Source organism: Haliotis rubra, unplaced genomic scaffold (genome assembly GCF_003918875.1).
Source record: "Haliotis rubra isolate DU_JTF1 unplaced genomic scaffold, ASM391887v1 Scf23, whole genome shotgun sequence".
Classification (NCBI taxonomy): Eukaryota; Metazoa; Mollusca; class Gastropoda; order Lepetellida; family Haliotidae; genus Haliotis; species Haliotis rubra.
The window spans coordinates 486405-630583 of NW_025766336.1; the positions used below are offsets into that span (position 1 = coordinate 486405).

At 40.4% G+C, this 144179-nt stretch overlaps 2 protein-coding genes across 2 annotated transcripts; both read left to right on the plus strand.

The window, feature by feature from the left end:
• The first annotated feature begins 23320 nt into the window (after window positions 1–23320).
• On the plus strand, window positions 23321–42173 carry LOC124277899 (glutamate receptor U1-like). Its single transcript, XM_046713625.1, has 12 exons — window positions 23321–23366; window positions 24879–25075; window positions 27476–27555; window positions 29706–29823; window positions 35483–35623; window positions 37104–37265; window positions 38600–38700; window positions 38924–39014; window positions 39311–39629; window positions 40543–40760; window positions 41326–41591; window positions 41930–42173. Exons 1-12 carry the CDS (start codon window positions 23321–23323, stop codon window positions 42171–42173), a joined length of 1983 nt encoding a protein of 660 aa, XP_046569581.1.
• Window positions 42174–47103: 4930 nt separating this feature from the next.
• Window positions 47104–90724, plus strand: LOC124277900 (monocarboxylate transporter 13-like). Its single transcript, XM_046713626.1, has 7 exons — window positions 47104–47162; window positions 49545–49595; window positions 50287–50430; window positions 81174–81320; window positions 83721–84178; window positions 84359–84884; window positions 90510–90724. Exons 2-7 carry the CDS (start codon window positions 49547–49549, stop codon window positions 90656–90658), a joined length of 1473 nt encoding a protein of 490 aa, XP_046569582.1. The 5' UTR covers window positions 47104–47162; window positions 49545–49546; the 3' UTR covers window positions 90659–90724.
• Window positions 90725–144179: the final 53455 nt, after the last annotated feature.

The window sequence follows — 144179 nt, forward strand, 5'->3', positions numbered from 1 at the left end:
GATTATATCTGTAGGCACTGGCGACCCAAGGCATAATACTCTGTACACTGTATAGGTTCGAACGACAATGACTCCTGTAATGGTCATAGACCCTACATGAAAGCACACTACCGAGTTTAGTTCATATTGATTGAACACTTAATGCATTTTCCATTGATTTCGCTCTGCTCTGTACACAAGCAGGTTTCATTAAAACTGACCAATGATGATAAATCTTCTCTTTAATCGGAACCAACCAATCTACTTATCTCAATAAAAGCTTATAATGCTAACATGTTTACATCACATGTAAAGCATTCTACATACATGTCAATAATTGAGCAGGAGAAATATGTTATGGAGTTATGTCCAAATAAATCATATGTATCTGCATATCATGTAAATTCGGATATCTGAGAAGTCAAATTCCGCTAAAATGACAAGGAGAAGTTTGCTTTACTTGAATGGAATTATACAGCTGAATACGAGTACCAGTTCCTCTCGGTTTATCAAACAGAAAAATGCACACGAAAAACATTGGTAAAGAGTATACAAGACATTGCTTAATATATTTGAAACGAATGTATCATTTACTACTGAGATGGCTCAACATTTGTCCCACTAGTCCTTGTGTGTCTTTAGTATTGTACTCTTGGCTACTGAAACCGAACAGACATCTTCTTCGTCTGCTTGTTTGTTTGGCATTCAGGTTTGATATACTTCATATTCTTATTCTTCATATTCACATCGAATAAAATACATTAATGGCTATTGCATTTAGGCTCAGTGGACATCCCTGTGTTTGACTCCGGACGGATTCTGTTCAGCTGTTGGTGCGTGTTCTGCCTCATTATGGTGGCTGTCTACAGAGGTAACCTGATGGCCTTCCTCGCAGTCAGTAGAACAGTCGTCCCATTCTGCACCCTGGAGGAGCTGGCAAACCAGGATGTCTATGACGTCGGGGCACCTGTTGGGAGCTATATTAGTTTAGTCATAGAGGTAACTCTGAGACCTGATAACAAATTTCTTTATAGAGTCCGTACCCTACCCAATACGTTGTGTCATGCAATGTAATGAACAATGAAAACAAATATTCATTTCGTTTGTTCGTGTTATGTTGCGTTTAACATTCCGAACGTAACTATTCTCACGGAAACGAATAAGGGAAAACATGAAAGTGTTCCTTTATTTATTTCCAGATTTTCACCCACAGTGCAATATAAAGCATGACCAGAAACCCGGAAAAGAGTATAGGAACACTTACACTTTCGTGTGTTCCTATATTCGTTTCCTGGAGTATAGTAAATATTCCCTGTTTGAAAATATAATTTGTAAACCACAGATATACTAGTTCAAGTAAAACGTGTGTATGGCGAATAAATGTAAATGCAAATGTGCTTTAAAGGCTTTTAATGTAATATATACGTGTAACGGATTATGCATCAGTTGGTCTTAAAATATGAAAAATGACATTACATGTTCTTGCAGTATGTGTAGGTATCAATTCAAAGCATAATCAAAAATTTCACTTTGATTGTGTCAATTAATTCTCCTCTGGAAACCTAAATGTGTCCTTTGCCTGATTATTTGTATATTGATGTAATATCATCCATTTTTCATTATAGTTTAACAGAAACTCATTTGATACACTTAATTTTAGTCATCTAAACAAGTCGCACTGAAAAAAACTATGGGAGAAAATACAAAAAACACAAGCTGCTAGCCCCAAGTCTGGGCCCGAGGATGATCTGTACCAGCTGCAGCGGCTGCACGAGGGAAACTTTGCATACATCCAGTCAAATACTGCTGCTGCTGTTATTATGAATGGCACCTGTAATCTCGGTAAGATGAAAGAAGGCTTCCTCCCATCCTTATCCAGCATGACTTTTCCGTTGCATTCTCCTCTAGCGGGACTCTTCTACCCAGAGTAAGTATATTCTCTCTGGGTATACCTTGGGGGGCACCAGGACCAGGTGCCCCCCAAGGGCTCAATTTTAAAAATTGAGCCCTTGAGGAGTCCCTAATCCCGTAGCCCCATTGTGTTTTCTACTACTGAAGTGCATGCACAATTTGATGAAAATCGGTAGAATAGTTTCTGAAATATTGACTTTTAAGTGAGCATGGGAACGGTCGGGAAAAGGCAAAATGTCAAACGTTTTATCGTAATTAAGTCTTAATTAATCTAATGAAGTCATCGAGAGTGTTCCCAATGCTGTGTTGCTATAGCGTAAACATCTGATGCATGCAAATTTTCACGAAAATCGGTCAAATAGTTCAGGAAATAATCACTTTTTAGTGAGCATAGGGTCGGTCTGGCGAAAGGCTAACAATCCAACGTATTGTTGTCGTACTTCTTATATATTATCGAGGCGAGAGGTGTTTTTATCTGAATGAAACGCAGGTCTCGGAAGTCATCGCCTCGCTACCGTCTCGAGCGCCATGGAGCGCGAGCGCGAGCGCCATGGACGAGTATAAGTGCACGGCCGGCTGACTAGCGAGGCTACAGATGTCTGAAAGTGAATGAACCGCATCTCTCGGCAGTTTCCTCCCCGGGTCGTCGTCTCGGTATCACTGAGCAAGCGCTGTGGGCGAGTCGCAGTGTATGTGTCTCGCCTCGGCTTGTACAGCTGACTGGTCGCATCTCTCGGCAGTTCTCCCGGGTCGACTCGCTGCCGTCTCGGCTCGGCTATTTACCTACAACTCGCTGAGATGGCTGGCTACTTTATGTTGATGTCCGTGAAACATTTCATTGTGAATCTCCTTCTATGATTTGTTTGGTTGTCGTAATGAAGGCTTGTCGGGCCTCTTGCTTCCCTTGTTCTATGATTTTTTTTTCTCGTCTTCGCAAATGACGGCGTTTTTACGAGACTTGGTCCGAATCTCTTGTTTCATTCTGTGATATTTTGCGATTTCTGATAGCACCAAACGAAACTCTTCTTCGGAGATTTTAGAGTCGGTGAGTGCGGTGAAATATGATCGTCTATCATGTTTAACTTCGCTTCGGCTAGAATTCTAATTTCGTCGTGTTTCAATGCTTTACGTTGCAGTCTGCGAGACACGTACTTAAGGGTCAATCCCATCAACCCTACCACTCCGGCTGTTATTTCGATGCCTAGCACCACGGGTGCGACCACGATGGTGGATAATAACCCGATACCTGCTACGCCTAATCCCATGCTGACTGAAACCAAAGCGCTGTCAACACCGTCCACGAATTGACGGCACTGTGATATTTTTTCTGTAATGCCGACCGCGTATCGCGTTCACGTTCTAGTTGTTGTTTGATCTCGCATATCTGTCGCAAACAGAAACCCGTCTACGGTTTCCAGTGTTTTTGCTACTTCATCCAGGACCGGGTACAGTCCCATTCTGTATATATATACTCTTTTTATAAAATAGTATTTAATTGGTCCTCAGTCAATGTTTGATGAATATACTTTAAGCTGATGAGGTACAAGTTTTCGTATATATAAATGGTCTCAAGTCCAATAAAATCCTTTTGAAATATCATAATATCTAGGTTTGCGGTGGGGTTTTTCCTGGTTGTATACAAATACGACAACGTTTTGTTGATGGCGATCATGCCAGCGTATTTCTAACCCATGCAGAAGGATTATACCTACTGCGGGGGCATCTCCAAGAAATACTTCGATAATAAGAGTAGAACCTTGTATCACACTGATCCAAGAGTCTGGCACATGAGTATATTTTAGTATAAATAAAATTCTCATTGTGGACTAACATGTTAGACGTTTGATCTGGTAATTGCTTTACGGTCGTCCACGTTCTTCTTCCAGGATTAAACCTCCCAAGCAGTATCCCGTTATTTTTTAGCGAGACGCCATCATCATTATTAACCATGATAAAATTGGGGTAGGTCAGGACCAGGTTAATAATCCAGTTTAACTGAGATTCGATGATGACTTCTCGTCGTTTGTACACGTTGTCTTGTAAGCGCATGGCGTACAAGGTGTTTTCCTCGCAGGGCAGATCGAATTCCCTCGTGTCTCTGAGATCGGCTAGCGTTACGTTGGGATGATGATGGTTCATCTCGTTTATATATAATATATTACAAAATGGTTTTCAATTGGTTATCGGATAATTCCTCGGACGTGCACTTCAAACCCATCAGATGTATGCTGTTGAGTAGGAAAATTTCGGTGAGCGATATCGTGTCTTCCACGGTCACAGTGACTCCCTGCAGACTGGTGTAGGCATTAACATTCACCCGCACGTAAACGGAGCAAACTTGGTATTGTTATTATTTGGCCCAGCAGAGTTTGATCCCTTTAACGATTTCGATGACGTTACACGCCGACGGCTGTTCGCCGAGGTAGACTTGGATGTACAGCGTGGATTGCGCCGGCAGATTTTCCAGGACGTTTACCACGCTGTCGAATTCCGACACGATCTGCAAACCCACGTTTTGCGTCCCGGGTTTGCTCGACAGCATGTGGGCTACTCTTTGCCTCAACGTGCTGACGATCCTTGTCGCTGTGGATCAGGTCGTATCGCGTGTTGTTGACCTCTCCCTCGGTATTGACAAAATCGCCTAGGTCGTTGCCACCACCAGTGGCAGTAGAGGGCAGCAGTTCGACGAGTTTGTAAATGCTGTTTTGCAGTTGCAAGGCGTACAGTTTGCTGTCAACTCCGGGTTAGTCGAATCCGCGCGTGTCCCCGAGGTCGGAGATCGCTATGTTGGCGCATTTTCTAACGCGTGTTCCTGGACCATGAGACTCCGTCGTTGCCGTATGTGCAGCGTTGCTCTGAGATATCCTATACTTACGGGATCATCTAAAACTGATATTTTCAATTCCGTGATGTTGCCGCGGATTAATTTCTTGTACTGCTGCGACGAAAACGATTCGGTTCTGCCATCGTTGTACTTTTCCGTTTTCACCGGCACGGCTCTCAGCAGTGTGGAAGGTCATTCGCCTTGAAGGTTGTCGGTCGTGCTCAGCTGATCAAGATGAATGCACAGTTCGCGATACGGAATGAGATCGGGTATTTTCGTGCCGGTCACGGTGGTTTCCGGTGGTATGTCGTTTGACATAAACCAGAGCGTTTTAGCCAACAGCCGACTGAGTCTCAAGTCGTTTTTTTCCGTTGTTGACTAACATGACCGTGCCATTTGAGTCGTTCATTTTGAGTTCGGCTCCCACGTCTTTGAAGATTTCTTTGTTGAGCGAGCGCACTCTGTAGTAGCCGTCCATTATTTGGTTGCAGTGTTATTGACGAACAGCCTGTTGTTTTTTGCCGTTGATGTTGGTCCATCGCGGGTAGTAGGTGATATCACAGAGAGCGACTTCGAGATGACCCGACGTGTTATCGATCGAGTGCAGCAGTTAAACGGACTCGCCGCTCGTTATTCCGGAAGCGTCACGTACATATTGAAAAAGTAGACATGTATACTAAAATATAGTATGACTAGAAATTATTGAGAATTTTAGGAATATGTTTAATTGGATTTCTAGTATAAAGAACCTTGACCAGCTATCAAGTGCTTGGTTTCATTCAAGAGAGACAACTCCGTTAATCCTTTGTCATTAGTTCGTGAAGAGTTATCCCCCCTTTGTTTACTTGCTAGCAGACGACATTTTCAGTGATCCTCAGTATGGATGATTTAGAGAAAAGGAAGTTGATTTTAGAGTATTATAACAAGGACATAAGATCAGCTAAAGTGATTTCAAGTAGAACAGGCATCCCTTTGTCCACTGTTTATCGTGTTTGGAAAGATATTGCAAATGGATATGGCATTGAGCACCAGGGAGGCGCAGGAAGGCCCAGAAAATTAACTGTCGGTGACAGGAGGCGGCTTGGTATTCTTGTTTCTAAAAACAAACGAAGGAGTTTAGAAACCTTAAGGCTGGATATGGTTGATAGAGGAACCGTGGCTGTCTGTAAGGAGACAATTAGAACTGAGCTGCATGCAATGGGTTGGCAGAAAAGTCGAGGAATTCCATCACCGATCATGAAACCTGAACAAAGGTTGAACTGCTGCTTACAGCATAGAAATTTTAACTGGGACAATGTGATTTTCTCAGATGAAAGTTCTGTGTGGCTGTTTCCTAATACACTAAAATTCTGGACCAAACAAACTGAAAAACCTTTGTATCAGCACACAAAGTACAGTCCGAAATTTAACGTGTGGGGTGGCATATCTGTGTTAGGGGCAACGCCTCTCTGTGTATTTGAAGGGAATATGAACAGTGAGCGGTACACAGATATTCTCGAGGGACATTTACTTCCATCTGCTCATGTGTTCTATGAATTTTTTTTGATTTTCCAGCAGGACAACGACCCAGAACATCGTTCAAAGCATTCACAGGCCTGGTTTCGGACCCAAAATATGGCCTTATTAGATTGGCCAAGCTATAGCCCTGACCTAAATCCAATAGAAAATGTTTAGGGACTTATGAAGGAAAGTGTCAATAAGAAAAATCTGACAAATATTGCTGAAATGAAAGAAGATGTTGTCCGATATTGAGACAGCATGGACCACGACTTTCTAACTTCTTTGATCAGTAGTATGCCCCGCCGCATTGAAGCCTGCATTGCAGCCGATGGTGACTTGACAAAATACTAACTGTTCACCTGTCTTTGAATCTGGAGTTATGTTCTGCTAATATTCACATTTAATACGTGCCATCGAACGCTATCTAAACGCGCTAGAATACGCCCGGTCAAAAGTCGACTACGTGTTCAGCGCGAGACTGTACATGGCTCCGAGCGACATGCGACTGAGGGTGAACAGAGTGGTGGGCTACAACAATGAAATCGTCATCACTGATCAAAAGTTGGGTTTAAATCGAGTCGAGTCATGTCGCAGTACGAAACAGGCATCGTGGCACCGACACTGAAACAGAAGTAGCACCACCACGCCAACAACAGCAGCAGCAGCCGGCCCCGCACGTGCAGGCAAACAATAAGCGGCACGTCGATCGCAAAATGGCGCTGGTGGTCGGCAGGATCGCGGCTGGACTGTGCCTTATTTGGTTAAAAATTCCTTAGCTGCGACGTACACCAGACCCACCATGGCAACGATGAAAGCCCACAGGTTTTGACCGAGCAAAGTGACCGTTTTCGACAAAAAGGCTTAAAATCAGCAAACGATGCTGCCCAAGATGCCAGGCAGTGCTTCAGCGGCTTTGCTGGCCAGTTTAGCCAGGGCTTCGCCGAGAGATTTCAAATGTTTTTTTGATCCAGTCACTGATGATGTCACCTGATGATGATGGCCTTGTTGGTGTTGGGCTTGGTGTGCCACCACTGCCTGCCAGCGATACGACCAGGGTCGATATGATGAAGCCCAAAGTTGTGAGAACGCTGGTGATAGTTATTACTTGTTCCCGGAACAGAATTCGGATCCTGTCGGTCAACGTGGTGTCCTCTTTCAAGACTCTGTCGATGGCTTCACACATGCGGCTGATTTGTGATCGCAATACGGACGAAAGCTAGATCCTTTCCGAAGATCGAGAGAGCCCCTGGGTGTCAAAGCCGTGCGTCAGTCAGTGATTATCACCAATAATCCAAGCACGATCGATCAACACCAAACGCTGCTGGTTCTATTCCCCAACCTGGGTGGAACGACGTCATCGTACCCCGCACGGCTCGACTGGCTTTTCACATCATGTTCGAGTCCACGGCCGACAAATGAACGATCGTGAACAACCTGGGTCGTGCCATCGTCAAGAAAACCACCATCAAAATCAGTGGGAACGAGGTGCTGAGCATCGGGAACGAGGTGCTGAGCATCGACGACAGTGACGTGTTTTACTGTTACGCAGACCTCTGGAGAACCTTAAACGAACGCGATGACATGGCGTATCAAGGACTTTGTTATCGAACGAAATCCGTGTGGGGTCTCGTTTCACGCAAGACCACCTCGGCAATATAACGGCAGGAGGAAAAGCTGTCGCAGAGGCGTACGGAAATCGGTTTCACGTGTTTGCAAAACGAAGAGAAAATCATCAGGAAACAGTTGTACACCATCGTCCCCATGCGTATGACTGAAGACGACTGGCGAACTCGTAAGAAAGCTAAGAATTGCCACGTGTGCGACGAAGCCCTGAACTGGGATGTCATGACAGATTACTGCCACGTCACCAGCAAGTACAGAGGTGCCGCTCACAACACGTGCAACTTGAAGCTCAAAATCAATCCCAAGACCATCTAAATCCATGTCGTGTTTCACAATCTTCGCGGGTACGATTCTCACCTGATCATGCAGGCCATTGCGAAGGTCGACGGCAACATAATGTGCATGCCCAACAACATGGAAAAAAAATACATCTCGTTCTCGTTACACGGTCTGAGATTTATCGATAGCGTTCAGTTCCTGCTGTCGTCTCTAGACAGACTGGTGAATGCCAACAACCCGGGTGACTTCGACATCACCAATCGATACACCGACGCCGAGACTCGACCCCTGCTGCTGAGGAAAGGCGTCTACCCCTACGAGTACATGAATGATTGGTCTAAGTTCGATGAGACGTGATTACCTCCCATCGAACAATTTTACAGCAACTTGACCGATTCCAATATCTCTCAGGACGATTACGCGCACGCGATTAAGGTGTGGGGCAAACTGGGCTGCAAGAATTTGGCCGATTACAATGACCTGTACTTGAAAACGGACGTGCTGCTGCTGGCCAACGTGTTCGAGATATTCAGAAAAACGTGCTCGAAACAGTACGGCCTGCACCCCAGGTGGTATTTCTCATCCCCCGGTCTCTCTTGGGACGCCTTGTTGAAAAAGACCGGCGTGGAGCTGAAACTACTGACAGATTACAACATGCACCTGTTCGTGGAAATAGGCTTGCAAGGTGGGATTTCCATGGCCTCCAAACAATACACAAAAGCCAACAACCAGTACATTCCTGGTCACGACCCCGGCAAAGTGACAAAACACATACTCTTTCTCGACGCCAACAACCTGTACTGCTGGGCCATGAGTCAGTATCTCCCCACCGGGGGATTCGAATGACGTGATTGACGTGAATAGCACGGCGGCGGGTTCGAACTAAGGTTACATGCTCGAAGTGGACTTGGACTATCCCGCAGAACTACACGAATCCCACAACAGCTATCCTCTAGCTCCCGAATGATTGACGGTGAACCCGGACTGGATGTCCGAATATCGCTCCAGTTCGATCAAAGTCCATGGATGGTTGAACACGAATCTGCGAAAACAAGCCACGAGCGACTTTGAAAAAACTTGTACAAGCTCATGAACAACTCAGTGCTTGGCAAGATCATGGAGAATTTGAGAAAACGCGTTAATGTGAAATTAGTCAGATCCAGCGAGGAAGAAAAACTCAGCCGTTCAACCGAAGCAAGATATTCGATGACGACTTTGCAGTGCTGCATATGAAGAAAAGCCACATCTGATTCAACAGGATGAGCATCCTCGACTTATCCAAACACTTGATGTACGATTTCTACTACAACGAGCTGAAAAAGCAGTACGGCGACACACCGAGGACGTGTACGAGAACATGAAGAAACACATGCACCTGTACAACACCAGCGACTACCTTAAAGATCACCCTATGCACCCAAGTCAACAAAAAAGTGCTCGGCAAGATGAAGGATGAAAGGCAAAAGGCGTGGTGAAAAAACACATCAAGCACGCCAGATTCAAGGAAGCCCTGTTCAAGAATAAAACGTTCAAACACCAAATGAACATGCTGAGAAGCGACAGACACAGGATATATGGACTGAGAATCAACAAGCCATCTGGCAAGTCTACCTGCCGGCGCCTCGATACATCCCGAGAAGAAAATTCGACATTTCAACGCCGAATCATGTCCACCAAGCCCACCTCCTGTTTCTCCCTCACGACAGGGTGAGGCGCAAAACCTACAAGTATGCCCTGACCATCGTCGACGTCGCCAGTCGCTACAAGGAAGCCGAACCGTGGACAACGAAAGATTCGAATGAAGTCACCAGAGCCTTTGAACGCATTTACAAACGCAGTCGCTTGACATGGCCTACCGTATTGCAAGTCGATCCCGGACGCGAGTTCATGGGGGCCATGTCACAGCTGCTGGCCAAGCACAAAGTCCAAGTGAGACGAGGTATACCGGGAGCTCACCGTAGCCAAGCCATCGCTGAGAGATTCAATCGCACCCTAGCCGAACGCCTGTTCTCGCACCAATACTCGCAGGATTTAATGGATCCCGGAAACAGAACGGGGAATGGGTCGTACGCTTACCGGTAGTGGTGGATGTCATCAACAACAAAGTCACCAGACTCGTGGGCAAGAGACCCGTCGAAGCCATCAAAATGAATCTGTCGAATCGTCGTCGGCAGCAGCACGTTGTGATAAAACAGAGAAAACATTACTGGACCGGGTCAGCGTTAGGTACTTGTACCAGCCGGGAGAATACGAGGGAGACAGCAGAAAACGCGCCACCGATCCGATATGGTCCATGAAAACGTACATCGTAGACCTTGTCGATGTCAAAGATGGCGAACCGAACTTGTACTACTTGAAAGACGGACCCCGGAGAGCATTCGTCAGAGAGGAGTTGATGATCGTACCTCACGACACAGTCCCTTACACATCACCCACCGTGTAATGATAGTTTCTCGTCATGATTTTGCCTATGTCTTGCATGCCTATTTTTCTGCTTAATGTAGCCAGCCAGCCACCCGTACACCAAGCCGAGAGAGACACACGCACGCGCACTGGTAGTCGTCCGCCCACAGCGCTCGGAGAAGCAACCAACCCCGAGGCGACCCAACCCTTTTTCCCGACCGACCCCATGCTCACTTAAAAGTTCAATATTTCAGGAACTATTCGACCGATTTTCATCAAATTTTGCATGCACCTCAGTAGTATTATATACAATGGGGTTACGGGATTAGGGACTCCTCATGGACTAATTTTTAAATTGAGGCCTTTGGGGGCGGGGGGGGGGGACCTGGTCCCGTAGCCCCATTGTGTATACTACTGTTGGCATTTATATTTTTCCCGGTTTCCATGGATACGATTCGGACTTAGTCCCAAAAGGGAGGGGTGGGCTTCATTTCCGGAGCACAAATTGAAAAAAAGTTCAGTATCTTTCAACAGAACTTGGCAGATATATTAGGCAAATTTTGAAATGGTGCCTTTTTCTATTTACAGATTTTTGGCATTTATATTACTCATGATTTCCATGGAAACGTTTTGGACAAAAATCAAAATGGACTTTAAGTAACTGTCAGATGATTTGTTTTTTCAATATGTAGGGGCCGGGGGGATATGTCATCTTCTGATGACTCTTGTTCTATAAATATACGGCATTATGCCATTCAGAAATATTCATTACTGGAGTTAAATTCAGTGACCATGCAACATTAATAAATACAACAACGTCTCAGTGAGACATTTCCCCTTGGCGTCGGTGCACCATCATGACGACCAAAAAGTCTACAACTGTCCAGGTAATTTTTCATTTAGACAGTTAAGCCTGAATACGTCTTTTGCGAGCGTGAAGTTGTGTAAATTAAAATAAAAGTGTAAACTAATACCGGTAATTATATGAACGCCATACGCTTTGTTCACAAAACAGGGTTCGCATATTGCAAAAAGTTGACCGGTGCTCTGACATAATCACTGTTACGAAGATTACTATAATTCTTTCATATGAACAAGGAAGAACTCTCCACATAATCGCAGAAAATATTTTAGACGACAGAAGAAACCCCTCATGTTTAGATTTATTCAGAATGGAGAAAATGTTATCCGCTGGACACTCTCTAGCAGGTATTTTCCCTTTAACTGAGACCAACAGCTCAACCCTTTGGTGTCCATCCTTAATGGTTCCATAATGGTTATGTTTGGCTATAATTGTAATAAAAGTCATGAGGACTGTGAGTGAGTGAGTGAGTGAGTTAAGATCTAAAGTCACATCGGCAATATTTCAGCCATATCGTGACGAAAACAATTTATACAATAAAAAGTGAAATGAGAACATTTGACATTGAAATGGAATATATGTACGTTATAAATACCTGTTGACGAAGGACAGTAAAACATCTAGAATATCACAATTACAACTAAAACTAGTGTGGAGAGTTAAAACTGATAGCACTTTTTGGACAATACAATATAAAAACAGGCTATAGATCACCAACACCAGATGTAGATCACCATTCCAGGGACCATGGGGACTTACAGTACCTTTGCTATCTGCATGGACCCTAGTTGGATTTACACCATCCCTTCAGCTGCTGGCGATTGTAAGAAATGTTAGCCAAAATTAAAATGACAAGAATGCTACGTTTAAAAATCCTGGCAAGTTTAAACTGACTTTGAAAATTTTGGGACTTACGTACCCTCTCAGGAGGGCAATAATTTTGCAATACTTCAACCCCCCTTGAGGATACAGACACTAACAATCTAAGGTATTAATTCAAACTTCCAATCATAAAATATTTATCTATTTACAAATCAGTTAACAAATCTAATTCGTTTAAAAATGCAATAATTAAATGAGAACTGACATTAGTAAAAAGATCCTTCATAGTTCGTGCTTTGAAATAGTTATCCCTTGTGATGGAATATTGAGGACTGTGAGTAGGTATAGGGGTGTGTGAGGTACTCTGATATTCACCGTGACAATGCTCGTCATCACCATGTCACTGGGTTAAATGCATTTCATCAGTTGTATGGCTGGATGAAGTGATCAGTTGGCCTGGATTTTGTTATGAATATTCTTCAGGAGCATTTAACTTTTTGTGTATAATCACGAGAATACTCTTTTACTTTCAGGATTATATCTGCAATGGACAGGGGACTGGGTCCTAAATGGTATGGGACATGGCTTCCAAACCATGAGTCCTGTTCCGACCAATCTGTTGATGTTGGGGTGTCTGCCCTACCTATACAGGATTACTTTGGAGCCATTGCAGCCAGTGCCGTCGGCATAGGTCTTGCTGTCCTTGTATTGCTGGGAGAGAATCTTGTTTCACATAGTCGGATAAATGTTAGAAAACGTAGTTCAAATTATGCATAGTATACGGAAAGCGGGGATGATCTGTTCCTGAGCTATTCCCCACTGCGAAAATACCCTGCAGGTTGTCGCTCTAATGAGCAGCGATACATCCCATGTTGAAGGGATACAGTTTCGTCTTGACACCTGGAACAACTCTGAGAACTCGGACTACTTCTTCAAGAGTATTAGTGGCCTCATAACATCAACCAGCTTGACAGGAAGGGACAGCCTAAACATTTCCGAATTGGTGCAGCCTTTCCACAGACGGCGGTTGAACACAGAAGTCAGTTTGTCTACCTGAGACTGAACAACCATCCTTTATGCAACACAAAAGTTACCACACAATCGACGACCGACGACCTCATGAACCTCCATTTGCCTGACATAGACTACACCGAGGGTATGTTTGATCTATAAACCCACTGAACAATGATTTGAATCTGTAAGTGTTTAGTGATATATGACCTTCCTCAACGTGTGTACATAACTGATGTACTTTGTGCCCTCAAGACTACTGCAAATGACATTGATGACCATGTCCCGTTCGTTCTCGGTTCACGATACCTTGAAAATTACATCCCGAGTCAGTGAAATGAATTCCTGCACATACTGGTGCAGGGAGTTCCAACATTAGTTGTCCTCTTAAAAAGCTTATGCGTCTCTCCTGGGCCGTGCACCATTATATTATTGTGCCCTGTGAGAAATCTGTGTAAAAGCTTTTACTACAAATTATGGTACCGCAGCGTCATGAATGTTTGATGTTGTTCCTTCTGAACTTCTCTGTGTTCACGGCGACCTGTGTGTTCTGAACATACAGCTTTTACACACTGGCGCACCGTTCATGCTGAAGTAATAAGGTACCAAACCCACAAAGGACATATCTTCGTACTTATCGGGGCGAATCAAGAAGGATTGGAACTATGAATTACGACCCCTTAAAAAGAATGTGCCACGTGTGCCCCTGATGTAAGGAGAATGGGGAAACATAATGCATTACTACGCTGTCCCACAACGTCGTAATAATATATTGCCACGAAACAAATGGCTGCTTTAACTCAGGTGGCCAATAAACGATCGTCGTTTACAGTAGTGATGAGCTTAAAATGAATATGACTAATCAATATGAGAACATTTATTTGGACGCGAAATTGGTGGTGGTAACCATCATGAGTTACTCGCCCCTGAGGAGGCTAATACAACATGACTGATGGTGAGAAAAAGACACATTACAATTTCACCTTATGTTCTGCTCTCTGTCCCGTGGGCAACCTTACAGATCAATGTAAATACTAAACGGAAAATCTATTTGAAATCTAGCGAAAACGTATTTACATGTAATTTTATCGCAGTAAATCAACCACATTTAAGTGTGATGGTGTGTGATGAATACTTTCAATGAGAACAATATGCTTATGTCATTATTAACAGAATGGCTTGTGTGTTCCATAACCACGGGTACTGGGAGATCGAATTTCTCTCACAATCAAGGTAAATCGTGAATAGCATGACATGGGTGCATGATGACTGACAAGGCTTTAAACAACAGAATAACACAGTTAGGGGCTGCCTGCTGCAGCCGTTATCATGCTTAAATGCACATAGTTACCTGCCAGAGCTACGAAACAAATATCCAGCAGACATTATCATACTGTTGATTGGAATATAAATTCTTTGCAAAATGCATTGTGTATCTTCGGTATGTTCCAGCGAGGTACACGAAAATAATGTCGGCGCGTATTAAAACAAAATAAAACTGAGACTGATAGTTTGCTAAACCACCTGCTTCACATTAACGATTGATGTGCATCTTCTTGAAAGTCCTGATTTCATTCACTGAATAATTAATATGCTTGATGCCATTAGACTACAGCCACCTAAGAAAATATCTGTGGGTTATTTATATTTGTAAGCTATGAGCTTCTGATAAATGTAATGCGTCAATTACACTGCAAAGAAGAATTTGAGATGAGATGCTTAACTACTTAGGTGAATAACTTTCTGACAGAATCTCGTCTGTAACATTAAATAATGATTTCGACCATTGGTTTTATAATTTCTTCTAGCAATAATTTCACAATGACGTTTTCTGTTGCCCATATCACGCAGACCGGAAGTCAAAATGAGACGCACATGAGGTTGGTGTGATTCTAGGGATCAATATCATATGGCATATTGTTATTATCACTAGCCTTTAAGAACAGGTATGTTACAATACGAAGACGTCACGCGTCTTACGAATAACAATACTGGTCCTTTTTCAAGTTCCTCCATAGAACTCTCCTCGTTGTTCATTTCTTGCCTCCTCGAATGACTGAATCTATCAATCACATATGTTGATTAAGTACATGAAGATGAATACTGCTAACGCAGGGTAGGATGACATACGGTTAGTATACAAAGATAACAAGATAGCAGGGAATCAACCAATAAAACAAAGGGAAAGTCAGAGAAAGATTGAAACGGATAAAGTTTGGTGTAAATCAGGTTAACGTTACAGTGTAACCATTCGACAGCAGTGATCTCTGAGCGTGGGGAAATAGAGACTGTCCACGTCACTGTTCCGTTTACACTGGGTAGATGGGGTCTCCTCATAGTACAGGCACCCTTTGTTCATAATTACTGAAGCAATCAGGCATGTCAAGCAAAGGGATTACTCGAGGGCCGTATCAGTATAAACCTGTGACACAAAATTAAAACTTTCATTTTTCAATAGTACTTATACAAAATATACAATTTATATTAACTATATATACACACACACTCATAATAAATATCAAAACTTTAGAAGAAATAATAAGCATTGGACTTCATAGCACTGCATGAACTACATTTTATGTTAGCACTGAAAAACAGTCTCTCTCTTACAAGTAAAGTCCAACTAAATGTGACACAGAATCAGCAAATTACATCGAAATTGTCACACCGTTTGCAAGTAGAGTCTTCAGACACAGGATTTCATCATCGATGTGTCGATACTTAAATTGCAGTTGACAATACACTGACAACTGGAGGCCAGCCCTGATAAGTTGTTCATTGTTACATATGCATACATATACATGCATACGGTTGTCATTTTGCAGGTTTTTATAAGTTTGGATAAGTAAAATACGTGATAAGTAAACAATTTTGGCGTCCCTTGAATTTTACTTATCAGGTTTCCACTGTATATATATTGGGATGGTTCTGGCCAAGCCTTACATGCCAGCCTTCGACATGATTTGTGGTCCTGGCTCCCGGTTGATGGTTGCAAGACAGCCTGCCTTGCAACTCCAATGTACACTGGTGCTGCGTCTCTTCTGAACTTATAACCTTGATAGACAAGATTACGACCACCATGCGTATTAGGACATTAATTGAACATGGATAATTGGTCAGTTGATACCAGTCTGACAATCTATCAGTTTGGAATTTCTCCTAGGCCATGAGTTTAGTTCATGAGACGATCCCTTTTCTTATAACAACATAACTAATCCTAATTCTCTACAGGCTGCCTGCACAGTGAGGATAAACCGGGTAGATATACACTGACAGCATCTCAGATGCCTGTATTCACGAGGACGGGGTCTGAGATGGTTGACGGGTCAGGTTCGGACTTGAGATTTGAAAGTTTGTTGGCTGTTGCTATCTTATTGTATTCTTAACCAGGTTTTTGGATTACCAATTAAGGGTAATGATGGTGTTTGAAGAAGGAGTCTAATCAATCAGCGGCCACACGTAATACAATTTGCCATTTCAATACGTGAAATGTCAGGGGCACGTTATGCATTTCATCTTCCACATAGCAATGCAGGCCAAAAACCTGTATGTAAAAAGCTTCACATATTTCTACAAATACGACATTATTATCTGCATTAACAAAAATCCACTTTGTGTAAACATCAATTTTCACGTTAATGTCTGCGTTAATTACACATCCGCGTAGTCTGACACCTGTTGTATTGTGAAGGAATTGTGCTACAAAACCATCATGAGATGACTCGACTAAATGTACTAATAGATGATGTTAGTATAAAATATTAAACATGACTTTTCCTTCGGTATTACACTTATTGAAATGAAGTCATAGCCAAATACGATATACCGGATAAATGTGTTGCTGAAATCGACAAAAGCACATTAAAATCTTGTGTTAGAGTGTTGGTAAACATCAAGAAAGGCAGTCTCTTGACGGTTCTCTGTAACAAAAACTTAGGCGTCGACATTAAATGGTATGTTCATGCAATATATCGGTATGTACAGCGTATTTATACAACAAAAAGGATATACATGCATATTGTTTGCCGAGTGCTTGGTGCATAGTCAAATAGACTTTTTACAAGCTTCCAAGTCACTGTACATGTTTTCCCACGTTGCCTCCTGATCACTGTACATGTTTTGATGTCCGTCTTCTTATCACTGCGTTCATAAGTGGCTTCTAATCAATGCTTATCCAATCAATGTATATCCTTTTTGTTGTATAAACACGTTGTACATACCAAACCATTGAATAAACACACCACTAAATCTCTTTGAACTCTGTACATCTCAATCAAAACATATCACTTAATCTCCTTGATCACTGTACATCTCAATGTTTAGTTCCATCCCGATGGCCTCCGTTACGCACTTTATATTTTGCTTGTAAATATCATTCACCTGATGAAGGGGCAAGAAGTAGCCCAGAAATGTCGAATGTAAATAATACAGAAGTTGTAAATCCATACAATACGTTGTTATGTTAAGTTTTCATTCAATCTGAGAGGAATATTCAAAACCGTGAATACCAAGAATGCCAGAAAGTATGGCCACCACGACAACCGATCTGGTTGTAAGGCAATTCTCAAATAATGATTGTTGTCATTATATGAACCACCAGCAGTGCCCATACTGGCATTCGAGTGTCGAATTCTCACCATCGGAATAGTCCGTCATTCCTTATGGATTCTTGCAGATGTTAAACAGGAGGATCTCTAACTTCACATCCAAGATAGCCTTACAGTTGTTCGATATGGTTCATAGCAGGGCTCCTTGCCGGTCACGGTAATGTTCCGATGGCGTTATTCTGCAAATGGATGATGACGGCTCGAGAACGATCAGGTCCAGCGTTGTCATCCATGAATATCGGACGACTGGGAAGGGAATAGTTATCAAATTGTTGCACGACGGAACTATCCAATACTTCCTGTTGATAACGTTGATTATTGAAAGTCCCAGCTGCAGATACTGTAATGAAATTCATCTTGCAATAATACGAAACGCAATCCCACACCATGGCTTAAACATATTTTTATTTCCAAAGAAATCTGGATTGGTAAAAAAGCAAAACTTGCTTATGTAAATACCTCTCCAGATAATAAGTTCACACAGCTGGTAATACGTTTTACAAGATAGTGCTAAACATAATATACAGTTGCACAAACGGAATATATAAGGTAAGTATCTTGGAGTCGGTGGTGTCTGTGGAAAAGTACGATAATGCAGTTATCTCACACCATCACTGAGCCAACATCAAACGGTTCAGCTGTATATAGGTCTTCTCCTGGTGACGTGCATCGTTACGACGTGTCCATACGCGACAACAGTTGTCGGTAACGTGCACAAGATAGCGACTTTGACCAATGAACCCAATGCAATGTCCTCAACTTGAAATGAAAAGCGTCAGGTTGTCTGGCTGTTTGAAGTGAACCCTTCTGGCCATTCTTCGCGAAAAATACCATTTTTCTTGCAAATAGCGTGCAGTTCAAGCAGCTGCATGGTCCACCATTCTAACCCACACTTTCTCTCCTTCATTGATTCACAAGATTATCAATGAAAATGTCCATGTCACAATAACTATTAATATTGCCTCTGAGTATTTAGCATCACTGGAATTCAGCGCACCTACACAATCGGACACTGAAGGTGTAAATGATACTTGGTGTGACATGCTAAAGTGAGAAATATCAGATAGACTGTCCGAGGTGAACAATCCGGGGTGCACTATGACAGAAAGAGGCAATGCTACTGCAAAGAACTGGTTAAAAGTGGTGTTAATATGAAAGTTTTCCAATCTATTTAGGTAACAAAGCGTAAGCATTTCGAAAACGGCAACGAAAGGTGTTGCTGAGGTAGCTAATAAAGATCATCATCAATTGCATGTGGGGTGGGGTAGCCAAGTGGTAAAACCGTTTTCTCGTCACGCCGAAGACCAAGGTATGTGAAGGCCATGTCTGGTGTCACCCGTCATGATAGTGCTGGTATATTGCTAAAATCGTCGTAAAACCATACTCACTCAGTCACTTGCATGTACACGACAGAGATAGCAAGTAATTAAACAAACGCGCAATAGAACCTCCACTTCTAGTACATGTCAGAGGATGAAATAACAAGTGATGAATTGCTTTTTGCAATGTCAATTTGAAAAAGGAAAGTCACGGGGTCCGATGATATTGTTTTAATTTGTTTCTTGTAAAATTCGTTAATATAATTATGTTAAAGTACAGGGTAGCTCCCAGACATATGGTCTCAGGGCATTATAAAAGTTATTCGGAAATGTAACACAACGTAATCTAGAGATCTACTCTCACGTATTGGGATTAGTTTAGTTTCGGTGGTGTACTAATTTGCTTAAATGTCCAAAATAGTAGATTAACATCGCAATCTCGTAAGAACAATATGGATTTACAAAGGAGAGGAGCGCAATGTTACACGTACCGTGGTATATCAATCGTAGAAACTAGCTTACAGCCTTTATCTATATTTTTCTAAAAGAGTACGATTAAGTGGATATACGTATAGTATGGCAAAGCCTAAGTAAAATGGGATTAGAGGGGGAATGTGGAACGCGCGACATCCTACGACAGTGTTTCAAACTGTGTGTAATTTAACGGTTTTACGACCGACAGGGACCACAAGGGTGGTGTAAAATAAGGACGCCTTCTGCCTTGGCAATATTTCAACCATATCGTGACTAAATCAAGTTATACATTAATATAGATTATCACAGTTAGAAATTTAAAACCATACTAGGGACCATGGGGACTTACAGTACATTTGCTTCCTGCATGGACCCTAGCTGGATTTACATCATCCCTTCAGCTGTTAGCAATTTACACACATCTAGCCATACATTAAAAATACACATATTCTACGATTAAAAAAATGGACAGTTTAAATTTACTTTGAATGTTTTGGGACTTACGTACCCTCTCAGGAGGACAATCATTTTACAGTACTTTAACCGCCCCTGAGGATACAGCCACTAACAATCTGTGTTATTAATTCAAACTTCCAATCATAAAATATTTATCTATTTACAAATCAGTTAACAAATCTAATTCCTTTAAAAATGCAATAATTAAATGAGAACTTATATTGTTAAAAAGATCCTTAATAGTTCGTGCTTTGAAATAGTTATCCCTTGTGATGGAGTATTCAACACAGTCAAGCAAGACATGCTTGACCGTGATTCGTTCATCACAAGGGATACAAAACGGAGGATCCTCACCTTTCAATAGGTATTCATGAGTATATTCTGTGTGGCCAATACGACATCGTCGCATTCCTCTATATGTACGAACCATTGATATTGGAGAAAAGTGCACACATACATTTTAATATACCCTGATGATGTCGTTCCGTGGGCGGAATCGGAGTCGGATCTCCAAATCTTATCTGTCTGCCTTAGTAGCTGGTCTGTTAATATCAATATGCAAGATAATGAGGATAAATCTAAGGTAATGTACTTTCGTATGTAGTCTATACCCGGACCATGCCCAATAATAACTTGTGCCAATGCTATAATCCGCAAAGAGTTGGATGACTCGTTTTCTCGACAGGAAAATATCCATGTTACCATGTTCCATGAGAACAACCTTACTACTCTTCAGCCATTCACAGAGGAAGAGGTGATGTCACTCATGAGAAAGGGAATAGCCAACATCAATCGCAGTGGACCCAATCTCAAAAAGGCTGTCTATGAAAATCTTGACATTCTTCTCCCAGCATTTACCAGACTTGTAAACAGCAGTCTGACATCAGGTGTAATGCCATTTAACCAAAAAAGAGCAATTGTCAAGCCACTTCTGAAGAAACCTTGATTGGACAAAGAAGCCTAAAAGAACTACCGGCCTGTGTGCAATCTGCCATCTCAGTAAGCTTGTCACCGTCTCTCTTCACTACTGGAACTCCACAAACTGCAAGAACGCTTCCAGTCGGCGTACAGACCCAAGCACAGCACGGAGACCGCCCTTGCCAGGATGCTAGACGATATCAGAAGAGCGGTAGACGACGGAAACGCAGTCCTTTTAGTAACCCTGGACTTAAATGCTGCATTTGATACAGCACAAGATAACCCTCTCCCAGTCTTCACTCGGACGTAGGTATTGCGGACACAGTCTTAAAATGGTTTAAATCTAACCTCTTTGACAGACACCTGAGTGTAGGTTTGTGACGTTAACTAACATAAGTTGCATAAGAGTCACTATTATCAAATACATCGAGAACAACTCTCTTCACATTGTGTGAGGGTGTATCTGTTTCAAGTATGAGAGTGTAAGAAAGGCAGAACATTGAGACTATTTCCCAAGCTATGCTGAGTGATCATGCCCCGACATACTAACCGAACTTCTGTCCCCTTGTTTTCAGACTTATCCCCTCTAAACATTAAACCCAACAGGACAGGTCCCATAATCACTAGCAGTATCTATAAATGCCAGTTATCACATCCTCACGTCGCTGGAACTCATGTATGGATATGGATAAATGACCGGCACCTTATGGCTTAATTACTCCACCAACAAGACCTCACTGACATGATCAATCAGGGAAACCTGATCAGATAATCGACAAAACCAGACGCATTGTACAGCTAGTCTGGTAGTTGGCCGAAGTCTCGCAAACGACTACGTCAACATTGAACCATCGACGTTCGACTTCCTGCATGCCTGTATGGTGACAGAACTGGTCAATATATCGGCCACACGATGTGTCCTGTCATGTGATTACTTAAGGCTATCAGTTCAACATTACTGATATAATGACTTATATCTTCTATTATGTGTGGCCATTGTCAAATTTCAGTTCCCTCAATGGTAACAATATCTCAAGCGACTCACCTTTCGAAATCATGCATTTGCAAGTGTTTGTGAATTACATTACATAAGAAACATATATCAGAAACATTTTTCAAATCATACAAATGACAAGTGTTGGTGAATTGTGTATGAATAAGCAGACTTCTTTACTGTGTTCAAGTGTCGGCCACAGTTTGTCGCTCTTCATATTATTGCTAAATCTTTCTCATTTGGCAGGCGCACCAATTACCCAGTTCTACTCAGCTAATGACCTTACAGACCACCTGGTTAGCGGAAAAGACAAATAAGTATCCTGCAATAAGCTACCATTAGCTCTTTGGTTGCAAAAGAATATATGAAGGTAAATACGATTCTCATTAAACCTGGCCATCATCAAGAACACACATGTGATATGTACGTTTGTGTTCCAAGTGTGTCCTATTGATTAATATGCACTATATAAACAGTCTGACAAGAAGGTATTTAGTATTCGCGTCTGCTTGTTCCAGAGATGCTATTTCCATTGCTTCTTGGTATCCTGGTCCATTGTGTGACAACGGCAAGAGTTGTGACACAGACACGCTGGAAGTCAGGTAGGTTAGATTATATACATTGCTTAGATGACTTTACTTTGGTAGTGTTTATATCATTTCATAAAACTACAACCTGCATGTATATAACGACGTTAGCCACTACATATGTACAACGCATGAATTCTTTCAGTTATCCTTAAATTCAAACCAAATCCATAAAAATTATGGGGCAACTAGCCTTAATAATGGAAAACTTGCTTTATTCTGTGGTCAGAAGAGACATACCTTCTACCGTTTCTACATAACTTCATCTTGAGAAACAAATGTCATCATGATATGCACTCAGACACTTTTGCCACAGTTACAATAAAAAGACCCCCTTCTGTTTTACTGAATTACCGTTTAAAGTGGCTTAAAGAAACTCACTCGCTCACTTTATATTTGATTTTGTGTTCATTGGTATTGACCCTTTCTGTTTTAGTTTCTTGTAGTAGTTGTTGTTTGTGGTTCTCAGACCAGCAACTGTTGAAGTCATCAGAACATAATACACAAACTATAAACTATTAATAATGTCCTACCTGTATTGTTCCCTCGGTTGATGATAACAGAACAACGGCAAGGATAATCAATCTCTCAATATAAAATAAAACCAGGCAAATATTGACAAGAAAGGGACAGATCGAAGTACAGGCAAAGAATGCCATGCGCTGTCATAATTCTAAGGTTTGTTTTGTCAGACATAAATCTACCAGACGCTGACTGCCACATAATGACAACCATTTCAAACATAATCTTAATGGAAGAGATGGAGACTGTCTACATTATGTATGATGGCGAACAAGGTAAGAGGATTCACATATTACATCAGATTAAAGTTCGATGTGTTTTCCCAAATTAAGATGACATCATACATAAATGAAACATCTGTCGTAGTTTTGTCATGGGGTGATCATATTTTATGTTTCCGAATTACGAAGATGATAAACTAATAGAACAATGGCATGACACCACAATACAGCAATACACTAAACACGTGCTTGTGCAAAGTACCTGTAAGGCTGTTTTGATTTTAACATTTTTCGTTGCTCATCCCATGATTTGTTAATAGAAACAGGTAGATATACTGGAATAAAAAAAGAAGATTGAATATGTAAAATGTGTGATTTGAATCTAATGAAGATGAATATCATTATCTTTGTGTCTGTCCAGCCTATCACACTTTGAGAAATAAGTATATAAAGAAATGTTACTTTGTACATCATAATAATCATATATTTTTATCTCTATTAACCTATTCTAGCAAGGAACATCTAGAAAAATTGTCAATGTTTCTGTATCAAGCCTTTCTTCATAGAAGAAATGTACTCTCTACTGCCTAATAATAATATTGTCTGTATACCTGTACTATAGGCCTGTGGCCTCTTAAGTGCAAATAAAGATTGATTGAAATTTTCAAATAGAAATACCTTAATTATTGATACATCATATACAGACAACATACTGACCAGGATTCCTAGACAGCAAATCATGAATACTTTTACACGGTGATAATTTGTATTGCAAATTGATTGATTTCCTACCCATTTTACTTTGAACCAATGTATTTTACACTTTCGATACATAATCAAATTAAATAAAAATACATTTTTACGATTGCGAAAATGACGAAGGCGGTATATATTTTTTTGCTGCTCGGTTGATTTCCATACAGTTTTGTAAAATAACAACGTTTCGCACATTTCAATACAATCGGAAATATACAACAAAGGTATTTCACCGCGTGGGCATGTGATATCGTCAAATGTCATTGCGTGCAAATAAGACAATCAGAGTTTAAATCATCCAGGAACGACATCATTTGTTCAGAAGAAAAAGAAGTAATTGATTATATTTTTATTTTATTTTAGATTAAACGTGCATGCGATATTAATATATTAGTATATATTCTAAACACTTCCCATTTGTAAATTATTTCATATGGCGCATGTATAGAGTCGATAAACATCAATTCGTTAAATATATGTCAATTATATGATTATATTGACGGAATGTCCGTCACATATGGAAATCAAATACAAATAAAAACAAATGCAAACGCTTTTGAATGAGAACGCGAATTGATAATATCAGTATGCATTATATTGAAACTGTATACTGTTCAATGTCCTGACGTATAATGTGATAAATATGCATAATTAAAAATATTTTGTTAATTGCCCATGAATAAAAACATAAGTCTAGCCTTTCAAATATTGCAGTAGTCGTAATAAAACAATGTTTTACATTATATAACCTTCATATATAGATTGCTTTATTATTAATGTGACCATTACATTTGAACCTGCACACTTCAGATTCCTGTCTATACAAACTCATTGGTAACTTGACGCATAGTACGAAAGTTCAGTTTATGGGAGAAGATGCATTTCTGGATGACATGACATCAGTTATTGACAGCCTGGTCCAGCAGGAGAATATTGATATGATGCGGAGAACGCTCAACTTTGTCCTGTTCTGCTCGGCCAGATGTATTCAACAAGCTCTTGCCACGGTAAGAATATACGAGTAAGTACATGCATTCCAGATAAATATAACGAGTATTTGCCACGATAAGTTTTAACATATGTATCACAGTCACGCGTCAAGTGTCACGATCGGAATATACAGGACCTTGTCACAGCAGTATAACGTGTTGATTCCCAAGTTATTTATATGGAAATCAGTCCGTGATAGAACTCGATGCGAAACTAACAAACAACACAGAAATGTGACATAATTATCACTTGTATTCTAAATTCAGTATGTTTATATCTCCCTAAAAAAGGAATTACATTACAAAAGTGACAGTACAAATTCAAAGCTACGCTGTACAATATAAAGACAGTGATTATAGCAGGTTCCAAATATCCAAAGCAAAAGGTGATCTTCACACAACTGCTGGTCTTCTTGTAACGTGAGATATTATGTGAGATGAGTGCGTGAGTTAAAATATAACGTCACCTCGGCAATTTTTCAGCCATATAGTGACGAGAAATGTTGGACATACACAATAAATACAAGTAGGTAAACAACCAGTCATCGACGGACTGTAAAATAACTAGACTATCACAGATGTGTATATAAAACTAGCCTGGAAAACTAAAACATTTTAATTAAAGCAGACAATACAATATAAAACACGGGCTATAGATCGCCAACAAATGAAGGTAAATCACCATACTAGGAACCATGGGGACTTACATTACTTTTGCTACCTGCATGGACCCTAGTTGGATTTACATCATCCCTGCAGCCGCAGGCGATGATAGGAAGATTTAGCTGAAATTTAAGATAAGAAAAATACTAAGATTAAAAAGTATGGTTGAGCGAAATTGACTTGGAAAGTGTTTGGGACTTACGTATCCTCTCAGGAGGACTTATGTGAGATGACCGAGACAAGAGCACGTCCCTTTTATATGTGGACAAAACAACACTGGAATAATCCACACCTGTCTTGAATCCCAGTCGAAACATAATACACCATAAAACACACCATTACCCTTTACTGAATCTATTCAGAAACAATATAATACAAATGAAGCAAGGTTCAACAATGTCTATAAACACTGCCACATAGTAGCAACAATTATACAAGCTCTTGTCAAGGAAGGACAATAGACGTTCATGCCATGGTAGGACTATACAACAAGCTCTTCCTATGGTAAGACCACAAACGTTATTGCCATGGTAGAGCTATACAATGGCAATAATGTTTGTGGTCTCACCATAGGAAGAGCTTGTTGTACAGCCCTACCTTGGCAATAATGTTTGTGATCTTCATAGGAAGAGTTTGTTGTATAGCCCTACTATGGCAATAATGTTTGTGGTCTTACCATAGGAAGAGCTTGTTGTATAGACCTACCATGCCATGAACGTTTATGGTCTTACCTATGGTAAGACCACAAACGTTATTGCCATGGTAGAGCTATACAACAAGCTCTTCCTTGGTAAGACCATAAACGTTCATGGCATGGTAGGTCTATACAACAAGCTCTTCCTATGGTTAGACAACAAACATTATTGCCAAGGTAGGGCTGTACAACAAGCTCTTCCTATGGTGAGACCACAAACATTATTGCCATGGTAGGGCTGTACAACAAGCTCTTCCTATGGTAAGACCACAAACATTATTGCCATGGTAGGGCTGTACAACAAGCTCTTCCTATGGTGAGACCACAAACATTATTGCCATGGTAGGGCTGTACAACAAACTCTTCCTATAGTGAGACAACAAACATTATTGCCATGGTAGGGCTGTACAACAAGCTCTTCCTATAGTGAGACCACAAACATTATTGCCATGGTAGGGCTGTACAACAAGCTCTTCCTATGGTTAGACAACAAACATTATTGCCAAGGTAGGGCTGTACAACAAGCTCTTCCTATGGTGAGACCACAAACATTATTGCCATGGTAGGGCTGTACAACAAGCTCTTCCTATGGTGAGACCACAAACATTATTGCCATGGTAGGGCTGTACAACAAGCTCTTCCTATGGTGAGACCACAAACATTATTGCCATGGTAGGGCTGTACAACAAGCTCTTCCTATGGTGAGACCACAAACATTATTGCCATGGTAGGTCTATACAACAAGCTCTTCCTATGGTTAGACAACAAACATTATTGCCAAGGTAGGGCTGTACAACAAGCTCTTCCTATGGTGAGACCACAAACATTATTGCCATGGAAGGGCTGTACAACAAGCTCTTCCTATGGTAAGATCACAAACATTATTGCCAAGATGGGGCTATACAACAAGCTCTTCCTACGGTGAGACCACAAACATTATTGCCATGGTAGGGCTGTACAACAAGCTCTTCCTATGGTAAGATCACAAACATTATTGCCAAGATGGGGCTATACAACAAGCTCTTCCTATGGTGAGACCACAAACATTATTGCCATGGTAGGGCTGTACAACAAGCTCTTCCTATGGTGAGACCACAAACATTATTGCCATGGCAGGGCTGTACAACAAGCTCTTCCTAAGGTAAGATCACAAACATTATTGCCAAGATGGGGCTATACAACAAGCTCTTCCTATGGTGAGACCACAAACATTATTGCCATGGTAGGGCTGTACAACAAGCTCTTCCTATGGTGAGACCACAAACATTATTGCCATGGTAGGGCTGTACAACAAGCTCTTCCTATGGTAAGATCACAAACATTATTGCCAAGGTAGGGCTGTACAACAAGCTCTTCCTATGGTGAGACCACAAACATTATTGCCATGGTAGGGCTGTACAACAAGCTCTTCCTATGGTGAGACCACAAACATTATTGCCAAGGTAGGGCTGTACAACAAGCTCTTCCTATGGTAAGATCACAAACATTATTGCCAAGATGGGGCTATACAACAAGCTCTTCCTATGGTGAGACGACAAACATTATTGCCAAGGTAGGGCTGTACAACAAGCTCTTCCTATGGTGAGACCACAAACATTATTGCCATGGTAGGGCTGTACAACAAGCTCTTCCTATGGTAAGATCACAAACATTATTGCCAAGGTAGGGCTATACAACAAGCTCTTCCTATGGTAAGATCACAAACATTATTGCCAAGGTAGGGCTATACAAAATGCTCTTCCTATGGTAAGACCACAAACATTATTTCCATGGTAGGACGGTACAACATGCTCTTCATATTGTAAGACCATAAACGTTATTGCCATGGCAGGACTATTTAACTAGCTCTTCCTATGGTAAGACCACAAACGCTATTGCCATGGCAGGACTATACACCAAGCTCTTGCCACGGTAGGACCATATGCTTTTTTTCCATGATAGGGCTATACAACAAGCTCTTGCCATGGAAGGACAATAAATGTGTAACAGATGCTTTCAATGATATCGTGCCACTACAGGAATGTATATGTATGTAAAATATGTATTGAACAAACTATAGTCATGGATAGGTGAGGTGAGGTGAAATTGGGTTTAACGTCGTGCTTGAGAATATTTCGCTCATATGACGACGTGCATGCGTGTGTATGTGCAGCTGCTTGTACTAGCCCAGACTTAAGCTGGTTTTATAGTGCTAGCCCACTGAGATACCATGCCGCAGTGAAGCATGAATACCCCACTCAGACACATTATACTGACTCCGGGCCGACCAGTCCTTGTTGTACCCATTAATGCCGAGCGCCAGGCATGGACCAACCAGTACCATATTTTAAGGGGATCGAACCCGCGACCTTCCGCTCTCCGGGCGGATGCTCTAACCACCTCACCACGGAGGCGGTCTAGTCATGGATAAAATATATGTGCATGTACCACATGCATTCAAAAGTCCTCTTCACGGTAGGAATATACAGTCTTCCCAGAAATTATTGAGAAAACCTTTGTTTCCTGATACTGATAATTGAATTTTAAAATAGGTGCTACATTATGCAGTAATGTACTCAATATGGGAGTCAACTCTTGTAGGCTTAAGAATGAACCTTACTACATCAAGAGTTACCTCCCCTGGTGTAGTAGACGGCTTCCTTTGTTGACATGGCAGATTTGACCGCAGAGGAAAGCTGGTTCTAGATTATTTTGAAAGTGGTGTGACAAATGCAAAATAGTTAGCTGGTATACGTAGACATGACATTCCTCTGTCTACAGTATACAGTACTAAGAATATTCAGTCAGGAGTTGGGATGGAGCACAAGACAGGGGCAGGGAGGCCAAGGAAGTTCAGTACTACGGATCGGCGGCGACTTGGTCAGATTGAGAGTCGGAGAAAATTGAAAATCGTTGAGAATAGCAGAAATGAGATGATTAATAGAGGATGTCCTCAGGTATGTAATGAAACCCTCAGACAAGAATTACAAAAACTAAACTGGGTGAAAAAGCGCGGAATTCCCTCACCATTGATGAAAGATGCACAAACAGAAAGACGTTTAAGCTGGTGTAGGGCTCATGAAAATCTAGATTGATATAATGTTTACTTTTCTGATGAAAGTTCTGTCTGTTTTTTTCCGAACTGTGTAAAAATGTGGACAAAAGATACCGTGAAACCTGTCGACCAACGCTCAAACCAGCCCGGAATTTCCGGGATATCATCACGTGGAGTGATGACGTTGTGTATTTTCACTGGAAATTTGACGAAGGAACGATATGTTGACATATTAAATGATCACCTCCTTCCAACAGCCCGAGCACGATAACGCTAAAGCACACCGCGAGCTACACAGAACAGTGGTTGTCGGACGAAAATGTTGGCAACAGCCCAGATCTCAACCCTCTTGAGAATGTGTGGGGACTAATGAAGGTCAGAACAAATGAAAAGGGACTCAGAAATATTGAGGATATGAAGAAAGAAGTGGTGGAATATTTGTCACACGATTTCCTACAAACTTTGATCGGAAGTGTACCTATGCTCTTTCAGTGCGCACGCCTGCACACACCCCACACCCCTGGATCCGCCTATGTTATTCATGTTGCTATTCATCCGGTGCTATGTGACACTGTCCTTGTTGACATTCCGTCGGAAGCAGAGGTGCCGAATCCTTTCATTCCATCATGGGGGTGTCCCCCGCCGTGATATTGCTGGAATATTGCTAAAAGCGGCGTAAAACCATACTCAGTCAGTCCATCATGGATCTAGAACTACCTGGTTCGAATCGTAATGAAAAGAATAGACGAATAGATGATACTGATCAGTCTACCAGTCATCTATCTCCTAATGTTGCTTCATGGGCTCGATTCCTTGTAATCGAGGGAAAAGATAAACTTCCGTTAAAATTAAATCCATTCGCTATTTCTAAAGCAATTTCTGGAAATTGTGGGGAAGTGACGAATGTCATCCGTCTGCCCTGTGGCTCGCTTCTGTTCGAGTGTGCACGGAGGAAGCAATCTCTGAATCTTTTGTCAATCAAAACGTTTGCAAATATCGAAGTTGCTGTGTCTGTGCACAGACCTTTAATTCCTGTCGCGCCATCGTTCGTGACAAAGCTCGATGTCTTGCTGACATGATCGAAGAGGACATTGTTACAGAGCTAAAAGAACAAGCAGTTGCGGCTGTGAAACGTTTTACCGTCAAGAAAGAGTGTGTTATCGTTAACGCCAATTCCTATGTCTTGACGTTTGCTCGTACTCCACTTAAAGTACTTAAAGCAGGATATTTCAACATCGGAGCGGAGGTGTATATCCCCCAATCGACTCCGGTGTTTTACATGTCAGACGTTCGGCCACGGACAGTCTTGTCGTAGCTCTGTGGTGTGTCACCGTTGTGCAGAACACCATGAGGGTACAGATTGTCAGAAAGATCAGAAATGCGCGAACTATGATGGCCAGCATCCTCCTTCATCCAGGTCATGCCCCTTGTGGCAAAAACAGCCCAAAAAGTGTGAAAAAAGTATTTCATACTTTCAGGCAAAAAAGCTGTTCTCAAAAACAGACATCAACTCCGTCGAATATCACTTATTCTGCTGTAGTTACACGGTCTGTAGCAACATCCTCTATTGCATGTCAGAGAAACCTGCAGTGTTAGCCACTCTACCCACAGCCGCAGCTGTCACTCAGTCTCCTCCGCCTGCGGTCACTAAATCTACATGTAATCTCGATGACAAACCGAGAGTCTGTCTGGCAATTCATTTGAAACGTCTTCTTCTCAACCTTCAAATGACAATGCAAACAAAGAAAAAGGAACAAAGAAATTAAACAGGAAAACGCCTACCATCCTTTCAACTTCAGAGGTTCCTCTAGGTAATTCTCAAGAAAATTCACAAGACAGGCGGAAGAATAGTTCCTCCTCACATTCACGTGAACGATCGACAGTCGGATCTTCAAAATCTATATGATCAGCGTCCAAAGCCATTTATCATCATGGGTGACCTCAACGGTCCGCTTTGGTTAAGTGCCCACACTAATACTAAAGGTAAAACTCCCTGAGGAATTCATTTCCGATAATAACTTATGTATAGTGGCCACATAAAGAAACTGTGCACACAGAAAATATAAAGAAAGACAGACAGTATCTTTATACATAAATAAAGGTGTGAACATGGCAGGTATTGCAGACAATCAAACGCTCATACAGGTGCCAGGCGACGCGACGTCATTGATGGTGGCCTATGGACTTGCAATGTGTTACTGCACGTGCAGCCTGTGCAGCTGCACACAACTTGTGAAACTCAGAAATTGCTGTCACTGTCGAAAGCTTGATCTTTGCTCATTCAAACGTTCACAAATTCACATGGGAATTCACATGCACATCATGCCAAAATTAACATCTGCTCAACGTCACGAAACCATTGGAATGGTTCGAGCAGGCATGAGCCAACAACAGGTGGCAGCACATTTCCAATGCCATCGTAACACGATATCTGCATTGGTCAGTTGTTATGGAAACAGTAATGACGTCGCCGACCACACACGTGTTGGGCGTCCCCGAGTAACGACGCCAAGACAGGACAGACAGATTCGGGTGAATAATCTCAGACACAGGTTCCAGACGGCAGTGACCACGTCCCAAACCATACCATAGGCCTTCAATGCTCTTTTGGTAGCCTATATTCGTCGTCGATGCACTGCTGTGCTTCATACGCATGATGGTAATACCCGTTATTGACTTTGTGACTTCTACCGTTCACCATTTGAAGGACGTCATAATGTATTTACTGACAAAGCTGACATGGCCAACAAACTTGCTGACACTCACCAAGCATTCGTCTTCATCCAGTTATGTCCCTGAGTTTCAGAAACAACAGGAGAAGAAAAGATTTAATTGTTTTAGCTCAGACAATGGTGATAATTATAATGAACTATTTTCACTACATGAGCTACATACCGCCACTGAGCAAGCTCATGACACAGCAACAGGGGCTGATAATATAAACTATCAGCTTTTGAAGCATTTTGGAAACACTTCTAAATATTTTGGATATAATTTGGACTTCAGGGAATTTCCCAAATTTTTGGTACGATTAGAATCCCTTGTGAAAAATGCTATTTTCTAGTAAATAAACAAAATGCTGTATCAATTTTCTTTGATCTTGAGAAAGCTTATGATACGACCTGGAAGCATCGCATTTTGAAGGATTTACATGATTTTGGTTTGAGAAGCCGTTTGCCTATTTTATATCACAGTTTTTTAAAAGACAGGCAATTTCAAGTCCGAGTGGGTTCAACCCTGTCTGATCATTACAATCAGGATCAGGGTGTCCCTCAAGGCAGTATTTTGTCTGTCACTTTATTTAGTATCAAGATCAACAGTTTATCCAAAGTTTTAAACGATTCAATCGATGGATCACTTTTTGTGGATGATTTTAATATTTCTTGTAGTGGTAAAAATATATACTATTGAACGGCAATTACAGTTGTGTTTAAATAAAATAGATAAATGGTGTCTTGAAAACGGCTTTAAATTTTCCAAGTCCAAAACTTATTGTCCACACTTTTGTAGAACATATAAGCCGCATAAAGACCCAGAACTATCTTTTACAGTATATAACAAAAACTCTATTCTAACGAGTCTAATCCTGCATTTAAGTGTGTTTTCAATCCTCTTTATGAAGATTTATACAACAAAAGTCTTCTCTTGTTCCGCCTCTTGGGATAAGAATTAAACCATTCATTTCTGCTGCCGGCATTGAGCATGAAAATATATCTCCTTCCCGTCTTTTTCCTTCTCCTCCTTGGCAGCTGTTGAGGCCTGAAGTTGACCTAACTCTGACAAAGTAAAGAAATCTGAAACTAATGAATTACAATATAAACAAGAATATAATAAATTAAAAAATAAATATAATACATACAAATCCGTATTTACAGATGGGTCCAAGGATGATGGCATGTGCCACTGTCATTAGATCACGAACAATATCTTCTCGACTACCAAATAACAGCTGAGGTGTGTGTGTGTGTGTGTGTGTGTGTGTGTGTGTGTGTGTGTGTGTGTGTGTGTGTGTGTGTGTGTGTGTGTGTGTGTGTGTGTGTGTGTTAATCCAGCTAGGGTCCATGCAGGAAGCAAATGTACCGTAAGTCCCTATGGTCCCTAGTATGGTGATTTACCTTCAGTCGTTGGCAGTCTTTAGCCTGTTTTTATATTGTATTGTCATTTATAGTTCAAATATTTTAGATTTAATTGCCAGTTTTAAATGGATATCTGTGATACACTAGTATTTTTACTGTTCTTCGTCAACAGGTTTTTTAATGTCCAGCTTTATTGATCTTTAATGTAGTTATAAACTGTTCCCATCACGATATGGCTGAAATATTGCCGATGTGACGATAAATATTAACTCACTCACTCACTCACAGTCCACCACCAAGGTCTAAGACTTTGTCTTGGTCTTTTAGAACTTCTCCTGTTGACAGGAATGAATCAATGAATCACACAAGTATATTCAAACAATTCTAACCCTGCATTTAACTGTGTTTTTAATCCCCTCTATGAGGATCTGTACACACAGAAGTCTTCTCTTGTTCCGCCTCTAGGAATAAGAGTAAAACCTTTCCTTTCTGCTGCCGGTATTGAGCTGCCTTCTGTCTTCTCCTCCTTGGCAACTTGGTAACAAGTGAGGCCACAAGTCGCGGGATCGACCAAACACTGACAACGTTTAAAAAATCAGAAACTAACGAATAATATAATATAAACAAGACTTTAATCAATTAAAAAGTAAATATAATACATACAAATTCCTATTTACACATGGATCCAAGGATGCTTCCGCCACTTCCATTGGATCCAGAACAATAACTTCTGGATTACCAGATGACAGCTCAATTTTCACAGCCGAAGCAAACGCCATATTAGCAGATTTAAAATACAAACACCCCCTAGTATAATATAAACAATATATAACCTTTTCTGACTCTCCTTCGTGCCTTCAGGCTATTAAAAAAGTATCTGTTAAACATCTTATTTTAATTGAAATATACGAGTTATATAATGATCTTGCTACTGGCCAATTCGACATCGTCTTCTGTTGGTTAACCAGTTGGAATTTCTGGTAACACAATAACCGATTTTGCTGCTAAGGCAGCACTCAATAAATATGTGACACCACTTCTGATCCCATACTCCGATTACAAAGCCGTCATTAGATCTTATTTCCGTGATCTAATGCAAAAGAAGTGGGACACACGTGTAGGTATAAATAAATTACATGCAATTATACCATCTACCGGTTACACCTTCTTGGGTTGTCGGTGCAGATGTGAAGAGGTCATTATGCGACGATGTCGCATTGACCACAGCAGGTATACACAGTCATGAATATACATGTATATTGAAAGGTGAGGATCCTCCATTTTGTATCCCTTGTGATGAGAGAATCACGGCCAAGCATGTCCTGCATTGATTTTTCCGTCACAAGGGATAAATATTTCAGTGCAAAAACAGTTGAAAACTAATTAAAATGTTTTGATTAATATGTATTGTAAATAGATATATGTCTTGTGATTGGAACTTTAAATTAGTAACTGAAATTGTTTGTGGCTGTATCCTCAAAGAGGGTTAAAGTATCGTAAAAATAATTTCCTTCTGAGAGGGTACGTAGTCCTAAACCATGCAAAGTAAATATAAACTGTTTTAATCGTAGAATATGTGTTCTTTTAATGTATGGCTAGATTTGTCTAGATTGCTAACGGCTGAAGGGATGGTGTAAATCCAGCTAGGGACCATGGAGGAAGCAAACATACTGTAAGTTTCCATGGCCCTCCAGTACCTTCAGTTGTTGGCAATCTATAGTCTGTTTTTATATTGTGTTTTACTCTAGAGTTAAAATGTTTTAGATTTAATTACTAGTTTTTCATTTATATATGTGATATTCTAGTTGTTATTATTGTCCTTCGCCAACAGGTTTTTATAATTTGCGTTTATCTATAATATAATTATAACTTGTTTTTAGTCACGATATGGCTGAAATATTGCCAATGTTACTTAAACTCTTAACTCACATGGATCAACGTACAAATCTCTTTATTAGGGGCTGGAGCTTGATATAAAGGTCGGCAAGAAGTCGGTGTTAAGACATTTCTCCAAGTGGATTCTCATTCCAAAGGATGACACGGGCATTGCTGTCACAAATGTGACGTATGACAATGTTATCTCATTGAGCCATAACAAGGTAGGTTTATCTCTTCGATCGTATTCGCCTTCACGTCTGTGTACAACAATTCTCGTTATCTCCAGTTTTTCCAAACATATTCTAGAATAACCCTGCTTTTGTCTGAAACGGCACGCTAGGCACATGAGTGAGTGAAGTTCAGTAATATTCAAGAAATATCACGGCGGTCGACACCAGGCCAGACACATGAAATGACGCGCGTAACATAACATAAAGTATAAGATAGTAAAGAGTGCATCTAAAAACAGGAGACATGATAGCCAATCAACCAATGTGAAGTTCCTTGGTCAAGATACAAAAACAATTTACAAAAGTGGTAGTGGCAATATAAACAGTTTTGAACAAATTAATTCTTCTTTGATTTGTACAGAGTGGTTTGTGGCAATGTATGCAGATACACATGATCGATGTATGTCTTTGATAAATATGTAATTTTAGTAGAAATCAAAGATGCACATACATAAATCATGCTATTTATCCTCTATATTTCGATCACATAAAGGACAATTTCTGGTGCACATATCTATATTTTGGCGCCTAACGTAATTATTGTGCAACCGATATAGCTCCCCTCTTGTTTTCTAGCGATAATTCCCTATATATATATATCATTGACAAATATACAACACCTGTCAATAGCAGGTATGGGGTCCACAAGATGCAATGACATACTGAAACCTAGGATCCATGCTTACAATAGGCTTAGATATTTAAACCAATTTCACCCGACATCATAGTTTTCTGTTGAATCCATGATTTGACTCTTAGCAGAGTGTGAATAGTATATGTTGGTCAACTAATCAGCTTGTGTATTTGCTCACGGTTTGTTGACATGGTCAGTGATCGATGACATCGTTGATTGGGGCTTTGATCCATTTCATTGTTTGTCTTTAGATTCATCCTCTATAAGCTCGAGGGTATACGTTACGATCACTCTCCACTATACCCTGGATGCATCCACGGCTTGGCCCCATTATTATATTACCTGCCTTTGCCAGTGTCAACAAAGATAGCGGTCGCAGTCGTGAAGGTTTGTTCGCAGTGCCACTCAGAGTTTTGGGGAAATAATACAGAAAAATTGACAGATCTGAAACTTAAAAATATATGCAAGAACTCCTTCTTCCTCTTTCAGAGTACCTCTGCATCAATTGTGTTGCCAAGTGTAAACGGTTAGATAATTTAAGAAGCGAAAGTGAGTTGTGATTAGTTCGCTCAACTTCCCAGCGTAGACACCTGACAGGTAGACGCCGGCCAAGGGAGGTAATATAATCATGGGGCCAAGCCGTGGATGCATCCAGGGTATAGTGGAGAGTGATCGTACCGTATACCCTGGAGATTATCGAGGATGCTTTAGATTCCGTTTGCTGCTATTACTGAAACTGTAAAGTTCACCACTTTTCCTGTGTTACTTTATACTTATTTCATAACACCCTGATCTCAGGAACACTGATCCGTGACAATGCTACTTTCCATGTTTTAGAATAGAACGATACAGGAGGTTGCCACCCTCCTTTGGGTGAAGGAAGGTCGACAGTGGGATATTGTTGACAGCGGCAGCACTATCAGGCTGAACAACTCAACCCTCTTCCCCAATACGAGATACGGCCTCAATGGAAGAAACCTTATAGTTGTGGCGCTTGAGGTAGTGTTACGCCTAGTATGATGCACCCTCTGATTCTCCGTGATTAATTACTGGGTTTTCATAATATAGAGAGAAAGAGAGAGAGAGAAATCAGTAACAAGTAACAATCGCCCTAGGGCCTATTAGACACCTTTGCCATTAAATTCAATTATGAATGATAAAAACACCATGAGTTCTAAAATAAAATGTACATAAAACCCCTAAATATACAATCTTAAGATATCAGATAAAGCATCAAGTTAAGATATCAATTGAGGTGGGAGTGGTGAATAATATACGTTTAAACATAGTTGTAATAAGTGCAGCTATGGAATTCGATATATCGTCGCACTGCATGATAAACATAGTTTGATTTGAAATGGATAATTGGCTGGAATTTGGGATTTTAGCAGATTCAAAATTGGTGTTCTCAAAGCAGAATATAAATTGCAGTCGATAAGAAGATGTGCCTCGTCCTCAACATTAGAACGATTACGAATTTACATATACGCTGATCTAATTGAGTATTTGGTTTCTGAAACGACCAAGTTCTATTTCTAAGTGGAGTGTGCCACATCTAAATTTGGCTAAATAACTTCTATGGGTCCTGTTACTTACTGCAGTAACATAATAAGAAGTGCTAAGAGAAGTTTTAAAAAGACGGTCATTCCTTAACTAGTTACCATTTGCATTCCCCTATCATCCCAAAGTTGTTTTATCCAATTCAATTTATCAATAAGCATACTTTTCAAAGAAATTAAATTAGAAGTTAAAGGCAATTGTAAATCCTGAAACATCTTTCCCACCATACAATCCTATGTTTTTGTTACAGACCATCCCTGAATAGGATGTGGAAGCCTGTTATCGCCTTCAGAAGAAATCCTTTTCCAAAAGGAACAATTTCAATACGTTGATTTGTTAAATTAGAAAGCCAAATTTGAACCCATTTCCCCCCTAACTGCCAAAGTCTTATTTCCGTTCCTAAGAAAAACCTACAAACCTATTACAACTAATCTTTTTTGTGCCCCATATCGCAGACCCATAAGATAAAATTGGCTGAACTAATTATCGTACAATGTTGTAAAAGCTTCATAATTCATACCCCCCACAGATTTAAATTTACAAACAATAACACCTAGGGTTCAACTAGCTGACTTAGCAATAGCCTTAGCTGTATATTGCAAGTCTATATGTTCCTGTAACCAAATACCCAGATATGTATACGCATGAGTTACCTCTATAGTTTCATCACCACAGGTGAAGTTAAAACATGACTGTATATAAAATAGCTAAAGCAGTTTAGTTCATACAGAGTACTAACACACTTATTTGTAATTTCCTATCTGATTTGACAGTGGAAGCCCTTCTCTGTAAAGGAGCGAGGGAGTGACGTCATTGACTATAGTGGTATATCCGGTGAATACATGAACTACCTTTCAAGACGATTCAATTTCAGGTGACTGTTTCTTGATCATTTGCGAATCGGGTTCCGTAGGTTCACGCCATCAGTTGGTAACCATTCTAACATGAATAACCAATATGTAAAACATTATCCTTGTTTGATGAAATATCGAAAACAAATATTATCACAGCAAAACCTAAATGCTCTGAATCATTTATTATTTTCAAAATGTCTTGAAATGTATCACAATATGTGAAAAACTGCCATTTGTTGCCAGTTACATGTACACCGAGCCCCAAGACAACTTGTGGGGTCACAAGACCGAAGACGGCAATTGGACGGGAATTGTAGGGGTGCTCCAGAGAGAGGTAACTATTTGTATAGGAGGCAGGGTGCATTGGGAACTATGAGACTTTTCATGGCGCCTGCAAAAGTGTAGATGATGCTACAAATGCTAAGTCTGTTTATAATCTGATCCGACATTCGGTATTTATGAGTGAACTGACACGTGACACTGCCACATTGCAGATGTTGTGGATGCTGGAGAAATCGTTTATGGATTTTGATATGTTTGTTTCATATATGTTTGTTCTCTGACATACGTAGGAGCCTAAACCATGTACATATGTCAATGCTGATTCTATCACTCACTGTGTCATTCCAGGAGGCGGACATGTGTTCTGTTCCCTATGCCTTTAACGTTGAACGTGCTAAGGTGATGGAGTTCACGTACCCTGTACTCATTGAATACTCAACAGTGATGTATAAAACATCGGAGGATAAAAACAAGACATGGAAAGTGTTGATCTCTTGCTTCAAATGGGAGGTCTACGTTGTTGGAGTTGCTGTGATGCTCGTCGTGGGATTGCTGTACTCGTGTTTGCTTAGGTTAACCCCTAATCAATCAAAAGATGTGCGAACAATGAGAAAAGACTTTTGCTCTAATGGCCTTATGGTGGGAATCAAGCCCCCACTGCATCAGTGTGAGTGCTGAATACATGATGTTCCGACAGGAAACCAATCGATGTTACCCTGTAGACTAGAACAAATGATATTATAAACACATGGAAACATATCACAACACCTACGAGTTTTAACCTCTATATAGCTGTTTGTATGATTATTTTGACCCTACGTGTACCCTACATTAAGCAAATATCAAGTTTCAGTAAACTCTTCTTACGGCACGATACCATGTGCAAATCTCAATCCCATAGAGCATATTTGGGATATTATGGTTCGTACAGTACGCCACAGAGATCCTCCAGTACAAAAACCTGATGTATTAGAACAATCCATCCATCAAGAATGGAACATAGTACCTCAACGTCAGGGATGTTATTGCATTTTGCGGAGGTTATATCATTGACATTGTGCTCGAATTTTGCAGGAATATTCAACATGACTGCACTTGATACCGCCATACGACCATAGTTACCAACACTACAAAATGAGTTAATTTATGCCAGGTTTGCTTCTCTGAATAAACTTCAGCTTTTTGTCCCTTTTGTAATTAGATTTGCTATTTGATTATTCCTTGTGGATCAATTTATCTGGATAAAAAGTTAAATCTAAGTTTGGATAGGTCCCTTTGGTAACATATTGATACTATGAAATGATGGGGTGCTGCGATACTTGTTTCAATGTGTATATTTATTATCAACATTACTCCTTAAAACTTAAATTTCAAAATGTAAATAAGTACAATACGTATATGTATATATCGAGGTTATCACATCTCAAGTTTAGAACTTTAGACGTAACTATATACACGCGTTTGACAATACTGTGCGAAAAGGGTCAATATTTCATTTCGGTAGGAGCACGTCCTTGACTGTACATGTATGTATCTAGGTCTATATACATTCATTATATTCATACTCGTGACTATTTTAGCCTCAGAGGAAATACCTGTGTTTGACTCCGGACGGATTCTGTTCAGCTGCTGGTGGTTGTTCTGCCTCATCATGGTGGCTGTCTACAGAGGTAACCTGATGGCCTTCCTCGCAGTCAGTAGAACAGTCGTCCCATTCAGCACCCTGGAGGAGCTGGCAAACCAGGATGTCTATGACGTCGGGGCACCTGTTGGGAGTTATCTTAGTTTGGCTATAATGGTCAGCATTTTATGAAATTACATATTAACTAATCTTAAGAAAATATCTCTCAAAGTATTGTCCACGGCGACACAATGATGTGACAAATCATTTCATGCGATCCGACAGCGTTTCTGGCGATATTCAATTCTTTGGTTGCCAAACATAGTTAAATGCTATTTTGTCCATGTCATGATCAGCTCTTAATGTGACAGATGATAAGGATATAAGTCGATATAAATCAAACTGCCACGGACGATGAGACATATTTTAACATTAAACATTTGATGTCACCACACTTGCGTTTAGTGACTATTTGTGCCCATGACCCCAAGGATTGTTGATCAATGAATACTTTACCGCTGAAGTTTTTTAAAAGTGTGCTGTAATTAAGAAAGAGATACACAATCGTTTCAGGTACAAATGTTACCAGGGAATTACTTGTGCTTTAATTACATAATTATGGTGACATATCTCATCTCCCCTTAACTAGAGTAATAACATCTTCCAAGATGATCTTTCCTAGATGTCACAACAACAGAAAACTCCACTACGATGTAACAAATCCAACTCTCGTTTTCTTTAGAGCTCCAATCAAACTACGCTGAAAACGATATGGAAGAAAATAGAAAAAACACATGCTGCTAGTCCGAAGTTTGGAGATGGAGATTATCTGTACCAGCTGCAGCGGCTGCATGAGGGAAACTTTGCATACATCCAGTCAAATGTTGCTTCTGATGTTATCATGAATGGCACGTGTAATCTCGCTAAGATGAAGGAAGGCTTCCTACCAACTACATCAAGCATGCCATTTCCTTTGCATTCTCCTCTAGCGAGACTTTTCTACCCAGAGTAAGTACATCTTCAATTTGCCCTTCTCAAGATCCCTAGAACACGACACTACACCCGTTTTTTTCATGTTTCTAGGAGCCAAATACGTCAAGTGATCTAACATGCCGGAAGCGACTCAGCCGTTTACCACTTTGGTTGATCCACCGCCACAACACTGACAAACACAGAAATGTACTTTTATCAAGGGCGACCTTGGGAGTTACAGATATTGCTGCTATGTATATATCAACGTCACGAAGATTGAATACTAACTGCACAGAATTCATGAATCCTATGCCGTATAACATGAATATTGTCTGACTATGACTATGTTTTTATTGTCGGTATTTTCATTCCAGAGTGTTGTCTGTGATGGATACGGGACTGTATCCCAAATGGTACGGGAAGTGGGTTCCAACCCAGGAGTCCTGTTCCGACAAGTCTATAGCTGTTGGCGTTTCTGCACTGCAGATACATGACTACTACAGTGCTCTGGCAGCGATCGCCGTCGGTGTATCTGTTGCCGCCATGGTGCTGCTAGGAGAGACGTATTTCCTTGAAATTATGCCACAAAGGAACACCGCTAAATGTAAAGATACTTAGCCAACACGATTGCATCAGTAAGCCCAGCATGTTCCTTGAGCTTGTTTGTTTAAATAATACGTTTAGCTGACTTCACTGTGTTAAGTTCTGAGCAAAAATAAAGGAACAGCTGTCATGCAATAAAATCGTTATCTGTTACCACCGTACCATAGATTGGTGTATTCAGGCCGAACAGTCAACTGATGTAAAGGTCAGGCCATATGCTACATGCAGGTATTGTGCAATCCGTGTGATAATGTTACATGCATTGACGGACGAGGTGCTTTCCCAGAACAACATTACTTCGAGCTGCGGAGTGCCTGTTCTGTGCGGATTCTGTTGAACCGACTGTCATTGCTGACGTTTGTATAATGTTTGGTATATGCGTTTATTAACTTTATTGTTTTTGTTGTGCCATTCTCCCAAATATATACATCCAACAACATACAGTCGTTTTGGTTGATCTTTGGTGTTAAGAATAGTGACAGTAGCTTCTCTAGAGTTATCTCCCTTATACCAAGCCTCACCAGCCCATCTACCACTAAAACACAATCTTCTGAAGTTACTCGAATGGTGATTAACCAGTTGTTATATATACTTGGCATGAGCATGGAGTTGACGCTCAGGTTTCGTTTGGTTCAAACCGTTGCCTTGAAGTTTGTGTTCAGTTCAAATTACAAGAGTTTTGAGAGAATGTCTTCGCCTTTACGGTTTAACAGGTATTGTGAATACAACTAGTGATTATTTCAAGATGCGCACATGTACAGCGTGGTACAACAAGGGAGACTACAGTGAGCGGAATACATGAAGTAGGTCGGTCATCCTGTCCAGCCGCTCGATGGGTCATGTCAATGTATACTAGTAACTAGTACAATGTATACTACAGTTGGCCCCAGGTCCCTCATGTAAGGTCTGGCGATATCTCTCTGTGACTACCTAATCTTGGAACTCTACTTTGATTTGGCCAACAAACCATTCTCCAAATATGACTATAAGCAGCTGACCAGCTCATGGTATTAACAGCTCAATTGCAGGTATGTAATTTGAATGGACTTCGTTGTGACTATTTAGAAAGACATATGTAACTTGACTCGTTGATTCTTCAATCCTTGTCTCGACAAAGTGCCAAGATGTAAGCTGACGATGGACTTGGTCTAGTATTAGACAACTCTGAATTGTTACTGAGGATCGTAATTCATTGCCATTTCTATTATTTACACAAAACTATCTATATTTTGTCTCAAACAATAAACAAAATATAACAAAAAACAGATACAGTCTGTTTGGGAAAGGGGTATATTTAAATCTCGTGTTACATACTAATTATAAGTTGAATTAGAATTGGATATATCCCATATTCATAACTCGTTTGACAAAATAACCGTATTATCATGACTGAGCTGTTTAATCACTAACAAACGAAGAACATCGAAAGCTATGTTTTGTTTAAATATAGGCTAAGAACAGTTATCTCCAGACTCGGGTTTACACTTTGAACTGCCAGCATGGATCAGAAACCATCAATAGATTTAACCGCCTACCAATTGAATGATTTGATCTGGTTGTTTTAATCGCCCAAACAGGGTTGAATCTGATAAGCAATCGTCTGACTTTTAAATGTCACTTTCTAGACGTGTTTTCGTCACATACACCACACGCGATGGCTGTGTGTACTGCTTGTCGAGGTTAATGTATTTTCATGAGCACTGCTATCGTGTATGGGCTGGTTACAGCTTGAATAACTGCAAAAGTTTCGCCGATACTGGACTTCGAAGAGAAGTTGATTGTTTTAAATTACCAACTTCTCTACTGACTGCGCCCATCTCTTCTATTCATGGAAAATTTACATTTGAAGTTTAACCCAAATTCATCACTGATGACATCGTTCTTTCTCCTTTCTCAAAAGTGTTAATTTTTAGATTTAGTGTTTAAACTTTAGATTCTCAAAATAAATAAATCTGTGTATTAATGTAATAACCTGTGTCTAGCATACATGTTTGCGTACTTAGTATTTTTGCTACCTCTTCACGAATTGCATATTAAAGAGGTATTATAAATCGTTCAAACAGCAGATCTTCAAACTTCTCCTCGATGTACAACATGGCGGCTGCATCGGGCTCATGATACGTTCAGATCCGAAATAGTAATAATACATTTGGAACAAGTAATGCTAGGCTTCCTGTTGAAGTAGGGCCCTGGCATCATGTCCCTTTTAATGACAGAAAGTGTTTGATGTGCAACTCTGAGTGAGTGAGTTGGGTTTTACGCCGCTTTTAGCAATATTGATGTGTAACTCTGGTGCAGTGGACGAGTACCACTATGTTTTGAGTGTAAGTCTTTATAAGGAGATGGAACTAAGTTGTTACCAAAGTATTGTTGTACGAGACCTAATTATTTTAAATTCCATAGTCTTTTTAAGGAAATAAATTACACAATTATTGATAAGCTCAGTAAATATATTAAATGTATCTATGGAAATCTTTCAAAACTTCAATGATGTTGCCTCGTTGTATATTGTATCATTATTCATGTATGAATGTACTTTTGTACGTACCACTGTAAGTGGTTTTGGTGAATGAATGAGCTTGAACTTGAACAATTACTTTAGTGTCCACTAGTCGGACGAAAGTCAATGTCTTTTCTTCATGACTGATTGCGAAACTTCTGTTTGGGGCCGCAGAAACACGGAATATGCACAACGGAATATCTTTGAGCAAGAACCGTTTGACTGGGGTTCATTGGTGGTATGGAGGTGCCTCTCAAATCACGGTAAACATGTCTTGTGACAATCAGACAAAATCTGAACGGACGAGGGTACATCACTGATACCTAAGAATGGTTTCGATAAACACCATGTGAACACAAGACCAGTCTTCATGGACGACAATGCTAGCCCACTCGTGCACATTGGGACATCATGGGTCGCAGACGATGCCGGAGAGATCCTCCAAGACGGAATCTAATGTATTGACACAGACCCTCCACCAAGAATAGAACCTACACGTCGACTTCAACGTCTGTCCATGAAGAGTGGGCTCAGGGATGTTGTTGCAGTTTTACACCAAATTGATATTGTGCCCTTTTGCTGATAGTATGCCAGAATCTTTAAAATGGCCATACTTATTAACGTCATAGGACCATAGTTATCAACACTACAAAAAGAATCAATTGTTTAACCATGTTTGCTTCTCTGAATAAACTATATGTTTTCGTTCTCTTTGCGTTTAGATTTCGGATTTAATCCTCGTAGGTCACTTGATCCACATAGAAAGTGAAACATGATTTGGATAAGTTCATTAGCTATGGTTAATGGTAACGTATTAATACTAAGAAAATTATGGGGCGTTGAGTTACTGTTTTCTATGTATAGAATTATGTTATTCAAGTCAAACTTAATATATCTTTGTCCACCATACACAGGTCGAAAACTAAAAAGTCCAGCTATTAAAAAACGTGAAAAATGAAAGACCAATTAACAAACCTATTGACATACAACTTGTGGACGTTATGCAAATGCCACATTCCCATCCTTGGTATGAAGACCAAGATGTTTTGTTGTTAGAAGTATATACAACAAAGGCATACATGAAAGAACAAGCTCTGTGCAATTACTTCAGATGCCAGTTTTACTGCCTCTCGAGGAACTGGACATTATATAACAAATAAAATTCTTTAAATTTGGTGAGGTTTACGTTTTGAATTTCAATATGTTTAGAAGAATGCTAGCGTGTTCAACACAACTTCGTGAATATATCGCACAACCGTAATTGTTCAGAGGAAAAAAATGCTCTAGTTTTGAATTGCAAACTACAGACCAACATGATTTCCAGTGTATCTAGCGACCCAGGCAGTATGTCGGATTAAACAATCTGCAACCAATACAACATACATGACTTGAACCACGGCACAAAACGGTAGAAATCATTGCTTTGATTTGCATGTGTAATGTATTTAACAAAGTCAAACTTTATAGGAGAATCCTGGTATATATTCATGTTGAACAATATGTAGCAACATCCGTGTGAAGGAGAGATGATTCAGTGCTTTCCCTGAATACCTCAATGGCATTTGTCTGAATTACATACAATGCTTTAAAAGGTAGTCCGCAGTTATAGCTATTCCGTTAAGGGTTATAAAATCACACACTCCCCAGCTCACAACCTGCATAAACTGCACATACTTGTACAGCTAATGGAGATAATCATTCAATGTCCGATATTTGTTTCCTAACAAAATATAAACCTCGAAACTTTAGCGAAAGAAGTTATGTACCCCTAAAGGTACTATGCCTTTGAAAAAAAAATTAAGAAAATATATTATCACCGCCTGTTTTGCACTGGTGCTTGTTGACTGATTTGATAGGAGATATTCAAATTTCCAGGTGAATCTTCATGACCAAATAACTACACATGCGGTTAGTTAAAGATGCATCGACAAAGACTTGCGAGATTCCTTATATCGTAACCTGTGAGAAAACGTTCCCTTTGTTTGTATTGACCAAATTCCAAGTTTCATTTTATGAATTATAATAACGCACGAATACACATATGTAACTTTTTTTGTATGTGTAGATTTGCACAATTCTGTATGGCAATAGTTATTAGTTTAAATAATGCTTTCAAGATCATATAAATAAGACAAGGAAGTTGTCCCTGTAAAAGACTGGTGTTCTTGGTACTGTCTGCGTATCTAGACTTGCCTATAATAAGGACATAGATATTACACATCCATAGACCTATCACTCACTGCGGCCTTGAAGCAAAGCTAGTGTGTGTGGAATAATGACTCGAGCACCGACAGGAGGTCAGCTTCGGTTGGAGGTAATGTTTTCAACCACAATCATGATCTTGATCTCCCTGGATATCGTATTAACGTACGTGTGTATTTATAGAGTGGAGTACATGGTGTTTACATAGCTTTAGCCTCGCGCCAGCACACAGGCAGACTAACCCGGACATATTGTTAAGGAGTTAGCTGCAAGATAGCTACCACAAAAAGAGACCGTTGCTGGTAAGGCTGATTTCGTTCTGAACTTATCACAGCTGTTCCATTCCATAAAAAACACATGCTTAGCACAAGATGTTATCCATGAGAACAAACAAGAATATAGAAGAACTAAGACTAGCTTTATCAAAACGGACATGTTGACTCTGGTTCGCGCAGTAGGGGCATGAAGCAATCAGGCAAGAGTGACGCTTTACACACTATATAAGTGCAACATTTTAATGCACGATGTCTAAAGCGCCCCTCTTGTCTGATTGCTCCATGCCTCTACTGTGCGAAGCAGAGTCAACAGGTCCATTTGATCAAATCAGTTTTAGTTCTTCTGTATTGTTGTTTGTTCTCGTGGTGTATTGTTTCTATCTGTGCAACAAACCTGGAACATGAGCGCTATAACACTTGGAGGTGACGTTCCTAGTCGCCATCTAACCTGACAAACAGTCTACTGGTAGGTCGTGATGTACGCTTAGTTCTCAACTCACCGCATGTGCACAACGATGATCACATGACTAAAGACGTACATAACAAACATATCGTTCAACACATCAGACGTCAGAGCGAGACATAGAGAATCTCACCCAAGTGTCTTCTGATATCAATTATATCAACACGAGTTGATAACGTTACAAATATCCGAGGCTTGCCGAGGATATTTTAACTTTTATCAACGAGTGTTGATTTATTTGATATCAGAAGATGAGAGGGTGAGATTCTATTTATCATCCAAAATCACTCTTCATTAATTTTCAATGAAAAAAGTACATCTCTGAACACGGTACTGCCATTAGACTTGCAGTGCAGCGATGTCATAGCATTGTGACGTCATCAAGTACATGACGTCATAGCATTGTCAGGGCATTGTACAAAATCTACTGTCAAAACGATATCTCCTAGGAGATATCGTTTGATCTTACACAAGCGATATCTCCTGCGGAACACAGTTTTGGATGATAAAAGAAATATCTGTCCAAGCACATACACCAAAATAGTCGTTATACAAGTCTTAGATGATTAATATATTCCTTTATAAGAGTGAGTGTGGTTTTACGCCGCTTTTAGCTATATATTCTAGCAATATCACGGCGGGGGATACCAGAAATGGGCTTCACACATTGTACCCATGTTGGGAATCGAACCCGGGTCTTCGGCGCTCCGAACGTTTTAACCTCGTGGCTACCCCACCACCCCTATAAAACTAGAGAGTCCCAGATACTCCACGTCAAAGCCATGAACACTACATAAGGTGGCAGGCAGAAGAAAGTGTATGGATAAGGATACAACAATAATTAAAGGGGTTTCGATGGCCATACAGCTAATATGGATATCGTAATTATGTTCTATACTGAGGGAAAATAACAAGGGAACGCCACTTCATGGCAGTGTTCCTTTATTTATTCTCAGATTTCCTCCCACAGCGCTATTCAAAGCTGGTGATGAAAACTAGAACATATTAAAGGAACGCTTGAATTTTCCTGTGTTCCTTTATTTGTTTCTCTCAGTATATTTTCGAGCTTTTACACCTTAGTGTGTTTTCAGTTTGCTAGTAATTTGTAAGGAATAATGTTTTCAAATTTTGTATCTAATCAAGAGTTTCTTTTGTCCTTCGGGTAACGTAGACAGTGCCCCGTGTAGACCCTCGCCCATTGAACCATGTCCGGGTCATGACACCAATGAAATGAAACAAACAACGCTGCTCGTCTGGTTCGATGCTTACCTCACGGACATGATGTTATGTACTCAAAATGAAATAGGAAAGGCGATTGAGGTCAATAAGGGATCTTCACGGCTACAAAACCGAGGCTTAGACTGTAAAGTGTCGTCCAAAGTACACGCGAATGGTGAAGGCTGGGTCGCGGGGTCAGCGCCTTTGTGGTACACCTGATGTTAACCTTGGTTTCCTTATGTAAATAGAAAAATGAATCTCTCATATGACTGCCCACTTCCATCATAAAATATGGTTGGCGAGGAGTGAGAACAGCTTGGTAAGTAGGTAGAATGGGGATGTCGGGAATTAATGTTCATACTAACGATCGATATTCAGGAGAATGACTTGCAATGGCGTAGTCTTGTCGTTCATTCAGGTCACGGATCTTTTGTAACCCACACACTGAGGTTGTGTATCAGCGGGGCTCACAACAACACCATTTTGTTTGTGCTGTTCTCAGCTAGTATATAAATGAATAAAGCCTCCGACGTGAGGCACCCATCCGCTCAATTATGGAGAGATTCACGAATCCTTACAAAGGAATGTTTGTAGATACTTGCAGGTTACGTTAACAGGGAATTGATAGTGTATTAATCACGTTTGTCACTGAAGTACCTATAAATTGTTTTATTAATCATCTTGACTTGATTTAAAGACTGCAAGGTGGTGAAGTCGTTTTTTGACAGATATGACAGGCTCAAAACAAGACAGGGGATGGGCATGGATGGTAACATTTGGTGAGTCACTTTCATTATATGTTCTGATACAAAAAGATTACCTCATATGAATTAAAGCCTTTTGTGTAAGGAAACATAGTGATTGGTATATGTTAATTAGTGTCACTAGTATGGTGATCTACCTTCAGTTGCTGGCGATCAAGAGCCCATTTTTACATTGTATTGTCCAAAAATAGTGTTCTTCTTTTAAAGATATATGCTAGCTAGTTTTAACTCATTTTGTGATTATTCAGTAATTTTACTGTCTTTCGTTCACAGGGTTTTATGTATTATATGTATGTCTTATGAATTTAGAACTAGTTTTAGTCACAATATGGCTGAAATATTGCCGATGTGACTTTAAATCTTAACTCACTCACTCACTAATGTATGTTAGTGCACTAATAGTTAGCAAATGGATAGTAAACATCAGTGACGTCAGTTATGTCGCGTCAGTTCGCAATGAAGTGATGTGTTGGTTATAACCTTATAGCGGATCATCCAAATTAGTTGTTTCCAGACAGAAAGACCGACCTGTGGTGAAAATGGAGTTACCCGACTTGTACTCGTTTAGACCAATATATTCAAGCATTCTCAGTGATAGATTGATCATGAATGGCAATATGATGTCGAATGATCAGTTTCATTTATAGGTCAGATTCCCTGTATTGGCAGAATTACTAAACAATGGGTTTTTTTTTATCATTTCCAGCTGTAATGGTCCAGAACTTTTTTGTTGTCGGCTTACTGAAGTCGTTCGGTATCCTCTTCGTTGAGTTCAGAGAAACCTTCCACACAACTGCGTCAATGACGTCGGCCATTCTTGGTATGCAAGCGGCTGCCTTCTGTCTAGCTGGTAAGACCTATCACCGCATGTCTAGCTGATTAGAATTATCACCACATGTTTAGCTGGTTAGACCTATCACCGCATGTCTAGCTGGTTAGACCTATCACAGCATGTCTAGCTGGTAAGACCTCCCACCGCATGTCTAGCTGGTTAGAATTATCACCGCATGTTTAGCTGGTTAGACCTATCATCGCATGTCTAGCTGCTTAGACCTACCACCGCATGTCTAGCTGGTCAGACTTAACACCGCATGTCCAGCTGGTTAGACTAATCACCACATGTCTAGCTGGCTAGACATATCACCACATGTCTAGCTGGCTAGACCTATCACCACATGTTTAGCTGGTTAGATTTACCACCGCATGTCTAGCTGGTTAGACTTATCACCGCATGTCTAGCTGGTTAGATCTATCACCACATGTTTAGCTGGTTAGACCTATCACTGCATGTCTAGCTGGTTAGACCTATCACCGCATGTCTAGCTGGTTAGACCTATCACCGCATGTCTAGCTGGTTAGACCGATCACCGCAAGTCTGGCTGGTTAGAACTACCACCACATGTCTAGCTGGTAAGACCTATCACGGTATTTCTAGCTGGTTAGACCTATCACCGCATGTCTAGCTGGTAAGACCTACTACCGCATTTCTAGCAGGTTAGACCTATCACCGCATGTCTAGCTGATTAGAATTATCACCACATGTTTAGCTGGTTAGACCTATCACCGCATGTCTAGCTGGTTAGACCTATCACCGCATTTCTAGCTGGTTAGACCTATCACCGCATGTCTAGCTGGTTAGACCTATCACTGCATTTCTAGCTGGTTAGACCTATCACCGCATGTTTAGCTGGTTAGACCTATCACCGAATGTCTAGCTGGTTAGACCTATCACCACATGTTTAGCTGGTTAGATCTATCACCACATGTTTAGCTGGTTACATTTATCACCGCATATTTAGCTGGTTAGATCTACCACCGTATGTTTAGCTGGTTAGACCTATCACCGCATGTCTAGCTGGTTAGACCTATCACAACATGTTTAGCTGGTTAGAACTACCACCACATGTCTAGCTGGTAAGACCTATCACGGTATTTCTAGCTGGTTAGACCTATCACCGCATGTCTAGCTGGTAAGACCTACCACCGCATTTCTAGCAGGTTAGACCTATCACCGCATGTCTAGCTGGTTAGAATTATCACCACATGTCTCGCTGGTTAGACCTATCACTGTATGTCTAGCTGGTTAGACCTATCACCGCATGTCTAGCTGGTTAGACCTAACATCGCATGTCTACCTGGTTAGACCTAACACCGCATGTCTAGCTGGTTAGACCTATCACCGCATTTCTAGCTGGTTAGACCTATCACCGCATGTCTAGCTGGTTAGACCTATCACCGCATGTCTAGCTGGTTAGACCTATTACCGCATGTCTAGCTGGTTAGACCTATCACCGCATGTCTAGCTGGTTAGACCTAACATCGCATGTCTACCTGGTTAGACCTAACACCGCATGTCTAGCTGGTTAGACCTATTACCGCATGTCTAGCTGGTTAGACCTAAAATCGCATGTCTAGCTGGTTAGACCTAACACCGCATGTCTAGCTGGTTAGACCTATCACCACATTTCTAGCTGGTTAGACCTATCACCGCATGTCTAGCTGGTTAGACCTATCACTGCATTTCTAGCTGGTTAGACCTGTCACCACATGTCTAGCTGGTTAGACCTATCACCACATGTTTAGCTGGTTAGACCTAACACCGCATGTCTTGCTGGTTAGACCAATCACCGCATTTCTAGCTGGTTAGACCTATCACCGCATGTCTAGCTGGTTAGAACTATCACTGCATTTCTAGCTGGTTAGACCTATCACCGAATGTCTAGCTGGTTAGACCTATCACCACATGTCTAGCTGGTTAGACCTATCACCACATGTTTAGCTGGTTAGATTTATCACCGCATGTTTAGCTGGTTAGACTTATCACCGCATGTCTAGCTGGTTAGATCTATCACCACATGTTAAGCTGGTTAAACTTATCACCACATGTTTAGCTGGTTAGACCTATCACCGCATTTCTAGCTGGTTAGACCTACCACCGCATGTTTAGCTGGTTAGACCTATCACCGCAAGTCTAGTTGGTTAGACCTATCACAGCATGTCTAGCTGGTTAAACCTATCACAGCATGTCTAGCTGGTTAGACCTATTACCACATGTCTAGCTGGTTAGACCTAACATCGCATGTCTAGCTGGTTAGACCTAACACCGCATTTCTAGCTGGTTAGACCTATCACCACATTTCTAGCTGGTTAGACCTATCACCGCATGTCTAGCTGGTTAGACCTATCTCTGCATTTGTAGCTGGTTAGACCTATCACCACATGTCTAGCTGATTAGACCTAACACCGCATGTCTAGCTGGTTAGACCTTACATCGCATGTCTAGCTGGTTAGACCTAACACCGCATGTCTAGCTGGTTAGACCTATCACCGCATGTCTAGCTGGTTAGACCTATCACCACATGTCTAGCTGGTTAGACCTATCACCGCATGTCTAGCTGGTTAGACCTATCACCGCATGTCTAGCTGGTTAGACCTATCACCACATGTCTAGCTGGTTAGACCTATCACCATGTTTAGCATGTCTAGCTGGTTAGACCTATCACCGCATGTCTATGGTTAGACCTAACACCGCATGTCTAGCTGGTTAGACCAATCACCGCATTTCTAGCTGGTTAGACATCACCGCATGTCTAGCTGGTTAGACCGATCACCGCATGTCTAGCTGGTTAGACCTATCACCGCATGTCTAGCTGGTTAGACCTATCACCGCATGTCTAGCTGGTTAGACCTTATCACCGCACATGTCTAGCTGGTTAGACCTATCACCACATGTCTAGCTAGGTTAGACCTATGTTTAGCTGGTTAGACCTATCACCGCATGTTTAGCTGGTTAGACTTATCACCGCATGTCTAGCTGGTTAGATCTATCACCACATGTTAAGCTGGTTAAACATATCACCACATGTTTAGCTGGTTAGACCTATCACCGCATTTCTAGCTGGTTAGACCTACCACCGCATGTTTAGCTGGTTAGACCTATCACCGCATGTCTAGCTGGTTAGACCTATCACCGCATGTCTAGCTGGTTAGACCTACCACCGCATGTCTAGCTGGTAAGACCTATCACGGTATTTCTAGCTGGTTAGACCTATCACCGCATGTCTAGCTGGTTAGATTTATCACCGCATGTTTAGCTGGTTAGATCTACCACCGCATGTTCAGCTGGTTAGACCTAACCTCGCATGTCTAGCTGGTTAGACCTAACACCGCATGTCTAGCTGGTTAGACCTATCACCGCATTTCTAGCTGGTTAGACCTAGCACTGCATGTCTAGCTGGTTAGACCTAACACCGCATGTCTAGCTGGTTAGACCTAACATCGCATGTCTAGCTGGTTAGACCTAACACAGCATGTCTTGCTGGTTAGACCAATCACCGCATTGCTAGCTGGTTAGACCTATCACCGCATGTCTGGCTGGTTAGACCTATCACTGAATTTCTGGCTGGTTAGACCTATCACCGCATGTTTAGCTTGTTAGACCTATCACCGAATGTCTAGCTGGTTAGACCTATCACTGCATGTCTAGCTGGTTAGACCTATCACCAAATGTCTAGCTGGTGAGACCTATTACCACATGTTTAGCTGGTTAGATTTATCACCGTATGTTTAGCTGGTTAGACTTATCACAGCATGTCTAGCTGATTAGATCTATCACCACATGTTAAGCTGGTTAAACTTATCACCACATGTTTAGCTGGTTAGACCTATCACCGCATTTCTAGCTGGTTAGACCTAACACCGCATGTTTAGCTGGTTAGACCTATCACCGCAACTCTAGCTGGTTAGACTTATCACCGCATGTCTAGCTGGTTAGACCTATCACAGCATGTCTAGCTGGTTAGACCTATTACCACATGTCTAGCTGGTAAGACCTATCACGGTATTTCTAGCTGGTTAGACCTATCACCGCATGTCTAGCTGGTAAGACCTACCACCGCATTTCTAGCAGGTTAGACCTATCACCGCATGTCTAGCTGATTAGAATTATCACCACATGTTTAGCTGGTTAGACCTATCACCGCATTTCTAGCTGGTTAGACCTATCACCGCATTTCTAGCTGGTTAGACCTATCACCGCATGTCTAGCTGGTTAGACCTATCACTGCATTTCTAGCTGGTTAGACCTATCACCGCATGTTTGGCTGGTTAGACCTATCTCCGAATGTCTAGCTGGTTAGACCTATCACCACATGTTTAGCTGGTTAGATCTATCACCACATGTTTAGCTGGTTACATTTATCACCGCATGTTTAGCTGGTTAGATCTACCACCGCATGTTTAGCTGGTTAGACCTATCACCGCATGTCTAGCTGGTTAGACCTATCACCACATGTTTAGCTGGTTAGAACTACCACCACCCATGTCTAGCTGGTTAGACCTACCACCGCATTTCTAGCTGGTTAGACCTATCACCGCATGTCTAGCTGGTAAGACCTACCACCGCATTTCTAGCAGGTTAGACCTATCACCGCATGTCTAGCTGGTTAGAATTATCACCACATGTCTCGCTGGTTAGACCTATCACTGTATGTCTAGCTGGTTAGACCTATCACCGCATGTCTAGCTGGTTAGACCTAACATCGCATGTCTACCTGGTTAGACCTAACACCGCATGTCTAGCTGGTTAGACCTATCACCGCATTTCTAGCTGGTTAGACCTATCACCGCATGTCTAGCTGGTTAGACCTAACACCGCATGTCTAGCTGGTTAGACCTATCACTACATTTCTAGCTGGTTAGACCTATCACCGCATGTCTAGCTGGTTAGACCTATCACTGCATTTCTAGCTGGTTAGACCTGTCACCACATGTCTAGCTGGTTAGACCTAACACCGCATGTCTAGCTGGTTAGACCTAACCTCGCATCGCATGTCTAGCTGGTTAGACCTAACATGTCCGCATGTCTTGCTGGTTAGACCAATCACCGCATGTCTAGCTGGTTAGACCTATCACTGCATTTCTAGCTGGTTATCACCGATGTCTAGCTGGTTAGACCTATCACCGCATGTCTAGCTGGTTAGACCTATCACCACATGTCATGTTTCTAGCCCTCCAACACCGCATTTCTAGCTGGTTAGACCTATCACCGCATGTCTAGCTGGTTAGACCTATCACCACATGTTTAGCTGGTTAGACTTATCACCACATGTTTAGCTGGTTAGACCTATCACCGCATTTCTAGCTGGTTAGACCTATCACCGCATGTTTAGCTGGTTAGACCTATCACCGCATGTCTAGCTGGTTAGACCTATCACTGCATTTCCTAGCTGGTTAGACCTATATCACCGCATTTCTAACACCGCATGTCTAGCTGGTTAGACCTATCACCGCATGTCTAGCTGGTTAGACCTATCACCGCATGTCTAGCTGGTTAGACCTATCACCGACCTATGTCTAGCTGGTTAGACCTATCACTGCATGTAGACCTATCACCACATGTCTAGCTGGTTAGACCTATCACCATGTCTAGCTGGTTAGACCTATTTCTACCGCATGTTTAGCTGGTTAGATTTATCACCGCATGTTTAGCTGGTTAGACTTATCACCGCATGTTCAGCTGGTTAGATCTATCACCACATGTTAAGCTGGTTAAACATATCACCACATGTTTAGCTGGTTGTGACCTATCACCGCATTTCTAGCTGGTTAGACCTTATCCTGGTTAGACCACCGCATGTTTAGCTGGTTAGACCTATCACCGCATGTCTAGCTGGTTAGACCTATCACCGCATGTCTAGCTGGTTAGACCTACCACCGCATGTCTAGCTGGTAAGACCTATCACCGTATTTCTAGCTGGTTAGACCTATCACCGCATGTCTAGCTGGTTAGATTTATCACCGCATGTTTGGCTGGTTAGACTACCACCGCATGTTTAGCAGACCTGCATTCACCGGCGACCTGTCTAGCTGGTTAGACCTATCACCGTATGTCTGCTGGTTAGACCTATCAACGCATGTCTAGCTTAGCTGGTTAGACCTATCACCGCATGTCTTGCTGGTTTAGTTGGTAGCTGGTTAGACCTACACCGAATGTCTGTTGGACCTAACCTATCACCACATGTCTAGCTGGTTAGACCTATCACCGCATGTCTAGCTGGTTAGACCTATCACCGCATTTCTAGCTGGTTAGACCTATCACCACATGTCTAGCTGGTTAGACCTAACACCGCATGTCTAGCTGGTTAGACCTAACATCGCATGTCTAGCTGGTTAGACCTAACACAGCATGTCTTGCTGGTTAGACCAATCACCGCATTGCTAGCTGGTTAGACCTATCACCGCATGTCTGGCTGGTTAGACCTATCACTGAATTTCTGGCTGGTTAGACCTATCACCGCATGTTTAGCTTGTTAGACCTATCACCGAATGTCTAGCTGGTTAGACCTATCACTGCATGTCTAGCTGGTTAGACCTATCACCAAATGTCTAGCTGGTGAGACCTATTACCACATGTTTAGCTGGTTAGATTTATCACCGTATGTTTAGCTGGTTAGACTTATCACAGCATGTCTAGCTGATTAGATCTATCACCACATGTTAAGCTGGTTAAACTTATCACCACATGTTTAGCTGGTTAGACCTATCACCGCATTTCTAGCTGGTTAGACCTAACACCGCATGTTTAGCTGGTTAGACCTATCACCGCAACTCTAGCTGGTTAGACTTATCACCGCATGTCTAGCTGGTTAGACCTATCACAGCATGTCTAGCTGGTTAGACCTATTACCACATGTCTAGCTGGTAAGACCTATCACGGTATTTCTAGCTGGTTAGACCTATCACCGCATGTCTAGCTGGTAAGACCTACCACCGCATTTCTAGCAGGTTAGACCTATCACCGCATGTCTAGCTGATTAGAATTATCACCACATGTTTAGCTGGTTAGACCTATCACCGCATTTCTAGCTGGTTAGACCTATCACCGCATTTCTAGCTGGTTAGACCTATCACCGCATGTCTAGCTGGTTAGACCTATCACTGCATTTCTAGCTGGTTAGACCTATCACCGCATGTTTGGCTGGTTAGACCTATCTCCGAATGTCTAGCTGGTTAGACCTATCACCACATGTTTAGCTGGTTAGATCTATCACCACATGTTTAGCTGGTTACATTTATCACCGCATGTTTAGCTGGTTAGATCTACCACCGCATGTTTAGCTGGTTAGACCTATCACCGCATGTCTAGCTGGTTAGACCTATCACCACATGTTTAGCTGGTTAGAACTACCACCACATGTCTAGCTGGTAAGACCTATCACGGTATTTCTAGCTGGTTAGACCTATCACCGCATGTCTAGCTGGTAAGACCTACCACCGCATTTCTAGCAGGTTAGACCTATCACCGCATGTCTAGCTGGTTAGAATTATCACCACATGTCTCGCTGGTTAGACCTATCACTGTATGTCTAGCTGGTTAGACCTATCACCGCATGTCTAGCTGGTTAGACCTAACATCGCATGTCTACCTGGTTAGACCTAACACCGCATGTCTAGCTGGTTAGACCTATCACCGCATTTCTAGCTGGTTAGACCTATCACCGCATGTCTAGCTGGTTAGACCTAACACCGCATGTCTAGCTGGTTAGACCTATCACTACATTTCTAGCTGGTTAGACCTATCACCGCATGTCTAGCTGGTTAGACCTATCACTGCATTTCTAGCTGGTTAGACCTGTCACCACATGTCTAGCTGGTTAGACCTAACACCGCATGTCTAGCTGGTTAGACCTAACCTCGCATGTCTAGCTGGTTAGACCTAACACCGCATGTCTTGCTGGTTAGACCAATCACCGCATGTCTAGCTGGTTAGACCTATCACTGCATTTCTAGCTGGTTAGACCTATCACCGAATGTCTAGCTGGTTAGACCTATCACTGTATGTCTAGCTGGTTAGACCTATCACCACATGTTTAGCTGGTTAGATTTATCACCGCATGTTTAGCTGGTTAGACTTATCACCGCATGTCTAGCTGGTTAGATCTATCACCACATGTTAAGCTGGTTAAACTTATCACCACATGTTTAGCTGGTTAGACCTATCACCGCATTTCTAGCTGGTTAGACCTACCACCGCATGTTTAGCTGGTTAGACCTATCACCGCAAGTCTAGTTGGTTAGACCTATCACAGCATGTCTAGCTGGTTAAATCTATCACAGCATGTCTAGCTGGTTAGACCTATTACCACATGTCTAGCTGGTTAGACCTAACATCGCATGTCTAGCTGGTTAGACCTAACACCGCATTTCTAGCTGGTTAGACCTATCACCACATTTCTAGCTGGTTAGACCTATCACCGCATGTCTAGCTGGTTAGACCTATCTCTGCATTTGTAGCTGGTTAGACCTACCACTGCATGTTTAGCTGATTAGACCTATCACCGCAAGTCTAGTTGGTTAGACCTATCACAGCATGTCTAGCTGGTTAAACCTATCACAGCATGTCTAGCTGGTTAGACCTATTACCACATGTCTAGCTGGTTAGACCTAACATCGCATGTCTAGCTGGTTAGACCTAACACCGCATTTCTAGCTGGTTAGACCTATAACCACATTTCTAGCTGGTTAGACCGATCACCGCATGTCTAGCTGGTTAGACCTATCTCTGCTTTTGTAGCTGGTTAGACCTATCACCACATGTCTAGCTGATTAGACCTAACACCGCATGTCTAGCTGGTTAGACCTATCACCGCATGTCTAGCTGGTTAGACCTATCACCACATGTCTAGCTGGTTAGACCTATCACCGCATGTTTAGCTGCTTAGAACTATCACCGCATGTCTAGCTGGTTAGACCTATCACTGCATTTCTAGCTGGTTAGACCTATCACCGCATGTTTAGCTTGTTAGACCTATCACCGAATGTCTAGCTGGTTAGACCTATCACTGCATGTCTAACTGGTTAGACCTATCACCACATGTCTAGCTGGTTAGACCTATTACCACATGTTTAGCTGGTTAGATTTATCACCGCATGTCTAGCTGGTTAGACTTATCACCGCATGTCTAGCTGGTTAGATCTATCACCACATGTTAAGCTGGTTAAACATATCACCACATGTTTAGCTGGTTAGACCTATCACCGCATTTCTAACTGGTTAGACCTACCACCGCATGTTTAGCTGGTTAGACCTATCACCGCATGTCTAGCTGGTTAGACCTATCACCGCATGTCAAGCTGGTTAGACCTATCACCGCATTTCTAGCTGGTAAGACCTATCACGGTATTTCTAGCTGGTTAGACCTATCACCGCATGTCTAGCTGGTTAGATTTATCACCGCATGTTTAGCTGGTTAGATCTACCACCGCATGTTCAGCTGGTTAGACCTAACCTCGCATGTCTAGCTGGTTAGACCTAACACCGCATGTCTAGCTGGTTAGACCTATCACCGCATTTCTAGCTGGTTAGACCTATCACTGCATGTCTAGCTGGTTAGACCTATCACCACATGTCTAGCTGGTGAGACCTATTACCACATGTTTGGCTGGTTAGATTTATCACCGTATGTTTAGCTGGTTAGACTTATCACAGCATGTCTAGCTGGTGAGATCTATCACCACATGTTAAGCTGGTTAAACTTATCACCACATGTTTAGCTGGTTAGACCTATCACCGCATTTCTAGCAGGTTAGACCTATCACCGCATGTTTAGCTGCTTAGACCTATCACCGCAACTCTAGCTGGTTAGACCTATCACCGCATGTTTAGCTGGTTAGACTTATCACCGCATGTCTAGCTGGTTAGACCTACCACAGCATGTCTAGCTGGTTAGACGTATTACCGCATGTCTAGCTGGTTAGACCTACCACCGCATGTCTAGCTGGTTAGACCTATCACCACATTTCTAGCTGGTTAGACCTATCACCGCATGTCTAGCTGGTTAGACCTATCACTGTATTTCTAGATGGTTAGACCTATCACCACATGTCTAGCTGGTTAGACCTAACACCGCATGTCTAGCTGGTTAGACCTAACATCGCATGTCTAGCTGGTTAGACATAACACAGCATGTCTAGCTGGTTAGACCTACCACCGCACGTCTAGCTGGTAAGACCTATCACGGTATTTCTAGCTGGTTAGACCTATCACCGCATGTCTAGCTGGTTAGACCTATCACCGCATGTTTAGCTGGTTAGATGTCTAGCTGGTTAGACCTATCACCGCATGTCTAGCTGGTTAGACCTACCACCGCATGTCTAGCTGGTTAGACCTATCACCGCATTTCTAGCTGGTTAGACCTATCACCGCATGTCTAGCTGGTTAGACCTATCACCGCATGTCTAGCTGGTTAGACCTATCACCGTTAGATGTCTAGCTGGTTAGACCTACCACATGTCTAGCATTAGATTTATCACCGCTTTAGCTGGTTAGACTTATCACAGCATGTCTAGCTGGTTAGACCGCATGGTTAGACCTATCACCACATGTCTAGCTGGTTAGACCTAACACGCATGTCTAGCTGGTTAGACCTAACATCGCATGTCTAGCTGGTTAGACCTAACACAGCATGTCTAGCTGGTTAGACCTGTCTCACCGCATTTCTAGCTGGTTAGACCTATCACCGCACTGGTTAGATTTATCACCGCATGTTTAGCTGGTTAGATCTACCACCGCATGTTCAGCTGGTTAGACCTAACCTCGCATGTCTAGCTGGTTAGACCTAACACCGCATGTCTAGCTGGTTAGACCTGTCTAGCTGGTTAGACCTAACACTGCATGTCTAGCTGGTTAGACCTGTCTAGCTGGTTAGACCTAACATCGCATGTCTAGCTGGTTAGGCCTAACACCGGATGTCTAGCTGGTTAGACCAATCACCGCATTGCTAGCTGGTTAGACCTATCACCGCATGTCTGGCTGGTTAGACCTATCACTGCATTTCTAGCTGGTTAGACCTATCACCGCATGTTTAGCTTGTTAGACCTATCACCGAATGTCTAGCTGGTTAGACCTATCACCACATGTCTAGCTGGTGAGACCTATTACCACATGTTTAGCTGGTTAGATTTATCACCGTATGTTTAGCTGGTTAGACTTATCACAGCATGTCTAGCTGGTTAGATCTATCACCACATGTTAAGCTGGTTAAACTTATCACCACATGTTTAGCTGGTTAGACCTATCACCGTATTTCTAGCTGGTTAGACCTATCACCGCATGTTTAGCTGGTTAGACCTATCACCGCAACTCTAGCTGGTTAGACCTATCACCGCATGTTTAGCTGGTTAGACTTATCACCGCATGTCTAGCTGGTTAGACCTATCACAGCATGTCTAGCTGGTTAGACCTATTACCGCATGTGTAGCTGGTTAGACCTAGCATCGCATGTCTAGCTGGTTAGACCTAACACCGCATGTCTAGCTGGTTAGACCTATCACCACATTTCTAGCTGGTTAGACCTATCACCGCATGTCTAGCTGGTTAGACCTATCACTGCATTTCTTGATGGTTAGACCTATCACCACATGTCTAGCTGGTTAGACCTAACACCGCATGTCTAGCTGGTTAGACAAAAGGTCTTGGTGAGAAAATTCTGTGGATATTCAGTGGAAAGCCTCTATTGTTGCAAAAGAATGGAGACCAATCAGGAGGAGCACTCTGACAGCTTGGGTGCAGACGAGAGGACAGAAGACGACAGTGAGGATATACACCTGACACAGCCGAGTGACGAGACAGACCAAGCTATCTACTTAGAGATAAAAAGGAAATTTGGGAACAAAGACAGACAGAGCTTTGTTGATAGTCTGCTTGACACCTATGATCACGATGCTAAGCACATTCATCATACCAGGGCAAGCTTGTATGATTATGCAAAAGAAAGTTGTCACGACTTCCCAGAAGGACAGCTAATCAGACGCAGACTAACCAATGGGACAACAGTGACAATGCTGGATAGATACGCCCATGACATCTACTATCTCTATCATTTCATCGAGGGTGGTGTTCCCGGTCACGTGATTCAGAATAAGGTCCTGAGCAGAGCAAATATCAAGTACCTGTCAATCACTGGTACCGGTGGTGAAGACACAGAGGACGAACACACAAGACAACAGGACAACACTCCTAGGACAACTCCACAGACAAGACACCAAGGTGACAAACATAAACTTGATCAGTTATTGACTCATATTATACAATTAAAACAATGTGTCTCACAAAATCAGGATGCAACAAACAAAAGTCTTTCGAACTTAGAAGACAAACTAAATCAAGATCTATCTCGGAAAAGCAAAATAATTGAAGAAAAAAATAAACATATTCAGGATTTAAATCAGCGCTTGCAAGATTCAGAAGCTAGAAGGGCTGAGTTAAGAGCGGAAATCAAGCTGAGTTCCCAAGACAACAAGATATTGAAAGATAAAGTCCATGACCTTGAAGATCAAATCATTCGCCTTAACTATCAGGTGGACAATAAACTCAAATCGATCAGTAGTAAGCTGGATAACGTTGGTAAGCAGAAGTCAACGTATGCGAGTATTGTTAAATCACCAGTATCATCGTACAATTCTGGCAAACAGAACACTGACACTCCAGCTTCACCTGTAACCATCATCGACTCATCCAGTAACACTCGTACCTGTGCTGTGAACAGTACTGAACAGAACTGTAATAATGGTACAACCAATACCGTGTCTACTCAACCCACCAACAGCTGTAAGGAGACTATGTCAAATAAGAGCGTTAACAGAGCCAGTGACAGAAACAATACTCTCACAAACAAACAGTCTAACATGGTTGATCTCTCTGACAGGGATAAACTGAGGAAGTACTATGCAGATAATGTCCATGGTCTTGTGTTTCAAGGGGACATGGATACGACCCAAGAAGTACAGCCTTATCATCCTGTACAACATACAGCACAAGCTCACCACACTCTCCAGGATCAACGCGCAGACAAACCACAGACAACTACAACGTACCAGATAAAATTCCTGGCGAAAACCTACTCTACGCTGGAAGGTGTACCAAGGATAAAGACTAAACGTGTAGTCTTATCTAACATAAAGGCCGATAAACCGTTTGACAGTGTGAAACAGCTCATTCACGACTATGCACATGCTCGCTATGTGCGTGTGACGTACACAAGACTGCTACGCAAGCGCTCATACTATGACGGAACAGATACCTACACAGTGCAGGTCAATATGGCGTGTGACGACTACACTGGTGATATGAACGATAACTTCTGGCCAGCTGACATCACATGTCGTGACTATGTACCACGACAGAAGAAACGGGACAATTATGGGCAATATAGTGATAATGGATATTCATATCAAAATGAGTAAGTTTCTCCTTGTTTCCCTATATATCATGACTTTAAGCTTAATATCATGGAATATTCGTGGCTTACCACATGATTGTCAAGATATTGTCAATAATATTCCAGATGATGTTGATATTGTTGCTGTGCAAGAACATTGGCTCAGTCCAGATAATGTCCACAGTCTCAATGATATTAATGGTTTCTACTCATTTCATCTATATGTAACAAAACAACTTCTTCTCGAGGTGCTGGCGGTGTTGCCATACTGCGTAACAATAAGTCCACCTGGAGGCTGCGCAGAATTGCAACCAAGACAGAATTTTTTGTTGCTGCAGTTGTATATGCACATGGATACCCTGATATGTATGTAATATCTTCCCGACTACCTTCCACGAATGTTCTGCACTCTGTGTATGTAGATGCAGTTGAACAACTCTTTGATATGTATGATATCCTTAGTCAAAAGGGTGATACTTTTATACTGGGTGACCTCAATGCAGATATCTGTAAAAACATATTATCCCCACGTGATAGTGTGCTTTATAACTATATCACAGAACGGCATCTTATACATGCTGTTAGTACATTACGCAACCATGGGCCTGACCATACATGTAGAAGTAAGGACAGTAGATTTAAATCGCTCATTGATTACATACTCCTCCCGTCACACCTGACCGATCAGCTTGCCTATTGTTGTGTAATGGATGATTGTAGCTATGCTGTATCTGACCATTACCCATGTCTTGCTACTGTATCTAGACAACAGGAACATGTACGCAAATCTGATAGCCTCTATTTTCCAAAATGGCATAAAGCTGACCAATGTGACATTAACGTATACAGCGAGGAAAGTTCCCGACTTCTCTCAGAAATTACTATTCCCCCTCATCCCCTACCTCCCCATGAAATTGAATCATACACATGTAATGTTATAAATGCTCTACAATCTGCCAGTTCCCGGTGTATTCCTTCGGGTGTTTTTAAAGCACATTTAAAGCCATACTGGAAATCAGACGGACTAAACGATTTGCATTACAATATGCGTGTAGCTAGACGCGAGTGGTTGGTTGATGGTAAACCAAGGACAGGTAACTCGCCTTTGTATATTAATTACAAATTAGCCAAGCGGGAATTTAGACGATTACATCGTAAGTCTAAACGGAAACAGCGCTCAGATTTAAGTAGCGAATTAGAAAGGTGCTCCGATGCTGATATAGGTACTTTCTTTAAATCAGTTCGCAAAATGAGGCGACAGAGTCCAGTTGTTAAAGAGCTAGTATTTGGTCATAAATGTGCAAACACAGCAGAAGATATTTGTGAACTATGGGGTGATTACTTTGCAGATCTCGCCAAACCTCATTACTCTCCATTATTTGATAGCAACTTTCTAATAACAGTTGACAGGAAGGTTAGAAATATAAGCCAGAAATATTCCTCATGCAAAGAAGATATTTTATGTAAACATATTGAATGTGATGAAGTAAAGGAACATATCAGTAATCTCCACAAAAATAAATCTCCTGGCCCGGACTGTATTCACAATGAACATCTTATTTATGGTGGTGATGACATCGTAAATACATTAACGGGACTTTTTAACTCTATTTTAGGATCTGCATATGTCCCTAGCACTTTCAGAAGAGGTGTAATTATCCCGATATATAAAGGTAAAAAGGCGAAAAATGATCCAAAAAATTATAGAGGAATAACTCTTACTTGTGTTGGTAAACTTTTTGAAAAAGTCTTATTGGCTAGACTAGAAATCTGGGTACAAGAATACATACCCTCATTTCCAGACAAGCTCCAATTTGGGTTTAGAAAGGAACATGGAGCAACCACTTCAGTCTTTACTCTAAACGAAAGCTTATCATATTATCTAAGCAGAGGTTCTCCAGTTTATACAGCCTTTATGGACAATGAGAAGGCGTTTGATCGCATATGGCATAATGGACTCTTTTTAAAGCTATATCAAATGGGTATAAAGGGCAAAATGTGGCAGCTCCTATATCAAAGTTATACATCAAGCTCTGCTTTTGTGCAATATTGTGGTCTGAGATCAAATGAATATGTTATCAAGCAAGGTGTTGGGCAAGGTAGAGTCTTGTCTTCCTGTTTTTTCCTTGTTTTTATTAATGATTTGATAAGTGAACTTAGAGATTTGAACAATGGCATTTGTGTAAGTGGCATTAATATCCCATGTATTCTATTGGCTGACGACACAACACTTGCTTCCACTTCTCCAAAAGGTCTTCAATCATCACTTGATACTGTTTATAGCTATGCTGGTAAGTGGCGTCTAACGTATAACGGTTCTAAAAGCACTTGTGTCATTTTCTGCAAATATAAGAAACGTCTGGGTAATTATTCTTTCACCTTTGGTGATTCAGACATACCAATAAGTGATTGTGTTAAGTATGGAGGCATTTTACTTTCGTCTGATCTATCCCCAAAATCTAGAGTATATTCATACTGCCAGAAAGCACGGCAATCTGTAAATTCTCTAAAAAGTCTTGGTTTAAATGGTAAAGATCTCCACCCTACTTCTTCTGTTAAAATATGGAAAAGAATGATACTTCCAACGAGCTTTTACGGTTGTGAACTTTTACCCATTCTTCGAGGTAAAGATTATGACTTGGTAGAAAGTACACAGAGATATTTTGCCAGATGCATTCAGGGTTTCGGTAAGCGCTTTTCCTCTGCTTCAGTGCTAGGTAACCTTGGATTGTGGAGTATGGATGGCTATATAGATAAATGTAGACTATTATTTCTCGGCAAGCTGTGCAACAGCAAGTGTAACTCTTCATTTAAGGATATTTTCTGTGTACATTTAGCCACCTTTCAAAACAGAACAGCTGTCTTACACAGCATATGTGACACACCTATTCAAACTAGTTTAAAATACAATCTCTTCAATTATCTTAGTGACTATCTCGATTTTGGAAGGTTTCCATGTAAATCGTCATGGCGAAGAATCACTATTAATTGCATAAATAAATCTGAAACTGAACGATGGGCTTCTCAAGTGTGTGTAAGGCACGATATGAATAGATATCGCTTGACCCACAACTTCTTTGGTGTACATAGACTGTATTGTTTGATGTATTTCTACCCACAGTTTAAAGATATATTACAGTTTTGTGTACAAATCAGCTCAAGGGAAAATTCTCAAAACATTGTGAACTCTGCAAAAGATACTGTAATGATTATGACTGCCATGTAATTTTACACTGTGAACACTATATGTACAACAGAAATAATTTCTTTTCAAAACTTATAGATCTCTTTGATGTGGATGTTTATGTACAAATAGAATTATTATCTGAAGATGAAATGTTATCACTATTTTCTGGAGGTGAACTACTAGTAACTAACGATATTGATGAAATGTCATGGAGATGTATGATTGTCCTCTTCTGTAAATACCTATATTCCTTGCTTCCCTCACTAAACTGTGCATTCTAGACCTTTCATTTTTCTTAGTACATGTATAAATGACTATATGAATGTGTTGTGAATATATTGCTGTGATTATGTTGCTGTAAATATGTCATGTACATGTTCATAATGATCTTCGGACTACAATCTGGAGGAAATAAAGAGATTCATTCATTCATTCATTCATTCACCGTATGTTTAGCTGGTTAGACCTATCACCACATGTCTAGCTGGTTAGACCTAACACCGCATGTCTAGCTGGTTAGACCTAACATCGCATGTCTAGCTGGTTAGACCTAACACAGCATGTCAAGCTGGTTAGACCTACCACCGCATGTCTAGCTGGTAAGACCTATCACGGTCTTTCTAGCTGGTTAGACCTATCACCGCATGTCTAGCTGGTTAGATTTATCACCGCATGTTTAGCTGGTTAGATCTACCACCGCATGTTCAGCTGGTTAGACCTAACCTCGCATGTCTAGCTGGTTAGACCTAACACCGCATGTCTAGCTGGTTAGACCTATCACCGCATTTCTAGCTGGTTAGACCTAGCACTGCATGTCTAGCTGGTTAGACCTAACACCGCATGTCTAGCTGGTTAGACCTAACATCGCATGTCTAGCTGGTTAGACCTAACACCGCATGTCTTGCTGGCTAGACCAATCACCGCACTGTTAGCTGGTTAGACCTATCACCGCATGTCTGGCTGGTTAGACCTATCACTGCATTTCTAGCTGGTTAGACCTATCACCGCATGTTTAGCTTGTTAGACCTATCACCGAATGTCTAGCTGGTTAGACCTATCACTGCATGTCTAGCTGGTTAGACCTATCACCGCATGTTTAGCTAGTTAGATTTATCACCGCATGTTTAGCTGGTTAAACTTATCACCACATGTTAAGCTGGTTAAACTTATCACCACATGTTTAGCTGGTTAGACCTAACATCGCATTTCTAGCTGGTTAGACCTACCACCGCATGTCTAGCTGGTTAGACCTATCACCACAAGTCTAGCTGGTTAGACCTATCACCGCATGTCTAGCTGGATAGACCTATCACCGCATGTCTTGCTGGTTAGACCAATCACCGCATTGCTAGCTGGTTAGACCTATCACCGCATGTCTGGCTGGTTAGACCTATCACAACATGTTAAGCTGGTTAAACTTATCACCACATGTTTAGCTGGTTAGACCTATCACCGTATTTCTAGCTGGTTAGACCTATCACCGCATGTTTAGCTGGTTAGACCTATCACCGCAACTCTAGCTGGTTAGACCTATCACCGCATGTTTAGCTGGTTAGACTTATCACCGCATGTCTAGCTGGTTAGACCTATCACCGCATGTGTAGCTGGTTAGACCTATTACCGCATGTCTAGCTGGTTAGACCTAGCATCGCATGTCTAGCTGGTTAGACCTAACACCGCATGTCTAGCTGGTTAGACCTATCACCACATTTATAGCTGGTTAGACCTATCACCGCATGTCTAGCTGGTTAGAACTATCACTGCATTTCTAGATGGTTAGAACTATCACCACATGTCTAGCTGGTTATACCTAACACCGCATGTCTAGCTGGTTAGACCTAACATCGCATGTCTAGCTGGTTAGACCTAACACAGCATGTCTAGCTGGTTAGACCTATCACCGCATGTCTAGCTGGTTAGACCTATCACCGCATGTCTAGCTGGTTAGACCTATCACCACATGTCTAGCTGGTTAGACCTAACACCGCATGTCTTGCTGGTTAGACCTATCACCGCATGTCTAGCTGGTTAGACCTAACACCGCATGTCTTGCTGGTTAGACCAATCACCGCATGTCTAGCTGGTTAGACCTATCACCGCATGTCTAGCTGGTTAGGCCTATCACTGCATTTCTAGCTGGTTAGACCTATCACCACATGTCTAGCTGGTTAGACCTATCACCACATGTTTAGCTAGTCAGATTTATCACCGCATGTTTAGCTGGTTAGACTTATCACCGCATGTCTAGCTGGTTAGATCTATCACCACATGTTAAGCTGGTTAAACTTATCACCACATGTTAAGCTGGTTAAACTTATCACCACATGTTTAGCTGGTTAGACCTATCACCGCATTTCTAGCTGGTTAGACCTACCACCGCATCTCTAGCTGGTTAGACCTATCACCACAAGTCTAGCTGGTTAGGCCTATCACCGCATGACTAGCTGGTTAGACCTATCACCGCATGTCTAGCTGGTTAGACCTATCACAGCATGTCTAGCTGGATAGACCTATTACCGCATGTCTAGCTGGTTAAACCTATCACCGCATGTCTAGCTGGTTAGACCTAACCTCGCATGTCTAGCTGGTTAGACCTAACACCGCATGTCTAGCTGGTTAGACCTATCACCGCATTTCTAGCTGGTTAGACCTATCACCGCATGTCTAGCTGGTTAGACCTATCACCGCATGTCTAGCTGGTTAGACCTAACACCGCATGTCTATCTGGCAAGACCTATCACGGTATTTCTAGCTGGTTAGGCCTATCACCGCATGTCTAGTTGGTTAGACCTATCACCGCATGTCTAGCTGGTTAGACCTAACACCGCATGTCTATCTGGCAAGACCTATCACGGTATTTCTAGTTGGTTAGACCTATCACCGCATGTCTAGCTGGTTAGACCTACCACCGCATGTCTATCTGGCAAGACCTATCACGGTATTTCTAGCTGGTTAGACCTATCACCGCATGTCTAGCTGGTAAGACCTACCACCGCATTTCTAGCAGACTAGACCTATCACCGGATGTCTAGCTGATTAGAATTATCACCACATGTTTAGCTGGTTAGACCTATCAGCGCATGTCTAGCTGGTTAGACCTATCACCGCATGTCTAGGTGGTTAGACCTATCACGGTATTTCTAGCTGGTTAGACCTATCACCGCATGTCTTGCTGGTTAGATTTATCACCGCATGTTTAGCTGGGTAGATCTACCACAGCATGTTTAGCTGGTTAGACCTATCAACGCATGTCTAGCTGGTTAGACCTATCACCTCACGTTTAGCTGGTTAGGCTTATCACCGCATGTCTAGCTAGTTAGACCTACCACCGCATGTCTAGCTGGTTAGACCTATCACTGCATTTCTAGGTGGTTAGACCTATCACCACATGTCTAGCTTGTTAGACCTAACACCGCATGTCTAGCTGGTTAGACCTAACCTCGAATGTCTAGCTGGTTAGACCTAACACCGCATGTTTAGCTGGTTAGACCTATCACTGCATTTCTAGCTGGTTAGACCTATCACCGCATGTTTAGCTTGCTAGACCTATAACCGAATGTCTAGCTGGTTAGACCTATCACTGCATTTCTAGCTGGTTAGACCTATCACCACATGTCTAGCTGGTTAGACCTATCACCACATGTTTAGCTGGTTAGATTTATCACCGCATGTTTAGCTGGTTAGACTTATCACCGCATGTCTAGCTGGTTTGATCTATCACCACATGTTAAGCTGGTTGAACTTATCACCACATGTCTAGCTGGTTAGGCCTATCACTGCATTTCTAGCTGGTTAGACCTATCACCACATGTCTAGCTGGTTAGACCTATCACCACATGTTTAGCTAGTCAGATTTATCACCGCATGTTTAGCTGGTTAGACTTATCACTGCATGTCTAGCTGGTTAGATCTATCACCACATGTTGAGCTGGTTAAACTTATCACCACATGTTAAGCTGGTTAAACTTATCACCACATGTTTAGCTGGTTAGACCTATCACCGCATTTCTAGCTGGTTAGACCTACCACCGCATCTCTAGCTGGTTAGACCTATCACCACAAGTCTAGCTGGTTAGGCCTATCACCGCATGACTAGCTGGTTAGACCTATCACCGCATGTCTAGCTGGTTAGACCTATCACAGCATGTCTAGCTGGATAGACCTATTACCGCATGTCTAGCTGGTTAAACCTATCACCGCATGTCTAGCTGGTTAGACCTAACCTCGCATGTCTAGCTGGTTAGACCTAACACCGCATGTCTAGCTGGTTAGACCTATCACCGCATTTCTAGCTGGTTAGACCTATCACCGCATGTCTAGCTGGTTAGACCTATCACCGCATGTCTAGCTGGTTAGACCTAACACCGCATGTCTATCTGGCAAGACCTATCACGGTATTTCTAGCTGGTTAGGCCTATCACCGCATGTCTAGTTGGTTAGACCTATCACCGCATGTCTAGCTGGTTAGACCTAACACCGCATGTCTATCTGGCAAGACCTATCACGGTATTTCTAGTTGGTTAGACCTATCACCGCATGTCTAGCTGGTTAGACCTACCACCGCATGTCTATCTGGCAAGACCTATCACGGTATTTCTAGCTGGTTAGACCTATCACCGCATGTCTAGCTGGTTAGACCTATCACCGCATGTCTAGCTGGTTAGACCTACCACCGCATGTCTATCTGGCAAGACCTATCACGGTATTTCTAGCTGGTTAGACCTATCACCGCATGTCTAGCTGGTAAGACCTACCACCGCATTTCTAGCAGACTAGACCTATCACCGGATGTCTAGCTGATTAGAATTATCACCACATGTTTAGCTGGTTAGACCTATCAGCGCATGTCTAGCTGGTTAGACCTATCACCGCATGTCTAGGTGGTTAGACCTATCACGGTATTTCTAGCTGGTTAGACCTATCACCGCATGTCTTGCTGGTTAGATTTATCACCGCATGTTTAGCTGGGTAGATCTACCACAGCATGTTTAGCTGGTTAGACCTATCAACGCATGTCTAGCTGGTTAGACCTATCACCTCACGTTTAGCTGGTTAGGCTTATCACCGCATGTCTAGCTGGTTAGACCTACCACCGCATGTCTAGCTGGTTAGACCTATCACTGCATTTCTAGGTGGTTAGACCTATCACCACATGTCTAGCTTGTTAGACCTAACACCGCATGTCTAGCTGGTTAGACCTAACCTCGAATGTCTAGCTGGTTAGACCTAACACCGCATGTTTAGCTGGTTAGACCTATCACTGCATTTCTAGCTAGTTAGACCTATCACCGCATGTTTAGCTTGCTAGACCTATAACCGAATGTCTAGCTGGTTAGACCTATCACTGCATTTCTAGCTGGTTAGACCTATCACCACATGTCTAGCTGGTTAGACCTATCACCACATGTTTAGCTGGTTAGATTTATCACCGCATGTTTAGCTGGTTAGACTTATCACCGCATGTCTAGCTGGTTAGATCTATCACCACATGTTAAGCTGGTTGAACTTATCACCACATGTTTAGCTGGTTAGACCTATCACCGCATTTCTAGCTGGTTAGACCTACCACCGGATGTTTAGCTGGTTAGACCTATCACCGCATGTCTAGCTGGTTAGACCTATCACCGCATGTCTAGCTGGTTAGACCTATCACCGCATGTCTAGCTGGTTAGACCTATTACCGCATGTCTAGCTGGTTAGACCTAACACCGAATGTCTAGCTGGTTAGACCTACCACCGCATGTCTAGCTGGTAAGACCTATCACGGCATTTCTAGCTTGTTAGACCTATCACCGCATGTCTAGTGGTTAGAATTATCACCGTGTGTTTAGCTGGTTAGAATGTTCACCGCATGTTTAGCTGGTTAGAATTATCACCGTAAGTTTAGCTGGTTAGACCTATCACCGCATGTCTAGCTGGTTAGATCTACCACCGCATGTTTAGCTGGTTAGACCTATCACCGCATGTTTAGCTGGTTAGACCTACCACCGCATTTCTAGCTGGTTAGACCTATCACCGCATGTCTAGCTGGTTAGAATTATCACCCTGTGTTTAGCTGGTTAGAATTATCGCCGTATGTTTAGCTGGTTTGAATTATCACCGCATGTTTAGCTGGTTAGAATTATCACGGTATGTTTAGCTGGTTAGACCTATCGCCACAGGTCTAGCTGGTTAGATTTATCACCGCATGTTTTGCTGGTTAGACTTATCACCACATGTTTAGATGGTTAGATCTATCACCACATGTTTAGCTGGTTAAACTTATCACCACATGTTTAGCTGGTTAGACTAATCACCGCATGTTTTTAGCTGGTTAGACTTATCATCGCATGTTTAGCTGGTTAGACTAGTCACCGCATGTTAAGCTGGTTAGACTAATCCCCGCATGTTTAGCTGGTTAGACTAATCACCGCATGTTAAGCTGGTTAGACTAATCACCACATGTTTAGCTGGTTAGACTAATCACCGCATGTCTAGCTGGTTAGACGTATCACCACAGGTCTCTCTGGTTAGATTTATCACCGCATGTTTAGCTGGCTAGATTTATCACCGCATGTTTAGCTGGTTAGACTTATCACCACATGTCTAGCTGGTTAGACTTATCACCACATGTTTAGCTGGTTAGACTAATCACCACATGTTTAGCTGGTTAGACCTACCAGCGCATTTCTAGCTGGTTAGACGTGACGCCGCATGTCTGGCTGGTTAGACCTATCACCACAGGTCTCTCTGGTTAGATTTATCACCGCATGTTTAGCTGGTTAGATTTATCACCGCATGTTTAGCTGGTTAGACTTATCACCACATGTCTAGCTGGTTAGACTCTATCACCACATGTTTAGCTGGTTAGACTAATCACCGCATGTTTAGCTGGTTAGACTAATCAGCGCATGTTTAGCTGGTTAGACTAATCACCACATGTTTAGCTGGTTAGACTAATGACCACATGTTTAGCTGGTTAGACTAATCACCACACGTTTAGCTGGTTAGACTAATCACCACACGTTTAGCTGGTTAGACTTGTCACCACATGTTTAGCTGGTTAGACTAATCACCGCATGTTTAGCCTGTTAGACGTGTCGCCGCATGTTTAGCTGGTTAGACCTACCACCGCATGTCTAGCTGGTAAGACCTATCACGGCATTTCTAGCTTGTTAGACCTATCACCGCATGTCTAGTGGTTAGAATTATCACCGTGTGTTTAGCTGGTTAGAATGTTCACCGCATGTTTAGCTGGTTAGAATTATCACCGTAAGTTTAGCTGGTTAGACCTATCACCGCATGTCTAGCTGGTTAGATCTACCACCGCATGTTTAGCTGGTTAGACCTATCACCGCATGTTTAGCTGGTTAGACCTACCACCGCATTTCTAGCTGGTTAGACCTATCACCGCATGTCTAGCTGGTTAGAATTATCACCCTGTGTTTAGCTGGTTAGAATTATCGCCGTATGTTTAGCTGGTTTGAATTATCACCGCATGTTTAGCTGGTTAGAATTATCACGGTATGTTTAGCTGGTTAGACCTATCGCCACAGGTCTAGCTGGTTAGATTTATCACCGCATGTTTTGCTGGTTAGACTTATCACCACATGTTTAGATGGTTAGATCTATCACCACATGTTTAGCTGGTTAAACTTATCACCACATGTTTAGCTGGTTAGACTAATCACCGCATGTTTAGCTGGTTAGACTTATCATCGCATGTTTAGCTGGTTAGACTAGTCACCGCATGTTAAGCTGGTTAGACTAATCCCCGCATGTTTAGCTGGTTAGACTAATCACCGCATGTTAAGCTGGTTAGACTAATCACCACATGTTTAGCTGGTTAGACTAATCACCGCATGTCTAGCTGGTTAGACGTATCACCACAGGTCTCTCTGGTTAGATTTATCACCGCATGTTTAGCTGGCTAGATTTATCACCGCATGTTTAGCTGGTTAGACTTATCACCACATGTCTAGCTGGTTAGACTTATCACCACATGTTTAGCTGGTTAGACTAATCACCACATGTTTAGCTGGTTAGACCTACCAGCGCATTTCTAGCTGGTTAGACGTGACGCCGCATGTCTAGCTGGTTAGACCTATCACCACAGGTCTCTCTGGTTAGATTTATCACCGCATGTTTAGCTGGTTAGATTTATCACCGCATGTTTAGCTGGTTAGACTTATCACCACATGTCTAGCTGGTTAGACTTATCACCACATGTTTAGCTGGTTAGACTAATCACCGCATGTTTAGCTGGTTAGACTAATCAGCGCATGTTTAGCTGGTTAGACTAATCACCACATGTTTAGCTGGTTAGACTAATGACCACATGTTTAGCTGGTTAGACTAATCACCACACGTTTAGCTGGTTAGACTAATCACCACACGTTTAGCTGGTTAGACTTGTCACCACATGTTTAGCTGGTTAGACTAATCACCGCATGTTTAGCCTGTTAGACGTGTCGCCGCATGTTTAGCTGGTTAGACCTATCACCACATGTCTAGCTGGTTAGACCTAACACCACATGTCTAGCTGGTTAGACCTATCACCGCATGTCTGTAATACACTGAGTTCAGTGTTGGTAACAAATAGTTCCCATCTGCGGCTAAAGCCTACAGAGGTCCCAGACCAATTGACCAAGTCCACCTGGTCGGTGCACATGGACGTCTCTGTAACCAACTGTGAGAGAAGGGTCAATTAGACAATTAACAACCTAGGGGATTTTGATTAATAGATAATGACACAACCATCCGTAGTTACAGCGTATTAACAGCTGACACTTAACAGAGACCCGCATTCTTCAAGAGCTGACAAGATGTATTTTGGGTGACATTGATATATGTTTGACTAAATTGGGCAAAGTAGGCGTTGAGCAAACGATACTGGCTATCACCTTGAAAAGGACAGAGATGGTTGGCGAATATTTTATGATTTACAAAATCAGATGCAGACATACCTAACTTGAGCTGTCTCCATATATCTGTAGATGTCTTTACATATTCCTATAACATACAGATTATATGTGGCGGTAGATGCCTTCGGATCTAAAAATTAATGCAAAATACTTCTCATAAATTATAGATAGTACTCAGATTTATGGCGGTATATGTGTAAGACAAAGCTGTGTAGAATATTCGTGTTAATTGGGGCAGGCATAGGTGCGACGGACAGTCGTAATAACAGTACATAAACCATTTAGTTTCCATGTTTGCTAAGTGTGATTTCCTGATCACATATATACAGTATATAACAGTTACCAACCACATAAAACACATGTTCTCCAGATAACACATTCTACTGATTACAACGTTTAGGACCCTGATGCATCAAGTTGCTGTTACGTTTATACTGACACCGGTATGGGAAGTTATGTGAATTATATCAGTCTAGATTACATCAAGTCGATAATGGGTAAGTACATTTCTGTTTAAATGCGAGGAGAACATGATAATGAAAACGGCTAATGAGTATTGTTCTCTATACATGTAGCTCTGCCTGGACACAAACGTGATCAGGTGAGGCTACATATATTATCACCGACAGTATTCGTGGTATTTGCTGTAATCAGTTTTGGCCTTTCGAATGCATCAGATAAAAGCGACGACATATTTTCAATAATAGTAGAAAATATTTGCTAACAGCGGAGTTAATTGCACGATTTGGTGAAAGCCACGAGCACGGGTGTCATGCTAAAATCCTGGAAAGACAATCGGGGCGAACTGAGAATCGAACCCACGACCATAGATATTTAAGGTGAGAGAGACAATTACCCTTGTTTTGACGTAGTGTACACAATTTACGTCTGTTGGCAATAGGACAGTTTGTAAGAGGTCGTAAACGTGGCCGTATGCGATTTCCAATTGTTTGACCCTTACGTTTTACTCAGATTGCCTGATGCACGTTTGCAGCACTCGGACTAGCCTTTCGACCGAGCCTTGTTTGGATCATTCAAACCTGAAGTCTTGTCAGTGACCTGGACGCCTGGAACAGGGACGATTATCTGGTACCTGTTGGTATCTGTTCCTGCTTCCCAGTAGCCTGTAGATATTCCACGCACTGCAGCTGCAGCATCACAAGTTGGGTTGTGTCAAGTAAACCACAACGGTATCACAACACAACCACAACGGAATCAGGAGGATTGATAGAAATATTGATGAAATGAGATCATTCGACCTTCCTTGAAAATCCAACGCTCGTTTGGTGTGTGGCGCATCTCCATACTACACATATAAAGCTTCTTGTATAGGATGTTTGTCATAAGCACATACCTAATGTTCTCATAATCGTTATTAACATAACATAGTTTATTATCCCCTACATATTTTTAAATAGTCAGTATAAATGTATCGAGTCAACATGTCTCGTCGCAATTATGGCAAGCACACCTCGAAGATTTTTATTGGCTCGTTCGCAGCTTCATTGGCGTTCAATGTATGCACTGTTGTGCGATGGGTTCAGGCGTCAACAGAACGGAGCAGTCTCTGCACATTCCCCAACAACAGATTACCCAGGTCCAATGTTTTTCATCTTAATGACGTAACTATTCGCGCTCTGAGCTGAATTATGTCCTGACATCTATGACACATTGTGTTGAGCAATATTATGATCACTTAACTGTTCACTGAAAAGATTCCGATACCCATGGTTTGTTCTGCCAGTGGTATCTCATCCGAAAGCCATGTTTATCCTTTTTTAGTCTTGCTTGTGTTCCTGAATGGAATGTCAAAACATCTGCTTAAAAACTGGTTAAATATCGGAAGCAGCTGATGGAGTGAAGGCCGAGTTCAGCTCAATTGTATCTATTTTTTCATAAAATAATGATTAAAATTTTGGTGTTTTAAGCTAAGTGGATTAAGAGGCATATTTGTCCTTGATAATTTAAGGGAAATTGTGTTTGATAATTTAGGGGAAATTGTGTTTCTTTCAATTGCAGACGATGTGGCTCTGGCGGATGATTTAATAATTGCTTTGCAAAGATTTGATTTCATAAATGGTTTCGCTTTGTTGTCGGAAAAGAGAAATAGAGATGGATGTGAATTAGTCTAACGAAATTGTATTGAAAAACAATGGTTATTTGTGGAGTGTAAGACGTGTTTTATTCACTGCAACCTGTTATAAATATCTAGGTATTATTTTCTCATCCTGATTAGTAGTCAAGAGCATGTGACATCCTATACATCTGTTGAAGCCAGAAAACATGTTCTGTCTTTCCATGTGTTTATGTTTGTAGCACAGAGATGCGCCACACACCAAACGAGCGTCGGATTTTCAAGGAAGGTCGAATGATCTCATTTCATCAATATTTCTATTAATCCCCATGATTCCGTTGTGGTTGTGTTGTGATACCGTTGTGGTTGTGTTGTGATACTGTTGTGGTTGTGTTGTGATTCCGTTGTGGTTGTGTTGTGATACCGTTGTGGTTGTGTTTGGTTGTGTTGTGATACCATTGTGGTTGTGTTGTGATTACCGTTGTGGTTGTGTTGTGATACCGTTGTGGTTGTGTTGTGATACCGTTGTGTTGGATTCCGTTGTGGTTGTGTTGTGATACCGTTGTGGTTGTGTTGTGATACCGTTGTGGTTGTGTTGTGATACCGTTGTGTTGTGATACCGTTGTGGTTGTGTTGTGATACCGTTGTGGTTGTGTTGTGATACCGTTGTGGTTGTGTTGTGATACCGTTGTGTTGGATTCCGTTGTGGTTGTGTTGTGATACCGTTGTGGTTGTGTTCCGATACCATTGTGTTGTGTTGTGATACCGTTGTGTTGTGATTCCGTTGTGGTTGTGTTGTGATACCGTTGTGGTTGTGTTGTGATACCGTTGTGGTTGTGATACCGTTGTGGTTGTGTTGTGATACCGTTGTGGTTGTGTTGTGATACCGTTGTGTTGTGATTCCGTTGTGGTTGTGTTGTGATACCGTTGTGGTTGTGTTGTGATACCGTTGTGTTGTGTTGTGATACCGTTGTGTTATGATTCCGTTGTGGTTGTGTTGTGACACCGTTGTGGTTGTGTTGTGATACCGTTGTGGTTGTGTTGTGATACCGTTGTGGTTGTGTTGTGATACCGTTGTGGTTGTGTTGTGATCCCGTTTTGGTTGTGTTGTGATACCGTTGTGTTGTGATACCGTTGTGGTTGTGTTGTGATACCGTTGTGGTTGTGTTGTGATACCGTTGTGGTTGTGTTGTGATACCGTTGTGTTGTGATTCCGTTGTGGTTGTGTTGTGATACCGTTGTGGTTGTGTTGTAATACCGTTGTGTTGTGATTCCGTTGTTGTTGTGTTGTGATTCCGTTGTGGTTGTGTTGTGATACCGTTGTGGTTGTGTTGTGATACCGTTGTGTTGTGATTCCGTTGTGGTTGTGTTGTGATACCGTTGTGGTTGTGTTGTGATACCGTTGTGTTGTGATTCCGTAGTGGTTGTGTTGTGATACCGTTGTGGTTGTGTTGTGATACCGTTGTGGTTGTGTTGTGATTCCGTTGTGGTTGTGTTGTGATACCGTTGTGGTTGTGTTTGGTTGTGTTGTGATACCATTGTTGTTGTGTTGTGATACCGTGTTGTGATACCGTTGTGGTTGTGTTGTGATACCGTTGTGTTGTGATACCGTTGTGGTTGTGTTGTGATACCGTTGTGGTTGTGTTGTGATACCGTTGTGTTGTGATTCCGTTGTTGTGTTGTGATACCGTTGTGGTTGTGTTGTGATACCGTTGTAGTTGTGTTGTGATACCATTGTGGTTGTGTTGTGATTCCGTTGTGGTTTACTTGACACAACCCAACTTGTGATGCTGCAGCTGCAGTGCGTGGAATATCTACAGGCTACTGGGAAGCAGGAACAGATACCAACAGGTACCAGACAATCGTCCCTGTTCCAAACGTCCAGGTCACTGACAAGACTTCAGGCTCGAATAATCCAAACAAGGCTCAGTCGAACGGTGAGACAGAGTGCTGCAAGCGTGCATCAGGCAATTTGAGTAAAACGGAAGGGTCAAACAACTGGACATCGAACACGGCCACGTTTACGACCTCTTAAAAACTGTCCTATTGCCAACAGACGTAAATTGTTAACAGAACGTCAAAACAAGAGTAATTGTCTCTCTCATGTTTCCGATGTCTCGATTCACGCTTCGCTACCTAAGTACACGTGGTCGTGTCTGACAACGTAAAGACAACGTAACCAGATAGGTCATGGCAGATCTAGCAGTGTTGGTGTGGATTGATATAATGACAGCATACTGACAGCCTATGTTCCCGTTTGCATTCGTGTGGCTGAACTTGGCCAGGAGCTGCATTAGGAGTAGGGCAGATTCCCCCAGGGCGCCTTTTTGATACATACATATGCAGTATGTCTCGACGAGTGAATTGATCGACTGACAAATTTCGATGTGATCACAAAAATCTCATATTAAAATTTCCTATCACAGCTCCGTCGTCCTCTATTTTCATAACATTTGTTATGATACTTTCATTATTGTTCTTTCAATTTCTTCCCAATTCATTCCTTATCACAAATATATATTACTCCAAAATATTACTAGAAAATAATATAACTGTTACGTGGTTTAAGCATTGATTGAAAGTAAAGTAGCAAACAAACAACGAGTAATATCAGTTGGATTGTTGAATACGTAAATTTGTGAAAATCGTTTGGCACAAAAACGGGACGCCGCTCATTGTGCTCATATTGAACACCCCCACTGGAACTAGCTAAGCCTCAAAAGATTATTTAAACATATGGTTTGCTCTGTATGTACTTAATGAGCAACAGTGAAAAAAACCTTTGAGGTTTTCTCTCCCGAATAAAAGGTTTTACACAATATTTTCGCACAAGCATAATTGCAATACGATGTAGTACAGGAACATGCCTTGCTGCATCAGTGAATTCATACAATGAGTTGCTGTTAATTACTTATAATTACGTAGAACTATTTTGGAATATTCAATATCTTGTACTGAATTGAAAATGGCAGTCTTTTTCAATCATAAGGAAATAACCAAGAATATTTAACATGATCAATTATATAACATACAATAAATGTAGCACAATCTGGTACACTTTCTTAGATATCTGATTACAACATTTTATAATCTATAAGTTTAAAGGTTTTATTTTTCCTAATCTGATTCATTTTAATACATTTATATTTACTGGATCTTAACAATTGTGGTAATCACCGAACCTAATGCTGTGGCCATTTTCAATTTCAGCTCCAATCTGCCTTCATCTTTTTGCGCGCAAATTCAGCTACAGACAGCTCATGTTCTTTGGAGCCATAACGTCGTCTACAGGAATAGCAATGAGCTTTGTGGCCTCAGATATGGTATACCTCCTGTTCTCCTGCGGTGCAATGATTGGTAAGAGAATCCTTCTCCTTCGTTATTGTATTGTGTCCTACTTTGTATCTCCCAACTCATCGAGTACTGTTCACACAACATCTGACCTTCATGACATCCATCTAAACAACTAATCCTGGAAGAATTACATCACTCTATGACATAACACCACGCACGCACACACACGCACGCACGCACGCACACACACACACACACACACACGCGCGCACACACACACAAACATACTGAGTCAAAAAAGAATCTTCACAAAATGTAATTTGAAAAATAATGAATAATTTTTCTCTGATGATACATCTATGTATCCGAAATGGGATCCCTATCTTTCGACGCTAGAAAAACGTTAGCAAAACCCACTCAAACCCATCCATTCGTCGTGCAAATGACGTTAGTGCCAAATCAGGTTTTGCACGTGCAGTCGATCACGTGATCTTCGCAGCGAAGTTTTCTTCATATGCACGTGTTTGCATTGGCCTCAAGAATTGAAAAAACACTTTTAAACCACAGTTCTAACGGTGCTTGAAATGCCACGATTGTCAAATGTGCAACGTGAACGTGCCGTTGGCATGTTGCAAGTGGGAAGATCAGTTATTGACGTCGCAAGAGCAATGGGATGCAGCCGTCGTACTGTGTATGACTTGCGAGGTCGTCTACAAAAAACTGGCACCACTTCTGATCGCCCAAGGTCGGGTCGTCCACGTGTGACGTCACGAGCAGAAGACCGTCAAATCGTCCTACGTCACCTACGTGACAGATTTCTGCCGGCTACACCAACCAGGGCTGAGATGTTTAGAGGTCGACAGTCCTCACAGACCATTCGAAATCGGTTGCGGGCTGCCAATCTCCATTCTCGACGTCCATATCGTGGGCCAATATTGACGCCTTTTCATCAACGTCAACGTCTGCTTTGGGCCCAACGTCACCTCCGATGGACCCAGAGAGACTGGAATCGAGTCGTCTTTAGCGATGAATCCAGGTTTACCCTCAGATTCGCGGACGACAGGCATAGAGTCTGGAGACGACGTATGCCCAATGTTGTGTACAGGAAGTCGACAGATTAGGGGGCGGAAGTTGTATGTTGTAGGGTGCTTTCTGTGGGAACAACCGTTCCCGACTTCTGGTCATCCGTGGAAACCTCACAGCTGCTGCTTACCACGACCAGGTGCTCACCCCTGAACTCGTTCCTTTCATGGTGTGGGGTGCTTTCTGTGGGAACAACCGTTCCCGACTTCTGGTCATCCGTGGAAACCTCACAGCTGCTGCTTACCGCGACCAGGTGCTCACCCCTGAACTCGTTCCTTTCATGGAGGCTCATGGCCCAGGTCTACAGTTCCAGCATGATAATGCTCGGCCGCATACCGCGATGTTGACACGAAATTTCCTTCAAAACGCTGGAATCAACGTCATGGACTGGCCATCGAGGTCCCCTGACCTTAATCCAATAGAGCACGTTTGGGATGCACTTGGGAGAAGGCTTCGTGGTCTTAGGAACCAACCTCAGTATTTGCAGGAACTTAGCGCTGCCTTGCAAGAGCAATGGCGCAGAATCCCCAACCACGTGTTCACAAGCATCAGGCAGTCGATGAGGAGACGGTGTTTGGCAGTGGTGAATGCGCGGGGCGACCATACACGATATTGAACTGAGAAATTTCGCATTTTTATTCTTGTGACTTGACATTCTGTATACCCATGTTTTGGAACGGCGGTGTAGCCTAATGGAACTGATTATGGCACTGTCAGTGTATCGAGTACATCACACAGATCTCAGCAATGAAATAATAACAATTTAACCATCTTACCATCTCTTGTTCTTTTATACTGCCCTGAAGAAAGAATGTGAAGTTTCTTTTTTGACTCAGTATATATCTGTAGTTTGATACATGAGATGTCAACGCCAGACACTAACTCCGGCTATTCCCTCTCACAGGCGTAATAGTATCCCATTTGTAGTTCAGGATAAGATTAACTTTATTGACATAGCCTTTCTGAATCAGTCACTCGGCGTTTCACTTTGCCGTACGCCATATAATGAGCAAGTGTTTATGAATCACTATCACATAGTGATAACGCCCAGTACTCGCAAAAAGAGGAACGCGTGCGACTGCGCGGTTCACCATCACCCAGTGTTTATGGCCGAAACTGTTTCCACCAAGCTGAGTATTTTGGATTTAGGAGGCTGAGTTTACAATGCAACATAAGCAATTTATATGCATGTTATGCATATTCAAAGCACTCTTGGCATGAAACGTCGTCATATGAGCGAAATATTCTCAAGTACGACGTTAAACCCAATTTCACCTCACCTCACCACGGCGTGAAACATTTTCGAAGGAGGGAACCTTGTAAGTATGTTTCCTATAGTATGAACATTTGACCTGCAAATATTAGCTGGTTTTGTTTCAGGGGTCGGGAATGCCTTCATGCACGGACCAAGCCTAGTCATGGTCGGTCTGTATTTCAACAGGCGGTTAAGCCTCGCAAATAGTATAGCCATTGGAGGTGGGAGTTTAGGACAATTTGCCTTCCCACCTCTATTGTACATTCTCTTTGAAACGTACGGTTTAAGAGGCACTCTTTTACTGATAGGGGGATTAATGTTACATTGCTGTCTAAGTGCTGCTATAATGAGGCCCTTCAAAACCCCGACATGTGACGCCAAACAGGGCCAGTGTGAGGAATGTCAACCGCTTACATCTCATCAAAGTCGTCAGGATGAAGAGGACGAAAAATGGAAAGAGAGGGATTTGTTTCCGACAGTAATCACTTGCAAACATGCTGGACTAGATGTTAAGGAGGTGGATGTAAATGAGAAATATCCTCAAATCAAAGCTATGGAAACACCAAGAACAGAAGTGGCAAAGGCAAGATTATATAGGGATGGTTAATGTTTTTCAGTGGTATCAGGCTTCTGTAAAAGTAAATTCATCAATAACGAAATATCTTTCTAAAAATATCTTTATAAAATTACTATAAACTGTAATTTTAAAAGTTACTTATAGCCTACTGATTGAAACAATGCATGCACTTTCTTGTTCCCTCAGACTGGCTGTAACGTTCATCACGACGTGGATAACAGAAACACCTGCTGCTTAACAAACTTGATAGATCTTTCATTGTGTCGGAATCCTGTATTTGTTTTGCTGCAAATTGCATCAGCTCTTGCTAATGTTGGCTGTACACTGCAGACTATTTACATTGTACCCCATTCGAGAGATCTCGGCTTTGACGAGAAGATGACGTCGCTCCTGGTTACAATTATTGGAGCAGCTGACATAGTTGGAAAACTTTCCTGTGGATTATTGGCAGACACAGGCTTTATAAAACGTTACAAGCTGCTTGTTATATCACTGATCATAAGTGGAACCCTGGCACAATTTATGTCATTCCTGGCTTCTACAACAACCATTATTCTATATTGTGTGGTGATTGGTCTGGCTGGAGGGTGCTACTTCTCCCTGTTGTCCCCAGTGTTAATCGACTTTTTTGGAATCAACAACCTGCCACGCTCCCTCGGCATTACGTTGTGTTGTGAGGGAATAGCCAGCACAGTAGGACCCGTGCTTCTTGGTAAACCATTAATATAATTTGTGTAGGGTCAAGAGAAAGTATGAAAGGTGTTACTTGTCGACTTTCATACTGAACCAAAACGTTAACCAGGAATCTTTGGGCATTCAATATTGTACAATGTATGTTTGTATTAGAAAATGTACTAGATTTGCAAATACAAATTAGTGCAAAGTAATTATAACAGCAGTACACAAGAGTAGCACCACAACATGCAGTTAAAGTGCAATTAATAATGAAGTATAAACTACAACAACAGTCAGGGATAATAATATTCACCTCACAGCACTTGTGGTCCGACTTAAGCATACGGCTAGGCGGGATATCCAGAGTAACAGTATGATCATCACACAACCGCTGGCCTACTGAACCTGAAGTAAGTTGATGAAATGTTTTGCTGTACACTACACTGCCATATAGTACCCTCCCCTTTTGGAAAAATAAGCTTAAACATAGTGAGAAACTTGCTAAGAACAGTAAATAACAGCTAGTATACATGAAAATTATGAAGATTTTCATTAAGATGCCAGATCAAGAATGATCACATTCAATCAATTCGTGATAATGCTATAATGCTGCCTTTGCCTTTGATATATTTGATGTCTAAGTCTAATTCCATCAAAAGAAACAAGCTCGAATGCATTAGCCATTCCTTTGTATTCTATATTTTAATTGGAAATGGATGTTGATGTTTGTAAACTTGAAGAGGAATCAAATCAACTTATAACCTGACTTTTGAGTAAGAGTAACTACATCGTCAAGATTGAATCTGATTGTCTGTCAAATTGTCATGAATAAGAGCAAACAGAATGATCAACGTTTGGTAATTCCTTTTGCTCTTTGACAGCTCCAACGCCAATATCATTAGCATTTGCTGTTAATCTTAAGGAGTTTTCAAAACGTAGTGCTCAGAGAACAGTCGAATTCACATCAACATTTACAGTCAACTAGGCTTCAGTGATTCTATAAATAAGGCTGGTATACCCTTTAGGTTCTTGTACCATGGAACGAGTCATGACATTATGCATGTATGCTTTGACACTCTCAAGATTGGCTGGTACGTAAGACACTTAAAAGTGCCTGGAGCTTTCTATAGTTGCCCAGTTGCCCCAGAGTTGTGTTGGGGGCACAAAGATCGAAACGCGTGGCACCCCCAATCAGTGGAATCTGCCAATACCCCTTCATTGGGTTAAACTTGGTAATGAACTCGATTTTGTCATCAATTCTTGTTGTGGGTAAGAGTCACGTTTAGAAAGAAATTCACCTGTTTCATGTCTGTACAAGATCTGTGTCTATCATTAGATTTAGGCACAATTAAAACTGCTTACAGCAATCAACAACAAATGAGTGCATTTTTACCATATTCTTATGATGAAACCCTTCTAAAGCTCATGAAAATTCAAAGCCCGTTTTTTATATTGTATTGTCCTAATTTTAAATCCAGTTTTAGAGATAGATACTAGTTTTATTTCTTGAGTCTGTGATATTCTAGTTGGTTTTACTGTCCTTTGTTGACAGGCTTTTAGTGATTTACATGTATTTATGATGAAGTCAAAAACTTGTTGTAGTCACGATATGACTGAAATATTGCCAATGTGACTTTAGATTTTAACTGACTCACAAAAGACCTAAAGTGAGTAATGCCTAACTGATGTGTTGTCTGTTGGAAAGCACCTGACATGAAATTGTAGCCCTGATTTCACCGAACAGTCCTAGGCAAACCAATTTGTGAGGAATATTACCCAAACCTTAATAAATAATATTCAAAGGTATTATCTTATTAGATTTGCCAACCATTTGACATACAAACTTCAGCCACAAATTAGACCAAGAGACAATATAGAGTTCTGTCACATGTTTTGTTCAAACCCAAAAGACCTGCCAATGGAGTATTATGTGCCAAAGTCAGAAGATGTTTTCAATATTAATTTGGAAGAACAATGTGATGAAGAAACCATCTATTCGTTATCAGCAGAAATATCTTGTAGCCTCCATTATGTCATCAGGAGGATATTCTTGAAATAATAGCAAACTGTAATCTCTTTCCAAACATAGTGTAGACAGGAGTATGTGTTCTGAGTCTTTAGTTTGTCCTGTAACTTAACCAGCTGCTCCCTACCCAGAACTGGTCCCACACAAGTCAGAATATTAAGTATTCATCTTTACATTTAGAAAGGTAAGGAGAAATAAATGTGCCAGCCAAAGCTTAATTCGAATAATTCTTAGAAGAAAGGTGTTTAGACACATAACGATGGAAAACGTGATGGATAAATGCCTAAAATGGTTAACATTTTCAGAGCTTTGTATAGTGCTAGGCTCAAGACACAAAACAGGATCAGCAAACTATTTTTCCCTGGCAAATCATTCCCATAAATGAGACTTTCTACAAACATCAACCAATCCGGACACCAAATCTGTCTCGAAAGTGCAAGACTGGAAAGGCGCACATGTGAAACCACATACGCTCTCCAATACAACGTCAGAGTTAGCTGATGGCCCCTTAGGAATTGTCCGAATACCATCGAAACGTTTGAAGTTTACCTGCTTTTAACACTGAGAAATGATATGTCCTGACATATGGAAATATCTACAAGTAGGCTTCAATGCAAATTCAGAACTTTATTTAGTACCAATTAGGGCAGATCTTGGATTTCTGTAACGAAACACAGAAACAGATTTATAACGAGAACTAGGAGGGGATAAACTATGCTTTCATGATTTATAAACCTGACTCCTCCTCTCTGAAAACCTTGACTGCCTGAAACTAACCTTGAGGGGAAGCAAATAATAATCGTGCTGGGGTAACTGATCCATACTTTGCTCACAATGACCACTGCACCCACCGCTTATAAAAACCCGTGAACCAACTTTTCAAACTGTAAGAAAAACTTTTCGATATCCAAGTTCAGAGAACAAGTCTAATCTGCTTTGTAGGATCGAACGATCTATCACCTGTCGAGTTACTGGGAGAGAGAGATATCATTATGTGAATTCAATTTTTCCACCGCTTTCTTCTCTATTACATTTAACCATGAATTGTTTGATTCGTGATACTCTACCTTTTTTAGATTCCAATTCTTTGAACTGGATTTCTTTTTCCACAGCTATTTTTTTTCTCTTTTTAAAGCTAAAACGACACTTTTTATCAGTCAAAGCTGAACATGATCAGACAACTGTTTTTTCAACCGTGTAAGTTGACAAAAATGTAGTTGCCTTAAGCATACCATATTACCTTATGTCATGTTTGTAATGTTTTGCCAGTTCACTCACTAAAAAACTCACTTGTTAAAGTACAGAGATAACAGTGATAGGTTGAATTCACATAATCTTAGACAATAAAATGTTTACGATAAATTGAATTCCTGTCCCCATAACTGAAACGCAAAAAGAAACCCCCTGTATTTTAGAGATTTTGATCTGAAGTTTTAAGACGACACAGCATTTTTATTATTTAAGACAGAAGTCTGAAATTTGGCAGAATAATAACCAAGATGGGCATGTTTAAAATTGTCATTTCAAAAGTCATCTCACAGACACCAGTTTGTCACCAGGGGCGTCTTTCTCAGTATCTCGTATGAGCACCACGAGCTGCAATCACTGCACGGCATCTCCTTGGACAAGAACGGATAAGACGCCGGATTCTTTCCTGGGAATGGCTCTCCACTCCTCCTGCAGTGCAACGCCGAGCTGTTGCAGCGTCTGTGGCGGCGGCTGACGTTGACGTACGCGTCGACCCAGAGTATCCACAGGTGTTCAATAGGGTTGAGGTCTGGTGATTTAGAGGGCTATGGCAAGACATTGACGTTGGAATTCTGCAGAAAGTTCATTGTTGCACGTGCAGTATGAGGCCGGGCGTTGTCTGGTTGAAAAATCTGTGTCTGTTGGTCAATAATCGGGAGAAGGTGAGGCTGTAATACGTGGTTGATGTAACGTTGGGCTGTCAGGTTCCCTTCAACGATCACCAAGTCTGATTTCTGGTTGTATGAGATGGATCCCCAAACCATAACGCTTTCTCCGCCAAATCTGTCCCCTGTCGGACGCAGATGGGCGCAAAACGTTCATGACGTCTCCTATACACACGTTTTCTTCCGTCGTGATGTTGCAAAAGAAAACGGATTCATCAGAAAACCAGATGCGCCTCCAGTTTTGTAAAGTCCATATCCTTACGTTGTTGCACCACCTGAGTCGTCGGCGGAGATGTAGGGGCGTAGGACAGGTCCAACAACTGGTCTACAGGCACGTAAACCCGCTTCTTTCAGACGGTTCCTAATCGTTTGAGCTGACACTCTCCTCAAACCTGGTATTTGTGTGGCAGTCACGGTTGGTAGGGCATGCCGATTACGCAGGTGATGGACCCGGATGTACCGATCTTGAAGGGGGGTCGTGATTCTTGGCCTTCCACTTCTCGGGCGATCGTTGGTCAAATTGAAGTTGTTGTAGCGGCTCCAAAGTCGGGATATCGTTGTTTTGTGAACATTTAGGTGCCGTGCAACAGTTCCAAAACTTTCTCCGGCTTGAACACGACCAATGGCGATATTTCGGTCGGCAGCACTCAATCGTGGCATTTTTCACACAGCTTTTCATGCGACAAATGAATGAATATAATACGAAAGCACATGGGCTTTTATACACCCCTACATTAACTGCCATTTTCATGATTTGCATGTGTTTTTTTTGTGCGAAGTCACCATGAGGGTCATTTCATGCGTTGTGACGGAATAAGCAATAAAATACACTTATGCGTACAAATGCAGTTGTTTGGATGGTAATCTTCATTAATTACGTGTATAATTTCAATACATTCGAATAACATTTAGTTTGGAAGCAATAACTTCATTCAAACGAATTTTTCATATCTGAGGACAGGGGTTGCGTTTCTTTTTTGACAGAGTTTAGTTTGATCCAGAAACATATAACATAACATGAAAGTGTTATCAGTTAACAGTTGTGTTAAAAATAATTAGGTAGAGATAATCAGGGGTAACATATGATCTTCAAACAAACCACTTGCCTTCATGTTCAGCGCTTTTACCACTTATATAGTCTACACACCCACGGGGACGTTCCTTACTGTGCTGGATTAGTTGTCCAGATGTCAAGATGATTCCAAAAGCAACAAACAATTAGTTCATTTAACACCACTGCTAACATAAGGGACCATGATGTTATGAACTCCTATTGAATCATAAGAGAAACAAGGTAATACAATTACAGCATTTTCTGACATTAAAGTGCCTTATGACACAAAAACGTACACATATACATAAACTGCATAAATAAGCGATGTTAACGTGTTTACACTCACAGAGTTTGCCTATGTGGGGAATCTGGTTCAATATGAGATAAATTAGGATTTGGTGATCAGAAGGTTGAGTTTGTATTTTTGTACCAGCGTGCTTTGACGCCATAGAACGTTGATCGTGCTATTGCACAACAACTGGTGTACTTCAACTGTTGTACTTGTCCAAAGGCTATATTGGTGTAACTAGATCATAGCTTACTCATTCTATGCATTTCGACAATACTAAGACGTACAAATGTGAAGTCAGTGTTTCATGAATTTCGTATTTGTATCAAACACATTTCTCTCAGCATTTGTGAGTTCATTGATGTGTTCTTCTGCAACAGGTTACCTGAAAGATTCTACAGGGACCTACCTGGCATCATTTCATCTGGTGGGGTCGTTCCTACTTGTAGCCTCATTATTACTCATCTGTACAAAATTCGTCAAAAGAAGTCCTGCAGCGAGAGTGAATTCAGCGAGAACAAGTGAATAACTGGTCCTGTATGTAATGTATGCATGTCCATATTCAGAGTAATAAATGACACAACAGGTAACACTGTTAGTGACTTTTGAACAGTTTGTTGAAACCCTTCAACACGATTTTTATAAAATAATCATTGGTTTTCTACATGGTTTGTAAAGTCAAATGGAATACGCATAACCATCCAGCATGTGGATTGCTCACTCTAAACCCCCACCCCCACCCCCATCCATCCATGATACACGAAACGTAAACCGACTTTACAGTAAAACTTTACAGACTATTTCAACTTCTGGAACTTTAAGGAGTTCACGCTGGCCTATTGTTGATGTGATCATCTTGCATGATCCCCTTTAATCTCCTTTTGCACAGAATCTACTGTAATAGTGACTGGGCGGCTCCGTCTGATTGCCACGTAATTCGATGATCTTTTATGTGTGTTTCGAAAAGATCAACAACAGCAGTTACTTACCTTGAACCACCACACCTGGATTGTTGCTAATTCAACAGACATCCTTCTCCAGGACACACCGTCGGGGGTAGTGATTCTAATACAACACTAAACACTCATCAAGTACACGCAGGAAGATCACATATTTGTCTCTCCAGATCTACCACCACTCTAGATACTCTCAACAGCGACAAATGCAAGGACTGCAGAAAATCACATAGATGACAGATTTTCAAAGATTTGAATAACGTTACCCATTAATCGTTCAAAGGAAACTTTGGTGTAATCTGGAGCTTGTACGCCACTTTGGGACGGCACCGAGCTCAAGAACACTCCACGAGATGCATCAAGATATCTTTTGGATGAAAGTTAAGGTTAAAAACAGTGTAAGGGACAATAGATGACATCGACGTAAACAGGGGAACTCCTTTGGTTGAATTTTATTTCACATGATGATGAATAACACCAAACACTGAGGCAAAAGTTACGCACTTGCCAGCTCAAAACCGACGTCGACGGAACGCAAAGAACTTCTTCTTTATCTATCTGTCGCCCGTGTGAACTGTATGTATATAATATAGTGAATCTGGGCGTGTGGGTGTATTTGTATATATCCATGAATAATGTGTGTTACTGAAACTCTACAAAGGAAATTTAAACAATTACTTACACATGTCTGCAATCTGATCTTGCAAACCTCTATCTTTCCCCTCACCTTGCCACCTGCTTCCTTGAGTTATCCAAATAAAGATATCCTCGAGGAACCAGATGTAAAACATTAATGAATGTTTTGTCAGTTGACCTAATCTGACCCTTTGTTACCTATTTTTTTGTACCCCTGCTGTCTGTTTTGTGGTATTTTTTAAACTGCTCAGTAAAGGGTCGATAGATCGACTGCGGGAACTCGACGCTATAGAAACTATTCAAGTTATATATTTTCAACTCACTATCAATACAGAATTTGTTATGAACGACAGTTGCACATTTTGGTCGCACTTTTCGCACAGTTACATGTTAGACTGGAGACAGATGACAGATGACACATATTAAGGACAATTAATGACTGAATGTCATTGTTATGTACATGCACCTATAGAATATATGTGGAGAAGTTTGCAACTCTATACGTTGCGCAGTATTACAGGAGGCACACTATGCAGTTCATACATATAAAGCTAATATATAATAATCATCGATCGGGTTTCTCTGTCTCGAAAAGATACCTATATCGTGAGGTTAGACATTATTCAAGATCCTTTTGTCAAGGTTATTTCTTGAATAATGTCTAACCTCACGATAAGATCCATTTTTCAAGGGTATTTCATATTTTGATTATTTTCTTCCCACGGATCATTTATGTCAACTTGTTTTCTGCTTCCAAATATGCTGCCGGAATAACGCACGATCTATTTGTCTTAACTGGTCTTTGTGTGACAGAAGCGAGATTCCAGGTCATTGGTACAAGGTGGAACATCTGTCTAAGCAAAGTTCTGGATGTGAAAGTGTTTTGTTCAGTGTATATTAACATTGTCAGTGAAAACAACATGGACCAATTACAGAAAAACACATATTTTCCTTTATTTCGCAGTCTATACACCTTATCGGCAATACATGGAACACGTGAGGTCATAATAATGTTGGTAAGCGTGTATAGTTTGCGCATTTAAGTGTTCTGCAGTACGTGATAATTGACCAGTGTAGTAGCACACCTGCTCCCAAAGGCTGGTCAATAACCAAGTCTCTCACGTTTCCGTTCCGGTTCTATGGTAACTCTCTCGATGTATTGACTGCTCGCGTTATAGGAAATAATTAAGTATAAAACATGTGCCCTCTAACTTTAATGGCAGTACTGATCGCGGTTGGCCATGACCCTATACTTAGCGCTTTTGTTTGATCTTCATACTTAGATTGTCAGGCCGCCTCTGACTTCTAGAATCCCCATTATAATATGGCTTCCGACGCCCCCATAAACATAGAAAGGAATTGGCTCTTTTACTTCTAACATAATAAAATTGTTAAATTATATATACTTTATGGCTTTGTTTTTAACTGAGCGTGTTCGTGTATCGAGATTGCAATCTTCTTGGATGAAATTTACTTGATGCATGACATATGCTGGGAAATCTAATCTCGAATATTATCGTACAGACGCACTGATGACAAATTAAGACTGAAGCGGTAAAATGAAATGAAATTGTAAAGAGTAAATAAGGTTATACAGAGATAGTAACATGACATTAACTAAAGCAACAATCATCCAATTCCACTTCATCAATTCCCGTTAAAAGCACCCTGTTTTGAAGTGCTTACAACTAACATCAAGCATATGTAGTTTAGTTTACTTTTACTTTTATTCTGCACTCAGCAATATTCCAGCTATACGGCGGCGGTCTGTAAATAATCGAGTCTGGAACAGACAATCCAGTGATCAACAGCATGAGCATCATCGATCTACGCAGTTGGGATACGATGACATGTCATGTTCAGCGATTTTTTCCTTTACTTTTACTGGACTAACACACAATATTTACTGGAAAAACCCCATACAATACTACATCTAAGTGGCGAAACACAAAAGGCCAATGAATTGTTGAGTGTCATCATAGGCCCAGGTAACCTTTCTTAGCAGTATGCTAACAGTATCGCTATCCCAACATGATTAGGTTTTAAATCTCATAACTAGGGGCTATCTCGACATCAAGCAGGGATACAATGTCAAGTTTACGCGGTGTTTCTGAGTTGTTGCTGAAACTGACATGATGCGACTAGATATCTCATTAGAGATACCTGGGGATTGTCAAGGCCACTTGGCGTCCTACGGAGGAACATACTATTAGGTTAGAAATATTTTGTTCCTCAAAGGAGCAGCTAAGATATCAAACACATTTATATCATATATTGAGGTACTGATGTTTGAAAAGGGACCGATATAATGAAAACGTGACGATTCATGGCCAGCTCGCGATCTAGACAGTGCGGGACAACCTGAGACTCATCTCCGCTAAACATATTCCAGATTGGCGGATGAACAAGAACAGAAACTCGTATACCAGACGCGCAACATGTCCCCGAACTATAGCAGTTCAATTACAACGTTTATCGTGAATGGTTTTGATGCCACTTTGAACACTATATCAGTTATTACACAGCATGTAAAAAGGGGAAAACTGTTACATTTTAGTGAAGGGCACGGTCATGGTACTTTGAGTCCAAATAAATATTTGTTAGTAAATATAGACAAAAATAAAATTTTATGGATTGGCTCTAAACAGCGCTCAAGAATAAAGCTCTGTCGAAATTTCAATCTAAATTGGGAACAAAGTAATTTTGAATTACTCGGAATAAAATTTGATCTAGATCTTGAGGAAATGGTTGATCTTAACTATAAAGATAAATTGAGACACTGCGAAACCCTCATGTCAATTTGGTCTATAAGAAATATCACTCCTTTGGGTAGAAATACTGTACTTAAAGCGTTAATTATTCCAAAATTAAATAATCTCTTCGCTTCAATCCCAAATCCTCCGGACAAAGTAATAGATGACTCTAAACGAAAATGTTTCAAGTTCATATGGAGAAACAAACCTGATAAAGTTACACGTGATCAACTTATATGTAATATTAAAGATTGCGACCTGAACGCACCGAATATAAAGGAGGTGATGCAGGCTCAACAAGTGTCAGTTATAAGACGTCTCTTCATGAAGTACACTAAAGGCAGCAACCTATTTGCAGAAAATGTACCTAAACTTGGATCTGCAAATATTTTTGAATATAATTGTCCAAATCTAAGAAACGTTTTCACTCCATTGGTTCGCAATACATTCTACCGAGACTTACTAAATGCTTGGTGGGACCTATTGTCGAGACATGAGGAAATAGACTCGGAACTAAACATTACCTCCCAAGTAATTTGGTATAATCAAAATATTTTAATTGATAGAAAAACAATTTTTTATACAAACTGGAAGGAAAAAGGTAAACTATTTATTAACGACCTTCTTAAAGACGCTGGCAAATTTCTATCCCATGAAAAATTTAGAACCACATATAATCTAAATACTAACTTTCTAGATTAATGCGGAGTCATTAGCGCAGTTAAAGCCTTCTTCAAAAGCAAACAATTCAATTTAGAAAACATTGACAAAAAAGTAAACCTAATACAACCATATATCGTCAACCTTCTGACAAGACAAACAACTGGTGGTCAAGTTTATTACAGGGCTTTATAGGAAACAAAAACAAATCGCAATCAAGACTGTATGAAATGGAATGTTATATTAGGAAACGAAATTGCAATTGATATAGATACTTGACACAACTATAACCATATTCCCTTTCGTTGTACAAAAGATACAGATCTCCAATGGTTTCAATACAAACTGCTTCATCATATTTTGCCAACGAATAGTAGACTTTTTAGAATGAAATACATTGACCATAACCAATGTAGCTATTGCTCAAATTCTATAGAAACAACATCCCATCTCTTTTATGATTGTAGCAAGGTTACCCATATATGGCAGAAACTTCAAGATTTGCTAAATGATAAATTGGATTCAAATTTAAATTACACTAGACGAAAAATTCTTCTTGGATTCCGTCATAAACATAACGAACCAATTAATGTGATCCTCATCCTTTTCAAAAGTATTATTTTTAATCGTAAAACATCAGGAAATATGCCAACATTTCAGTTTATGTTGAAAAGGCTTACTCAATATTACAATGTAACCAAATATGCTGCAATGTTATGCTCCAGAATCGACGCTTTTTACAAATTCTGGTCGGCATGTCACAACCTGTTCAACGAATGATTTTTTTTGTTTTGCCATTGCTACATGCTCTGTATAATCTCTATACAGAGGTAGCCCTCTACCCTGCATGTTGGAGCCCATGTGCAACTGTAAAAATGGTATGAAAAATAAATAATTATAAAAAATATAATTAATTTCTCAGAACGAATTTGGGACATTTTTTGAAGGGTTTTTCGGTCAATGTTTCAAAACGAGTGAAGAAGGAACACCAAAATGATTTGATTTCTTCTCTCATTGTTCACGACACATTGTGTGTAAATAGATGGGTCAAAGCATTGAGAACACGCCTTTGTACCTCATTTTGTTTCAAAATAATATTATATTCTTTTTAAAATCAATGTCAAAGATAAATTGTCAATAACAAGTGGTCCACTCATGTTCGGCGCCATTGTAATGACGGTGAGACAGGTCTTTTTAGTGAGTTTACACCTCTCAGCGCTTTGGTACTCGTACGTGGGTATTTCTTTTGCTACTAGTTATTTGGTATTGATTATTGTGATTCTATTCACATCTATTTGTTTTTGTTAGACGCCTACCATCAAGGTAATTGCCCAAACAGACGTTCCTTTCCCGCGGACATAAAAAGACATAATTGACACTCCTGGTCACCGTATTACAACATGCTAGTTGTTGCAACTCAGAGTTTGCTGAGGATCACATTAAACGGTGAAGAGTCGAACAGAGTGCTTCAGATGAAATAGTGAAAACCATTCTTGCGTGAGGGCACCAAAGTCCACTTAATGCCAACGAATACCATGTTACTGAGCCTCAAACAGATCTGATCCAAACTGAAAGGTCAAAGATCAATACACAACATCTTCTAAAAAAATAGACCCCCCCCAATTGCAGCAGCATTTGATCTCAAACCAATGTATCCCCATCATTTGGGTCATGTAAGGCTAGATTTGAACCCTCCTTATCTTCGTAATGCTCGGGTACAACGATTTGATGTGATGACGTTTCTCACTGTCAGGTGAAATACTTATCGTCTGTGTAGCTTGATGTGTATCTATTCTGTCACGATGCAGCAGCACACAGGTTTTCAAGCACCCCGTGCACATTGTGCCCAATACGACATACCTCTGCTCGTTCTTGAAACTGAAGCCCTGTTGGAGTTACTCCGTCAGAATATTTCATTTTCTGTTTTGTTGATGATTTTTATGGTATGAAAACTTGATCCTTTACCAACTTGGAAAGTATATTTACAGGTCATTCGTAGTTTGTATAGGCTTATGAATATAATTTTTCAAACATGGCTTCTATATCTTCATTATATATGTTTGTTCAAATAATGATTATATAGTCTGGCCTTACGAAGACGAAGGAAGTTAAGCTTGAACCGTCTTGTAAGCCATCAATGTGGCCATAACCTTTATACGATGAATGTGTGTAGTCTGAGAATAATGCTTTCAAACATAACCCATTCACATTCTAAATCATCCAGTGTGAGTCAGCTCCGACATTATCCTCTCAGGATATATTTGGCATCATCTTAATCTGTCCATTTTGGGTCCAGTTATCTTTCAAAAATGTAAAATATTATTGTTATAACTGAACGACGTGAAGGCTTGACAGTTCAGGAACAACTACAATTGCAGTCATTTCTCAGAGGAAATTTAGCTTGACGAAACGTTTCTCAACTTGAACTATTCTGTCTCTCATATTCTCTATCCGTCCAACCTTGAAGAAAGATGTATGACGGAGAATCCTGTAGACATTGCAGACATGGTCGTAATTAGCCCTGGGGAACAGACACTTCTGTGTGACAGTATCATCTGGAGGTTTTTCATGTTTTCATAGAACATGTTCTAATGTTTTGACATCTAATTACAATAGCTTCTTGAAAGGTAACCCCTAAAGTAAATCAAACATTAGGCAACACCATTCTCTAGAAACAACGCTAGATAATAATGTTACGGTCAACTGCAAGGGATTCAAGGGAGAGGTTTATCAACGAAGGAATCATATCATAAAGATGCTTTGAATTCCAAATATATCCTTCCCGGGTCTATTTCCCATGTACATTGTACGTGCACAGTTCTCGATTAACTGATCTCCTCATTACAATTGCTAGCCACAGTAGACATTGTTATCAGTGTACAATCCATTACAGATGAGAGTAATTCTTTGATATCTTGACATGGGTTCCTTGCTCTCTCATTCTTACCTTGTCAGGCATTGTCTCAGTTTCAAACGTGTTACCAATTACACCGTTTATGCATAAATTGGAGACGGACTGATGACTATGGACCATTGTCACTCATCATCAGAACTAGTAAATCTCAGAGGTTTATCGTTCATGCTGGCTTTTCGGACAAAGAAAAAATACTTGTTTTATTCACCACCAGTAAAAGTGTATGTCCTGCTTGACGTGACTTGTCCCTCTTATGAAGCTGACACGCGGTCGAATGATTGCAATACTATCTTGAAACGAAGTAAAACACTCACTACTTTTCGGCTGGAAACTGAACAGGAATTGGTAATGTAGACTGATCTGTTGATGCATAGGCCACAGAACATCTCTAGAGTAAACGCGAAACATTCTACCTTAAACAGCCATTGTTGTTAGGTCTCATGCATCATCCGTGTTTAATATTTTATGTCCCAAGCGGAAATCATATCTCTCATGGTTAAATGAAACATGTTACAAGCCTTTAATTTAGGTGTGTATTTTGCTTCCAGTAACAAAAGGATGAAAGAAAGATCAATTCACACTGCATTACGACATATTTCATTGAATCATTTTCCAGAACACGACGACGTTGTGATCAAGCTGTTTCGTTGGGAAATATTCATTACGTAATGACTGTCAACATGACAACATTTGATGAACATGATATTTCTTTGTTCTTCAAAGGTAACTGTAAATTTGTTCACGTTTACATGACAAACTCATCAGAAGCATAACCCGCAGAAAACTGTAATTATACGTGATTGCCATCCATTTGGTTATATTAATGTTAAATAAGGTAGTGTCCGGCTTATACACTTCGGTTCGTATGATTTTCTACAGTTGAACAATATACCTCGGGTTTACTTTGATGCAAACAGTTCTCAATAGATTATTAATAAGGGAACTTAAGTTGCCGCAGACCCTTTGATGCCAACCGAGTATGCTTTGAGGACCTACATCAAAAAGTTTACATGGTTTAAAACAGTTACAAGTATGTCTAGTGAAGCTATATAAAGAGTCAACATCTTCATGATAGTTTTCAAGAGTATATCCCAACCCAATAGATAATTTCAGTGGGTTTTCTAACGTGTAACAATTTAGCTATGTTCTTTTTTACTCTGTTTTTTTTTAATTAGATCGAAGATACGGAACGTCTTACATTGTATTATTTCCTTCCACAGTACTGTTGCGTGTAGAATGTATACACGAAGATGGCTAAGTTTTAAGTAGTCTTCAAATATCTTTTGCTGGGAATTCCTCACAGTGTTCAAGACGAACATAATGGGATTCTGGTAAAATTGGATATTGCATGTTGACAAATCGATTTTACTTTTCTTATCTTGCTTTCGTAACCTCTGTGATGAGGAATCCATTTCTTGAACACATACATATCTGCCCACATATATAATCGGAAATGTTTGGGCGCAAACTAAAATGCCCTGTCTAAAACGGAAATATGTAGTTTGTAATAAAATCTATCCTGCCTTCCACCGACAAGTGGCTAACTCTACAAGTATATATGCGGCTCGTCTGAACCCGGCTTTCACGCAGGCAACAGCAACAGCAATCCATAAATCGAGCAGACAATCATTCCGTTGCTTGTGGCATTTGTGTCGCAAATTACATGTTCTGGACCAGATGGCCATGCCATACATATTAGTAGCCGTCATCATCCGTGCGGTTACATACAGTGCATTTAGTGAGTAGCTTCAGACGTTTAATGCGTACATAGTTGGTTATACACTTCCAAGTCTTTTCTAATCGATGTGAAATAAAATTTTAGAGTAGATGAGATAGGTATTTCCTTTTTCAGTAATGTCTGAGTTAATGTGTGTGTTTAGTTTTACGCCCATTTTAGCAATATTCCAGCAATATTACGGCGGGGGACACCAGAAATGGGCTTCACACATTATATCCATCTGGGAAATCGAACCCGGGTCTTCAGCGTGACGTGCCTACGCTGTAACCACTAGCCTATTCTACCGCCCTTTTTCAGTAATGAATCACTGCATGGCAATACCCTATAGCTTTGGATTATTGCTATAAAATACAACGAATCAACAAACAACACAACTTGTCAATGGTCGTTTTCATGTCAAGAAAGCAAGTACAATCCATCTGAGTTTAACGGCATGCAGGAAATAATACAAATCAATGGAGCAACCTCTCGATTTAAGTAGCGAACAGTGAGTGTGTGAGTGAGTTAATATTTAACGTCACATCTGCAATGTTTCAGCCATATCGTGACGAGAACAATTTTGACGTTGATAAAGAATATGTGTATATTATAAAATCTGTCATCGAAGGACAGTAAAACATCTAGACTATCACAGTTCGAATTTTATAACAAGCATGTGAAGTTAAAATTAATGACACAATTTGGACAATACATAATATAAAATTAGGCTATAGATCGCCAACAACTGAAGGTAGATCACCATGCTAGAGACCATGGGGACTTACAGTACTTTCGCTACCTGCAAGTAGCCAATAGTACCAAAGGTAAGAAGACGGGGCAATCAACAGGTAGTATTGGTTTTGTAAAGTAAAGCCGATTTTACCTTGATGTCACACTCTGAGACACGGGAAAATGAACATATTGTCACACATCTATCGTCGAAACCATAGCTAGAGTTATTATACCTACCTCAACAAAAAAGCAATGGTGTATGTCGGAGAAACTAATCAAGTTTCAATAATTTTGAAAGAGCGATATCTTTTCAAAGCTTTTAAAGTTTGCATAACATGGACCGTTATAATTTCAGTCGTAGATGAACTGCATATAAATATATAAAATGTCAAGAAAACTATGACCAGTTTATGTATTTCAACAGAAACATGCCCATTAAAGTGTTCAAAGCACGCGGGCCCGCTTCCAAAGCTATCATGATGTGTCAAGACATGCTAGGCAAGTGATATGTTCTAAACTTGATTTACCTTTTTCTTTCCCTTTTAGCTAAGTGCTTGCTTGGCGCTGAAACGTATTCCAGTATTTAACGAATTCTGCATAAACCATTACATGTCAGGGTATTTGTTATTTTGTAATCAATAAGAGCATAAAGAAGTCTCGGTAAACATGAATGTCGTCTTGCAAGAACATGTCCATCAGTCTTGTGTGCATAGTGTAAAAAATCAGAATCATCCCGACAAGGCTGTAATATTGCGTGTAGCATGAAAGGCATGGCAGATATAATTATCACGCTGTATTGATCTCGGATACACCAGGACGTGAGTCTATACCAAGAGAGACACCATTTACAAAGGTGTCCTTATTAAACTTCGACTGACGCCCGACCTTTTATACTCATTCATATAAGGTACTACCGTGTTCTGATTAATACCTAAATTAGACCCGAAGACTGCAGAGCTAAGGTTTCCGTGGAATATGATTTGCCGAAGCCGAGGCACTTCAGCCCGGTCTATGTAGTCCCAGAATCCCTAATTGATGTATACAAACGCCCCTGACGACACCAGCAGGACGCAAAACATTTAAACCTAGCAAGTGCTATGAAGGCAAGATTACCCGCTTGTTCATTTCACACTGTGACAGCGGGACTTGGTATAATTAAAGAAACCGACAAAGGTCTTTGTACTGAACTACACTCTGGTGTGACTAGGATCAGACAAACAGTTTGAACATTTATAGGCAATCAGGTGACTCCTGTAAGCAGTGACTATCAATTACATGTCACAAAGAAATATCTTTAACCATGCCCATAGCTGAAGTCAACGTGAATGTGTGAATGTTGTTCAGCGCCGCAATTACCAATGTTTAAGCCTTGTATTCTTATTTCCTACACAGATGATGTTCCTATGTATTAGGGTACAACACTATGCTCGATGCGCACTTAGCGCTGCCTCGAGATATTTCACATCCGATTGACCCACATTAACATCAACATATATTTTCAGGCAACGATATTCGATGACATTACTTTTCTTTGAAAATATCCAAGCCAAACAAACAAAATAATACCCAAAAACATAGACATCTCTATAAAGTTCTATAACGTGCGATCTGGATAAGATATTTGGATGTAGCATCAGGAGTTTCAGATACCTCACAATGAGTTCTCACACGGACCCTGAGAACTCAGTAAAAAAATACCTGGATTACCGCAGTAGTGGAGGGAGGCTCTGGCCACCGTTTTAGTATATTTTATTACGATGAATTCACTATTGTTTTTAAATGTAAGATATGTTCATTTCAGAGACTAGATGTTCGTTTTGGGCAAGATATTTGGCTGACAGCGGACAGAAGTATGTCCAACCTCACACTGACCTCGTGTTGCGTCCCGTCCAGCAGCGACGCCTCAGGATCGTCTTTCAACAGGACAATTCAAGAGCACTTTCCGGCAATGTTTTGGCATTGCCAGTTCTTTAACCAAACATGTCACCATCGGACATCTTTGGGATCATTGTGACCACCAATTCTGATACCATTACAGAGCTCCAATGAACAGATATCAGGTGGTACAAGTACTGAGAGGGAATGAAAGGTTCCTAATGACGTCATTAGACGCCTAACGTACTCACCGGTTTGGTTTGTCTTTTTTATCGTTTTCATGTAATTTGATTTGAACGTGAGATTTGAACGTGAATTTATTTATTTTTTTAAATTATGCATTGAGTCATGGAGATGTTGCCGTATCTAAATTGTTTTTAATTTAGAGTATGTTGTTTCAGTACAGTCAGCGGACAGGGGTGGATGCCTGGAATTGCATTACAATGGTTAGTCAGTCCAACGTGAAGTCCAGGCACTTGTGAAGAGGACAGCCATCTTTCTACGTCTGGGACCCTACTGAGTATATGCTCCTGTCACAGTGCTGCATAGTTTTGCGGTTACCTCATTTATTGTTGGGTGGGGGTTGGGGGGGGATATATATTTCAGCAAAGTTAACGTTCAACCTTATACGCCCACTCAAATATTATAGCTTTTATTTGAAAAAAATAACCCAGAACAATTCCATAATCTACGCTCGCATAACGGCCACAGCACAACCATGCCCATCTTTTCACCTCATGTAATGTAAAGTATCTCGTAATGGCTGCAGACCATTGTTGTGGGAAGCTACATCAGTCTCAAAGAGTCCTATTGTAATACACTTTAAACAGTAGATTATACTAAATATTTTGTGTCAGTTCTAAATTAGTCATATTTATATTTTCGTGAAAACATATAAGTGAATTGCGTGAGCATGTACTGTCAGTTAATATCGTTATAAACAGAAAAGATGGCTGAATTATGACATCAGCTTTTTATAAAACGAGAAAATGCCTGCAATGCTCCCTAATGTCAGATATTTGCAGTTGTTCTGATAATAGGTCAAACCCAGCATGTCTCAGATGTATCAAACATAGCAGCTGTTTGATGTGTCAATGTGCTTCCACCAAGTTCCTCTTTGATGTTCCACTGTCCCTGTATGGGATTGAGCCTCAAATGCCGTGTTGATGCTGGTGTCTTTGCGTGGTACCATCACATACGCAAGTCCTTAAAAACATTTAATGTTTGCTGATTCGTTGCTGCAATCATAGCTTTCCTTCTACGTGCAGGTTCGTGATAACAAATAATCAAGCAGTATGCTATTGTGACTGTGGAGTCAATATGAGAGTATCATATTTTTGTTTCAAGTTAATACCGTTAAAGGTCATGGATTGAAGATCCTTTTTGATGTGTGCGAGTTTGGTTAAACACCCCTTTGAACAGTATATCACAAACTTTCCTTGGGATGCAACTCTGCACTGTGTCTATCCGGGAGCGCCACATTTGATATTTAGGAGGATAACTCATCGTGGCGCACTGGGGACCACCAGGTGCTAGGACACGGAATGGGGCATCCCTCGGACTAGACAAATACAACAATGACAAAGAAATGTCATACACCAATTTCATTACCGCAGTTAATGTTTAATCAATGCATGTCAAGTAAAAATGTACATATTGACATCAATGTTGAATCCAGGTGTGGAGTCAGACAGATGGTGGTTGACGTAGTCGTCCTTCCTGAGGTGAGCGTTAACGTTGATCTGGCGGTAACCACACATCTTCCACCTGGGCTAGTGGTACAAGGGGCAGGACAGGGGCAGGACAGCGGCACGCGTAACTACCCCCTTCCGGGTCTTCCTTCTAATTGATAGCCAGGCTTACTTTCTGTACATGTCTCCAGACACGTTGGGTGTAATGGATGAAACCCCCTCTGGCGACTGTGGTTGGTGGAAGCACACTAGAGATCAGCTTGGCCTTGGATTCATCTACTTCCACCGCAAATGTTTCAGGATGATGAGAGTGGGCTATTTCTTCCACCTTGTTGATTCTGTCTTCAAGGGTGAAAGGCGTGCAGTACACCAGACGACAGCACATCTCGAATACTTTATCTCGTAGGCTTCTTATAGAATTACACGAAACTTGTACCTGGCACAGTACACTGGTCGCCCGCATCTCCATTAAACTATTTGAGGTTTTGGTGGTATTATTGTGAAAGTTGGGTCTTATAGAGCACTTGTACTCGGTTTCATATTGATGTTATTACTATTCAGCATATGGGCGCTTTATCAGCAGATTTCTTCAAATTAGCTGTAAGATGAAAATTCCATGATCTGCTTCAATTTATTGTATTGTTTATTCTTTTTAGTTTATGTGTTTGCATCATTACTGAATAACTGTCTTATATAATGAGGATTAAATCTAATTTGTATTTCTTTTCGTTTGTAACATCCGATGGTACACACGGTAAATGACGACTCGACGAATTCTCGGCCTAAGTTCTTCTACACAGCAAGATGCGCTTGGGCTGAAGTCAACCTCCGTAAATTCCTCAATAATTGGTTCTGATTCTGTTAGACTCCTACTATTATTCCATTAGTGTTTGTTTTATCCCTAAATGTCTGTTATAATCCAGTTTGGGGAAACAGAGAAGTGTGGATCAGTGGTGTTCAAACGTGTACTTACATAATGTAATTTGGAGGAGATAGCAATTGAAAGATAACATAAGTGTGTGGGCTTCTATGTCATAGATTTGTTTCTGCTATCAGAAGATATGCCACACTTTTATTTACACCAATACAATACACACCGTTTCCCCACATTACTAGAACTGAGTACTGTATCGCATTTGATCCTACGATAATACCTTCACTTTTAAAAGCTTTCAAGGTTAACACATTTCTAGCAATGTCACAGTCCACCTGCAGGGCTTCGGTACAGCAGCAAGATGCTATGGAACATCAATGGTTAATCTAAGTGTAATCAATACTGATCCGAGCAACATAAGGAATATGTTGGAATGTGCTAAGAACGTTTCTTCCACAGTTGAAGACAGTTCTGAATAAATATATTGTAAGAGACAGATTACGTATTACGTGAGACCTTTCAGTACATATGGGAGACATGAGAGAGATGCTTTGATGTCGAGCCTTCGCATGGGATTAGTGGATGCTCTTAAGATCCACAGCATCAACCTTCACTGATCACTCAATACAAATGATTACTAAGTATACAATCTCTAAAAGATCTAGAAGAAAATCCATTAGGAAAATGGTATCAGTAATTATGATGTTCTTAAAATTAAATGTAAGCAGATTTTTGTGTTAGCCGAATTACAAATGTGGATTAGGGGATGGATTCAACATTGATAGAAATCGATAGGTCAGAGGTAGGATGCAGCGCGTGTACAAATTGATAAGTTAGTGTTTGACTATGATGATTAGAGAGCCCCAAAGACGAGAAGAGATTTTATGTTTTTGACTCTGCATTCAATTGCGCCCTTTCAGCTATAAATGACTTTGTCGACGAGAAAAAGAACGCGTTTGAGGGGGTTGCATTGTCAATTTGCCTCGACAAAATTGCCCGCTTCCTTGATCGTGTTTCGTTGAAAACGTCGCCAGTTCTACTTTTCAAAATATCCGTTGAAAGGTTTAGCGGCTCTTCTCAAACCTATTTCATTTGAGGAGCCACTGCGTGGCTTGTTCTAGATGGTTGTCACTGTCGATAGTTTTACCACCCTCGGGGGTCATTGTCCTCCCTCAACACAAATATGACGGATCATATTGAAACATTCGGATCGACGAAGTTAACACCATTCTGCCAGACGAAAGGCCCTAAAGTGACACAGATTTGATATGGATTTTTTAAATGCACGCGTTCAGTTGACAAGACATTTGATACAAGTATACCATTGGCACTAGATTTACATAAAGTACATCACGAAAGCAATATTATCAGGAAAGGTGGAATTAGAACTTAAACGAAACACTAGATTCATATTAATATGGATTAAATGTTATGCTGCCGCGTGTAGTATTACTCAGTAGCTTGTTTAAGCAAGTTGGAAATGTGTGTCCAGTATCAGAAATGCAACACTGATTACGTCGAAAGTATCGTATATACAGCCTTATCGGCTGATGATTGAGTCACATAAATTACCGCGTGATTTTTAAATAAATGTATAACTAAACAATCACGTATTGTGTTTCGCTTCTTGGTGGCCTATGATCTTATCTAAGTATTGAACAAATGTGTTATTACTTTTCATGGTAAAAGACATGGCAATACTACTAGTAACGTACATAGGTGATGTCACTAGTAGCTGGCAAATGTGGTTTAACCCAATTGTGAATGTCGTACCATTACTAATAGCTCACAGGGGGTGTGGGTGTGGGGTGGGGTGGGAATGTATCACTAAAGTCTGAGAGTGTTGATATTACAAATACGTGCCCGAGGAGGTATAACTCGAACTGAAAGTCGTAGCATAACAAGTAGATGACAGAGCTGTTCTAACTAATATTTGAAAGCCGTAGCTTAACTAGTAGCAGAGGGGGTATAACTAAATTTCTGAGTTGCGGGATTATCATTAGGTGACAGCTGTTATAATACCAGTCTTGATGTTCTACTGTCCCCCCGCGGCTGTATGCAAGAACGTACCGACATCGCGTCAGCACATACACACGGTATACATCTGGAGAGCCAGATGTAGACGGACGCTGAATGTTTATACACACTTCTTCTGTAGGAGAGAAACATAATTTTCTCCCAGCTCTGGTCATGTCGCTCTCTTTCCATACCTGTAGAAACACGATCTTTTGGGCAAGATTTGTGTTAAGATATTGATTTATAAATTAACTAGTTTCGGTGCATGCGGTTTGTGTTATTGCAGGTAATGAATACTGATTATTGCTGTACCTTTGAGGTTATTGCATCCCTCATGCATATTCATCCTGTCCCAATACCCATGTGACCAGTAGCTATATGCACCATAACGCGGGGTGCGGTGGGCGAGCTGGCTCAGGAGGTTGAGGTGTCGAGATCGAGTGTAAAACCCTTGGAGTCAACTTTGTGTGCAGGCTCTTTCAGTGTTGATACAACCCCTAGTGTACAGTACAGAACCCTGTGCACTTAAAAGAACCCACGAATCCGTTGGTATATGACAAGATGGTGGCCACATGAATACGTACAAATACCTAGTTGCGGGTACAGCAACGTGCAGTAAACTTGGACAAAGTACTGTGACTTTGTGTCCCAGTCCACCCAGCTGTGAATGGGTACCTCGTTAGGATGAGAAAGCCACAATAACTCGGTGCGCCTAGTGGCTGTAAGGGTTGTTACTCCCCAGGGAGTTGAGATTGATAATACGATGTACCGTTGAGATTGACATCCAATAATCGAGGGAACAAAATACCAGCGCCTTGAGCATGCACTACTTGCCTGGATATGTGCGCTATATAAATAAATATCCTACAGATATCCTATAACTTCCCAAAACGCGAAATGAGAATATGTATTGGTATATCCGGTCTAGGGAGGTAATTAATGATGACAAATTAACAAAAGGAAACTGAAACATGCACACTTTAATTTCAAAACCCGATGGAAACAAAACATAAGTACAAACTTGAATTAAGCATGGTTGATTTACATATGTGTCATATAAATATGACGATATGGCTGAAATATTGACGATGCGACGATAAATGTTAACCTCACTCACTCACTCATATAAATATGAGACTGTTGGTGATTCATTTACTTTCGGTTGAGATTCGTATTTGGTATTTTATTTTTTGTTCAACCTATTGTCTAAAGAGGTCCTGTAAGAAACGTATATTTGAATGTTTGAACAACAACAATAAAAACTCACTATCAAAGAATTTGTTGCTAGTTGAAGAGAATATTAATGTTGATATTGACTAACGTCTATGTAGCGTTGGTGGTAGTTTGTGATGCATACATTTGCTGCATGCACTTATCACAAATGCATAATGTAGAACTATCACTGGTGTCTGGGATATAAATATACATCAAGCTCTTTACTCCGTCTCTCCGCCTCTCCGTCTCTTCAATACCGTATACCATGTTTGTAACTGGAGTTAATTGCTGTGATCCAGATTATATGCACAATCTGAATATGATATACAAAAAGTGACACATCTCCCATATTAAATATAAAGTCATTTTCACATTTCAATGTGGTTGTTTATTCCCCAAGCTGATCGAGATCAATTACCGTATATGAAGTTCTGTAGCTGTAAAGTTGAAGGTTGTACTACTCAAGAGCACAAACGTCATTCCATTACTTGATTTATTACCAAGGTCAGGTTTAATGGAACGAATCGTAGCCAAAGCTAGTATTAAGTAGATCATAAATACCACCATTTGACTAGCTACTTATACAGGAATCACACACTTGTTCTGGAGCTGATAGACATCAGGGAGGACGGGGAGAAATGAAACTTGTATTTACTTGTGTGTTTGTCGTTCAGGGTGCCGTTGTACAAAACAACCTTAGCGGTAAGACTACCTTAGGTCTATGTTAAGGTATGGGAGTTACGGTCACCTTAGCGCTAAGATCGCTTTGTACAACGGCACCCTGAACAACTTGTGTTCTTGTCCTGATTATATCAAGGTACAGTTAATGTGTTTAGAAATATTATAGCCATAGTAGAGCAGCATCACGACGAGGAAAGGAGCATGTATCATAGTCGTGACGAGCAAACGCTCTAACCACATGGCTACCTCACCAGTAGGAAAGAAGGATAGTGATTGAAGGATGCCTAGTTATCAAATATTGTGAATTGTACGACTATATTTCCCATAGATTGTTAATCAAAGTGGTTGACCTGATATCATATTATGTAATCAAGCTATACAACACCTAAACATCTTAAGGAAGTCGAGGAGACAGACGCCGATACCGGCGATGATGGTCTACGTCTGTGTAGATACAGAGACGTTACTCCCACATTTTGCAGACTTTTTGAAGCATCATAACATTGCTGCCGCTGCACTGTCATGTCCGACTATCTCTCCAAATCTCTCACACAGAACACATGTATGGACAAACGCCTACGACAAGACAAGCTGGTAACGCAAACTCAATGGGATCAATCTTTGGTTGACATTTTAAATAATCTAGTGTCTGTACAGCAGTTGCCTTGGTGTCAGAAGATATGCTCTCTCCAACAATCTTCAAGTTCTGTTTCCGGTGTATTCGCCACAGGCTTATGTCTTATAGCACCAAAAGTCTTAAAAGAACCTGTCAGTGTGGTTTTGTCGTGTTGATGTTTAGCGTTCACTTGGTTATCTCTCATGGAAATGGTCTTTATCAGGCTGTTTAAAACAAATACAAAAGTGTTTAGATTGTTTATCTTTATAACATATATTATAACATTATAGACAGGCACTTTCCCTCCCGATATACGTTAGTGTATTTGACAAAGAATTCATCACGAGTAAATTCGAAAGATGGGAAATATCAACAGGGCCTTAGGCCAAAAATATATAAAAATGTTTCTGGTACTATGCATATAGACTAAAATGATGCGATGACGCGCTTGTTTTTATTTACAATGTGTTTCTTTAATACTGATGCTACTAGTTCTTCGCAGAAAGTAATTAAAAAGAACTGTTGGTTCATCTGCTGACAGGGTTTGGGGGACATGTTGGTGACTTTGGGGGATGTTGTACCCTTGAAAAATATGAAACTCTGGTGGCAGCATACACTGCTGCAGCTTCAATTTTGTTGTATGGGGATCAACCATCCAAAGGCCATCGCCTAGTAGCAGGCAAGTTTAAAATGTACATATGAAATAATGAATTGAAGGATGTGTATACTTTTATACTATTGCAATGGGAAACTTTTATATTTTGTCAATTTATTTGTCTGAAATATCAAAGGAAAAATAAAACAATAAATTAGATTTTACTATTTTTTTATCCATGAAATGATTATACATTGTTTGTAAGTACTTTAGAATATCACAATGAAATATTTATGTATTTGTTAAAGTTTGAAATGAAATTCAAATTAACATATAGATACCTAGAACTATTTATATTTATGAAATTATATTTCTAAAATGTGTGTGTGTGTGTGTGTGTGTGTGTGTGTGTGTGTGTGTGTGTGTGTGTGTGTGTGTGTGTGTGTGTGTGTGTTTAAACATACCTAAAACCCTGACAAAGTTTTCACCAAGTGATTTATGTGCTAATGTCCACCCCAAGTAGTTTTCTTGTAGCGATCTTATGATACTGTTGTGCAGTTCAAAACGTCTATTTGGTCTTTGTATGGGCCTGAATGCTAGCCAAACTTTGGAAACTTGCGACTTCACAAAAGCTTGAAAGGCAAATGCGTTCCTTGCACCTTGCCATCGCTGAATTGTAAGTGGTAAACCATGAATTTACCAAACTCCCAGGTGTAATACAGGTTTACGGTCCATGGAACTGACTGGAATGGACCAGATTGTTTATCTCCAACTGAAACCGCGACCACGCAGTCATCATACTCAGCTGGTAAAGCAAACTTGTCACCGGTTGGAAAATGCCCTTTCCTCAGTGACTCGTATAAATCAAGTAGCGATACATCTAGACTACATTCCACAAGGCCAGACCCCATACTCTATTTGAACTGAAACGAGTAGCATTTTCGTTTTCCCTGCTGCACGTTTTCCCCAGTTACAACAGACAGACAGACAGAGAGACAGACAGATAGATAGATAATTAAAAGTTTAATTCGGTGTTCGGGCAACAGGGTCCATTTACACCTTGCCCATCATAAAGGTTTGCTAAGTTGCTAAACTTTTATAAAGTAGTAAAGCTGCCACATGCTTTAATATAATCAAGAATGACATTCTGAACTTAATGGCGAACGATGTTCCTTGAGCACAACAGTCCAGTCAATGAGATGTCAATATTTTGAGATGTAAGAGATTCCACCATCGCCTTGATTTACATATCTTTGGCAATGCAGTTTATAATGAGCCACATTATATATGTTATTACACACTGTGCAATTTGCAGAAACATCTTTATTAATAATGTTTAGATATGCACCAAGACCACAATGCCCAAGTCGAAGTCTGGTTAAAAGAACCACATCTCTACGGTTGCTTCTTGAGTCTGGATTAGGGTTTATTCTTCAATTGTGTCTATAAACCTTCCAAATGTACACCCGATTTGTAATGACAATTAATGGTGGCTATGTCTTGCTGTGATAACGGAAAGTAGTCCAGATTTGCTACTGGCGAGCGCACTAACAGCGGAAATATATATCATCTTAGTGCAGAAATCTCGTTTTCATAAATCTGTTGTCCTGCATCGTCTTAAACATTTGAATATCCTTCAACATCTACTCCAACTTCGTTTTGACCTTTGTCATTTTCATGTTTTTACTTTAAGATACCGCATGAAATGAATGTCTTCTCTGTACCATGTTAGTGTCTCTAATCACACATCAATCTTCACCTCTGATATGTGTTGGTATAGCATGCAGAAATTCCCCTCTCAAACAACATGTTCTACTGTACTGTAGCCTGGTACAGCCAATGATCTAAATGGTGCCATTTTGCCTTCAGTTTCAGTGAAGACAAATTGAGATGTTTGGCTAAATGGGACGTATGCCAACAAGCACCAAACGCAATTTTCACATTAAGCTGTTAGTCAATCTTTCAGATAAAAGGGAATTTATATTTACATTAGTTCTCAAGAAAGATCTCAAATCCCTCTCCAATGAGTGTGTTCCAAACAACCTGCTTCAGCTCATTGCAATAAAATACCATGAGGTCAAGATGAATGCATTCCTAGAGTACTACTGAAATAGCTTCGTATAACCAAAAATCTATTCTCTGGGATCTACTGCTGCTGCGGACACTCTTGTAAATATGTGAAACAATAAATCAGGTTACTACCGCAGAAGAAAATCAATATTTATATTTTATAGTGTGGTGATAAAATCATACCCTAATTGAAAAGGTTTGCGTCTGAATATTTTGTTCCAGCAACTTTTACAAACATGGCTGTGATAGCAAGAGAGGTTCCCAAGTTAGTGACAAAAAGTCAATGAAAGTGCTCAGTTAAAGACACAAACGCTACGAATAAAAAAAAACACACTAAAAAATAATAATTTAATTTACAACTGATATGAAAGACATCTCACGCCTTCAAAAAACACCGTGAGACCCCTGGTTCCTAGTTTTCGGTAATGCCAGGTGTGCCAGATTTTAATTTCGAGTGCGCGTTTGATATAATCTTAAGTTAGAGAAAATTCTGGTTGTATTTTTTCTATAAACAAGTAGCTACTCAGTGGCGCTTTTGGATCATACACTAAGTTTTACTTTATGCTTTATACCATGTACATGGCGGCATCCCCGGTGTGGTGTCGGGAGATCAAAATTCGTACTAATAATCATATGTAATCCCGCTTAAACCTCTGTCAGTCCAACGATTCCGACTGTATAATACTCGTGTGTTCAGAAATTACTATCAAGGCCCTTTTACAAACATTTAAAAGAATATAACACCCAAACAACCATATTTATTATACTATGTGAATACAACATTTTCCAGCTTGGTATTTGCGGGCTTAGCGATTAAACCAAGCTTTGCAAGTCAGGGGAACATGGTTCACCGGCTGTGAACAAACGGCTGGTAATTACGTGATTAATTTATGGTATTAAAAGCAGACAGAAATACATTATTAGAGGAGAATAGAGGCATCCTATTTTACATACATATCATCATATATTACATATATTATATTCATGCATATATTACATGATATATGTACATACATTGTACTACTAAACCGATCCAGATTATGCACATCAACATATTTGATCAGTTGATCATATTTTATGATGCCATTAGACCGGTCATGTTTTGGCTTTCTGATCAAATAACAGACATATACTAATGGAAAATAGGTTATCGGTAGAGAAACGTGGCCATCTTGTTTATTCCCGCTACTACATCCTCTTACAAGTAATATATTGTAGCAATCAAAAGTATCGTTACCTTATCCCTACATATAATGTATCTAGAGTTACCTAAGTGTTATATTCTGACCCATAGGTTTCCATTTGATTTGACTGAGGTATTTAAGGAAACCTCGTCGAGCGCCTTAATTATTCAATATGCTTTCTCTGATTACAACAAACGTCCACAAATGTATCAGTTACACAGACAGATTAAGCTATTTATTTGTGCATAAGTACAGTATCCCGTATCGTAAGTACCACGTATCGTTTCCATCCGGTCCAACGAATCATAATATGTCTCAAAGTAGAAATTTCAGAAAATATCCAGGATAATGACCCAGAGGTATCTAGTTATGGCAGCTGATGGACAAGAATTTTTTTTGAAAGGACGAACTGAGCATATCATGGAGCATGTTTGCTGTATGTTGTCAGAGTTTTCTAATCTTTGTCACATTCATCCATGCTGTTCTGGAAGATTCCTTATTACCCACGTGGTCAACGTATGGGTAGTTGCATACTAATCTCGTACGTCACACGAGTGTCCTATCGCGTTGACCTGTGTCGTAACGACTTGACCTGAGATTCTAACGATTTGATTGGATAACTGATGACCTCTCAGTTAGGTCACGTTGTGACGGAACTACTTGTTCATTCATAACAAACACGTGAACTCATTCATTCTACAACCTAGATGCATTGTGGAAATGTAAACATTGCGAACGTTGCCGTGTTGCTGTTTAATTGTGACTCGAACTGAGACATTATATCCGCCAAAAAACATAAACGCAATGTTTCCACCAGTGATGTTAGCCGAGTGAAGCAGTTGCAAACCAAGAAACTGGGTGCTACGGAGTAGTTTACTGTAGGAGGCTGTACGAGAGGCGATGACAACTGACATGCATCGTGACGTCGGTTATCATGGGGACATACGAGAATGGCGTAGTGACGTCAATACAGTGTGACGTCATGCAAAAGTGTACTTCAGAACAAAATTCTTCCGCAACCTCTTTATGAAACCGGTTTCGGTTTGAAACCATAACAATAACAAAAATACGCTATTTTGTCAATTCAATGCATGTAAGACGTGGGTAATAAATAAAATACCACACACGGTCTCATTACATACGAATTGTACGAAACTCGTGACCTTCCTATGGTTTCTGACCTCGCTTTCCCTCGGTCAGATACCATAGATACCTCGTTTCGTATAATTCGTATGTAATGAGACCTCGTGTAGTATTCTCTACATACCACACTTGACCCCTTAATATAGCAACTTCTACAACATCGCTTACACAAGTGTCACACACTACAGATATCAAACACAATGTTCTGAGCTTCAAGTGAATACTAACTGAGAAGAAAAGTTATTAATTTACAACAATTGGGTATATGTTTCACTGCCATATAACAATGAGCCATGTCCCCACCATCGGCCATTCGTTCTTATGGCGACCCGTGAAGATCCGGGGTAGAATAGGTCTTCAGCAACCCATGCTTGTCACAAAAGGCGACTATGCTTGTCGTAAGTGGCGACTAACGGGATTGGGTGGTCAGGCTCGCTGACTTGGTTGACACATGTCATTGGTTCCCAATTGCACAGATCGATGCTCATGCTGTTGATCACTGGATTGTCTGGTCCAGACTCGATTATTTACAGACCGCCGCCATATAGCTGCAATATGGCTGAGTGCGGTGTAAAACTAAACTCACTCACTCACTCGTTCTTATGGCATTGAGTGGTCAATTCTCTAATGATAATTTCTTCCATCACAAGGGATAACTATTTGACATCACGAACTAAGAAGGATCATTTTAATAATATCAGTTCTCATTTAGTTATAGCATTTTTAAAGGAAATAGATTTGTTAAATGATTTGTAAATAGATACAGATTTTATGATTGGAAGTTTAAATTAATAACTCAGATTGTTAGTGGCTGTATCCTCAAAGGGGGGTTAAAGTACTGTAAAATCATTGTTCTCCTGAGAGGGTACGTAGGTCCCAAAACATTAAAACTTTCCACTATTTTAATCGTAGAATATGTGTCTTTATAAATGTATGGCTAGATTATCGAAAATTGCTAATAGCTGAGGGGATGGTGTAAATCCAGCTAGGGTCCATGCAGGAAGCAAATGTGCTGTAAGTCCCCATGGTCCCTAGTGTGGTGATCTACCTTCAGTTGTTGGCAATCTATAGCCTGTTTTTATATTGTCTTGACATTTAAAGTTGAAATATTTTAGAGTTAATTACTAGTTCTAAATTTCTTTCTGTGATAATCTAGTTGTTTTACTGTCCTTTGCAGACAGGTAAGTATATTAGCTAACTTTGTTTTTATTCATTTATATATGCACAACTTTCTTAATCACGATATGGCTAAAATACTTCCGATGTGACTTTAAATTTCAACTCACTCACTCACTCACTCACTCCAATGATAATTTAAGAGCTCCTCGTCTACTCCACTTGCAGCGCCTTGCCAAGTTTGGATAACGTAGCGAATGATGTTTCACCTTCTGCGCACACCTGTCCAGATGTGCTCTGCGGGTACGATCACGGCTAGCCACTGTATTCTGGTGTTGCGTTTGGTGGTGCAAGTAGTCAGTTAAAACGGTGGTCAAGAATATTATCGTCTTATTGGCTCGTTGGTACTGACCCGTTACAATTTCATGGAATACATGCGCTGGTGTTCTGATAGCTACCATAAACCCTTTCCGTATCATTACAGATCCACCCACAAATATAGTATGGTCTCTTACGTTCAAGTTTGCATGACGCTCCCAGACGTGTCCACGCCTGTCCAAAGACTCATCTGGCCATCGGCGATTCCCCGGTTCCTCGGCTCTATACACCGCGTCTGCCGGGACTGTGAAGATGTGTTAAAGGCGGTCGTTGAGCACGTAAATTAGCTGAATACAGATGATTTCTAATCATCTGGGGTCCCTTTCACGAAGCACTAAGGTGATCACTAAGGTAACCATAGTGCAATTCTAAGAATGGGAGTTAAGGTTAACCTTAGTAAAGGTTGCTTCGTGAAAGGAGCCCCTGGTCAGTACGTAGAACATAGGTGACCTGAAGAGAATTAAGATAAGTAATTGCTCAGAAGGATTTGACGATCTCTCAAAATCGGAAAGACCCCATCCGTGGAATAGGAATGGGGAAAACGTATGGTTCAAGTGCACTATATGTGTTGGTGCGTTAGGTCTGGGTTCCAAATCCGCCAGGCAGTCATATGCATTTTTCTATAAATGTAGCTCTCTTCTCATGGCCAAACATGATCTCCTACATGCCAAAGGAAAGCATACCATTTTGGAACTGGATGTTTGGAGACCACAGATTATTATCGTTAATGTTACTAGGCTAAAAACCTGTCAAAGGTAAGGTTTAAAACACATCTATAATACCCATATCAAACAGACAACATTGAATATGGTTTAAACATATTTTTATTCCGTCAATGCAGAAACCTGGATAGGCGAACAAGCCTAGTGGCTTATATAAACGCCGCTCCAGTACACGGTTCCAATATAGCTGGATACATAATTGAAATAGTCCGACAAGAAAAGAATAATACTGAGACAAAATTATACTCAGAAAAATGATTGAATAATAAATATTTGTTCATGGTGTTGGTTGTGCCTAGCAACGAAATGAGCTGCTGCAGAAAATCAAGTTATATAAATCTTGTCTTGCATTGAATATACATGTATATGTAGAGGTGATAATCACTGGAAGCGCTTACTTTTAGAAATGAACTGGTGTAATGAGTTGAGAATGTCACAATTTGTTGAGTTATCCAATACGCCGTTACCGTATAAAGTAGTTTTCACAACGTATCCTTGAATATAAAAATACACCGTTGTTCTTAAATTTTGATAGTTCAGACATGTGAAAAGGTAGTGAATGACGTCTTCGTTATAATGACCACATGAACACTGAGCTGTTTCTGATATATGTCGATTATATCTGTCTGCGTTCAGATCACTACAGCCGAGCTTGAGGCGACAATGCATGATTTGACAAAATCTAGTCCCAAAATTTAAATCAAAGTAGTTGTGAGTTTCTGTTGGATTTATCATGGTTTTAAACTGCCTCACGGAAATAGCGTTAACAGCTCCATCGGGCAATGAATTCCACGATATAATCGCGCTCGGTAAAAATAATTGAGAATATCTTTGCGTTCTACAGTTAGTAGTTTGAATGGATTATAGTTGCTTTGTTGAAATACTCTACCTGGTACAAGAGCATTCAGATAATCAGGAGTCAGACGATGATATATTTTATAGAAAGTTATAAGTTTAGAGCGATATCGTCTTTGTTTCAATGTGCTTTGCGCTATAATTGCTTTTCCTTGTATATTCTATCATGACTGGTGCCGCGAACCGCACCGCATATAGTTCTTAATGCGTCTATGTGTAAATTTTCCAGTAAAATCGCCTGTTCAATCGTACAATTATCCCATATATGACAGCAGTAATCAAAAAGTGGTAAGATAAAGGAGTTATATAAAGTATTTAGCGTTTTCCGAGATAAACGATTTTTCAAACTTCTCAGACAATTGATCATTGGACAAAGTTTCTTTGCCATGTCACCTATATGAACTTTCCAAGAACAATCGCTTTGAAGCGTTATACCTAAGTGTTTATGGTTATCAAGTTTGGCCTGGCATAATTTTTCGTTTTACGAGTGAATGTTATACTCTCAGTCTCACTAGGATTAAAACTTACTTGCCACTTTCTGGCCCAGTCTGAATTTTTTGCCAAATCATTGTTTATAATTGCGGCTGCTGTAATATGATCATCTAATATAGCATATATTGATGTATCATCAGCTAAAAGGCGAATGTTACTGTCTATACCATCTACAATGTCATTAATATAAATGATGAACAGAAGTGGTCCTCAAACGGAACACTGGGGTACACCAGCTCCACAGATTTGATACCTGAACTATTGCCATTTATTACCACTTTCTGCATTCTACTATCTAAATAACTTTCAAACCACTCCAAAAGTTCTCCCCGTATACCATAAGCGTAAAGTTTATGAATAATGCCTTTGTGAGTGAGTGAGCGAGTTAAGATTTAAAGTCACATCGGCAATATTTCAGCCATATCGTGACTAAAACTAGTTCTAAATTTATAATACATACATATGATATATAAAACCCTGTCAACGAAGGACAGTAAAACCACTAGATTATCACAGATTGAATTAAAACTAGCTAGCATATATCTTTAAAAGTAGAAACTTAGTTCTGGACAATACAATGTAAAATTGGGCTATAGATCGCCAACAACTGAAGGTAGATCACCATACTAGGGACCATGGGGACTGAAAGTGCCTTTGCTACCTGCATGGACCCTAGTTGGATTTACACCATCCCTTCAGCCGCTGGCGATTGTAGGACAAGTGTAGCCGAAATTTAAAGGAATAAATATACTACGTTTAAAAATCGGGTAAGCAAAAATTTAGCTTTGAAAGTTTTTGGACTTACGTACCCTCTCAGGGGGACAATAATTTTACGCTACTTCAACCCCCTTTGAAGGTACAGCCACTAACAATCTCAGTTACTAATCTAAACTACCAATAATAAAATATGTATATATTTACAAATCAGTTAACAAGTCTAATTTTTTTAAAAAGGCAATAATTAAATGAGAACTTATATTACTAAAAAGATCCTTCATAGTTTGTGATTTGAAATAGTTATCCCTTGTGATGGAATATTCAACACAGTCAAGCAGGACATGCTTGACCGTGATTCTTTCATCACAAGGGATACAAAACGGAGGATCCTCACCTTTTAATAGGTAATCATGAGTATATCTTGTATGGCCAATGCGACATCGTCGCATGATGACCTCTTCAAATCTGGATTGACAACCCAAATAGGTGTAACCAATGTGGTGTTTTATTTCATGTAATTTATTAATACTCACCTGGATGTCCCACTTCTTCTGCATCAGATCCCGGATGTAAGTTCTAATGCTAGTTTTGTAATCAGAGTATGGAATAAGAAGTGGTGTCACAGATTTGTTGAGTGCTGCCTTAGCAGCCAGTGTATTCCCAGAAATGCCAACGTGGCTGAGTAACCAACAAAAGACGATGTCGCATTGGCCAGTAGCAAGCTCATTATATAATTCAATAATTTCTAATAAAAGTGGATGTTTACAAGAAAGATTTTTAATAGCCTGAAGACACGAAAGAGAATCAGAAAAGATAATACCTTTGTGCCAAACTTTGTCAAAGGCTTTACTAACATCACAGAATACCGTTCTGATTTCCTTTCCTTGGTCTACGGCACTTGCGATAAAATTATAAAGATAAGTTAGTTGATTTACTGTAAAATCACCTGGCATAAATCCGGATTGTAAGTTTGATAAAATATTGTTATCCCTGAGGAAGTTGAAGACGTATATAAAAATGCATTTTTCAAAAACTTTAGCGACACAGCTTGTTAACGCTACAGGTCTATAGTCTGAGCAGTCGTGTTCATCACCTTTGTTATGAAGCGGAATCACCGAAGCTAGTTTCCAAGAGGTAGGATACGTTTTATTACGAAGGGAGATGTTGAACAACTTAGCTAACAACGGGGTTAGAGAGGTTGAAGTTAGTTTCAGTATGATGTTTCCAATGCCACCAGGCCCCGTGGCTTTCGATGTATCTAGACTCAGAAGAATATCGCGAACATCTCCATTACTTATTGTGATAGATGACATAGGATGATCGATTTCACGCGGTTCGAAATCAGGCAGATCGGCGTTAGGATCAGCAACTTGGGATTGTTCTGAGAAAAATGAGTTGAGTACATCAGCAATATCTTGTTCATTGTCATAAACTATGTTATTGCTGACAAGTGATGGAAAGGACGATTTTATCGAATTAGTTTTAACATAATTCGTAACTAATCGCCACCACATTTTAGTACCATGAGTGTTATTTATAGATTCATCAACTCGTGCATCACCATTTCTAACTGTTGCTATTACTTCGTTCCGAAGTGTTCTGAACTTAGTCCAATCATCAGGAAGGTTTCTGTTTTTTGCAATCTTATGAACACGATTTCGTTTCTTAAGGATCGGATTTCGTTATTCATCCACGCGGGATCTTTGGTTCTAATTGTTACAGTTTTATTTGGAATATATTCATTCATTATATTCAATAACAAGAATGTAAGGTTTTCAGTGATATTATCTACGTTCCCCGTTCCCCGATCTTTGATAGTTTCATCGAATATCCATGTCTTGGTAGTTTCATTTTAAGCAATCAATCAAACATAGGTATACATTTGGTAATGAATGAAAATGATGCATTTGATTGATTGCAGCACTCAGCAATATATCGGCTATATGGCGGCGGTCTGTAAATAATCGAGTCCGGACCAGACAATCCAGTGATCAACAGTGAGTGAGTGTGTTTAGTTTTATGCAGCTTTTAGCAATATTCCAGCAATATCACAGCGGGGGACACCAGAAATGGGCTTCACGCATTTTGCCCATGTGGGGATCGAACCCCGGCCTTCGACTTGACGAACCAACGCTTTAACCACTAGGCTACCCCACCACCCGTGATCAACAGTCAGCATGAGCATCGATCACTTGGGATACGATGACATGTGCCAACCAATTCAACGAGCCTGTCTACCAATCCCGTTAGTGGCCTCTTACGACAAGCATGGGTTTTCGAAGAGCAATTCTAACCCGGATCTTCACGGATCATGATGAATGTTATTATATTGACTACTATTAATAGCTTTGAATTCATATCATCGCAAACGAAAGTGTCTGTAAGCGATATGTTCATACCGAACTGGAACATTGGAAGATACATTCGATTGCATATTTGTCAAGGAATGAATGAGTGAGTTAAGATTTAAAGTCACATCAATATTTTAGCCATATCGTGACTAAAACTAGTTCTAAATTCATAATACATACATACAAAATTACTACATTATCCCAAAATGAGTTAAAACTAGCTAGCATATATCTTTAAAAGTAGAAAACTATTTTGGGGCAATACAATGTACAAAATGGGCTATTGAGACATGAAAGTTCACGTTGGGCATAACATTTCCAGCGTAGATATGATCTCTTACGGAGAAGACAGGATAATGTACGTGTAGCACTAGGACTTTTGGTCAAAAATAACTAAAATTGAACATTGATGAAAAAATATTTGTATTTCACAAACATTCATCAAGGGGAAAATGTGAGTGGTTAAAGTTAAAGCCGCAGATCAGAGAGTCTGAAATTGAAATATCTAAATTCGTGACGCATCATTGACATATTAATACTCGAGAGGAAAAATAATTTTATCAACGGAAAACATCAGAACCGTTCTTCCGCCAATAGAAAACGTAAATATTATACTAAACATGTCAAAGGTATAAACGTTTCACTTCGAGTTATGTTCAGATCTAAAAAAAGACCTATTTATACATATTCACCTTCAGAAATGACTACATTGCGGACCTTCTATCATAAATCCGTTGAAATTGAATGCCAAACAACCAAGCCCAAAGAAAGATTTACTGTGTTCTCTCACTTGTGGATGATCGAAGTGGATGATAAAAGTAATGTAGAACGAGTGTTTGTAAAATTAAAACCAATGACGCAATATTTATACGATATTCAATCATCTTTATGACTTTTTTATGATGGGCATCATGCAAGGTGCCTCTGGAATATAGATGTGACCATCCACAATGTATTTATGTTTACTGGGACGCCAATGCATATCTGAACACGGCATCTGACTAATTTCAGAGAATAATATCCCACGGCAGGGATCTTCAAACCAAAGGAAAACATTTCCAGTCAAGGAGAGTGATGCTTTGATGAATTCAAAGTGAACTGAGCTACAGAAAATAGATCGGCTTCATACATTTCAATATATATGCAATGCATACACGACTTTAAGGTCGTAATTCACAACTTGGACATGCGTATTAACGCACGAAGCACATTTCGGATGTTTGCATGTTTACTAGGAGCATGATACTCATACACATGGTTTTCCTTTGCGAGCAACACACGCTGATACCAAGCTATCAGATGCTCATAAAGACACATTTAAATCGTAAATGCCACAAAATCAGCGTCTACGCTTTGGGTTGGAGAAATCAGGAATAGCACAAACCGAAGTAGCCGGGTTGAGATATTTTATGTTCATGGAAACTTACTATCATCTTTTTGGAAACTTTATCTACAGAAGGACAACAAGCATTACGTGCCAGCAGCCGGTAGTTAACGTGTGACGTCACGTCAGCAAGGCATTCATATGGTGCATCCAATGAATCGATGTCAAAATGCAACATTAAAACATCTCGAACAACTGAATGGAAACCAACTGGTGGCAGAGCCATACACAACCAGTTGAGGAGCTCAACACTAAGTCTTGGCCCCGATGTCCAGCAGTAAGCATGGTTCTTTTCATCACAATGTTAGGCACAGCCACCTTGGCAGAGACAGCATCTGTGGTTCTGAAGACAGGGTTGGGACAGTATACTGTTCAAATATTTATATGGGAGTTTTGGTCCCATTTGAAAAGCACTGGTGGTCGTGCAAGTGGTCTAAAGACGTCCTGGAGAGCGTTTAGTAATGCTTGCGTTACTCGACTTCGTCACTTCTGGGATGGGCTTGACATGATGTGGAGTGGCGAATTACAACTCAATGGAGAACAAAACTGAACATTGTTGATGACAATTTGTATGGCGCATCGCACCGTTCGAGATCATGTTCTACCCACTGTAGAAATGCAGGGACGTGACGTCACACTGCAACAGAATATATAGTGGTAGTCAGTGGTAGTCAGCATGACATTGCCCACTTTATATATAGCGCAGTTGGAGTTAGTGAGTACTAAAACATACTACACTATCGATGAAATGATGAGGTAAAATGGGGAAAAACGTCCCTATTCCCGCACAATATATTGATTCCGAGCGGATCAGGCTTTGCTTCGTCCCCTAGATGCCGAGGACGGAGGAAACCAAGCACCATTTTGTTGCTTGTTTTGCCATTACGGTATCAAACACCCGACCTCTTCTCTGTGGGAAGACGATCAATCCAGTAAACCATGGAGGCGCGTCATACCAACAAGACGACCAGCCACTGCCATGCCACCTTGTATAACATCACTTATGTACACATATTCTCCAGTATGTAGAGACATTTTGGGGTTGAATACGTTGTTAACACACAATTACTTAATATCGCTAAACTTGATGAATGCTAACCGCTATGATTCCATGCTTGATGAAGGTTGTACAGGTTACCTAGTCCAGCTTCACAACTAAACAGCAATACCGTTTATATAACAACGTCCTTTCTCCCCGGATAAAACATGGCACGGGTTACCTGGTCCAGCTTCACAACTGAAAAGCAATACCGTTTATATAACAACGTCCTTTCTCCCCGGATAAAACATGGCACAGGTTACCTAGTCCAGCTCCACAACTAAACAGCAATACCGTTTATATAAGAATTTGTACTTTCTCCCCGGATAAAACATGGCACAGGTTACCAACTTACGCATATATCTGCCGCTGATCCTGTAAGAAGGGCAGCCATGACACTAAACGTTTTTCCAAGTTAGAAGGTCTCCTGAATGCAAGGATGGTATATTGTGATTCCTAGCTGTAATATGCACCTTACGGATCAGTATATTGTCGATCTTCAGAATTACTAAATCCGATTAAGTGCATTTTCATTATATGATATATCCAGTTTTTTTATGAATGGAAAGTGTGTAGGTAGTTTCATTATTTTAAATACATACATATACTCTTGGTAACGAATAGGGGAACACATGAAAGTTCCTTTATATATTTTCAGAATTTCACCCACAGTGCAATAGGTACCTTGTGAAGAAACCTGGAAAAGAATAAAGGAACATTTGTACTGTCATGTTTTCCCTTATTCGTTTCCATGAGTATATAATTACATACTGGTTAATGTGTTTTATGTCTACTTGATCATATGGAGTAAACATGTAATACATGTATATAAATCCTTAAAATCACTTATGTTGTGTGGAAACCAGTTATATATTAAATGCTGTCCATCAGTATCAGGTAAGCAAGACACAGCTTTAATTACTGAAAGACTGAAACAAACGTCAGCACTTATTTTATAAGGTTGTCCTAATATGGTGAGATTGTCATGGCATCATAATATCAAATGTACCTGCATCCGCAATAACACTGGATATTCTTTCTGAGCATATCGATTGGCACTGACAAATGTCAAAATGAGCAGATCAGGCCAGCGTGATGGTACATGTCAAGGGATATGGGGCTTTCAATTCTGAATTACACGGTAACCGGACAAAATCCACCCGGACAAAATCCACCCAAAAATTGCCACCCCGGACAAAGTCCATCTCTTCTTAACAGAAAAATGGACAAAATCCACCCTTCTCAAATTGCTGTAGTTAAAAGTTTTAGTGTGTCCTGATCTTTGATCAAGATGTTTTTATTTAGGGGTGGATTTTGTCCTAGGTTGCAATTTTGGGGTGGATTTTGTCCGGGTGGATTTTGTCCTGGATTCGAATTGCACAGGGTTTATAAAGTTGCCTTCAGACGAGGTGTATGCTATCGGGAGTGACAGGCGTACAAAGATTATATAACGAAAACTGAGCAGACAATTACTTGCACTTCGAAGAACCCGAAGTATCTATCATATCTATAAACACACGGTATTTGGTTGGAAGAAAATCGATTGATAGTGCGTCAGGTGCTCTCTAGAAGCGTCTGGTGACGTACTTGTACTGAAGGGGATGTCTCTTGAGGAGCTGGCCATAGGTTTCTTCTCACAAAGGCCTAAATAAATACCTGTCGCTTCAGTGTACCTATTCTTGATGAATCACACTCGACCAATTCATTAAACTTCACATATATTAGTACGAAATTATATCCCAATAAATATCATAAACAAGACCTTTTAGTTATTCAGCAATTGCAAGGATGATTTATTGCATAAGTTGTTTATTGTAAAGGGCAACTTTGTGTGCAAAGTTTGCAAGTTTTGTTTTAGATATTGACATTACTATTAAATACAATATATATATATACAGCAAAGACCCTGCCCCCTTCACACGCAGTCGAGACAGCGATTGCAATTTCTCCCAGGAAGCGCGAACTAGCTAGTAGAGACCACCAAAAACGTTTCGGAGAATGTGTAGACTCCCTAACACTGCAGCCTGTGTTCCTGGCAACAAACCCGGGTCAAGAAATTCGGAGGTACCAAACCTCAGCATTTGTGATGGAAACGTGGCATTTAGTAAATAAGATGCACTTATTTCTTATGATTTCTAATACATTTATTTTGTAAAAGCTGTTATTCGTGTATAAATACATTTATGCTGATTGTTAGCCATCATTTCAAGCTCTCTGTATACAACAAATATCTGTACCACAATATCTGTATCATGGGCCTGTGGCTCCTTACGAAATAAACACTCATTTCATATCATTCTCCTGAATCATGTTAATTTGTGTGAAAAGGGACAGGTCATTCATTGATATTAATAGGGTCATTAGTTTATACAAAAGCATAAGGTCAGGTTTGTTGGTCTGATACGGCTGGGGCTGTCTATGCGCCTTTTACAAACAATGTATATAAATGTGTCTAAGGCGCTCTCTACAGATTCTTGACCGTCACATGGATGGACTTCTAAGTCAAATCCATAAGCATGGCGAAGAGAGTAATAAAAGGGACGAGCCACGCCAGTATGTCGTTTAAGATATTGTGTTTGTGCCAAATCTGGGCATCCGCTGATAAGGTGTTCCGGCCTCGTTAACTTCATTATATAATTTACATTTCATCTTTACAGTTTGAGTAAGATCACATAAACGCGGTGCAGTGTTCGTTCACAGAGTCAGTACGTATTTGATATGGCCTTTCGCTTGGCTGACACTCTATACTGTCCACCAGGTTGACTGAACCATCAGCTAACTGAACATTGACATTGAGATTGTGTCAAGCGTCCATGGCTCCTTTATGAAACTGTTAAAAGCGATTAAAGGAAGAGAGAGCTGTGTACGTTGCAGGTATGATGGGACAACGAAAGAATATTAGGACTGCCATGGCATAGTTGGATCTGATATATCTGTCGGTTTGAGTGAGTGAGTTAAGATTTTAAGACATATCGGCAGTATTTCAGCCATATCGTGACTATATCAAGTTATATACTAATAATAATTATAGGTAAAAACCTGTCAACAAAGGACAGTAAAACAACCAGACTATCACAGAAAGAAATTTTAAAATTAGTAATTAAAGTTAAAACATTGTAACCATGCATGACAAGACAATATAAAAACAGGCTATAGATCGCCAACAACTGAAGGTAGATCACAAACTAGGGACCACGGGGACTTACAGTGCCTTTGCTGCCTGCATGGACGCTTGGTAGAGGTTTGAAATACGCTTGGTAGAGGCAATGTCATATCTATCTCTAATGTGCAAAGTTTGGACAATTATGATATGAAATTCATACCACACATCAAAAGCTGATCAATGCCTTACTAACTCTCATTCGATTGGTTATAACATTTGAAGAGTCCCTTGGAGAGAACGATCGGGTGATGTGGGAACTCAAACCAACTTGACTGTGAAATCCGACCATCCTTGTAGGCTAGTAAACCAAACTGAAGTGCATTTGATACTAGGGGCAGTAATATTTACAAGGATTTATGCAGCTCCTTGAACACGAACTTCATAGGCTCTGCTGGGCTCTGCCTAATCAATGAGACATATTTGGAGTTTCCCATCGTGTGACCATATATGTTTTGATACATCCATCATCATTAACATAGAACATTATATTAACATGTAGAAGAACAACCACATTTATCAATTCAGTTACATTTTGTAGTTTAACTGCACTGTAGCCTCCTCTAAATCACCAAACACGTCGTTCCACGCACACACCCGGTAAACATACACGGCAACTTGATCCCTACAACATCCTAAATTGACGACATAACTCTCTTAAACACCCACAAACATTGACGCAATCATAGTCCCGGAGAAAGAAGAGTGTGTCGACAGTTTTATGGTTGTATTTGTCCTTTTAGCAACCGCTGGCTTTAACAATGCTGTACTTGTAGGGTTAGAACCGTTGCATTGCATGCTTGCAAACTGATGCCTGCGTGAGTGGGTGAGTTAGTGAAATAGTGATGAATTGATTATGTGAATGAGTGAGCTAGTTCGCATCGGCATTACTTGAGCCATATAACGAGACCAAGTCTTCACACACACACAAGTCACATTTTCAGTACAAATTGTAATGAGTTTCTTAAATAGATATTTCTTCATTACAGCATTATTTACAATGAGAAAAAGGACATGTAATGTGTATACATTACATACTTACAATTTATCATACAGACCACTTCTTTCTCTTAAGTAGTTCACAATGATCAATAAATCTTTATTTATTGCTTCATAATGTGAATCTCTTGCATTGTAAAGGTCCACACAGTCAAGCAGACTATGCTTGATGGGGAACAGTTCATCACAAGAGATACGCTTTGGAGGTCCATCTTCATCTGCTTTGAGCAGATAGCCATGAGTAAACCGACTGTGACCAATACGACATGGTTGTACAATGACCTCATCATGTCTAGACTGAGAACCCAAGTGGGTATAACCGATTGTTAATATCACGTGAAGTTTATTTCTTCCTACGTGGGTGTCCCACCTTTTTTGCATGAGGTCCCGAGTATAACTTTTGATAGTGCGTTTGAAATCACTATAGGGATTAGCAGTGAAGATAACTGTTTGTCAAGAGCTGTTTTAGCTGCTGCATCGGATTATCTGCCACGCCCACGTGCCAGCAAAGGACGATGACACATTGGCCAGTAGAAATATCGTTGTAAAGTTCTTAAATGTTGAGGATGACAGCGTTACTCGAAGTGACACTTCCAAATACCTAAAGACAAGACAATGAATCTGAAAACATTATGTTTTTTTAAAATGCTTTTGTTGTTTAATATAGGTCAACGCTGTAAAGATAGCTTTTGTCTCAACAGTGAAAAAGGAACTATTATCAAGGATTGATGAGGAGGAAGTTTTTGATCCAATGACTGAGGCACTGTCAACTTTGCTATCATTCCGGGTTCCGTCTGTAACAATGGATCTATGGGTGTTATACTTGGAGCGTAACTGTATTCCTAGTTGGATTACCAAAGGATTTGTTTCAATGTTTGGAGTTTGGTGAGGGTAAAGTCCACATATGGCTTCACCATCAACCAGGGTGGGGAAGACAGACGTCGGTAACATGATATCGAGATGCATTCTAGCTTCAGAGATGGGTGGTTGAATTTCATTCCAAGTGGTGAACCAGGCTTAGCAGATTAGGAATCAGGTTTACATAGAGAGCTAGTGAGTTACTGAGTCATCTGGATGTGACGCCAGCATCAGCGTGATGTGTGATAGAAGCCCAAAGTGATGCAAGTGATCTGTATGGCATTGGTGTGAGGAACATTAGACGTTTTATCCCAAATAGATGGCGACACGTATATCGTTGTGTCTCATGTTTTTGTATGCATGCCTGTTTTTATATGAACGCCATATAACTGTTACACCGGCGGCATGTTATCAGAATATTCGTGCCCCGACAACCAGGCGTGCATTCTCTAGTTTGGGGATTAATATCCATTTAATCCTTTAAACGACTTTGGACTAGAAGCGGTATTTAGGTGATTATATAGACTATGCTGTGCACTTAGCCAAACTAACTCCCAGGTGAGGGCATACACTGTCGCGTCACTCACTTGGGGTCTTCGACGGGACGCATTAACACCTCATCCGTTTTCAAATATAACTTTGTTAATGCTAAGCAATCATGGCTAATCTTATTTTATGCGTTAGAAAGGTCGTGTTTGCTGTTGAGGACTAAGGGTACTTGGATTAAGGAAAGCTTGACGCACGCTGGAATTACTAGTCAGATTCGTTTAGATTGGTTTTCATAAAAGATTTTGTCCAGAATAAACGGAATCATATGTATAAATCATATGTTCAGCATATCACCCGTCACATGATCCTTATATTAGGAAGCAAATTGATCTCCGTTGCTAAGACGAAAAACAGTCTTAAAGCATGGCGAAGATTGCAGTGGATAAACCAGACATACGGTCGTTTAGAATAACATTAACTCTAACCAGCTCTAATTTCCAACAGGACACCAAACATAAGACCAATCATAGTATCGATGACATACACATCATAGCCAAGCATAACATGGATTCAGCACGTAACCTCGATACTAATCATAACATAGAGTCATAACATACTATACATAACATGTGGATACTACACTTAACACAAATACCAATAATACGAGAGATACCAAAAATAACATAGATACCACAGAAATACCAATGATAAAACATATACTAGACACGACACAGGTAAAGCTATAACACAATATCAACATTAGCACAGATACTAGCCACGACACAGGTACCAGTTATAACACAAATACCACCATTAATACATATACTAGCAACGACACAGGTACCAGCTATAACACAATACCAGCATTAACACAAATACCAATATTACGAGAGATACCAAAAATAACATAGCTACCACACAAATACAAATGATAAAACAGATACTAGCCACGACACATGTACCAGCTATAACACAATATCAACATTAACACAGATACTAGACACGACACAGGTACCAGTTATAACACAATACCACCGTTAACACAGATACTAGCCACGACACAGGTACCGGCTATAACACAATACCAACATTAACACAGATACTAGCAACGACACAGGTACCAGTTATAACACAATACCATCGTTAACACATATGCTAGCCACGACACAGGTACCAGCTATAACACAATACCAGCATTAACACAAATACCAATATTACGAGAGATACCAAAAATAACATAGCTACCACACAAATACAATTGATAAAACAGATACTAGACACGACACAGGTGCCAGCTATAACACAATACCAACATTAACACAGATACTAGCCACGACACAGGTACCAGTTATAACACAATACCACCGTTAACACAGATATAGCCACGACACAGGTACCGGCTTTAACACAATACCAACATTAACACAGATAGAAGCCACGACACAGGTACCAGTTATAACACAATACCATCGTTAACAAAGATACTAGCCACGACACAGGTACCAGCTATAACACAAATACCACCGTTAACACAGATACTAGCCACGACACAGGTACCAGCTACAACACAAATACCACCGTTAGCGCAGATACTTGCCACGACACAGGTACCAGTTATAACACAAATACCACCGTTAACACAGATACTAGCCATGACACAGGTACCAGCTATAACACAATACCAACATTAACACAGATACTAGCCACGACTCAGGTACCAGTTATAACACAAATGCCACCGTTAACACAGATACTAGCCACGACACAGGTACCAGCTATAACACAATACCAACATTAACACAGATACTAGCCACGACACAGGTACCAGCTATAACACAAATACCACCGTTAACACAGATACTAGCCACGACACAGGTAGCTATAACACGTTACACAGATACCAGCCACGACACGGGTACCAGCTATAGCACAAATACCACCGTTAACACAGATACTAGCCACGACACGGGTACCAGTTATAACACAAATACCACCGTTAACACAGATACTAGCCACGACACAGGTACCAGCTATAACACAATACCAACATTAACACAGATACTAGCCACGACACAGGTACCAGCTCCAACCCAAATACCACCGTTAACACAGATAGTAGCCACGACACAGGTACCAGCTCCAACCCAAATACCACCGTTAACACAGATAGTAGCCACGACACAGGTACTATAACAGAAATACCACCGTTAACATAGAGATGTGTCATATACAGATAGTCGTCATAACACTGTTACCAACCGCAACATAAAAACCGATAATAACACAGGTTCCAAACATAAAACAAAAACCAATTGTAACACATACAAATCCTTCAAATACACATTAGGTAGATACCAATTACAACACAGATTACAGTCCCTATACAAGTACCAATCATAACACAGACACCCAAGAGAAGAAACCTGTAATTATACCAATATATGGCAGTCACTAACCAACTGATATATATGCAAAATGGAATGTTTAATACATCAAATGTATACCTTGTTCCTACGTCGGGTGTGTAACCTGAAAAGTGGGATCAATAAATGGCGATCCCGGCCGCCGAAAGGAATCCCCAGGGTCGGAGATATAGATTGAGCCTGAGGTTGTGTAGGGTTTAACGACGGACAAGTGAATGGTATCTCAGAGTCATCGTATTAGTATCGTTTGGAAGTGGAATATCGTATAAGACATCTGTGAGAAGAAAGGTCCCGGTGCGGGATAACCAGCATATGGCCATGGATTTGGATTAGAATTCACAAATAGATGTTCTTATCATCTCGTCCTACATTCTGAACACGTTGGTTATAATGCGTGTAATAGATAAAGGTTTGAACAGAGACCCCATGTACTTGTATGTATTATGCATTTGAATAATTTAGTTGTGCCTAGGGGCATAGCAAGTAATGTCACCTTGAATAAACATATTGTTAAGCCTCAAGTAATGTTTCTTGATATTTACAATATCTCGCAAAGCACCGCCAAAACTGTGATGTATGAGCAGTACGCTTCGACGATTGATCTCAAAGGTCTCAATACGTTGTGGGACTGTATTGAATGTTACATAATTCCTGTGGTGCTCTGGTCCGAAATGTGAGACAAACATTTGTGTAGGAAACGATGCATATCAGCAATGATCATATTTTGTCTATTCGAGACCCCAAATGCTGCGTTTGCTCATTATAGTATGACCAGAAATTATTGAGAATTTAAGGAATATGTTTCATTGGATTTCTAGTATAAACAACCTTGACCAGCTATCAAGCGCTTGGTTTCATTCAAGAGAGACAGCTCCGTTAATCCTTTTTCATTAGTTGTGAAGAGTTATTCCCCTTTGTTTACTTGCTAGCAGACGACATTTTCAGTGATCCTTAGTATGGATGATTTAGAGAAGAGGAAGTTGATTTTAGAGTATTATAACAAGGACATCAGATCAGCTAAAGTGATTTCATGTAGAACAGGCATCCCTTTGTCCACTGTTTATCGTGTTTTGAAAAATATTGCAAATGGATATGGCATTGAGCACCAGGGAGGCGCAGGTAGGCCCAGAAAATTGACTGTCGGTGACAGGAGGCGGCTTGGTATTCTTGTTTCTAAAAACAAACGAAGGAAACCTGAACAAAAGGAGCGAAGGTTGAACTGGTGCTTACAGCATAGAAATTTTAACTGGGACAATGTGATTTTCTCAGATGAAAGTTCTGTGTGGCTGTTTCCTAATACACTAAAATTCTGGACCAAACAAACTGAAAAACCTTTGTATCAGCGCCCAAAGTACAGTCCGAAGTTTAACGTGTGGTGTGGCATATCTGTGTTAGGGGCAACGCCCCTCTGTGTATTTGAAGGGAATATGAACAGTGAGCGGTACACAGATATTCTCGAGGGACATTTACTTCCATCTGCTCACGTGTTCTATGGAAATGTTTGGACTTTCCAGCAGGACAACGACCCAAAACATCGTTCAAAGCATTCACAGGCCTGGTTTCGGACCCAAAATACGACATAATTAGATTGGCTAAGCTATAGCCCTGACCTAAATCCAATAGAAAATGTTTGGGGACTTATGAAGGAAAGTGTCAATAAGAAAAATCTGACAAATATTGCTGAAATGAAAGAAGAGGTAGTCCGATATTGGGACAGCATGGACCACGACTTTCTAACTTCTTTGATCAGTAGTATGCCCCGCCGCATTGAAGCCTGCATTGCTGCCCATGGTGACTTAAGTGAGTAATGAGTGAATTTAAAAAAATAAAATAAAAATCTTAAGTTCTCAATAATTTCTGGTTGAACTGTACATTTATGAATTCAAACGAAATCTGGACAAACCGAAGTCGGAAACTGTAACATCATTGCACTACAATAAAACGTGCAGTGCATTGGTGCATGTGAATGTGACAACATCACCCATATTGGTTAGGTCTGTCACATTTAATGCTATCGCTTACAGGTAACCCACTTAAAACACTGTCCGCTTTTAGGTGCGATTTGTCAGTGTTGATTTCAATACAAACTGTTAAAATAGTTATAATGTGAGCCAAATGAAAAAGTTCACAATTGTAGAATTGAATCCCACTATGGGAGCTGAGTGGGCATTAATATGAACATTGATGTGCATCATATCGCTATCATCCAGGTAACAATACAGATCATGAAAATGGATCGCAGAATCATTTTATTGGGAAAATGGTGCCATGACCCCCAACGCGAGCTTTATACTGACAAAGCTGTTGGACAGAAGACCTCAAAAAGGAATGTGACCTAGTAGGGCGACCGTGACGGCAACACAACGTCTCTTCATGGACAGGAAAAGCTGTCGGAACACTTAAAATTGAAGTCGGCGCCATTGGTCAACAAGTGTTTGCCCAAATTCTTGCAAGGTCTGGGGAACGGAAAGGCCGCGTAATACGTTTGATGTCCAAACTGTAGTATGGGGCGTATCGCTGTCATGTTGAAGTGTCAGTCCAGGACCATGTGGCTGCATGTTTGGCAGGACTGGGCCTTAAAACATGGTCTCGATACTGTATGGCAGTAAGATTCCCTTGGACGACAATCAGTAGAGAAGGAGCGCTGGTGCAAAATGCGCCCTACACCATAACACTGCCCCCCTCCAAATCGGTCATTCTCATGAACAAAACACTGTGTGCAACGTTTTCTCCCTCTTTTATCAGGTCCGTCCAGCCCACTGGTCAAGCGCCGTTTGACCGTGACTGATCACTGCAGACTGTCCTTAGCTGAATCAGGCGTGTTGCATACGTATCGTAAACGTAGAACTCAATGAAACCGCGTCAGACGAGGTACTGTGAATGGCTGTCCAGCTCGATTGTCTGTGCTGACACCCTACTTGTGAACAAATGTCTGCACGTGGAGGTTGCAGTTACAAACCTGTTGTGAATATGATGTAACCTGATTTGTACATCGTCTTGGTATGACATCACAGTTGGCACCCCTGGCCATGAGCGGTATTTAACGATGCCCTTATATATGACACGGATTCCTCAGGCTATGTTGTCTGACCAGGGTTCGTGCTCCTGCTGCAACGATTTGTCCACCATTAAGCCTCTCCGTTGCACGCTCACGGTACTGCTGTGCGAGTCGCAACATACTCGCCTTTTGATTAACCTTGCCATTTTGAAGCTCTTTTCTATCTAGAAAGTCTGTGCACGTACATTCCAATGTACGTAGAAAAGACGATGTTAAGGTTAAACACGTGACCGACTGCATGTGACTGTATTTCACTTTTTTAACGCTTTAATGCCCAAATGTGCCACATAGGTCGGCAAGACCATGTGCAAACACCTTACATATGATAGCCGAATTAATTATAATATGGGTGTCAAGTTTCTTATCTTGTTGAGCATACCCCTCAACAGACACCACAGAGTGCCCACCTCAGAGCATGTCATTTTATATATTGTTTGATGAAATCCATACTGTATGACTACCTGAGGTCATACCATCGAACATACACAGCTGGCTAGGCTCGGCACGTTCACTGGTAATTCAAGAGTCAGAAACATCTGTCATTCTCCAAGGTCATTCTCCAATACATAAAGGCAAAGCAACAAAGGTACAGCCGTTCAAGTAAGTGGGTCTTATCTAAAATATAATGGTCAATTATAAAACCTTTCCATGCTTTCTTACCTACTGTGGTTTCTTCCATAATCCTTTGGGTGTACATCGACCCGTTTTTTATTTGCTCTTTATCTTCGTGAATGAATAGACAACATTGGAAGGTTGTCGTAAAAACAATGATCAATAGCAAAGACCAGCTGCTCTCGTTCAATCAAAATGTTGTCCATTTCGGGAAGTAATTTCACAATCCATTAAACGTTGCCAATAACGCGTCCAGAAAAAAATGACGCTAAAACAGATACCGTTAACTGCAATAATGTTTTTGTAACCAGACTTAAACAGTGCCTGTGGGAATGAGTCTCCTGGGGCAGTGATGCCGATGAAATGTTCTTTAGCAATATGGAGGTGAGGCAATGGAGGGTCAATTTGCCTAATGCTCTCGCCATAATAAAGTTTTATCACCGGTGCCACTTCAGCACAGGAGGGTATTTGTTTTTTACCTCAGAACCTTAATGCAAAATACATTTCTTATTGGATGCTTTATTTATGACGCAATGATATCACAGGAAATGAAGTACGTTGTACCTTAAGTTGATGCATTTTTTTAAAATTCATTCTCTCACAAGAAAACTTCAAATATGTCGAACTTTATGCAAGCTGCTCCCAGTGGGAGAGGTGTCACATTGCAAAACATGAATTTGACAGCGGTTTTTACATGTTTCGATGCTGACAGGTTATACGTTATTATCATTCAGAGAATATTGTAAATGCATGTAGAGATATAATAGAATTATAGTCTGTCAATTCAACTGTTGAGACACCCCTTTTGTGAAATATCCTCCAAATAACACCAACTGACCACATGCCATTAACGTATATCTTAATCATCCCCTTTGACGTAATACGAAAAACTAGTTTCGACTTTGTTGGTCACTTGGGGAAAAAGTTATTTTTGTAACTATCATTAAAATTTCTGCTTTGGATCAAGAGACGGGGGTGTAGTCCTAGTAAACGTAACAGCTTACGGATTAGGTCAGAGCGCAATTCAATTTGAATCAAACTTAGAATCTTGATCTCAAAATTAGCTCGGATACTCAGAATTAATGTCAAGATTTGTTGTATATTCGCCGTTCCTGTCTTTGCAATTGCCTCATGTAAAAGCTTTTATGGTACGGAAAAAATCTTGTATAAACAAACATAACAAAACCAAAGTTCTCTGGTAAGTTGTCTGGTAACTGTTTGTTTTGGTGTGTCGTCGTATGACTCTAGTGACCTATATGAGTCACAGTGCCTTCAGTGATGTAACCTGTATAAAAAACAAACGTTTGAGCTCAAGTCGTATGGCATTTGTTTAGATCTTGTAAACAAGAACATGCTCAGTTGTAACTCAAAGCTCTTTACCAGGCTGGTGCTGCTCGAATATTGTTCGACAAAACTGGAGAACCGACGTCCTCCATCCTACATATGTCAAGACCAGTGACTTTGTAAGATGAAAACCGCCCTACTGTCCATAGCGTAAATTTCAATGAGACATCAAACTTATTAATATTGCGTGAATCCGCCCCTATTCTCAAGACAATCGTATTCTTCTTCAAACGTCCAATTTCAGCCTGGTTCATTCCATCCGCCTCTTCTAGCAGGGCTGCTACAAGTTCGGTGAGAGAGGTCGGTGGTTGCTGACATCAACGGTAAGGTGGTTCAATTGTCCAGTTGGAGGTACTCTTAAACAATACGAGCTCTGTAAGTTGTCATCCCGTAAAAAAACGACGGCGCGGAAACGGCACCACGCGTGTCTCCAGGATGTCGTCACGGTAGTTCTGCGTAGCAACAGGTCCCTGAATAACATGTAAAAGTGTTCTACTAGTCACTGTGATCCCACCCCACCCCATCACGGAGCTATCCCAAAACAATCGTACAGTCTTCGCCACACTGATAAAAGGTTTTGTGCACCAGATCGACCTCAGTCATCAACGTTATTTGTCTGTCGATATCGTGATTGTCATCTTCTAATTACGGACTGTGAGAGCTCGTGCCACGATGCTCTGTCTAGTTCCAACTTCCAACATGCCAATTTCACGTAGCCGTTCCTGACATGACAGACGCCGCATGTCAAAAAACGTTTAATTGAGTTTTAGACATCAGAACGCTTTTCAGTCTGGTTTTTTATCACTGACACATTTCACTGTAAATTTCGAATATTACCTCGATCATGTTTACGCGCACATCAAGAAAAACGCTTGAACGAAATTGGCGTGTTTGCACAAACTCACTTTGAATGGAATAATGATTTTTGAAATCCATATACAATCATACAACTTGGTTCCCATATAATATCACCCCAAAACGGAATATCCCCAACTTTTGTAAAAAGACCTTGTTACATAATTTGGTCTCTAAACTTTAAGTAACGTGATTCTAAATATTAAACATGACATGGGCTTATTACGAATTCATTCAGAATATTCACAATTGTGGTATGTATGTACATATTGCAATGATATACATATGCCAGAACACAAAATTTATAACACGAGGTGAATGGAGTATCATTTTCTGCAATCCAGAAACAATCATAGAGTTTGGTTCACAAAACATCAGCCACAAACGGATGATCTTCTCCTGGTTTCTAATTGCATATATCAGTCAGGGATGAATCATGCGAGATATTTGTATCACTTACATGTTTCAAAGCTTTAACGCGAGTGTTATTCAGTTGACGCGGCAGTTTCGTGCATTAAGTGGCACAATAGGAACATGAACAGTATTTTTCACTAATCAGGCCAAGTACACCATCAGCGTGTTGACGCAAGAAGACATACAAGTCAGGGAAAGTCAAATAGAAACACGTGAATCCTAACAGTACCGGCACTAGATTGAAAAATAAATGGAAGTTAATCATTGAGTGTAAAAACGTCTATTCTTATGACCATGCCTGGAGTTTTAAACATCCGATGATCTTATTCGTTCTTAGTTTTAGTAATTATAATTTGATACGGCTTGATACGACGACAACAGGAGTTGTTTACATTACTCTTGATGATGGTTATGTCTTTTCAGCGTATCGATTGAAGATCATCTTATATCGATTTCTCCAGTGTATCACCTGGGGCAGTATTTTCTTATACTTATTTCCTTCAGAAACTGTGGCAGTGCACATGTGTCAAAAAAACATAATTGAACTGATGAAATTATAGTGAAGGTGCAATGACGATAAATGTCAATAAAATTAAGTTCAATTGTTGATCAAGATCTGGCATTCGCAATGTTTGACATGCACACTTGCTCTCCCTTGTTTTGTCCGCCATTCAGTTTGAACATGCTGAAGAGTTAGGTCAAGCTGAGCCATGTTGGGTCTCCGGTTTAACACTGTCTCCCCGAAACCACCCCTCAGATGATCTGTCCGGGACATAATGACCTCGGGCATTCTCCTGCGAGATAATCAGTGACGACCTGGGCACGAGGTGGTCTGGCATTGTCATCTTGTAATTAAATCAATTTGAAATAGTTTTGCCTTGGCATACTGCTCGCTGCTTCGTCACCAACAACATTGATTTTGAGGTAATCATTGAATTTAAAACTACGTGTAATGCCACTGGCGCACACCTCGTCTCTAGTAGTGCTTGCCCATCCCAGACTTTGTCGCATGTGTTAAGCTGTTAGGGGCACACCTTCAGATGACCACGTACTTAAATCGGGCTGCACAATGTTGGAATTCGCATTCCTGGTGTTGAAGAAATGCTCTACTGATACGAGAAACAGATTTGAATCTGTCGTGTAGTAACATTAATGTACACAATCGAGTCTGGAACAGACAATCCAGTGATCAGCAGCATGAGGATCGATCTACGCAATCGGGATATGATGACGTGACAACCAAGACAGTGAGCATGACCACCCGATCCCGTTAGTCGCTGTTTTCGACAAGCATGGGATCCTGAGGACCAATTCTCACCCGGATCTTCACGGGTGGACATGTAATAGGAAGATTTTGTTTAGGTTTATTATTAGGAGTGTGCTCAGCTCAGTAGCATTATAGATTGTGAGTTTCCCCTCATTGAAACACTGACTGCGGCTTGACTGACTGCGAGTTGTCCATGTGATTAGATATTGACTACACATCCTACGACAGCTACATTCAAACCATACGTTATTTTCAATGTTTGTATATTTTAGTATTCTGCATTCATGTTTCAGTGACAACCTCACTGAGAGTGTCCAAAACAGAATTGTTTGCACCTTGTAATTCTTTTTACCGATGTAAAGTCAACATATTTGCCTCTTATGAAAATCAGTTGCCATCACTAATCTCTAAAAGTGACAAGTTGGTGGATCAGTGAAGGCTCATTTTCTGAATTACCTACAAATACCAACATCATACCTTGTATATCATGTGATTAGATTGATTGTTTGTTGCTTAACATCCAAATTCACTGTTGTTCTGAATGCACAATATGTTAGTGACTATAGAAAGTCTGAAGTCATATCATGGTTTCTTTCATGTTTCATAACCTCAAACTTTACGAAAATATAGCCATTTTGGTACCTTTGTTTGGTGTAAGTGAGATAGCACCACTTCGTGTTCTTTTCACAAACAAATCATTGTTACATATCTATCTTATTCATCTGGGAGACAGCGGGTGAATCTTTCGGTAAGTACAACAAATTTGAAAATGCACCAAAAACTAAATTTTGGGTGGAAGACAAAAAAATGTACTTATAGGTGACAAATATCGCATAATTCCTTGTATTTCATAAATGTTTATATATGTCAAACTAAACCATAGCTGGTTTATTAAAACATCGAACAGTTTGGAAATTGTTTATCTAAGTGCATAGGACATGTGAATATAGACTGTTTACAACCAGTTTAAGGCTTTCTCTTTGTTTTGTCTCAGTGTATGTCGGAAACTGGCAATGTCGTTTTGACTGATGCAAGTAGAAATTGAACTCAAATTATTACACATGAAATTTTATTTACCAAATGTTTCAACTGACATTTGTATTCAAAGACAAAGTATTCACAACACACATGTTCAAAACGCTTGAACTAATTTGGTAGTTTTACGTATTCGTAGGTAACTAAATACATTTGTTCTGAATAGCAGCTGAAAACAAACTCTAACAAAAAGGCACCATTTGAAAGCAGCTAAAACATTCTCTGAAATCCGCTTTCTACACTTTACTTTAGTCTCTGGTCTTTTTCTCCCTGTATTAATCAACTTTCAGAAGTGGTTTTGCTCAATGTTTAGCCAAGGTATTCCACTTTCAATTTGGGGATTAACGATGAAACAAACACATTATTTGTCTGAAATGGGTTTTTGATGGGGGGCGCTTATCCTAGGGGGCAATTAGCCTAGGGGGCCGTTGTCCGGGGGGCACAATGGACGGGGGGCAGTTAGCCTGATACCGTCTGAAATGTGTCAACTGACAATTGTATTCATCGAACAACACTGCAACCATTGCAGATAACAGGACTGTTTATGTTTTTATATATATTTGTATTTAACAGAATCACTTGGTAGGTAAGAATCAAATCTAACAAAGAACATCAACACAAAATACTTTTCTGAACTGTTCTCTCTTCACGTTACTCTTTGTCCTCACTATCTCTGTATTTTGTATACATTCCATCAGCTTATTTTGCAATGACAATTGCTATTAGATGGACATTTACAGAAAGTTTGACAAATCTAATTACTAAACCCATACAACTAACTTCTACTACAGTCACAATTCCCCTATGTTCGCAAGTGCATCCATGACAGCCCTCAACAAGACATACAACTTCAGGCACACTGACTGATGTTACCAACGGATACACATGTTACCTACGAATCTACCGTTTATCGCGTGATATCATGCAAACTTTTACTTTTATTACCAAGATCAACTTGTTTTCCTGCATTTCAATCAAAGAGAATTCAATATATCACTCTAATTAAGTCTAAGCCACGAACTGCAGTGCATCACTGAATAGAACATTTTTATTGAACGCTCAGTTATGTAGACATTGAAAAACAATGGAACCATTTCAATTTATTAATTGGCAGTACTCCGTACGTAATCAGTTTTATGATCTGCAATAATATTCGTCAGATAAATTATGTTAAAGCAGCGTATACATGTTTCAAACAAATAGCGTGTGCCACAACCGGGGAAATCCAAGTGTGACACAAAGTCTTACTAATTGTAGCCCCCATGTCAATTCCATTTGCAGTCTGAGGCCTTTTTCTACAATAATAAGATTTAAAACCTCACTAAAATTAAAGTTAGTTATTTGTGACAGGTGTCATATGGGTTTATTTATATATACATTCTTACAGAAATGTAAAATACAATCATCTATGATGACTTCCAAATGGAACACTTGTCAAGGTAGCTAACTCCACCAATCTATTTGAATGTGATCAGTTGTTGGTGCTTGTAGGTATCATTTGGGAGTTAAAATCTACCTACGAATACAGGTTATTTTATGTGATTCGTGTATTTTCGTAAAAACAGCACACAAAATGTTCAGATGTGGCACATGTATATCTTGTGGCCCTTTGCACTTGAACATAGGATATCATTCACTAATGTGTTCGTCTGTGGAAACAGCAACATATTTAATGATATTTGTAGGTAACGTGATTTTTTTTACCAAATCAGACTTTGATGGTCTAACATTTTTTTAGATTATTACTTTTGACAAATATTATGTAACGCCATTGCATTTGGGTACTTTACATATTAATGCTGTAAACAGTAATACACAACATAACCTTGTGTTGCATTTACATAAATTGACAGAGTCATTGAAAACTGTATTCGTAGGTAACGCAATAAAATACCACTTGAAAAAAAATGACAAAAATCACGCATAAAGCCCTTAGACAAAAAAATCATTTCAAGGGAATTATTCACGAAATGTTTGGCAATCAGATTAATAAACTTCTGTTCATCCAGTTTGACTAGTATTTAACACATACCATGTTTTCGTAAAATATATGTCAAAATGAATAAAAATGGCCTTTTTTTTGTCTCCTAAGCCTAATGTTTTTTGTTAATTAAAATAGTCATGTTATATAATGGCCTTAAAACAAGTATCTGAATAGACGTCAAATTCTGATTTGCAACAGAGATTTTCTTTTTCATTTTCTGGTTAAAATAGGTGAGACATACCGATGCTGCAAAAGAAATTAAACAAGCCAATTATTAGTAATTTCATTTCATTTGTAGATAAGATAAGAACTCTTCAATAATGGTGTAACATTTTGCCACAATGTACCTACACATACTAGATAATGTGAATCTATGAAATAATTTACATATTGATAGGGCTATCCATTTATCTACTTACTTGCACTTGTTTTCTCATTATTTCTCATAAAGTGATGCACTTTTCTTTATGCACGTATAACCTTCTGTCGTCTTTTGACGTCATAGCGAAAGTCAGCTTTCGTCATTTGTCAACGTTTTAGTTGTACTTAGCTTGCCTCTGATAGCAGAGTTTGGCGGTCATAAACATAAATTAAATATTTATCTATATATAATTATTATAGATATATGATACAATTATGCGTACATAAAGAGAAATGAGTAACAATTCTTCCTTCCCAGCATATCGCTATGATCACTGTGCTTGCTCTTCGTACATAACCAAGTACCCTGGTATATTTACACAGGCTCAAGGTCCATGATGTATAAGGAGTGGTTACTTCAGATGTGTGGTGAATTATACCAAGTTCGTTCATGGATTAACGTGAGTACCTGTACATACTACACAGGTGGGCTTTTCTTTTTGTTACACACAACTCGTAATCAACAGCGTCCAATTTATGTATCTAATAGTCATTATAATATACATAATGCACGAGACGCCGCCCCTGATAGAAATAAAAACATGATGCCCATATCGAAATACGTTAATGCACTAAATGAACGCTGGATGACATTGCATTTTTCTCAACACTTCAGTGACTACATTCGGCCTCGTGATCCCATGTCACATGTATTTGTCTAAAATGGATCGGTGGACAGAATCGGCTATTTTGTTGATTAAATGTCACCTTCACACAATCGCCTGGATCATTTCTCAGTCATGTATTTTTAATATCCAGGTTCTTCTATTTACAGGTCGACCCGATATAGGAGTAATAATGGTGACGGTGGCGTAAGACAACAGACAGACACACAATATGCAACCATGCGATGTCATTAGTACACCTGTGAAGGTAATTGCAATGGAGATATGAAAAGAAATTTCAGTGTATCTTATAACTATTATTGATATTATATTGTGAATACAAAACGGGTATGCCATTTTTTCTAATATAACATTGCAAACGAACTTATGTCCTTAGTTGTAACTTGCATTTGAAGATATGTAGATAGAAAATCGAAATGACTTCACAATTCGTTCAAAACATTATAGGCATGACAAACTTTATTCATACTATTTGTGTGAATACTGAATACATCTTATGCTTGTATGATGTTCTATAATTGCATGGAAACGAAAGATCAGCCACAAGAACATGTTCTCGTTCTATTGTAATGATTAGTTTAGTTTATTTCCTGAGAGGTGCGACTGGACTTGTGACACAGTCAGCATTAAGTGCCGCTGTGACATCGGGTGCAGGTGCACTTGTCAAGCGAGGAGTTTTTATGTTTCCGATCAGTTTAAGTCAGGAACTAATGTTTCCATCATCGTCTATGAAAGAATGGGGAGACACAGCAGGTTATTGAACGAGTGTGTTCAATAACAATTTGCGCATTGAACGGTTGTGTCAACATAAAACTTTACAATTACCGATGTATTTCGTCAGTTTTATGTGTAAAGCATTAGTGTGGAAAACAGCAAACATATTTACATTTACACAAAAGTGCAATGTATGCATTGTGTCAATAAGACCAGGCAGCACTGTTCAGTTCAACCTCACTTTAATTTGTTGTTCATGGCGCTACGTACATGTAAATGACACACAAAAAAGTCCAACTATCCAAATAATCGAACTTGTCCTGAAAAAGGCAATAAAAGAAGCCATATACACTCAGCAATAGAAGAATGTGCAATTATCTTTCCTGAGTAGAAAACAACATTTTAGTGAT

Bases quoted from the DNA above. Each gene is read 5' to 3' on its own strand.
- LOC124277899 (XM_046713625.1), top strand. From the start codon at position 23,321: ATGGAAGAGATGGAGACTGTCTACATTATGTATGATGGCGAACAAG. The intron at 23,367-24,878 runs GTAAGAGGATTC...TGCACACTTCAG, and splicing joins TATGTATGATGGCGAACAAG to ATTCCTGTCTATACAAACTC. The intron at 38,701-38,923 runs GTGACTGTTTCT...ATTTGTTGCCAG, and splicing joins TCAAGACGATTCAATTTCAG to TTACATGTACACCGAGCCCC.
- LOC124277900 (XM_046713626.1), top strand. From the start codon at position 49,547: ATGACAGGCTCAAAACAAGACAGGGGATGGGCATGGATGGTAACATTT. The intron at 81,321-83,720 runs GTAAGAGAATCC...GTTTTGTTTCAG, and splicing joins CTCCTGCGGTGCAATGATTG to GGGTCGGGAATGCCTTCATG. The intron at 84,179-84,358 runs GCAAGATTATAT...TTGTTCCCTCAG, and splicing joins CAAGAACAGAAGTGGCAAAG to ACTGGCTGTAACGTTCATCA.